Here is a 144179-nt window from a genome sequence, read left to right as displayed (position 1 = left end):
TCCCGGTCCCTGACGGAGTAAAACAAAAAATAACATAGGAATAAACCACGCACTCTTCTTGCAGTTCCTGGTAATGATGCGGGTCTGTAGGACACTCAAGGACAGAGGAAATTTAAAAAAAAAAAAAAAACTGGATAAAAAATGAAGTCCTTTCGCTTAAGGCAGCTAGGCTACAGGTGGTGCTATGCAGGTAATTTAGTCTACGTTTCACTCAAAGATGGGACGATGGCATACTTTGAAGGCTTTACGAAATCTAATTATTTTCTCTTTGTACACGTGTTATACAAGGGCAAAGAATTTTGGTTAGAGAGTAGAAAAAAAAGTGAATAAGAATAAATTTGAGTGCTACAGCACGTGCACATTCTATAGCATTGGCTTTAAGAGTTTCTGCAGCGGTCCTCTTCAATGGTTATGGTCGCAGCTTAATTTAGACAACCCACTCGAGTCTACAGGGTTCGGCCAACGCGTGCGTACTTTATTCTTCTGTTTGTTTATTTGTCATTTGGAGCACAACATCTCAAGGTAACCAACTTGCTGTCCTTGCTTCCAGAAGACCATTTTAGCCTTGTCTTCTAGCTCGGGAGCTAGCATCTTTCAATATTTCAGCTGCTTTCCAATCTTTGTTCTAGTATGGGCGAAAGATTCTACTGCTATCCCATGTTTATACTCGTTATGACTCGGTAAATAATTGTAAAATGCTTCGTGGGCCTTATGAAAAGCTGTTATTCTCTCACCTTGCTAGACGAAAAGGACTGTTTAGTCAGTACTGTTTTCATCTAATAGGCAAAAACGAACGTATATGCCAACTGGATCAGAATTACAAAATGCTGGCCCACTCGTGAATCTGACATTTACAGCCAAACGAGTCTGTGTTTCAAGCTGATGAGTTTCGCATGTTTTGACTTAAGCAAACTCACCACTAAATCCGCTCTCAGTAGAAGGCTTTTCTCCTTTCCCCAGCTCGTCAGCAGTGGACCTGTCGGGGTGACCTTCAAATCTGAAAACCCACATTACAGAATCCGGAAACCTGTCTCCGGAAGGGGGGGAAAAGTACTGCAGGGGAACTTGCGGTGAACAGGAGGGGGGGGGGTTGACTGCGACTAGCAAGTTCCAGACCTGTTAAACCGGTCGTAACGTCATGGAAGTGCTGTGTGGTGTAGTTTTTGTTGGTGTCCTAATAGGAGGGTAGGGAAAATGGAAATTCTTAGCACACTGTAGGATAATAGAGGAATTTAGGACGCAGCGTTGTCCCTAAAGGTCAATCTAAGAAAAATAAAACCGTAGAGGAAGAGATATTTAACAACTTTCTTCAAAACTCCACTGTCAAGATAGCCACATCTTGACAGTGGAGGCATAACCATGGGAAAAACGTCGACTGAGCGCGTCTCATTAGTCTTAAGACATCCATAAAGAATGTGCCAATTTTCCTTAAGGCGCAACTGAAGTCCACGCCAAACGTACGAACTCCCACCAGCACCCATTGTGTGTGGAAAGGTGTGAACCGTTTTCACTATTTGCGGCTTGACAAACAACGGAAAAGTGGGGTGGAGTCAACAGGTCTTCCCTCGGTTTCCTGCCGCGTATGCAAATGAGGGTGGCACCGATTGGCAGGATATGGGGCGTATCTGTCACATTGCAACAACCTTGCTAGGGTCGCGACCTTAACGTCAATCATCAAGTTGGAGTGATATGTTTATGGGGTAGTGTTTGGCAACTCTTCACTACGTCTGTCTCTCTTTCTCCAGAGAGACAGAGGGATTAATACTTTTCCCACTGAAGGGCAAAATCTCGAATAAAGACATTCTCCAGCGATGGTTCCCACGAAAGTTCCCAATCAGATTAGACTACTTGCCAATTAAAAACTCTGAAGACCTACCAACATCCATGAGAAACATTTAGACATAAGACAGACATTGTACTGTTCTTATTGCGAAAGTTTTTGTTTGGTATGATTTAAAAAAAAAACAAAAAAAAAAAAAAACAGCATCGCTCTCTGTCTGGCTTCCATGTTCTCTTGTTCCCCCCCCCCCTCACTCTGTTTAAGCCTGTGTCGTGACGCACGAGCTGCTTTATGCATCTCTAGCGGCGTCTTTTCCAGTCTGACCTTGAATGAAGGTCAGTGAGCCTCTGGTGTTTCTAGCTAACGATTGCGTCGTTCTTTCAGTTCTTATGTCCCCCCGGCTCTACCCCCTCCTTCAAGGTGTCCCTTTGCTTAGCTCCTGTCTTCGCGCACTTCATGTATCGGCAAGGGCCCTCTTGTCCAAGCTCTTTTTACACCAGTTTCTCCGCTGTTGTTTCACGAGTAAAAGAGGCAAAAAAAGAAAAGTGAACTTGGATCTGTTACGGAACCAGCAATGCTTGTTGCCATCAGCGTAACTATTCCTCGTTGGAAAACCCACTCCAGAAAACGATCGAGTTTGTTTTAGGGATGAGTGTAAAATCCATTAGTTAAAGGAAGGGAAGTGTGGGCTTTCCCATGATACCTCTGCTCGTGTCGCGATGCCCAATACTGGAACTCCCTGCCAGTGCAACTTCTGAGCAACCTGTGTATCTCATGTCCTTCTCAGTATGCTTGAAAAAATATTTAGAGAAGCCTCATTACGTATCCATTTAAGTTTATAAGCACATTTTGTCCGAGTTTGTAGCGATAAGTATCCAGCAAGTGCAATTTTTATTGGGATCTGAAATTCTATCCAGCTTATCAATAGCTCTTCCTGGCTTGATGCGTTTTTCCACTCTAGAAAATAACATTATTTTTAACTCTCCAGAACAAATTTATATTTTAAAATTATATAAACTATATTTAATTTTTTTTTCTGTCTACTGTCACACCCGTATACATCTTGGATCCAGGCTCAAAGACTTTTTACGAGTTTAGTTAAACCGTTAACCCCTCAACTAGCAAACAACTTTGAAGTAGATCGTGTTACTTGTTGATTTTTACCGGTCAGTATAAGATTCACTGGGGGCAGAGAGTCCTTGTAACGAACAAACAAGCTTCTGATTTTTTCATCGTGTGTGTCTCATTTATGCAGGAACTTTTTTTTTTCTTTTTCTTCAAAGAGGCGACACGACAGCTGTGGAGTTGTGTATCATTTTTGGTTGCCACTCATAAAATTGTCGTAATTTTTTTTTTCCCCCAACATGAAAGGTTTTAAAAACATAAATAACGCCTTGTATTTTTCCTCAGATCAGGCATTTCCCTCTTTAAATCATTCCATCTAGTGAGTTAGGATGGAAACTCGTTTCCGGTAACTATCTGGATGTCCCTTTTTCGTCCCTCCTTACGAATGAGGGTTCTTTACGTTGTATGCCATTACTCTAACGATTATAAATATCTCGTATCTTTCCTGCCACTTGATCCGATAACATCTTACGGGTTGAAGTCTTATGAACAAGTTTTCCCAGGAATGCGAGAGCCTCAGTAGGTCGAGGACTAATCCATCAGTGTGTCAGGTGGCCACCGGAATAATCTTAGAACGCATTGCAAGTTAATGTTGACCACCAGAGGGCGATAACTTGTCACGCTAACTCAGGAGCATTACTAAACATAATGAAACGGTGATGGTGTCTTCCAGCTTACAGAATGATTTCGAGGTTTAGGTGTCCAGTAGTCTGGAGGCCTATTTTTAAGTGCCTACAACAAAGATGTATTTGATAAGGAAACAGTTTTGTATCACGAAACTGCTATTTGCTATTTGTTTTTGTGCTAGATTTGTAGAACCAGAAAACAGGTGTGTGTGTGTGTGTGTGTGTGTGCGTGCGCGCGCACTATTATTCAAGTACGCCGTACTTGAATAATAAAGTACATATTTCCATAGCGTCTGTGGCAGTGATGGCGAACCTATGACACGCGTGTCAGCACTGACACACCTGAGGGTTTCAGGTGACACACCTTGGATGTTGAAAAATATTGGTATTCTGATGAAAAAACTAATTTCACTAATTTCAGTTTATTGAATTAATTGTATCATATGAATTCATAGATTGTATATCAATGTCCTGTTAAATAAATAGCCTAATATGATATGTATAAGTCACCATCTATGATTAAGTAGTTAAATTTATAATGCATGTATGCAAGTGGCACATCAACAACGTCAATATTTAAAAAAAAAAAAGATGTTTGACACACCTGGATAAAAAGGTTCACCATCACTGGTCTATGGCTTGCAAATTTTCATTTGTAATTGACATGCTTGTTTTATGTATTAAAATTTTGATTAAAAAAAAGAATGAGTTTTAAATTTATAGGGAATAAATAATATATACCATATTGATATAATCAGGGTTGTAGTGGACTTAAATGCATAAGTATCAGGTTTAGCAACTGAAAAAAAAAATGTGTGTGTGTGTGTGTGTGTGTGTGTGTGTGTGTGTGTGTGTGTGTGTGTGTGTGTGTGTGTGTGTGTGTGTGTGTGTGTGTGTGTGTGTGTGTGTGTGTGTGTGTGTGTGTGTGTGTGTTCCGGTTAAAGTGATAAATCCGGTTATTATTAATAATCACTTTAACCGGTTAAAGTGGATAATTTCCTAGAGGAGTCTGGTAAATGTAATAAAAACATGTTTATAGGTTTTCATTCTCAATAGAAATTATAACAGCTTAGGTTAGGTTAGATTAGGTTAGTTTATAATGAAAAAAAGTAAGGAGGGTACTTCTTTTGCACTCAGTGAAATCAGAAATCATTATAAACTAACCTAACCTAACCTAACCTAAACCAATCTAATCTAAACTAACCTGGATGTCGCATGTCGAACCAGAGTTAATGGGGATGGAAGATAAACGTTGTTGTGAGCCGAGCTTAATGATTGCGGGTAGATAAATGGGGATAACAAATAAAAGTTGTGGGCAGATGAATGGGGATTATTGATAAAGCAAAGAGGAACTGATCAGTGTTTTTCTCCATTGATGAGGAAAGAGATACAGCAACGACGTTTATCTATTATCCCCATTCATCTGCCCACAACAACTTTTATTTGTTATCCCCATTTATCCGCCTGTAATCATTAAGCTCGGCCCACAGCAACGTTTATCTTTCATCCCCATTAATCTGCTCACGACAAACTACGACTACACTCTGGTTCGACATGCGACATCCAGGTTAGTTTAGGTTAGGTTAGGTTAGTTTATAATGATTTCTGATTTCATTGAGTGCAAAAGAAGTACTTGCCTTACTTTTTTCATTCTAAACTAACCTAACCTAACCTAACCTAACCTAACCTAACCTAAGCTGTTAAAATTTCTATTGAGAATCAAAACCTACAAACATGTTTTTATTACATGTACCAGACTCCTCTAGGAATTATTCACTTTAACTGGTTAAAGTGATTAATTCTAATTATTCACTTTATCGAAGAGGAAGATAAAGAAAACATCCCTCTTCGCCCAATTGTGGAAGGAATTAACTCACCTACGTATAAACTTTCCAAATATCTAGCAAAGTACCTCAAGTGTTTCTCCAATAAATCTTCATCTTTCATCAAAAACACCACAGATTTTGTTTCTCATATAAAAGATATTCCCATCAATGAAAATGACATTCTAGCAAGTTTTGACATTATATCTTTACTTACTAACGTTCCTATTACATTACTAAAGGACAAATTATTCAAAAAAAAAGTTTGCTTTATTAAAACATTGCATTCATTCTGGTTACTTCAGATATCAGGACTCCGTTTACCAACCAAAACAAGGCCTGGCAATGGGCAATCCTTTGTCCCCAGTGCTAGCTAACATCTTCCTTGAAGATTTTGAAACGAAAGCCATATCTTCCTTCGCATTTAAACCAAAAGTTTGGAAACGATATGTTGATGATCTTTTTATTATTTGGAATCACGGGCACACATCTCTCATAGATTTTCATCATCTAAACATCCAACATCCTAATATAAAATTTACTGCTGATCTAGAAAATAATATCTCCTTACCTTTCCTGGATGTCATGCTTACACGATGCTCTGAAAGATTAAAAATCTCTATATACAGAAAACCTACGCATACCAATAGATATCTGCATAATCTTTCTCATCATTTTCCACCACAAAAACTTGGAATTATATCTACCTTAGGACACAGAGCACGTTCTCTCTTAAATGAACAAGATGAACAACAAAAAGAAATGAATCACCTCACTCTTATTTTTAAACAAAATGGATACTCTGAAAAAACGATTAAGAAATTTCTTCTGGATCCTCCTAGGCAGTGCACAACAGAAACTATTAATTTTAAAGGTAGCATCTCCACTCCATACATTAGCACAGTCACTAAAAAATTAGCTAAAGTCCTTAAAAAATACAATATCAGGACGTTCTTCACCACACTTCCAAAAATCCGTTCTCTAATCAGCCATCCAAAGCCTATTCATCACAACCTAAAATATCCAGGTGTATATAAATTATGGTGCGATTGCAATATCCCTTATTTTGGACAAACTAACAAATCTATTGAACAACGTATAGAAGAGCATAAGAGAGACATCTCTTACAAAAGATCTCATGCAACTGCGTTATCCAGTCATGTTCTTTTTTCAAATAATCCTAATGATGACCAACAAAGCCACTCTGTATGCTGGAATAGATCAGAAAATATTTTTCGCTTTGATGATGAGTTTGAGAGGAAAATTGTAGAATCAAGGGAAATCCTGCTGAATCCTGTCCACTTAAACAACAATTTGAGTTAACATCCCAGATAGCCATGCTGCAGTTATTCAATATATATATATATATATATATATAAACATAATAAACAAAGAAACAAAAAAATAAATACATTTTAATTTTTGAAAAAAATGAAAGTGCGCTGTATTTTTTATTATTACTATTTTTTTTTTTTTTATCTACAACGCAATTTTTTTAACATAGCATTTCAGGCTAGAGGTCGTCATTCCCCCACATTGTGTGGATATCAGTAAATTCCTGCTGCGCCAGTTGCTGTATTATTAACGCATGAGGGCGTGGGAGTGTCATAGCAACTCAGCCACTTTGTTAAGTACAGATTCGTCAGTTTTCACAATAGTAAAGCACGCTTTGGTTTTGCAAGTTTCTTTCACTGCCAAAATTCAGTGGATTTTCCCCTAAACACGTTCTCCCCACCCATCAGCAGTTTCCGTTTTATAGTCACGTGTTTTTTTTTTCAAGATGTTAGCATTGTCGGCTCTATCAGTTCCACTTGATTCTATCGAGTGTAGTCTTTGCCTTCCCACCGCAGTTTATCGCCGGCAAGGTGACCTTGAGAGACTGCAGGAGATGGTCACGTGACATCATATTTTCTGTCTCTCTCTCTCTCTTTCCTTCTTTCTCTGTGAACGTTGAGACTTTTCGTTTTGTTTTGGAACTCGAGAGATCCGATCTGGGAAGTGGGGGGAATAATTCTAGCGGGATATAATTCTGGCGGGGGGATCCTTGCAGGGGGTGAGCGATGAAGAATGAACGCGGGATGGTTGTCGAGAATTGAAGCGTCGGATCACGTGGGAAAGGCAGTGCGGCCGTGCGTAACTTGGCTCAGCATGTGGTGCGAAATACGACTCGCAAACGCCTAACGAAGCCCGTCGAGACACCCTTATTGTCGCACACGCGAGCTGTTTCTGCTGCTCGGTGATGCCCGTTATTACACTTTTATTCACCTGTTGGTTGGAGCAGACTTGAAGAGAACAACGTGCTTGCCATCTCGTCCTGGCTCTTCGACTCTTCTGTCCAGGCAACACCTGATCGTCGAAGCATGGGAAGGATGATGACGTCATTAAAAAAAAATGTTGATTGATTTAAGTATGATGTAGATCTAGAAAAGGCATATGACAAGGGCCCAGAGAGAAGGTATTCCAAACGCTACAGTTGTATGGTGTCAGTGGGGCATTATATCAACCAATACTTAGTCTTTATTTGAGTTGTAAGTCAGCAGTTAGAATTGAAGGAAGTACAGGAAGATGGTTTAATGTTAAATCTGGTGTGAGACAAGGATGTACATTATCCCCTCTGTTATTCATTATCTATATGGATCACATTATGAAGGAAAGTGGTATTAAACATGATATCAAAATTGGAGATGTTAATGTCAGCTCTTTGCTTTATGCGGATGATGTTATACTTCTAAATAAATCCGCTACAAGCCTGCAAGATTCTCTGACTAAATTAAATAGCTGTTGTAATAGATATGGTATGAAGGTCAGCAATAAAAAGACAAAGACAATGAAAATAGGCAGAATCATTGAAAATGTCAACTGTGTTGTGAACGGGGAACCTGTGGAACAAGAAACATTTCAGCTACTTAGGCATGATTTTCAGTGAAGATGGTAAATTAAATATGGAAATAGACAACAGAATCAACAAAGCTGGTATGGTGGGAAGTCAATTGAATAAATTCATATGGAATAAGAGAGAAATTAGCCAAAACACTAAATTAGCTGTATACAAGACAGTGTTCAAACCAGTTTTAACTTATGGATCTGAGAGCTGGGTCAGAAGTAAAACACTTGACCAAACACTGGAGACCACAGATATGATGGTTCTGAAAAAGATTAGGGGACTGAACAGATGGCATCATCAATGGCAATGTCATATTAAAAACGAGGATATTAGGAAAGAACTTGACATTGTCAGCATCCAGGAATGCATTAACAGAGCTAATCTCAGGTGGTATGGTCACTTAAACAGATGGGAAGAGGAAAGATTAGCAAAACAAGTGTTCTCTGTCAGGTTGGCAGGAAAAAGACCCAGAGGAAGACCAAGATATAGGTGGATTGATACGGTACAAAGTGTCTTAGAAGATAGAAATATAAGATATGACAATGTTGAAGTCTTGACAGGTAACAGATTGATTTGGAGGAAAATTGTAGATAAGAAGTTAATAATGATGTAAGTCTTTCATGCAGTACTATCATATTCTGTACATCCCCTTGATGGTACATATCAGGAATTCGATGATGATGATGATGTTGCTTAGACCTCCCCCATTTGTTTTCATCTTTCCCTGTTAAAGGCTTCCCGATGCCAGCATTCTCCAGCCATCTCCACCAGGTCATCCTTCCATCTTGTATGTCTCTGATCACCCATGCATTCGCCTTTCTCTTCAAATCAATCAATCAACCCTACCAAGTGCTATTCTAAACTCATTACTAATGTGCATGTCATAGATTCATGGACGCCGCTCGATGATTGTCTTTGTCCGTTCACTTTCCATCCGTACAATATATCCTGCCCATATCCACTTCAGTTTTAAAATCTCTTTGCCTTAGCCAGCATTTGTGTTTCTTTTCTTATATCACCATTCCAATCCTAAATTTTTCTTGCGGTCTGATGTTTATCTTGGCTCTCTCCATCCTACGCAGTTGCAATCTTTACAAATGTTATCAAAATGGACACGGATAGATCTTGCGAATTGCAATCACAGATCTTCTACGGGTGTATCTTCGCCTACAAAATTGGAGTTCGAGGGCATCCCTCAATCGCACACAGCAACAGATCACTGTTGCCAAGAGAGCTTCGATTCTTGGCGTGAAGCCACGTTAAAAGCGAGGGGGGGGGGGATCAAGAAAGCTGAAACGCCCCGAGCGAAACACTACTCGCTGGTTCGTAAACACTTCAACCGGATTTACAAGATCGACGGCAGGTGGGAGAGCGAGAGTATGTCTCCTTTCGGGACCATTGGTGGCGAAATTTTTCCACCTGTATACGGTAACGCTAGTCGGTCACTGACCTGGCGGTCACTTGTAAAGGTGGTGACCTTTACCTAGTGACCCATTTAATAGCCGGTCATTAAAAGGCGGTATTGTACGGCCTGTGTTTAGTTTTGCAAATGACCGTGACACGCAGCCGTGGAGTTCCGTGCTCTGCGAGGGAACCACACACTCGCAATTGACGGTTTCTTCGACACAAGGATGTTGCAGCCTTGTCCGGGATAGCACCTCGGGGGTCTCGGGGTTCGCGCGCGTGAATATTACCTGTTACATGGTTACAGATGCAGTCCCTCGAATTCCACGCACGTCGGTCGCATTACGAAATCCCCCCCCCCTCTCTTTCTCTCGTTTTCTACTATCTGTCTATCGCACATTCATCTCACTATCTGCTCTTCGTTATTATAAACGAAAGCTGGTTTAGTCTAAAATGGAAATAGAAAGATGGGGGCACTCATACGCAAGAAATATCGAATAATTAACACGAATTCGTTGCAAACAGGTGCGAAATGGGTATTAGCATCCAAGTAGATGCGTTACGTATATTAGAGAAAATAAAAATAAATAAATAAACTAAATTTAATGATGAGTTTCCGCAGCTCAGTCAGTATAGACAAATTCCTTGGGGCGGAAAGATCTGGGTTCGTTTCCCTCAGTGACGTGAGGAACCTTTATGTGGTCTCTTCCAACTAAAGGTGAGTTAGCCATTCTCATACGAAGGTAGGGTTTTTTTTTTTCACCCGGAAACTCGGGTTTTTCGTCCCCCAGAACAGGCAAACTGACCCCATGAACGCACACGGATTACAGTCATGAATACGTCCCACCCATATGCCGGTCCTGAGCCCGGATAAAATTGGGGGGGGGGGGAAGCCGTGGTGAACTACCCTTTAAAAATCTCACCAGGAATACTTTGTGGGAAATGCCCACGAAGTCATCTACGGTCGGAAACGACTGAACGGTAAAATCAATCAAATCAATTGACTGATTGACTTGTCGCCAAAATGGCAGTTTTTAACTTCTTTCTGATACCGTTCTAGGCTTAGGTCTTCAGGCCGAACCCACTGTTTCAGACGGTTTCTGAAAGCGTGGGTTCGATAGCCATCTCATCGAAGGTCTACCACTTCTTTTTCTGAGAACTTTACTCTCTGTTGATAAGTCCTCCCGTTCTTTCTGTGTGTTCACCAAAGTATTTTAGCTTTTTTCTGCCAGCATTCTTGAGAAGATTTACCGATCCTTTTTAGAGCTTATCTATTTGTTCGCCTTTCGGTGTATGTAATCCTCAGCAGTCGTCTGTATCACCACATCTCAAAAGTAGCTGTCCTTTTCCTTTCATATTTCTTTAGGTTCCAACTTTCACACGCGCAAAAAGCCTCGGAAACATCGGCAGCATTGAGAATGCTCAGTTTTGTTCGTGTATTGATAAATTTCGATAAGTCTCTGACTATTGTAGTCATTCCTAATCGTCTTCTTCTCATTGATAATGAATTCCAAGTATTTAGATCGCTGACTTCCTTAATTATTTATCCATTAAGTTGCATACATTTCTGAGGAGCTGTCTGTCTTTCCTCTGAGAACCATAATCTTTGACTTGCTAGGGCTGAGTTTAGTTCTCCTGTTCTTGCTGATCTCATTAACTCTTTCAAGGTTCTCACGTCCCGATTCTTTCCTGTCATTACAGAGAAGTAATGTATCATCAGCGTACCTCAGATTGCTGCGCAATCTGCCACCTACCTTATTCCCCTTCAGCTCGTCTAGTGCCACACACGATGCCCTCGGCAAGACAAGGAAAGCGTAGGCATCGTCGCCTAATTCTTTTGCCCACCCGAAGCCAATCAGTTAATCCCACAATTGTTCTCACCGTGGCTTATTGTCCACTGAACAAGGTAGTTAATCAACCTAATAATGTTTTCAGGGAAAAACCCCTTACTTTCATTACTTCCCAGAATTTCACATGCTGAACGCAATCAAAAGCTTTTGAGTACTTTACGAAGAACATTACTAAAGGAAGTCTGTCTTAAACTCTATACTTCTCAATGATCTGTCTAAGGTAAAGAATTTGATCTCTGGTACTTCTACTACATGTTGGTTGAATTTAATTTCTTTGTGGCTGTTCAGTTCAAGAACTTTTGTTTTAGTCATATTTATTTTAAAATCAACCATTTCAACTGTTTTATACAAGGGTTCCGATTTTGTTTGTGTATTTTTGCATTTTGATGCTATCAAAACTGTGTCATCAGCATACTCTAGATCTTCTAACTGTGGCGTAGGATTCTATTGAATTCTGAGAACTAAATTCTATTGAATTTAGTTCTCACTCTTCCAAAGCCTGTCTATTCTTACTTCACTCATTCCTAAAATATCTATTCTGTACTTTTAAATTTCCTTAATAACTTCTTGTGTCTTTCCTTGAGACATAGTTCTAACTTTTCATACTGTAATTAAGGGATTGTAAAATTTTTTCATTTGTTATATGGTCCCACTTGATATATCCAGATGTTATGCTGGGAAATTTCCTTTCTGCTGTTAGAATCTGTTTTTCATTCTTCTTTTTTATGATCTATTGTTCCCCTTCAATATAATACAGACAGGTTTAGACAGGGCGTTATACAGTTTGATTCTCGTGTGTGGGATGGCTTAAATATATTGTTTATAATGCTGCTTATTTTAACGAAATTCGATATTTTAATGTCTATGTCTTTTCATCTTCCTATGATAAATCGTATCCCAAGTATTTGAAATTCTTGTTCTAATATTTTGTTTTCTATCGCTGTTTTACATCTTCTTTAGATATTCTCATATTATATTGTTTTGAAATTTCATTTAATGATTTCACTGACCTCTGTGGATCCTTTTCTGATGTAGCTAATTACAATTTGATCATCCGCAAATAATAGCGCATAGTTCGACCAGAGATGAGAGAACCTTCGACACTTCTGCGCATGTCAGAAGAAGAAGAATCCATTCCGATAATAGGGTAATCAATGCGTTTCGTGGGATGGGTATTTATTATTACACGTCAGAAAATTAGTTTTCCTTTTATGAACATTATAATTTTTAAAGTGATAGCTATTTTGCTTGTATATATAACAGTTGGAAAATTTTACGTACAAATCACGTGATTTCGCGTGTTGGTGATGAAGTCGTACATCCCTTATTTTATTCTCCTCTTCAACATGAATTGACTCTTCTTGGCATTCTGCCATCTACGTGGGCAGATAATCTTTTTTTGTCGGTTTATTTGTACGTGTTTTTTTTTGTGGGTTTGAGTTATGTTGCTTACAGATTGTTATGATTATATATATAACCTATTATATATATACATAACCTATAAATATTAAGCTATAAATGGCATTTTTTTCAAGTTTATCCAACTTCCAATGAAAATTCGCTAGCCTTTACCCATCGGTGACGCCTGTGATTGTGGTGTGGATTTATTTTTGTGAGCCAGTAATATTCGTATTTGTGTTATAATCAATAAGCTGTTTATCATTGTAACGTCCAAGGTCCGAGTGGTTTAATGCGATCTAGTTAATTGTCCGAAGATTTATATCGATGACATGTGGTTCTGTATTCTGTAGCTAGCATCAAAGTAATGTAGCTTCATTGAGTCTTGTTCCGTTAGTTATAGGGTGGCACTGATAGTATGCGTATCATTGCAGTGCGGACAAAGTTGGCATCATCATTTTGCTCCCAACTGATCATTCTTATCATTTTATACTGCAATGATATAAATATATATTTAGTTTACAATACACACAGAATGCATCCGTTGTTATAGCTTACGTTAACATGGTTTCACATTATAACTTGTATATTTGGTTTTTATGTATTATGAGCTAAGCATTGATTTATCTGTGTATTCCAGTTAATATCTGCATCAATGTCATACCATGGAAACTCATGTTGCGAGTCTCGGTTGTGAATATTTTCGTGCAGATTCGTGTTCCAGTCGATGGCCGGAACAGCGCATTCAACTTCTATCCAATGATAGAAGTTGAATGCGCGATTGACTCCCTGCACTTCCAGCTCAGTATGGTATCACTGAGTGTTGACCTGCGATTGCCCCTGCGAACAATTTGCTGAACAGATATGCCTGCAACATCGCATCCTATCACAACCCTTCAGTTCCGTTCTTGCAGCCAATTGGAGGAATATGATGCTCCCAAACAGTGCAACTGTTTGGGAGCATCATATTCCTCCAATTTATTCTGGCTACAAACACATGATTCCTTACATGGCGCGATGCACCTTGCCCATGGGTGTCCGTTGACTTCTTTCCCAGCAGTGTATTGTGCTGTTTGTTTCCAGAGTGTTGTATTCTGTCAATCTGAGTATCTGAGTAAGTAATGATGGATGTTTTCTTAAGAGGGCGAATATTCGAGTTTTATAATCCTTCTTTACATTTTCCTAATCTGGTTGTTTTTATTTTTATTAAGAAAGCCTAGCTACGATGAAACCTACCGTGTTGCATTTTACGCTTTTCACTTTAATAAATTCATCACCAATTACTGATTCGAAATCAAGAGAAAAAACCGCATTGAGAATATATTTTCTTTAACTTGACAAACAGGTTTTAAAATAACAACAAAACCGTTTAAAACTAGCGATGCATTGGTGGAAGGACTTGTTTACAGTCTATCAAATGTCATTTCAAGTGATGGTTTTAAAAATAAACTTGCACTTTTTAAACCCGAGCCGATCTAAGAACATCAGACATGACCTTCGCGGAACATTCGCAAATAAAAAAAAAAAGTCGACGAATTCTACTCATCCCGCTGCCCTTCCACAGTCCTCCAAAAGTTGCGCAACGATTCTATCCAGCGTCTTCGCGTTCTTGATGCAATTCTTACTTGCGTAAGAAAACTACTTTGTCTGGAAGTGAAATTTGATATGAAGCAGACGTTACTGTCATGACCCTGAAACTATTCTCTGTCTTTGGCTCCTTCTGCGTGTCTTTAGAACACTAGCATGTCTTGGAGAAACAATGCAGACTGGAAAAAGCACTTGATAGAGGAGGGGAAGGTATGTTACCAGTACGAATTTATCTACCACCAGTTGCGAAGCTAATGTTATGTTTGGATGTGCAGTCGTTAAAGTACACTAATTAAAATCTTCTTTCTAATACATAATACGTGACGTTGGATAGACTTCCTGTCACCGACAACTTTAAGTCGAACGAGTCCATACCTTTTATACCTTCGATTTGTTCCAAACACAGAAGGTTGATGGATCACTTTGAAGTCCTCTGGGTATGGTGGATGCCTAATATGAAGTATAAGAATTAACCAATGGTGTTAGATTTAATATCCACTCAATTTATATAATTTTGCATCACCGAAGTGAAGCCTTTTAGCTCTTTAAATACTTGAAGCACCGACCGAGAGTTCGCTTACGGAAAATACACCTCTCCGACGCTTCGAGTTCCTTAGGACTGAGAGTTTTGACTCTCTTAGGTTTCTTCCGAATCTGGTTCCCGGTGAGGGGAGCTTAGATTTCTGAGGGGTTAGCCTTCAGAGAGCATTTTGAGTCTCCGGGAAAGTGCTTGGTCCGTGAGGGGCTTTGTCGGTGGGTGCTTTTCCCTGGAATTATTATTATTATTATTATTACCACGTGACACCTCCAGGGAGTCCAAGGACTCATCGTGGGAGGGCACACTACTCTACTTCGCTAAATACATCTCATCTTCTCCACTACTACTTAATTCTCCAACTTTGACACTACTACCATCAACGCCATCTATTGCCCATCACCACCAACAACAGCACTTTTTGTCTGTAAATTGCGTGTGTCCTGAAGGCCGATTTGTCTGTACGCGGGATGAAAAACCGAGTTTCCGGGAGAAAAAACCCTACTACCACCGTATGAGATCGGCTAATTCACCTTCAATTGAAAAAGCCCATATAACGATTCCCCTCGCCACGACGAGAATCGAACCCAGGTCTTTTCCAATCAATGGGCGCAATGTTCTGCTATTCTTCCAATTGTGCTACGGCTGCTACATATGAACGGTTCTGCTCAGTGGTAGGGTGAGCCTGTCACTGAGTGGAACTAACGCTGAGTTGGACGATCTTTCGGTCACTCGTAGACAGTGGTCCGGGGGATCGCCTAATTTTTAGAGAGACCTGTACTTAAACAATGTCTCTGACGTAAACCAATGAGTTTGAAACACCAGTGAAACCTTATCAAAATGGACCAATAGGAGGCGAATATACGGTCGTTTTGAGCGTGCGTGCTTCCTTTAGGTTTGGCTAGGGCAACTCGTAGTACGACGGCGAATGTATTCCCGCAAGCTCTCTGATCAATTTTCGCAACTTTTATAGTTTCTGTCGTCGGCTTGAAAATGATGTTGGATTTAATATCTACTTAATTTATATAATTTTGCATCGCCGAAGTGAAGCCTTTTGGCTCTTTATTTTAGTAAGACATTAACATTTCATTTGAGGTGTAATTTTCAGAAAATACAAATCTTTAAGATGAGATCCTTTGAGTTTTGGAGATTATTCCCAATGGGTATGTATGTTAAAAGGCTGTAGTGACCCCCGAAGCTATAAATGAAGAATAGTTTTGTCCGTCTACTGGTTTAATAGCATTTTTCATGTTCTTGTAATGATGCGAAACCCTAAGCTGTAGTTCGTGCAGTTTATGCATAAATTCATCGATAATATTATATGTCTGTTGACGTGTGTTCTTAAGGCCAATTTGCCTGTTTGGCTGAATAAAAAAATTGGGATTTTGTTGTAGAGAAATTTTTTCGTACGTGGGAGAGGGAATTCGCTCAGCTGCGAAAAATAATGATTAGCTTTGCACGATGATTTTCTCCCCCTGGTTCTTCGACTCCTCTGTTATCCATTTCCACGTCCTTCTGGCTAACTTTATCTCCACAGAAAAACCCAAACTAAACCAGGTCCGTTGGGATTTTTCTGTTTATTTTTTTTCTATTTTCCCGAGATCTCACTGAAACTTCGAAAGTCTATGTGAAACAGGCCCACAAATCTTAGTCGCCTGACCAATCACGTGCCGAAAAAAAAAAAAGTTTTTTCCAACAAACAAAATCGTTTTTCTGTACTACTTTTTTTTATTGCATTCCACGCTTGAATGTCGGTCTGTTGAATGAATTTTCATTTCCAGTTTTCGGTACTTTCACGATAACTCCAGCGAAATGCCCTCGGGAGACCACGAATCTTCCCCCCCCCCCTTCACAAACATGTCCCAGATCGTCACAGGACATGCGCACCTTCGGCAATTTATGTTGGTGTTTTAACCTCGGATTAAATGGTTACCTTCGCCGGATGAAATAAACATTTCTTTCGCAAATGGGCTTGGAAGGACGGCAAGCAGGAAATGTTGAGTTCCATGCATTGCGACATGTCTAAGTATTGTTAACGGTACACGAAGCACGCATGCGTACAGACGAACAGTAGTTAACCCTTGCTTCTGACCTTGGGATTCTCGTAAATATGTAATAGTGTGGGGTCGGTAGAGAGAGAGAGAGAGACTGAAGCTAGAGGGGGGGGGATGGTTTATGCATTCGAAATAGCGCATTGTTTTGACCGAGCTGCTCTACAATAAATAGCATACGGAGAACACACGCGCGTTGGCTCGGTGCCAACAAGGCCCAAGGAAACGGCTGCCTGGGGTGAGTTGCAAAGTTGTATACTATGCCACCATTCATAGCGCGCCTGGTTCGCACGGGTGGGGCGCTGCTACTCCATCTGGTGGGACGCCCTCGTCTGGATGATGACGAATCTACTTGAAAGGCGTCTGCTGGCGAAAATTCTCTCGAGCCACCAACCCTCTTCTCGGGAACACGTGCGAGGGGATTATTTTCGTGTTTTTATTTGCTCGCCCTAGCAGCAACAGTAACAAAATTCCTTCTCATATTGGTAAACCTCGAAAGTCGCTTTCGCCAAGCCTGGGAGGGGGGGGGGATGAAAAGACATTTTGTCATTGTATAGCCAACGTATCCTAACTAGTTAGAAAGTTCTACCCCTGAATGTCAGACAAGGAGACACCAGTTGTATTAATGACTATTATTTACTCCCCGAGGCGCCGCCTAGTGAGCAAAGAAAACAACAGTAGTCAACTGCTTTTTTTTGCGTCTCTCTATTACGGCTTGTTCCTTGGACAAACTAACTTATGGCAGGACAATTAATGATTCTCTTTTACCGGAGGGGGCCAACTTATCAGTCTTTCCATCTAGCGACACTCTACGGCGGGACTTGCGTGCTTCAGAAACCGTCCATATCTTGACGTCATCTACCTTCTTACCTTGAGGCTTCATTCTTTTTCAAGCTTCTGTCCGCTTTTTTGTATAGTTTTGAAAGCTCTATTTATTATTTATGCTCAACTATTATCGCACACGTTCGCTATGTAATAATTATCTGAATAAACACAAAGCTGAACATACAGGTTCAGCGAATCCAAAATATTTTGAGTTTTGAAATAAAAAAAAAAGGAAAAAAAGTAGAGTTGGTTTAATTCTCTTAGCAACAGTTACTATGAAATATAACTTTTTTCAATGAAACTATCTGTTTTTAACACTGCTACAGTGCGCATGCATATTTTTGTAGAATTAGTTAAATTCCCTTAGCAACAGTTACTATGAAATATAACGTCTTTCCTTTTTTTTTTAAATCAAAATATCCGTTTTTAACAATGATACGGTGCGCATGCGTATTTTTGTAGTCAGCTAAATTCCCTTAGCAACAGTTACTATGAAATATAATTTTTTTTTCTGATCAAAGTGTTTTTTTTTTCAATGCTACGGTGCGCATGCATATTTTTGTAGGCTTAGTTAAATTCCCTTAGCAACAGTTACTATGAAATATAACTTAAAATATATATATATATATCCATTTTTAACAATACTACGGTGCGCATGCATATTTTTGTAGTCAGCTAAATTCCCTTAGCAACATAACTATGAAATATAACTTTTTTTTTTCATCAAAATATCTGTTTTTTTTTTTTTCAATGCTACGGTGCGCATGCGTATTTTTGAGTATATTACAAGAAGGAAGCTAATATTTCTAAGTGGCATCTCAACGTTGATAACGAGTCCATTTCTTGTTCGCTTTGGTATTTCCTTATGCAAGAGTTCGCCAGTAATATGGTAGCATTACAGACGTTGCGTGCTTAAAGTGAAACTCTTGTTTTTTTCCCCTGTGCACTCGATTAGCAGGTCACGTGCTGGGTATTTACGAAGTCTTATCCTTAAAGATCGCAACCGAAATGGAAGGACTTCGTCTACAGATTAAGTGAAACACTGATAAACAGATTGCATCATGGGCCTTACAAGGACGTCCGCCTTTTGCAACCCCTCAACAGGAAAAAAGAATGTCTGGAGTTGAATAATAACTATTCTATCTACGTGGTGTGCATCGCCTAACCCCGACATTTCGACACGACACTTTTCCGAAAGAGAATGAAACAGTTCGTGGGAAAAAGGTCCGAACTTAATTCCTATTTTTATTCGAAACAGGAAAGTGCCGAAGATGGATTCGTTGCGCAAGTCTTCCCAGAATCGAGGATGCTGTCTCGCTTAGTGAAATACACCGCGTGTAGAGATTTTAGTTCTTCCTCCCCCCCCCCCCGAACTCCAACAATAAAAATCACTCACGTTATCGACCACTACTATTACTGTTATCACGTGACACATCTGACTTATCTCGGGAGAGATTCCTGCTCCACGGCACTTTAAACATTCATCTACATAATGGTATTTTTTGTCTGTAAACTGCGTGTGTACTAGGGCCGATTTGGCTGTATGCGGGATGAAAAATTTGACTGTCTGGAAGAAAAACCCTGCTACCGCCGTATGAGATCGGCTAACTTACCCTGATTTCAAAAGCACATACAAAACTCTCCCTCATTAAAAAAAAAATCATTTTTAATTCTCTTTTAAATAATTTTTCATGTCACCGAATTGAAGCCTTTGGCGCTTCATATAATTAGTAATTTATTTATTAGGACACCTTCTTGGCAATTCTCATAGAAGGGATGTAGGTTCTGTTCGCTACAAACTTGGTCTTAACTAGGTCTACCTACTCACTGATGAGACCCCAATGAGGGTGGAAACCGGTGCGGAGCGGCTCTGGCTTTGAGAGGCTCCGAGTGGGGCCACCGCTGAGATCATGGCTCTGCTTGGTGGTGGGGTGAGCCTGCCACTGGGTAGTGCCAATGCTAAGAAGTTCTTCTCGGTGATAGGGTGAGCCTGTCACCGAGTGGAACAACGCTGAGTTGGGCGATCTTTCCGGATCGTTTTATTTTTAGACCCGCTTCACCTATACATAAGGTTGAAACCGGTCTGGGTAGTGTAACCTACTTCTCTCATAATGTAGAACAGTAATACAGCTCCTACGAGCTAAGTTCACATTATGGGTAAATACCAAGAATAGGGATCAGATCTTGCTCCACCCTTGCTATGAGTTGCCTCAGCTTGCACTATCCAGGTATTTGCTTACGCTTGGAATCGCCGAACTTTATATAGTTTCTATATTCGGCATGAAACTCTTTGAGTTTCTTATTCGGCTAAGAAACAATATGGGATGTAATATCCCTTAACTTAAATAAATTTTTAATTCAATCAACACGTGACAGACGTTAAATGCAGGAACGAGATATCGTGAGCGTGAGTGATTGTTACAGGATATAACATATTTTGTCTCTTCGCCTGATTCATCCACACATAGATCTCTTATGTATGCTGCCCAGAGTTGATTTGACATCAGGCCTTGGTTTTTATTACACTAGGGCGGACAGATTTATACGCTCGTTTATTCTCGACATCTCTGGATTTCTCCAGATCATCCCATCTATCCAATAAGAATGCGTTCTTCTATCTTATGAAGTGGTATTTCTAAAGCCAGGCTACTTTACAAACTCCGGTTTAAATCGGAGATACTTTTCTGGAAGCGACACAAGTTTAAATAGTCCTATTTAAAGCATCAACAACAGTAATCACCACGGAGAGCGCCACTCATTTATTTATTCATATGGAGTTTCCTCCCTTTTCTCCCCCGTCCCTATTGGGGCGAGTTGAGCCCCCCCCCCTCATGAGGGGTTAAGTATTTATGGCTGTAGATCCGTGTGTTCACGGGGCCGGTTTGCCTGCTTGTGGGATGAAGAACCCCAGATAAACAGGGGGGAAAAACCCTGCTGTCCACGCCTAAGACTAGCCAACTTGGCTACGGCTGAGGAAGATCCTTAAGTTCCTCACGTCGGCGACGGGAATCGAACCCAGGACACTCCTTCCCCAGGCATATGGTTGCGAAGCGCAAAGCCACTAGGCTAACCGCGCGGATAGAGCGCCACTGTCGCCCTAATATGCACGTGACTACCATTGTTATCCGAATCACTTTAGTTTGTGTCTTCACGGAGGGTGTAATGTTAAATTGCCTCTGATAATGCAGCTTAAGCTAGCGAAACGTCGGCTGTAAATCCTTACTTTTAGATAGTAAATTATTTATTTGCCAGTTTTTTTTTTTTTTTTTTTCCCAGAAACGTCGACAAGAATATCAGCAACAGCTACGAAAATTTAAACATGGAAATACAACGTCTGTATAGATTTTATAAACTCCGTGTCTTCATAGGTTGATGTGACAGATTAAGCGATCTTAACGTCGTGGAGTTTGTTTGTAGAGGTGCAAAGGCAAATTTTAAGTTATGTTCTTGTTGGTGGTTTGCTATTTTGTTTGTAGCGTTCTTGCTATAAGGTAAAAGTAACCGCGCCTAATCGTCTGGGTGTTGTCTTGGCGCCTGTGATGGTTTATTCAGTACATTATTAATAGTTTTGATGCTGTGACCATCTTTGTAAAAAAAATACTGGTTAATACTTCTTTTCTTGATACCTAAAGGGTGTACAGATTAGTCTTAATGTTTAAAGTTTAATATCAAGGATATACACCCTCTGTCCAAAAAAGAAACGGAACTTTTCGAAAATAGAAGAAACTAGTTGCGCCACCTGTTGTATCTTTTTGTTGTCGAAAGCGGCAACCTTCATTAGTGTCATGTCAATTGTTTATGACATTTGTTTCATTAGAAGCCGAGTTATAGTGTCAAGAGTGACAGCGGGTTTTGACGAACGGTCGGAAAATGAGTTTCAAACAGACAGCTGCGATTGACTTTTGTGTTAAACTTGGTAAAAGATGCTTCAAAAAGAATACGGCGATGAATGCTTGTCCCGTGCTTAAATTTACGAGTGGTTTAAGCGATTTAAAAGTGGTCGTGAGACGCTTGAGGACGACGAAAAGCCGGGCCATCCAAAAACTGGACTGAGCGAAGTTAATATCCAAAAAGTGCGTGATTTCATCAAAATAAACTCGAAATCGTCCGTGAGATGATGAACTGGGGATTCCAAAATGAACTGTGCACAACATTTTGACCGAGAGTTTGGGCCTTCGTAAATTGAATTCGCGATTGGTTCCCCAGAAGTTGACCGACGACCAAAAAATGTATCGAATTGAACACTACAAGAACTTCATTAAAACCGCTCGTAAGGATTCAAACTTCCTTGAAACGATCGTTACTGGTGACGAAATGTGGTGTTTTGAGTATGAGCCCAAAAGAAAGCGCCAGAGTGCTGAGTGGAAACCACCAGAAGAGGGGCATCCGAAAAAAAAGTCGCTTGGAGAAGTCAAAAGTAAAGACAATGCTGATTTGTTTCTACAATTCCAAGGACATTATCCACAAAGAATTCGTTCAGCCTGGCCAAACGGTCAATGGTGAGTTTTATCTCAAAGTTTTGAAGCGATTGATAGTGAGAATTCGTCGCGTACGGCACGAATATCGTGACGACGCGACTGTCGTCAAAACCCACTGTCACTCTTGGCACTATAACTCGGCTTCTAATGAAACAAATGTCATAAACAGTTGACACAACACTAATGAAGGTTGCCGCTTTCGACAACAAAAAGATACAACAGGTGGCGCCACTAGTTTCTTCTATTTTTTTCTTTTTGGACAGAGGGTGTATGTAATGTTGAAGTACTGTGTCCTTTTTTTTCGGGGAGGGGGGATTTCTACTTGTTTGCAGTTTGTGTAATTCATCTGTGGATATATTAGCAATTGGAGGTATGACATTAAATGCTATAAGCGATATTAACATCGAAGTTGGCTATTTTTATTTGTGAATGCACTGGCTTTCGTATGTTCGAAGAGGTGGCGCTGCAGTCATTGAGAATGTCACATTTGTTCAGTTTCGATATGCCTGCTGAGAATCGAGTAGGAGTCTGTTAAAAGCACTCCTGCATCTTGTTTTTGTAATCTCAGAATTCAATGAGTGTAGGGTTTACCTTATCTGTTACCACATTATTGTGGTTGTTTCTCAACATTTTAATTCTCTCTGGCGAAATTGATATGCGAGTGGCTTTTAAATGAAGTCTCATTGCTAGATCAGTAGGAGATAAACTTTTGTACACATTTATATGCGCAATAAAAGGCCAATAAAATATCCTGTCATAATAGATTACTTAATCCGTACACGTTTGAAATGGCATAACCTGCGCGCAAGTATGGTTATAAAGTGTAATTATTATTTGCATTTTTTTTATTTATTTTCATTTCTTAATGACAACGATTATCTTTTTGAGGAAATGGCCATGAGTGTCTGAAAGAAGAAAATAGGGGATGAGCTGGATTGTTAGCGCTGTTGGTTACGAGAGGACAGCGATACGGTATTCTAATCGAGATTACAAATATTAAAGTGCTCTTCATCGCAGTCATTCCACAGATAGTAATCTTCCCGAAAATGTGTCCACTTGGCTCAAAATCGGTCACGTGGACAGGGCGAGGTCACATGAGACTCGCTAACGAACCTCGCTTCATCGGCACAAAAGGCGGGGAGGTGATGCTGCCGATCCGAAGCCGTACAATCCCCAACACCCCCCCCCCCCTCCTCATTCCGGTAGAACTTCCGGTGGTGGGTGCCATCACTCTTCCCTCTCAACCAAATGCCGGAATCGTCTCCGCCCAGCACACGTGCGTGAACCCTTTCCTGTGTCCCCTACCGCTGCTGAATCGCCAGCTACACACACCCAGCAGTTGCGGCATCAGCGAGTTCCCAGAATCCCTTTATTTCTTCATGCAGGTGACTCCACGTGCTACTGTTGAGTCAACGCACGGCAGCACGCAACAGGTCGCCATCGCCCCGAATGCTTTTCCGAAACAACGCAACCCCCCCCCCCCCCGACGGCGATGTTTCGAAAACGCAAGTTCGAGAAGAAAACTTCGGACACGAAACTGACCACTGCCAGGTCCTTGAAGCGATTGCCTCGATGCAAACTTTTTCTTTTTAGCTCCAGAAGCGCCCCCTACGATAACTAAGCACTAGTTGACGTTAACAAATAAAATCGATCTGTTTCTGTGCACAGATAAAGCGAGAGATTTTCTATAAGAGAATATTGCTTATAAGGCAAACGTCTGAATGCATCCAAAAGTAATTGCGCTGTTGACAACAAACACTATTGCAATGAGTGGGTGACGTCACAGCTATCTCGTGCAGGGACTGGAAGTACCCAATAAGACGGCTTTGTTTACTTTTCCCATCGTTACAGGTGGAATTTACCTTTTGCCCAAGCACCTTTTGACCTTGCTTCATACATGCGTTTTTTCTACTCCATTTTGTTTCCCCTATCTCCTTCTCTTGTGATGGCGTCTTCTCCCTGAACCACGGCCAACAGGTGTAGACGATGGCTTCGCTATATTTTTGCGCAGTAAGCTGGTTGCTCAATTTCCTAAGTTGTAAAGTTTCGTGTGTGATTGTGATTTCGTTTTTTTTTTTTTTTTTTTTTTTTGTTTATAAATTGATTTTGGTAAAATTCCGTTCTGTTGGTTTTATTATATTTGAACCAAATGTTCTCTTAAATATTATCAGTAAATATATTCGTTTGTTTTATATAATTTATTGCAGAATTCTTCATTTTTTTCCATGTCATTCATCAAATAATAAGTAGTTCTTCTGAAGAAAACTCCCCCCCCCCCCCAATTTCAGTGTTATTTAATTGCTGTTTGTTGTCTCTCTTTTGATTGGTCCATTCCTTCTCTTCCTTATAGCGCTGTTGGTTCGGCAGACGAAACCTGTTTGCGTGTTTGTTGCTTTCATACGAATCGTTTGAATATGTTGGCGATCACGCCACTCTAGTAAAATCAGAAATACTAATATAATATTAATATTCTATTAATATAATCTCTATCTTTATATTACGCGTTTTTGTCCCCTTTTGAATGAAAATATTTTCGTTTAATATTTCTTATGTCGTTTACTCACAATTACACACATTAACAATTTTTTTTTTTAAAAAAAGTATTTTGATTACAGTCGGATTTATAAAAGTATGCTAAGTGTTTGATTAAAATAATTAAAGCTAGATAAAAAAAAATTCATTATTTCAAAGATTTCAGGTCTAAGCAACATCTCGTTATTATAATTAGTATACGCTTTTGGTGTACGCTATTATAATTATTCTATAATTATAATAGAATAATTATAATGCATTTTGTTATGAATAATATCATTATAGTTAATTTATAGTTACAATTTTACATTTTAACAACATGATTATATACAAATTTGCATTTTGCAATTATTATTATTATTATTATTAACATGAAGCAGTAGGTCAGTCACAAATGAGAATTTTGATTGATTGTGGCCAGTAGATGCAATTCACAGCAAAGTGGTCTGTGACTGGAGTGTGCTACTAATTCTGTCTGTAATCAAACCAATATATATTTCTTTTTGAGTATAACAGAAATTGTGCCCAATAGCTTTTGCATACCAGAAGGCTCTATCACCATTTAAGCAAGATTGAGCAGTTTCTGCGTTTCGTTTTTTCAATCGTAGCCCCCCATACTGAAGTCTGCAGCAACTGCGACATAACCATTAATAAATGGTAATGTCGCAGTTGTCGCGGTCTTCAGTATAGGGGCTTGGATGTTGGACGAGAATTTGGAATGAAGTGGAAAATGAACGTGTTCATTCCAACAGTGATAATTTCTCTAACATAATCACAAAAGTATTTGTATTCGGAAAGTGGAAACGGTAGTCTGACCATGGAAAGGACCAGTGGAAGTCCCTGAAGTCATCTCAGTTGTCGCTGTTGTGATGCTAATGAATACGAGGTTGTGAATTGCTGAGGGAAGGGCATTCCGCTAGAGATTAAACTCATGCGAGTTTATGTAGAAGTTTTTGTAACGGCAACTGCCATTATCGAGAGATGGAAGGTGACCTCAACAGCGTGCGTGAAAGGAAAAGAGAATTGGTGAACTTTGCAACTGTGAAATACCTCAATGTTTCACCTCTTTCTGTCCCTTCATTCGCGTGAGGTTAATAAGATGTTCTAGTTAGAAGAAATCATCTTTCTTGAAGTAGGAGTAGAAAAGAAGTGAGTCGCTCAGGTTCTGAAAAAAAAAATATATATATATATATATATATATACATATATAATGTGTGTGTGTGTGTGTGTATATATATATATACATCCTCTGTCTAAAAAGAAACCGAACTTTTCGAAAATAGAAGAAACTAGTCGCGCCACCTGTTGTATCTCCTTGCTATCGAAAGCGGCAACCTTCATTAGTGTTGTTTCAACTATTTATGACATTTATTTCATTAGAAGCCAAATTATAGTGCCAAGAGTGACAGTGTGTTTTGACGAATGGTCGGAAAATGACAGTGTTCAATTCGATACAATTTTTGGTCGTCGATCAACTTGTGGGGAACAAATCGCGAATTCAATTTACAAAGGCCCAAACTCTCGGTCAAATGTTATGCACAGTTGATTTTGGAATCTCCAATTCATCTTCAATCAATCTCACGGACAATTTCGGGATTTCTTTGATGAAATCACGCACTTTTTAGATGTTAACTTCGCTCAGTCCGGTTTCTCGTCGTCCTCAAGCGTCTCACAACCACTTTGAAATCGCTTAAACCACTCGTAAACTTGAGTACGGGATAAGCATTCATCACCGTATGCTTTTTGAAGCATTTGATGCGTTTCGGTAAAACTTTTACCAAGTTTAACACAAAAGTCAATCGCAGCTCTCTGTTTGAAACTCATTTTCCGACCAGTCATCAAAACACACTGTCATTCTTGGCACTATAACCCGGCACTATAATGAAACAAATGTCATATACAGTTGACACAACACTAATGAAGGTTGTCGCTTTCGACAATAAAAAGATACAACAAGTGGCGCCTCTAGTTTCTTCTATTTTCGAAAAGTTCGGTTTCTTTTTGGACAGAGGGTGTGTGTGTATATATATATATATATACAGGGTGTTCGGGATAAATTTGACAGTTTCGTAAGGAAAAAGAAAATCTTCTTTGTATCTATTAAATTTAATGAATTGACAAAAAAACATTACAGGCAGAGTTAATTACAATACTATCAACAAGATTTACTCAAAATAACCACCATTAGCATCGATCACAGCTTCAATTCTGCTTCGGAACCTCGAACAAGCTGATGCTACAGTCTCCCTGGGAAGGGCCGCAAAAACTGTTTTAATTTTATCCATTAACTGGGCTTTTGTATTACTGGAAGTGCGATTGGTGTCTTTTTCAACTGCGCCCCATACAAAATAATCCATGGGGTTAAGGTCTGGGGAGTTTGGAGGCCAAACATTTGGACTGGTGAAGTCGTAGAAATTTTCAGACAACCATTTTTGACTTTTCCCAGAGGTGTGGCAAGGGGCCGAATCCTGCTGCCATACATACGGCCTACCATTGGCTACCCTTGTTATCCAGGGCTTGACTACAGTTAACAACTCCACGAACAAAGCCCGAATTCCAATGCCAGGGTTCTTCAACACCTGTTCCTGCAGATTTGCGAGGAATTCTGCTGTACGAACGCAATCAGATCGTCTGCTAGGGATCTTTCTTCTTGCTACATCCTCGTAGTCATCATTGCAAGTCTCTAGTTCATGCCTGATTGTTTTTACTGTATTCAGGGAGCATTGGGCAGCAGTCGTAATATCCTTATTTTGATGGCGGGCACGAATCATCATGATACAAGTTATTCTCTTCCATGATTCAGGTGGGTTCCAGCTATCCATCCTTTCTGACATCTTGTATATGAATGAAGAAGGGTCCAAACTTTTAAATGAAGAGAAGTGTGTGTTAATACATGTAACTTACGGAAAAATATAATTAATTATAAATATGTCAAATTTATCCCGAACACCCTGTATATATATATATATATATATATATATTATTAGTTACCTATTACCTATTGATGTTATGGCTCTGAACAAATTACTGTTACCGTTTAAAATAAACCTTTTAATATCTTTTCCTTTCGTTAAGGACAAACTATTCCACCAGTAGTTGATGTACTTCTGCTGATTGCTAAATGGAAGGTGATGTTCTTAATTAGTATTTATTTTTATGTACGTTTCTATTCTTTGCTAAGTTGAGAGACTTTCCCTTGGGAGAAAACACCTACTTGCTTGTTTCTAGTAGGTGTTTTCCGCTGCTGACTTTTCAAATCAGCTGATTAAACGACTTAGGGGAAAAAAGTTCCTTTATTTAGTGAGTAGAATCTAAACTTGAACGCTCCACGGATATAACACCCCACGAAGGTACGTAGGCGCATGACTTAGTAGTGCTGATGTCATTTGTATGAGATTCACTACCAGTAGATTTGCTTGAATAATAGGTTTTAACACGTAGACATTTTTTATTTATACTAGATGTATTTCCTCAACATATTTCGCTGTCTGTCTGTATGGCTAACAGCCTTATCGTGAGGTTGCTTAATTTACCGTCTGATGTGGTTTAAGAATGTGTGCTACAAGTCCTTTTACGAAACGTTTTACGCTCCCCTAAAGACAGAGTTCCATTTTATAAACATCCGGGTGTATACAACATTCCATGTTCTTGTGGGATGATGTACGTAGGTCAAACTGGGAGATGTTTCGAAATCCGTAACAAAGAACTTAGTCGACGTTAAAAACAAAAGGGAAGAAAAAACGTATATTATGTAATATATGTTCTAAGTGTATATTATTTAGTGGAGTTGACATTTCACGTAACGTAGGCAGCAATGCATTTGTATAACAGCATATCTGTAGCGGTTGATATTTGAAATATCTGTTACTTGAGCCATTTCACCGTATTATCTATCGGATTATTTCGAAATCTGAATCATTTAACGAGTGCTAGCGAGTATATCTGTTGACTTTGATCCTCTTTGATTTCTATGTGGCCTTCGAAAGTTACTTGACAAAAAAAGTTTGCAATTTTATGCTTTGATTTTGAGCTCTACGTTCGAAGCCAAGCCAAAGAAAGGACATGAAAAAAAAAAAAAAACTGTGTAATTAAAAAGAGGAAAACTCTTTTAATTCCTCATTCCCTCTTACTGAACTTATTTGAACACATCAAGCTTCGATTGATTTCCTGAAAAAAAATAAAAACTTCTTCGATATGAAAGGAAAAAATTTGCGAACCTGGACACTCCAAGCGTGGATGGAAACTTTTCCCATACTTTGCCGAGAACTTTTGGACCTTCCAGGTGCCCGAGTGACTTTCCTGCTGTCATTCTGGTCATAAATTCCAGTCACGTAGATACCCTATTACAGGTTTAGATAACCCTTCCATGACCAAAATAATGGGTAGTTGCGTAAGGGCAGAGAAATAGGAGCTTTCCCGTCGTGTCCAGTTGACTCTCGAAAAATAGACTCAAGGTCCAGAGGTTACCAAAGAAACGGTCGGCATTATCCCGAAATCCAATTACAGATCATGACCCAGGCTCGGACTTGGCACGCTGCCTGCATGATTGTCCTAAAATACGCACCCAGCAGCAGCTAGTGTCGCTTCTTTATCTAGCGTCTGTCCTTGTCCCCTTCATCAGCAGGTTAAGTGACGTAGGGCAGTTTGTACTCCTACACGGGGATTCTTGGATTACCAAATGGCTCGGGTCAGGCAGCGGGAACTGCCTTCTTTTGTTTTCTCGAGTCGTGATTTATCAGGATTTCAAAAGGAAACGTGCCACGCGAGTAACGATGACCTCGCCGACCTTCCAGCAACGTTAAAACCCCATCTATTCAATACCCACTCGAACAAACGTGTCATCTTTCATTTAAGAGGCTTCAAAGAGTTCTCTGTCTCTTACTGAGTAGTCGCAGTAAACGTGACTGTTTTAAACAATGCGCTGTAATCACAAAATTAAATTATTTAAAATATAAAATTCTTATAGTAATGCTAGGCTTCCAGCCATGAACAAAAGATGCAACAGAAATTCAGGCCATCAGGTAGTCGCATTAAATTTCAGTTAGGTTAACTGACCAGTTCATCCTATCTCCCCTCCGAAAAAAAAAGTTTTTGTATATTTGTGAAAATATGCTTTACCAAAATGCACTTATTTCCACCAGTTCATTGATATGTTGGTAAGAGCTGGCATACAGAAGTGGGTTGACAGAGAAGCTTTACTTGCAATGAACAACATGTGTTACTAACAGAAGGTTTGATAAACTCGCTCATATTTTTTATGATCAGGGGTGGCTCGTGCATAGGCACTACGGACTGCAGCACCCCCAATTTTTCTCGATACATAAATATGTTTATTAATTTATTTATATTTACTTGTAATATTTAATTTTATCATCAACAATCCTATACAATTCTCTTATTTTGTATAAAAAATAATAAAAATCCATCTTGTAGCACGTAGGAGGGCGAAGGACGCTAGCAGCACTGGGTTTACCGGTATCCGGAGAGTTTCATCGAAAAGGCAATTCATCGAACGACAATTCGTCGCAAATGCAATTCATCGAAAAAACAGTTCACCGAAAATTTTAAATTTTCGGTGAACTGGTTTTACGGTGAACCGGTGAATTTAAAATTTTCGGTGAACAATTCACCGAAAATTTTAAATTTTCGGTGAATTGTTTTTCGATGAATTGCATTTTCGACGAATTATCTTTCGATGAATTGTTCATTCGATGAATTGCCTTTTCGATGAATTGTCTTTCGATGAATTCGCTTTTCGATGAATTTTCCTGTAAACAACTGTGTTTGCCACAGTGTCATATTGCTACGCGCGCAAGCATGTGCACGTCATAGTGAGATGCAAGCTATTAGCGTAATGCGGCACTGTCCATCGCGCAGTGCCACTGTTGTTTATATGCAGTTTGCGGCGGTAGTCGAGTGTTCGTAGTGCTTATCGTGTTTACTCCGTCTCTTCAAATATTTGGACATTACAATTAAAGACCTAACATTTGTTATAGTTTTTATTTTAGAACATTATTGGGGTTATGATAATGGATTTTATTCTTAGTAATTTTGAATTCTACCAAACTGTATAATTTTATCGATAATAAACAATATTTTTTCATGTTTAATTTTTTTTTTTACCATAATTTTGATATTTTATCCAAACACGTATACACTATACTTACAGTGTGTATGTATATTTCGAAAGTTGCAGCACTCCTACGATTTCAAGCCACGAGCCGCCACTGGCTATGATAATATTACAGTTGAGTTAAACGAGGAGAATGTACACATCATAACAATTTTGCGCTTCGCTAAGCCTTTTGATAGGATACAGCATGAAAAACTGTTGTATACGTTGCAAGTATAGTATTGGATTATAATTATTAGTTTAGATAAGAAGATGTTGACGGACAGGTATCCAAACATAGTGTTTAAGGTCATGTAAGGATTAGTGATGTACCTCAGGGATCAGTCTTTGATCCATTGTTGCATAATACGTACATTATTAATGACATTGGAGGAGATTTGACTGAAGACATACAGCTGTTTGCTGCTGATGATGACGCAGAGATAGGCAGGTAATTCGACTCGCATGCAGCATTTGCAGAATGATTTGAACAGAGTGGAATTGTGGACAGGCAAAAATGGTTATCAGTTCAATCTTAGTAGATGTAAAATTAGGCACTTTACATTTACTAAGCTACCATTGAGATATTCAATGACGTGTTACATTGGTGGGATTATGCTCAAAGAAACTGATATGACCAAGAATTTTAGTAGATAGGAAATTAAAGTTTGGGGGCTATATAGTAAAGATGGAAATGCAACTCAGATGATAATTGCAATAATAAATAATAAACCTTGACATGTAAGTACTTGTATAAGGAAATCATTTTTGCCTGTTTACAAGGCATACGACTTCCCCTGGACTATTACGGAGATGCAATACGATATCATCTGGTTTCTGAGACGATGTAGATACAGTGGAGAGGATGCAGAGGAAAAGAGATAAAGATTATAGGATGTAAATTATGATGACGCATTGAGAATTTTTGGACATTAGGAGAAAGAGAGATACTTTTAAACATATGAAAGGATAATACAGGTACCAGTAGATGGAATTTTTCATTTTATGGAGGGTGGAGAGAAGACTAAAAGGCATCCATGAATGTTCAGGAGGAAGGCAGTACAGAATGGGATGTGAGCTACATTTTTCTCTCGTAGGTGATTGTAATAGACTGCTTTTGGAGATGGTGAGTGCAGGTAGTGTAAATGAATTCAAGAAAAAGTATTCGAGTGATACGATCCAACAACAGTAATAATAATAAAGTGAAACTCATGTTTATTTGAGCTCATAAAGTTTTGATTTCAGATCTGACGACTTCTTGTAGAACTTAGAAATTAGAAAAAGACAAACCACATGCATAAGTCACACAGATGTGAACTTGTAATCTATCTGACGTACTTTTCCCCCCTAAATCTGTTTACTACTATTCCTGTTGTGTGTGACATCATCACAGTATACTCCTCTAATGGCAAGGAAGAGATAGAACGAATCCTTAACAAGATTATAATGAGATTAACGAGAAGACTTAAAATCAATCTTAGTAAGGCTAAGACTGCGGTGTTTGGATGAAGTCCATTCGGAGAAAGACCTGCGCAACCAATATACCTTAAAACTGAAATCATTGAGGCCAGCAAATTCGAGTATCTAGGATCCATCATCAACACGAATAATTGTTGGCCAGAAGTCCCAGAAAAGAGAAATATTAGGAATAGGTAAGAGGATAATAAGAGGGTTTCATACATTGAAAGACAAACAAACGGATGGGTAACTTGAGACACCTTAAGAGCAATGACAGAGGAAAGTAGAAGCACTTTGGGCACATCAAAAAAGAAGGAAGACTTCAAAACAATAGCGGAAGGTAGAATATCGAAGTAAAGGGAAAGGGAAGTCCTTTGACGAGATGGATGGATAATGTATCCAATTTGACAGGTCTTCGGAGAGTTGAGTTTAAGAAAAGTTAAGCACAGAGCTCACCACCTTGCAAGAATTCATATGGCATGATGAACAGACTTGGAGTGACCTACTGTAGCCTGATGCAATTATGGTGGGGTCCATACACGACATTTATCTATATATACTGTATATCGAGAAGTAATTTGAAAAGGTGGATATACTGAATCCTGGAAAGAGTTTTCGTGATCTTGTTAAGGTAACTTTTATGTGGAGGACCGTATTCTAGTAAGTTCTCGGTCACTTTCGAAACATAAAAGTAATTCATTGACGACCAAGCTGAGAGTCTTTTTCTGCAACTCCTTCGGCTCGTGAACGTCTGTGATTCATTCTCGACTTGTTCACTGAGCCCGATAACTGATAGCACTCGACTGGCACCATCGTCTTAATGGCATATTGCAACAGAGAACACTCGTTAAATTTCCTGTTTTTATAGATGCGATCAAACAGTTCGAAACGCACGTGCCTCTAATGAGGATGACACTAAAGTCTTCCTTGTAGAATTCTCAGAAGTATTTATTCATCTACTTTTTCTTATTATGCACAACTCTACGAACCAGTGGCTTCGTCACGCGTCGGATGGTTTGAAAATAAACGAAGTTATCCATCCTGCTGACCGGTTACCATCCTGTTTGGAACTGACTGGGTCTTTTCAAATTAGGCTAAGGTAACCAGGCTTGAATTAATGGCATGGCACGCTAGAATGATACAAATACGATAGTGCAAAAGCGCCTATTATAATAAGCCGTTGCATATTAATTGGATTTAATAGTGCATATTAAAATACGTGTCTTGTGGGACGTTGATTACCCAAACCTTCTTATGAAAAGGTTGTACCCATGAGTGACACCATTTCGTTCGTAGCGAATCATTCGTTTCACTCTTGAAATCGCTTATCGGTGGCAATGCCCGAACAAAAGTCTTCAACACCATATGCCTTCCTTTTCCAAACTGTACATCAGTACTGAAGAGCAAGATCTAGAATAGACGCTTGGTAATTCAGAACCTTATTTGCATCCGTGGGTTTAACTGGAATCTGATGTCATGAAGGACATTCATTTAGCAATCCTGGAGAATTTAATCTTTTTAGACTTCATTTTAACTTGAACACACGGTACCAAATACTCATTATAATTATTTTTTTTTTTTAAATATTCCTAAAAATACATTTTTTACTTAAAAATATATTTTATAAGGATAAGATATTTCTTCTGGCCCCCCTAGTTGTTGAATTTTTCTTGTTATACATGTAAATCTTGACTATGGTACTTTCCGAGCTAATTGCAACCAGTGTAAGAGAGTTTGTTGCGTTGCTTTGGTTTGTTTAGTTGCGTTTCATTTATATAATAAAAAAGAATGAATTATTATGTAGAAAATGTCTTTCTTTCTCAATCCTCCTCTTCTGCCTTTTACGATGTCAAGGTTTTTTATTTCTTGCAACCACAACCGTCTTGAGGATAAGGTGGTTAGCCCCGTGCCTCCCGGTGTGTCCTATGTCTGTAGATGCATGTGTTCACGGGGACAACAACAACAAAAAAATCCTACCCCCCCCCTTTGAGACCACCTAACTCACTTTTTAATCGAAAGAGACCCGATAAAAGTTCCTCATATCACTGAGTTGAATCGAACCTACGTCTTTCCGAGCAAACGACTTCCTCTATAACGACTGACCTACGGAGGCTCTGATGAAAAATGTGTTATGTTATATTTATATTTTGTTTATTTAAAAAATTTAAAAGATACAGATAACAAAGGTAATCTGGCGAATACAAGAGAAGAAAATCCAAGAAGATAAAATTATGTCAGCCTTGGACTGTATTAAGATGCGTTTGCTTTGTTGTCAAACCATGCTTTGTTTACAAACACTGGTCAGAGTACGACACGTGGGTTCTCTTCTAAACATAAATACAGTAACCCTCGTATAACGTGGTATTTACAACGCGGTTCGATAAAAACTTCTTCTTCTTCTTCTGCAGCTTCTCCCACTTAAGTGGGGTCACTGTTGATAATGAGTCTCCTCCACACCTTCCTGTCTTGGGTTGTCACCACATCCAAGTTCTTCATTCTCAAGTCCTCTTCTACCATCTCCCTCCATCTCTTCTTTGGCCGCCCACGCTTCCGCCTTCCTTGCACATCCATCTGCATGACCCTTCCTTGCACATCCATCTGCATGACCCTTCTTCCCACATATTCGTCCTCCCTCCTCATCACATGGCCAAACCATCTCAACCTTGCCTCCTGTATCTTCGCTCCTAAGTTCGTAACTTTCATTGTTCCCCTCACATAGTCATTTCTCAGACGATCCTTTCTGGTCACACCGCACATCCACCTAAGCATTCTCATCTCTGCTACTTCCATCCTGGTGATGTTATTTTTCCTCAGGGCCACAGTTTCCATAGCATACGTCATAGCTGGCCTCACTACTGTCCTATAGATTTTGCCTTTCAGATTGATCGGCACCCTCTTATCGCATAACACTCCAGCCATCTCCCTCCAGTTCCTCCAACCCGCTTGTATCCTGCATTCCACTTCCTTCTCAGCTCCTCCATCTTCTTCCACTGTTGAACCTAAGTATCTAAAGTCCCTCACCTTCCTGATGACATTTCCTTCCAGCTCCAAATGTCTCCTGGCCGCCGCCCACTGTGCCACACATATACTCTGTCTTACTTCTGCTCAGTCTCATACCGCTCTCTTCCTATACTTTTCTCCATCTTTCCAGTTTAGTTCCCGCTTCTTCTCTTGTTTCGATAAAAACACGGTCTACAAATTGCAGTAACCCTTTATCTTTTCATATATTTTTTATATTTTCATATAAAAAATATTTTATATTTTTTATATTTTCATATAAAAATCAAATTTTATTTTCGTTAAATTTGCCTCTGCCCGTATCGCGCATGTAGTTATAAGTAGCGAATTCATATTAGGGGAAATGCCCTTTAGCACGCATGTTCGTCAATTGTTTACCGTATAAAGGGTTACTACAATTTTTATAGTAATGACCACTCAGAGGACTTTTGCGATACGGTTGAAAATGAAACTAGTGAATTAATTGATGGGGAAAACAGATTTAAATGAGGAAGACCTGGTACAATTAATAGATGACGTCAAACCAAATGGCTGGGAAAGTTCTGCTGAAGACTCTGATTGTGATGAATCCGTTAAAGAATTCAGTTTAAAGAAATTAGCAGAAGGATTGGAATTGGCAAGAAAGTTAGGAATTATTTTATGGATAATGATCCCTCAATGGAGTGCTACGGAAAATTCACGAGACAATTGGATATTTGTTTAGCTCCGTATTATGAACTTAATAAAAAATTGCAGCATAGTGGTAAGCAGGGTCTTATTACTGACTTGCTGATGACTAAACCAGCCGAAGTATGCACTGAGAATTATACTAATGATGTCCAAGAGATTCATAGTAATGACGACGTCTGGCCACTCGTAAATAAGGAACATCTACGAAATGTTAGTTTGAAGAGAGCGATGACGATTAAAATATACTTTATTTTATTTTGCCTAAAACATTTATGCATTATGTGCAATGAGGTTTAAGTACAATTTGTAATTTTTATACTTTTATACTATGTATTTGTTTCATACTTTATGTTTTCTTAACTTACATGAATTACCTGAATTAAATAAAAATATTTTTTGTTGGATATGTCATTGTTGTTTATATAATTAAAAAATAAATAAATAAACGATTTAGGAACATAACCCGACTTTTTCTATGTGATCTGATTCTCGTAAAAGGTGAACGCTGTGGAACCTAACATCCACGTTATACGAGGGTCACCTGTTCCATAAACAGAATATAGGTTCTTTACGTATTTCGGTGTGGTGCCAAAAATACGAGAGTATTTTAACTTTCCAGCTGATGCGAATAATCCATTTGTAAGTTGGGAAAGAATTCAGTTTAGTTTGTTGGACGACGTTATGAGTTTGCGAGGGGGCGGTCATTGCTAACTTTGCAAGTCTTGGAACACGAGTCCAAGACCAATTTAAGTGAGAGTATCTAAACACCTCGTTGGTGTATTTATTTCAGTGAAGGCTCCCAAAGAATTCCATTCACGTGCCCACATCAATTCTCCTGCTTTGTTTTTCAACCTCTTTTTTTTCCTCTTTTTTTTTTTTTTTTTTGTTGCTTCGCGTTGTTTACACGAAACTGCGCAATCCCTCCTGGGGGCACTTCAGTCTTCCAGGAAGTGTACAATCTGGGTGTCTCACGCTTGGTGTGCTCTCCGAAACACCTCTTTCGCTCAAGTGAGAAAGTAAACCTTTCGTCTCGGCCCTGAAGGCATTCGCGTCCTTGAAACGTCACCTAAATCGCTTTAATGATGGCATCGTCATTGTTGCGCGCCCTCTTGTGGCGCAATCGACACCCAGAGGAAAAAGAGTTTTTCCCGTGGAAAGCTACGACCGACACCAAACGGCACGAAATGCGCAACTTTGGTGATTAATTGTTGTAAGCGCGGGTGGTAGGTCACGAATCCCGAGCCTATCTATAAAACCGCATGCTCCACATGTCACACGACTAATGGGTGAAATAACAAATGACCCCGTTATCGGCGCAAACAGTCAACCCATGAACACCCCCCGTCATAGCCAGTTTGGGGATTAGTTTATCAAGAAGCAAATACTGATGCAAAAAGGGAAAAAATGGTCTCATAGCGGGATTAGTTCGCGGTTGACATCGCTCTGAACCTTGACCCACGTTTTCACTCTTCGTTTGTCATTAGCAATATTTCTCATTAAGTAGTGCAAATCAGATTGTAAAAATGCAATAATAAACACTCCAAGGTCATCTCAACCACCCATCCACCCCATTTCCCTTCCTATTGGCCAAATGAAGAAACTCTGACAACATCACCAAGGGATAAATATTTCCGCCTGGCTTCTCCGGAGCTATCGCGATACGCAGCCACCCCTTAGTACTACCAGGAATATTTAAAGTGCCATTGTTAGGTAATGCGCTTCACCATTCTGTGAACAGCGCCTTTTATCTTGGGAACGGATGTCATTAGAGAGAAAAATGAGTATCTCTTGAGAGCAGCTATCGACATAATTGCCATCCAAAGCCTCCAGTAATAGAAACTGTCCGTTTCACTGCAAACAGCTTCCATGGAACTCATTTGAAATGCTCACTACAGGGAGATTCCCTAATAAACGTGGGGGATCTTTCCTTTCTTGAATTATACTCGAATTTATAAGCCACGCGCGTCTTTAAAACTGCTGTTGCAGTAATAAGGATCTTACGGGAATACAAATGATTGGCGTGGGTTACCATAACACTGCACTAAATAAAAGATAAACTCTTCCTATATGGGTATCCGCTTTTGATTAAATATTTCGCTGTCCTGATATTGTAATTGTTTCGAAACTCTCATCAGAGGCAGTTGGAATTCGATATCTAGACTGGGAACGTCTCGATCAAAGGCATTAATAAATGGACTCTGGGTGTAGTCAAGTTTCACGTCATTATTGAGTCTTCAGGTTGTTTTGGCTTATTTGACTTAAGGATGGAGTGACCAGGGCTATGAGACCAGCGTATTGTGTCCCGCGGTGTTCTAGCTGGTGTGTAACTATTTTTGCGACATGAGAACCATGAGTTTCCGGCAGAAATACCTTCGTATGAGAGCACCTAACTCACCTTCACTCATAGAGTCCTTAGAAAGGTTCGCGTCTGCTGTGGCTTGCATGTTTGTGAAAGTCATTAGGTTGTAAATGTACTCATGTGATGTTATACCACCACGGGGCTTACTGGACACCTGAAATGGCTTGAAATTATTCCATACTTGGTCTCTTTTATTTATTTATTTTGTGTGGGGTTCCTCCCCCTTTCTTCAACCGTCCCTTAGGTCAGATTGAGTCCTCCTAATGAGGGATTAAGTATGTATTTTTTGAGTGTAGATCCGAGTGTGTTCACGTGCTGGTTTGCCGGTTCTGAGGGACGAAAAACCCGAGTTTCTGTGAGAAAAAACCTCTACCTACGTATGAGACCAGCTAACTCACCTTTAGTCGAAAGAGACCACATGAAGGCTCCTCACGTCACTGACGGGAATCGAACCCAGGTCTTTTCAACCAAAGATCTATAACGACTGAGCTACGGAGGCTCGTACATGGTCTCTTGAGCAAAATTTCCAGATTTTATAATCCTTAGCACTCATATATACAGGGTGTTCGGGATAAATTTGACATATTTATAATTAATTATATTTTTCCGTAAGTTACATGTATTAACACACACTTCTCTTCATTTAAAAGTTTGGACCCTTCTTCATTCATATACAAGATGTCAGAAAGGATGGATAGCTGGAACCCACCTGAATCATGGAAGAGAATAACTTGTATCATGATGATTCGTGCCCGCCATCAAAATAAGGATATTACGACTGCTGCCCAATGCTCCCTGAATACAGTAAAAACAATCAGGCATGAACTAGAGACTTGCAATGGTGACTACGAGGATGTAGCAAGAAGAAAGATCCCTAGCAGACGATCTGATTGCGTTCGTACAGCAGAATTCCTCGCAAATCTGCAGGAACAGGTGTTGAAGAACCCTGGCATTGGAATTCGGGCTTTGTTCGTGGAGTTGCTAACTGTAGTCAAGCCCTGGATAACAAGGGTAGCCAATGGTAGGCCGTATGTATGGCAGCAGGATTCGGCCCCTTGCCACACCTCTGGGAAAAGTCAAAAATGGTTGTCTGAAAATTTCTACGACTTCACCAGTCCAAATGTTTGGCCTCCAAACTCCCCAGACCTTAACCCCATGGATTATTTTGTATGGGGCACAGTTGAAAAAGACACCAATCGCACTTCCAGTAATACAAAAGCCCAGTTAATGGATAAAATTAAAACAGTTTTTGCGGCCCTTCCCAGGGAGACTGTAGCATCAGCTTGTTCGAGGTTCCGAAGCAGAATTGAAGCTGTGATCGATGCTAATGGTGGTTATTTTGAGTAAATCTTGTTGATAGTATTGTAATTAACTCTGCCTGTAATGTTTTTTTGTCAATTCCTTAAATTTAATAGATACAAAGAAGATTTTCTTTTTCCTTACGAAACTGTCAAATTTATCCCGAACACGCTGTATATATATATATATATATATACAGGGTGTTCGGGATAAATTTGACAGTTTCGTAAGGAAAAAGAAAATCTTCTTTGTATCTATTAAATTTAAGGAATTGACAAAAAAACATTACAGGCAGAGTTAATTACAATACTATCAACAAGATTTACTCAAAATAACCACCATTAGCATCGATCACAGCTTCAATTCTGCTTCGGAACCTCGAACAAGCTGATGCTACAGTCTCCCTGGGAAGGGCCGCAAAAACTGTTTTAATTTTATCCATTAACTGGGCTTTTGTATTACTGGAAGTGCGATTGGTGTCTTTTTCAACTGCGCCCCATACAAAATAATCCATGGGGTTAAGGTCTGGGGAATTTGGAGGCCAAACATTTGGACTGGTGAAGTCGTAGAAATTTTCAGACAACCATTTTTGACTTTTCCCAGAGGTGTGGCAAGGGGCCGAATCCTGCTGCCATACATACGGCCTACCATTGGCTACCCTTGTTATCCAGGGCTTGACTACAGTTAGCAACTCCACGAACAAAGCCCGAATTCCAATGCCAGGGTTCTTCAACACCTGTTCCTGCAGATTTCCGAGGAATTCTGCTGTACGAAACGCAATCAGATCGTCTGCTAGGGATCTTTCTTCTTGCTACATCCTCGTAGTCACCATTGCAAGTCTCTAGTTCATGCCTGATTGTTTTTACTGTATTCAGGGAGCATTGGGCAGCAGTCGTAATATCCTTATTTTGATGGCGGGCACGAATCATCATGATACAAGTTATTCTCTTCCATGATTCAGGTGGGTTCCAGCTATCCATCCTTTCTGACATCTTGTATATGAATGAAGAAGGGTCCAAACTTTTAAATGAAGAGAAGTGTGTGTTAATACATGTAACTTACGGAAAAATATAATTAATTATAAATATGTCAAATTTATCCCGAACACCCTGTATATATTTCATTTCATTTTATTTATTTTTCATTTTCATAAGTGATCATACATCCTAGGTAGTTAAATGAATTCACTTGTTCTAAGATCTTGTTATCTATTACTATTTTAGTTCTTGCTGGATCTTGTCCTTTAAAGGCCATAGTTTTTGATTTTTCCGTTGATATTATCATACCATAATCTTTGGATATCTCATTTAGATTTAAAATAGCTTTCTGTAAGTTATCTTCAAAATTTGTAATTATTATTTGGTCGTCTGCAAAGAGGAAAGTGCTTAAGTTAACTGTAGGAGAAAGTTTAATTCCTTGATGTAAATGTTTACTCCGTTTTATTATTATTTCATTTAAGTAGATATTAAAAAGAGTTGCTGAGAGGGGACATCCCTGTCGGACCCCTTGATTTATCTCTCTCGTATATGATGGCTCGTGATTTAATCTTATTTGTATTTGATTATTTTCATATATACTTGTGACAGCTTTTAGGATATTATTTGGTATTTGTCTTTCTTTTAATATGTTAAATAATATGTTTCTTTTAACTTTGTCAAATGCTTTTTCAAAGTCAATAAATACAATATGTGTTTCTAAATTATATTCTCTTCTTTTCTCTATTATTAATTTTAGCCAGAAGGCTGGTTCTATACATGATCGTCCTTTTCTAAATCCATTTTGTACCTCTAGAATAAAGTTTTCGGAATATTTCATTAGTTTGTTATTTAGATTCTGCTGTATATTTTGTAACATGAATTTAGTATACTGATACCTCTATAGTTTTTAGGGTCATCTCTATTACCTTTCTTAAAGATAGGAATCACAATTGCTTTTTTCCATTCTATTGGGAGGATACCAGTTGAGTAAATTTTATTTAAAAATAATAAGAGTCTTCCTTTGAATCTTGTTCCTGCGTATTTATATAGTTCTGAACCTAGCTTATCTTCTCCAGGTGATTTTCCGTTTCTTGTTTCTTTCAGGCTGATTTCTAATTCTTTTCAGTTATTTCCTTTTCATTTTCGTTAATTGTTTGCCAGTTGTCTTTTTTAAAATATTTGTCTGTCCACAGTTCTGTGTAGTAATTTAGAAATTCTTCTAATTTCAATTCAGTGTTTAATTTTATGTTTTCTTTGGTATCTCCATTTAGGTGTTTCAAAATCTTATATACATTGGGTCTTATTTTATATAAATCATGTTCTAAATTAGAAACAAATTTATTCCATGATTCTCTATGTCTTTTTCTGACTTCTCTTTTAGCTATGGCTCTTATTCTTTTATATTCTATTTCATCTTCTAATCTTTTACTGCTTAACCATTTGTGATAGGCTTCTTTTTTCTTTTTGATTATTTCTTTGATTGTATCATCCCAGATCTTCAGTTTTTTTCTTTTATTGAATTTTTTGGTCTTTCCTAAGCTTTCATTTGCTGCTGCATTTAGTATCGTTTTTATATTAAGCCATTCTATTTCTATTTCTTCATTTTGTTTTATTTTATCTAGATACTGGTTAATTCTTTGTTCATATAGCCATTGTACATTTGTGTCATTCAATAGTCTAGTTTTATAAACAAATGTTTCAATTTTTCTTTCTGTTCTTGTTACTTGTAGCCATTTAGGTGGTAATCTTAATTTTATTTTAACAAGGAAGTGGTCACTGCTTATTTCATATCTTCTGTGAACTCTAACATCTAGTGAAAATTTTGATGTCTTTTCATTTAATATGAAGTAATCTAATATTGATTTCCATCCTCTTGCTGCCCAAGTATATTTATGTATGTCTTTGTGTTTATAGAAGGAATTCATTATTTTTATGTTATTATAAACTACAAAGTCAATCAATTTTTTACCATTTCTGTTTAGAGTGTGTTCTCCATGTATTCCTATATTATTATTAATTTTCGTGTTTCCAATTCTTGCATTTAAGTCTCCTGCTAAAATTATGTAATCATTTCTATTTATTTTATTATATATGTTTTGTAGCTGATTATAAAAATCAATATTATCCTGTTCTCTTCCTTCTTCTGGGCCATATAAACCAATTATTGTTAAATAGCCTCTATCTATTTTTATTATAGCTTCTATTATTCTTTCATTCCATAATTTATAATGTTTTAACTGTTTTGAAAGGGAGTTATGAATCCAAATCATGACTCCTGCTTGTGCTCTTTGGTCTCTGTCGACTCCACTGTATATCACATTAAAATTTTCATTTCTCATAGTTCCTTTTAATTTCTTTTTTGTTTCAGTGATTACTGCTATTTTAAAATTTCTTTCATTTAATAACTGGTCTAATTCTATTTCTTTATATGCTATTCCTCTTACATTCCAGTTTGCTATGTGTATTATATTTTGTCGTTTCCATTTTCGTTTTCCCTTTTCCATTCCAGGGTCGTTTCCCATAGATTCAATCCAATTATCTTTTTCTGTCAGCTTACAAGTATGGTTATGTTCTCCATGTCAGGGGACTAGCCTGACGATGGAATAGTTCAGTGGTAGGGCTGCTACCTTAATGCTTCAATCTCGCCTTCTTCCGAATTTAAACCCATAGGAGGAATAGGGTATATTGAAGGGGGGGGGAAGAGTAGATTATAGAAGAATTATAGTAAGGTTTATAGAGAGGACATAGTTGTAAGGCCAGAAATGAAAAGACTCCATGGCCCTCGAGTGCTCTAATAGCACAAGGGTCATAAAGTAAGAAGAGTTGGCTGATAAGGCCTTATAGGAAAGATTAAAGTAAGTGGGTCTTCCTCAAAGTAGAAGGAGAGGATAGATCCAGCTAGAGGTCCATGGGAGTGCCGCTTCCCTTACAATCAAGATGATTGCCCCTTATGGCCCTGTTGGTCCACGAGTCCTTATTCAGTATGTTCGGACCACCCCACCATATATATATACACACACACACGTACGCGCATGTACACACACACACATGGTGGGCTCCCCTATCCGCCACCCAGGGGACGCGCTCTCTAGGGGTTACAGGGTCCCCTGAGATATATATATATAGAAAGTTTTTACCTTGGGTGTATACTATACGTTAAAGATACCAAGCAATTTTTTAAACTTGGTTTAATCTTTTTTCCCAAGTAAGCAAACAGCACGTAAGTCAAGTTTGCGCCTGAACTATGTTCAGGTCTGAGGCAACTCGTGGTAAAGGTGCAGTAAACTCTGATCACTTTCCCTTAGTATCTTCCCTAATGCAAAGCACATTCCCTTGCGGAGATGTGCTTTGTATTAGGGCCAACTTGAAAGGGCCACTACGCAGACCCGTTTCGGCCTTTATTGAGGTGTCGTCAGTGGGAGCCAGACCCAGAGATGCCAGGGTTGAAGTAATGCAGAGCTTATACATTTTACCTATACAAGTTGCCACAAGGTGCTTTGACTTATTAAATAAAAATCTCAGGTTGAGAGAAAGCTGTAGAAATTTTTTTTACCTTGGGTATACTATGTCAAAGATACCAAGCTATTTTTTAAACTTGGTTTTAATCCTTTTTCCCAAGTAAGCAAACAGATACCTAATTTTACCACGAGTTGCCTCAGACTCATATATATATATATATATATATATATGTATTAAAGGAAAGGGCCCATACCCAGACCGGTTTCGACCTTTATTGATGTCTCGTCAGTGGGAGCCAGATATTTCTCACTTAAATATATATATATATATTTATTTATATCAGAGATTTTAAACCGAAGGTGAGTTTGCTGGTGCCATACGCAGGTGGCGGTGTTTGTTTTCCCGAAATTCCGTTTTTTTCATCCCTCAAAACAGAAATCGGTCAGAAGAATACACGCAATTTACAGACATCATACACTGGCCTCATAACCTTAGTTGTTCGACGTTAAATCCAAATCAACCAATCTCGAGGAATGAGAACTGCGTTTGAGCAGTAGAATCGTGATCGTCCATTCATCTTTGCTTGGCAGCATCCGAAGTTCTGAATTTACTTTATCAGTGGCACGCTGCGAAGGCGTTTTCGGTTAGTAGCACACCTAAAGTAAAACTAGTCAAAAATACTAATTATTAAAGATATAGATCAAAAATAAACAAATAATGAACTTACTGATTAATAATCGATAATAAAGTAATAATATAATTAACATATCGCATCAAATTGGGATTTAATGGAACTTTACACAGTGGCAGAGGCGTAGCTAGAGGTGACACTTTGTACATTTTTGAACTTTTGCAGTTAATTCTCAAATACAGTCTCGAGAATTCAGTTCCAAACTATTGTAATACTACAGCGAATTTGCCTCACAATTGCTGTAAGTGTTGCTAGTTGTGAGAGAAGTTTTTCTAAATAAAATTGATTAAGAATTACCTACATTATTATGAAATAGACTTCGTCAATGTCATCGACGACTTTGCTAACAGAAGCAAGAAAAATAGCATTTTAGAATGTTGAAATTAAAGTTTTACTTCAAAAATATCAAGAAATATATACAAGAAATAAAATAGCAGTTAAATTAGAACACATCTCAGAATGGAAAGATATATCAAGAGGAGTACGACAAGGATGTACCCCTCTCACCTCTGCTTTTCAATATATATATAAATAAAATTATAACAATCTGGAAACAGCATAATCCATTTGGTATACAAATGACCCCGTAAATGAAGATAGATACACTACTATTTGCAGATGAACAAATAGTATTAGCTACATCAGAAGATGACTTACAAAGATCATTAAAATCATTAAATGATATCTCAAAGCAATATAATATGACAATATCTAAAGAAAAAACAAAAATAATGGCATTCAAAGGAGAAAACCCAATAAGAAGTAAAATAGTGATAGATAATAAAATACTAGAACAAGTAAACACTTTCAGATACTTGGGGTGTGATCTATCATACGAAGAAGAAAAAGACAGACACTAAAATATCAACCTTTGTCAAAGTAAATGGCATAATAAATAATATATTTAAGCCATCCCTAGTACAAAAACACACTAGAATCAGACTATATAATGTCTTGTCAAAACCAACTCTACCATACGAAAGCGAAACATGGACCATAAAAAGGAAAGATGAAAAACGAATTCAAACATTAGAAATGAAGTTCTTCAGAAAAACAGCTGGATATACCAAGTGGGACCACAAAACAAATGAAGAAATCTTACAATCCCTGAAAATAAAACCAATTAATTACCACATAAGACAGTATAAACAAAAATGGCTAGAACATTTAAATCGAATAGACAACAGCAGACTACCAAAAATATTATACAGATACAAAATAAGTGGGAAAAGAAGAATTAGAAGACCAAGAAAGAGATGGCATGAGACCAGAACAGGCCACTTGGCCTAAATTCCATGTTAGGAAGAAGAAGACTTCAAAAATAAACATAGTGTCTTAATTTATTTCCCTATACGTCGTTTGGACTTTTTGTAGTATTTTTGGTATGTATTGAGAGGGGCGGCAAACTCATGGACCACCCCGGGTGGCAAAAGCTCTAGCTACACCACTGCACATGGGTATTGTTAATCAGATTTTAAATTGCACAATTATTCCCTGGAGCATCTAAAATTTGGTTTTGGCATGGGATTATGCAGTCCATTTCAATATGGTACTCTTCATAGAAGCTAAAGGATACTAAGCAGTGTACTGCGAAACCTGAGGTGGTGGTGGTGGTAAGAAGACAAGTTGTTAAGCAACCTGTGGGAAGTGAGAAATATCTTTGGACCACAATGGCACTCTAAACCTTCTCTTTTCTGTGTGATGCGAGTAATCGGTTATCTATCCTTTCTCATCCGTCCTAGGACGGGTTGAGTCCCCCTTCCCTAATGAGGGGGGTTAGTGACGAATTGATGCAGCGGGTTGACTGTAATCCGTGTGTGCTCACGGAGCCGGTTTGCCTACTTGCGGGATGAAAAACCCCTGATAAACTGGGGAGAAAAACCCTGCTGTCCACGCCCAAGACCGGCTAACTTGGCAATGGCTGAGAAATATCCTTAAGCTCCTCGGCGAAGGGAATGGAACCCAGGACACTCCTTTCCAAGGCATATGGTTGCGAAGCGCATAACTACTAGGCTAACAGCACGGAGACGTAATTGGTTAATAAAATGAAAAAAAAAAAAAAGGGTATGTGAGAAATCTTAAATCGCTGTGGATAATTGTGAAATTGTGTCTCGGAGGAAGAACTACAGTGGTAGGATCCTTACAGGCTTTTTTTCCCTGTATGAATGACGATAGCGTGCACGATTTGAACAGAAAGATGTTTGGTGATGTTTGATCATAATGATCATGCGTGGATGAAGAGATGCCAGGAATTGTATTAGTAAGTTGATTCCAAAATTTTTATATTTTTATCCACTTTCGAAAAATGAAGATTGTAATCAGTTTTGAAAATAGTAATGAATACGATGGCTAATTGAACCACATGTGTGAGAAAAAGTGTCAAATATATTTACTGGCGGCAGCAGTTTATATTTTGAATGGTTGTTAGCCGCCGCCTCGGTTGTTAGCCGTGGTGGTTAAAAAGAAAACAAAAAATAACGGCGGTTAAGGTTACATGATAGATGTACACTACGCTGTCAAAAGGATTGGTCAATCTGAGAAATATAGATGAAGATTACTATTTCCATCATCATCATGATAACAACACATCGTATGGAATGAAAATTGAAATTGATCACGTAAGGTGTCAATTTCATAAGGTCCCATTACTCTAATTAATGTTCAGACCATTAACTATAAGAATAACTACAGCAGTTTCCTTAAATTGAGTATAGTGTTCCCTCAGGATCCTAACTAATTCTGAATCGTCTTTCGGCTGTATGAACAACCCGCAAAAAATAACTCTTGAAGCAACACATTAGCGGATTCCTTTCTCTTTCTTCTGTCTGATACTCTCCTAAACTTGGCACAGTCGTGTTAGTACGTCTTGAGACCTCTCATCTGTGGGATTGATATATATATATATTAAGCACTGCATTGATCCGCAAAGGCAGGGCCGTACTTACACTTTTCCCAGGCGCTAGAGCGCTCCGAGAAAGGGCCCCATTGTTTGTGCCTTTAAATTGGCCCTAATTTTTCAGGGGGCCCCAGCTAGAGCCTCGTGCGCCTGTGCATATACGTCCCTGCTCACAGGAGATCTTATAGATGAAATGCAAACTATGGTAAATGCAAATTATTTCTTTTCAAATACAGGTGTTTTCAGTGGCATTCCTAAATTTTAAACTTTGAATTGGTTGGTTGTTTTATGTTAGTATAATTAAGTATTATTTTTCAGGTCTCCATTAGAGTAGAAATTGGTCTGTAAAAATATTCTCCTTCTTGGCAGCGTCCTCCTCACGGTGGCAGCAGTTTTTTGAATAGGACAACTTTTGCAGCGTGTCCCCTGAACCTCAATTCCTTATCCACCAACACTCTCGGATCCCTTATCTCCTCCACCTCTTGAAGAAAAACTTATCATTAATAATACATCTCATTCCATCTCCTTCGGCCAAGTGCTTAACTTTACACTCAGCGACATTAAATTGTCATCCCCATTCAGACCAAAGTGCGCAATTTATTAAAATCTTATAGCCACATCACATTAGAATTCTATGCCATTACTTTCCACTATTTCGCGTCATCAATTAATAACTGAATATCTTCTCTTTACATTGAACTACATCATCATTATTGTAAATGACATCACAGCACCCTTCTCCAAATACAGAATCCTGTGGCACATTACTTGTAACCTTTCTTTTTGACATTATCGCTGCTCCATACACATCTGGCTGGCTTCTATCAATTCTTATATCCAGACTTATATCATTATACCCTTATTCTTAATTACAGCAAAGCAATTAAGTATATGGAGAGGAGTCTTTTTCATGCCTATAAATTGCGTACATTTTTTACTCTATTTGCATGTTACATGGGATGGAAAATCCCTTTCACCCCACACCCAATGAGACCGACTGACTCTCCTTCATTTGAAAGCCCTTAAAGATTCTTTGCTTCCTAAACTTGATTCAAATTCATATCTGCTATTAACAGCCGACTCACAATCATAATAAACTATGTTCATATAATTTCTTACAGAAATAGTAGCAATACAGTTAGACCCGTCTTAAACCAATATTACTGTGATTAGAAACGAAATTATTTTCCCTCCATAATCAACCAGCGATACTTCAAACAAACAACAAATCTGCGTTAAAATTAGGGTTAATAGCTTAATATAAACCTACCGTTGAAGGTTTGGCGATATTTGTGCATTCTGCTTGGTTTCATTAGCAGTTAATTTCTTTCTGTTGCTCATAGTAACGTATGATGACGTCACTCTCGAGAGTCTTCGGTAATAATAGGTGTCGCTTATTTACTGCAGTGTTTCTGGCGTACCATAAGATTTTCATTAACGTTTAATTACTGCTCGGTCATTCTAAATATTACCGTGTCAGGTATGACTGTTTTTATTTTTACTTCTGACACATCAAAGGACGATGGAATCTTTGAAAGAATAGCTAGGACTTTAATGATGACCAGATTTAAAGTACCACTTGATAATGATCTTCAGAAATGCTAAGGACAGTCTGGGTGGTACAGTTTGGAAAGCATCTACCACCTTTACGATTTTTCATGACCCAAAGAATCCAAATTATATTTAGAGGGGAGTGAAGGTCATTACTAATTCCTTTTTAGTTCTGCCATGTGAAAGCTCATCGGCAAGGCATTTACAGGTAATCAAAAGAAACACGGTCATTATGAGGTAGGTTGTGTGTGTGTGTGTGTGTGTGTTTGGGATTATGAAATTTCATAACTAAGTTCCACCATCGCTCATGTCGAAGCGCTATTACGTCACAGATTGCAAGCAGCTCCCAGGAATGACTAATTAATATTCAGCTAGGACTTCCCCTGTGAGGAAGGATAATACTTATACCGAATAATCCTACCATCCGCTTCGGCGTATAATTAGAGGCGAATGTCATGTTTTTATGAGACATAATTACGTATTTTAATAGCATGGTTTGCATCTAATTTTGTTCCTCACAGAACCTCAGTGTGTTGTAAATTTGTGATCCATCTCTTCTCCTGCTATGCAAGCACCTGGAATTTAGCATCGCTTTCTTTAATGGTTCTGTGATTTAATAAGCCCCATTTCTTCAAGAAAAAAAAAAAAAAAAACTGGATATAAATTGAAGTCGGAAATTTCCAACAATGTTTCAAGAAAGAATGCGTCCATCAACTGAAAAAAAATAAATAAATAATACACAGTAAATATATGTTTTTATTGTGGGAAGGGGGGGGTTGCAGTCTCGTATTAATTTCTCAGTGTGTTTAGAAAGATTCAAAACAATGGCGTTTTTCTGGTTGACTAAAAACTAGGGATAGGCCTCTTTTTTGTTTTCTTTTTCTGATATCGTTTTATTCTTGGTTTATTCTGTCACTGTTTGTCGGCGTCGTTTGTGGCCATCTAATCTTTTTGTTAATCTTCTTTTAATTAATTTGTCTGTAAATAATTCTAATTTAGTATTTTATTTATCTCCTAGTTTGACATCATTAGATTCCCGATTCTACTTAGCATGTTACATATTTTAGGATTTGCTTTTTTTTTCTCTCCATAAATGTCTTTAGATGGAGGTGGATTTCTTTGCCCAGTGTGAAACCAAGGTCCCGTTTATTGTAAGTCTGAATTGAGTTGAAAAAAATTTCATTCTTAGAACAATATTTCTTGATTATATAAAAAAATAATAAAATTATTTTTAAAAAAATAAAATAAAAACCTTCATTGTTTTCGGTTAGTAGTAATGTTTGATGAGTTTTACTTCTGTTTACTTATTTATTTATTTATTTTTTTTTTCATTGATTGTCCCTTTCATGACCTGGTCGACATTCAAACATTCCGGCCTTTCCCAACCGAGTTTTACTCATATTTCTATAAAGATCCGGAGATGCTTTCGCACCTCCCGAGCGGGGATCAAATTATCCACGGGTACAGTTATCAGCACCACGAGCATAGAGACACTAGAATGGCATTTTGTCCAACCAGGATGGTGTTTTCAGTACTTTCTTTCCATTACTCGTATAAATATATCGTTTTTTTTATGTACATATTTTTGTTATATCGTTAAGATAAACTTTATTCTGTCCATCAATAGTATGCAATTACTGAACGTATTTGCCCTTCTTGACTCTTCATATGTTTAGTGTTCTGTTGGTCAACTTTTATATTCATATCTCCCATTAAAGCCATCAAAGGCTTGAAATGTGGAAAGGCAGCAGGAGTAGATGATATTCGACCAGAAATGCTAAAGTAGGGAGGTATAAAAGTCTTACAGTGGTTGCACTGCATAGTTCAGAAGGCCTGGACAGAGGGACGATTTCCAGATGATTGGAGTAGAGCTCTCATAGTACCCATATATAAAAAGGGAAATAAAACTGAATGTGAGAATTACAGAGGTATTTCCCTACTGAGTGTTCCTGGTAAGATTTATGCAAGTATACTTTAAAAACGGTTGAGAATTGTGGAAGGAAAGCTTGGTGAAGAACAAGCGGATTCAGGTCAAATAGAGGCTTTCAGGATCAGATCTTCACTTTAAGAATATAGTCGAGAAAGCATGGGAATATAACAAAGATCTGTATTTACGTTTTGTAGATCTGGAAAAGGCATATGACAAGGTGCCAAGAGAGAAGCTATTCAATACGCTGCAGTTATATTGTGTCAATGGAGAATTATATCAAGCAGTACATAGTCTTTATTTGAGTTGTAAGTCAGCAGTTAGAATTGAAGGAAGTACAGGAAGATGGTTTAATGTTAAATCTGGTGTGAGACAAGGATGTCCATTATCCCCTCTGTTATTCATTATCTATATGGATCACATTATGAAGTAAAGTGGTATTAAACCTGATATCAAAATTGGAGATGTTAATGTCAGCTCTTTGCTTTATGCGGACGATGTTATACTTCTAAATAAATCCGCTACAACTCTGCAAGATTCCATGACTAAATTGAATAACTGTTGAATAACGATAATAGATAGTATGAAGGTCAGCAATAAAAAGATAAAGACAATGAAAATAGGCAGAAGCATTGAAAATGTCAACTGCATTTTGAATAGAGAACCTGTGGAACAAGTAAAATATTTGTTACGTTCAGTAAAACATTTTAGGCACGATTTTTAGTGAAGATGGTAAATTAAATATGGAAATAGACAACAGAATCAACAAAGCTGGTATGGTAGAAAGTCAGTTCAATGAATTCATATGGAATAAGAGAGAAATTAGTCAGAACACTAAATTAGCTTTATACAACACAGTGTTCAAACCAGTTTTAACTTATGGATCTGAGAGCTGGGTCAGAAGTAAAACACTTAACCAAAGACTAGAGACCGCAGATATGAGAGTCCTGAGAAAGATTATAGGCGTGAACAGATGGCATCAATGGCAATATCATATTAAAAACGAGGATATTAGGAAAGAACTTGACATTTTCAGCATCCAGGAATGCGCTAGCAGAGCTGATCTCAGGTGGTATGGTCACTTAAACAGAATGGACGAGGAAAGATTAGGAAAACAAGTGTTCTCTGCCAGGTTGGCAGGAAAAAGACCCAGAGGAAGACCAAGATATAGGTGGATTGATACTGTACAAAGTGCCTTAGACGATAGAAATATAAGATCTGACAATGTTGGAGTCTTGACAAGTAACAGACTGATTTGGAGGAAAATTATAGGTAGGAAGTTAGTAATGATGTAATTTTTCATGTAGTACTATCATATCCTGTACACCCCTTGAGGGGTACATGGCAGGAATTTGATGATGATGATCTCCTAGTAATATTCTGATATTTCCAGGATCTACATCTGTTACTATTTTTTAGCAACAGTCGTAGAACTTACTTTACTTGTGCCTTCATTAGTCGGGACATGTATATCGATTATGGTTAAGTTGAAAAAATAGTTCTGTCGGGATGTTCAGCTAATCGGGGAGGAGGGGGGGGCGAATATGACATTTTACCCAATCTGTTTTGAGTATGTTCCCTGCATAATATACAGTAGTATCATTCTCCTTTCTGTTTTCTGTCCAGTATCAGTTTATTTTAAGAAAATTGACGTAAATATGTTTGGATCGTATTTTCAATGTCAAACAACATTCAGTAAATAAGGAAAGAAAAATGAATATTTTAATCCATCAAGGAAAAAGAACACACGTTTTTCCGGGTGTGTTAGTTGCTGATTTCGGGAAGAAATTCCCCAAGTTGCCAAAAGTATTACACATTTTGCTGTAAAGATCTATGTGATTGTTTCTTTTGTCCATACAGCAACATTACTATGACAAGGTTGTCGGAAATTCGTGTTTGGAAATGTAGGATGGCATGACTTTAGTTTCGTTTTCAGGAAAAAATTGCATGGGGAAACAGTAACGAAACATAAGGTAAATCAATCAAGAATGTTCGTTTAAGTAGAAGTACTCATCTGCGTACTCATCGTCCAAACTAGTTGAACTCGTTTACTCATCAACTAGTTCAACTAGTTTGGACATATTATTGGTGAACGTGCGTGTGCGATAATACAGAGAATTTGATTACTTCTCTCTCTCTCTCTCTCTCTCTCTCTCTCTCTCTATTCTCCAAGTTCTCTGTCTGTTCATGCCTTAAGAGAACATACGAGAATTCTAAATTTCGAAAATTTATATATTAACAAATGGGTGGTTTGTTTATTATTGAAATCAAGAGCCCTTTCAATAGACTTTTCAAATTTTAAACACGATGGTTTAACAGATTAAAAATTAAAAGTTAAATAAAAACTGGCATTAAAGACGGATGACCAGTTGACGTATGTCAAAACTGTCTTTAAGACTGCGAAAAGTGAATAAAGAGAGAAAAAAGTTATTTCTGGGAGGCAGTAGTCCAATTGTTAATAAACTTCTGCTGCTTGGAGTGTAATGGCGAAGCATGCAATACAAATAAAGTCGATTCAGGTAATCATTATTCAGGAAATGAGCGCGGGTCATTAATAATTGATGTATTTAAAAAATAGAGGGGTATTTGTAAAGACTTCAGGCGATTGAAAAGCATGTTAGAACTTCTAAAGTTAAAAAGATACATAGAAATATAATCTTGACGCCTTTTATTCGGAGAGAGATTACGCACAGCTCTTTTAGTTCATAGCTAACATTTTTATGTCAATGGGTAGCTGGCCTTCATTATTAACCTCACTGATAGTTGAGCCCAGAGCTAGACATGATTTGAGAGGCATCGGTGGAAGCACTAAAGACAACTGCTGCCATCTCGTGGTTGTAAACCATAGCAGGTGACACAGTTAATTTCTTTTTTAGTTGCGGAGTAAAAAAAAAATATATGAACGATATATAAACGATAGATATATCGTTACATTTCGATACTTTCATTCATCTGTTTATCTTGTTGTTGTTTACCGTACGTGTTTCTGTTACCTATGTTAGTATGGTTTAACGACTCGTTTGTGGATTCAGGGTCTTCATTGAGATTGAAGTTACTGATTAACCACCCAAGAATCAAAGATATATTCAGTTACTTAATTTGCGTCACTTAGGCAGAAAAGGAAAAAATAATAATAAAAAAATATACAGTATATATAATAATCCGGTTTTCTCTTACCCCACTTGCCAAGAAACTTCACTTCATCTTCCCAAACTTACCACTTTACGTGTGTGTTACTTTTTTCTTTATTTCTTTGACATTCTCTTTCCCTTCATCTTGCTTTTATCTCATCCCGCCAAGACATCACTATGCAAGAGATGTCTGGCATCCTTCTCCAAACTGGGACATCTAATTACAGTGGCCATTAGCAACCAGCTCGTTAATCTCCTTTGGCTGCTCGACCCTGTCCCGCAGTTATTAATTATCCGCGATACTGATTGGATGACGGATACACGTCTTGATGAATGAGAGAGCCCCTACACACACTGCCCACTAGACAAAGATAGATGGAGCAGTGACCCCTGTCAGTGTCGACTCGCCAACATTCTACGACGTGTGGGCTTCAAAAATGAAGTCAATTAACACGTCACGTGGTTACTTGTAGTTTCACCACAGCCATCCTTTTTCTTTTTTCTGTTTTTCTTTTTTTAATTTTGTTCATTTATTTATCAACTTCTTCCTTCCAAGATTGTGAACACCTCACACTGGTGGCTGCAAGTATAAACAACGTCAAACATTTGTTTTGCTATATAATAATAGCATTGTCACCGTCTTGTCAAGAAGTAGTGATATCTAAGCCCAGCTTACCTGTTGCCACAAACTGCACAAGTTAGGCAAGTTTAACATTTGTGACATATACTCATCATGCCACTTTAACCGAAAAAAAAAAAAAAAATCCATTTCGTGATTAGATCCGATGCACATATCGAAAGTTCATTCAACTTGATTGTGACCATAGCAATAAAGCTACTTCGATTTCCTGCAGCCGTTTTTATGTTTAAAGTTAATTTTTTAAAAAAATCACAATTAAAACATGTGTATATGTATCTGTAATAGTGAACTAGAATCTAGAACTATACGAATTACAAATAGAAATTTTTATCCCGAATAAGAAGAAAAATTTAGACACCCTTCAGTAGTATGTGTGAGCTGGATATATATATATATATATTATTTTATTTTTTGTCAGAGCACTTGCATGCAAGAATCGAAAAATATTGAATGATTATGCACCTGCACAACATTTTACAGTGTCCGTTTGGTTCTGTTAAGGCGTTGATTTGATTCTATACCAAAACAGAATTTTAGTTTTTAAAAAACTGTATGGCATATTGTTGAAAGTGACGAGCCGAAGCTCAGCGACTACTGTTCGTCTCAACTCTCCAAACAACACCTTGCACAATTCCTTCCGCCACAATGGCAGCACTTGTGCATTCATCAGACTGACATCTCATGTCAGAGAATGCAAAATCTTGAATCTTCCTCCCCCGGTTGATTTGCTTTGGCTCACAATTGCCCTAACAGCCGTGTTGCATTTATTCTACCGTTTCTCAAATTCACATTACCACTCTGGCCTCTTCCTTGGGGACTGCAATGTTCATAACTCAAATTAGATTTCCATCTCCACTTCCACTGTTCAGCAGGTAAGAACTGAATTTGCCATTAGCAATGACCATTAGCAACCCCCCGCCATCTTACTAACACCCTTGACCTCTTTCCATACAAGCTCTCTTCCAAACCCTCCGTGGATGTCAGTTCTCCTCTTGGTAACTCAGACACAGTGTGATCCGAGTTTCCGGCACTTTTAACAACCCATTCTCACTATCATGGCTTTCTATCCTGACAATTGCTTCATCTCTCCCAACCCAAATACCTACTCAGATTGAATGAAAAATAATATATATATATATATAACTGAATAAAGGTCTTCGCCTTTCGTTACACCTAAAATTTCGACCACTATCCAAGCTCTGGTTTTCGAACAACAGGTTCAAGGCAATTCACACAAAAAGCATTATACTCAGCCTATTGCGGCTCGCAACAACTGCAAATAAATAAATAAATAAAATCAACAAATCTAAATCCGATTTTGAAAGGACCAAATGCCAAAGTTTCTCTTCTGTTTTTATACCAGCCGAGCCTTCTACTTCCCTTTCCAAGGCCATTGGGTGCAACTTCTCACCCCCACTTCCAATGCTCTGACATCTAGATGGTATTATTGTAACATCGTCTAAAGAGAAGGCTAATTTTCTAGCATCATTCTTCTCTTCCAGATCCTACTTGATGACCATGGCAAAGTATCCCTCCTACACACACACACACACACATTACAAGAACTACTGTCACTCCCTGCCACCTCAGCCAGAAAGAAATCAGAAGAATCCTGAATAATTTGGACACGAACAAGGCATCTGGACCTGATGGCATACCACCTATTCTGCTAAAAATTTGTTTGCTGCAATTAACACTACTGTATCGCCTCTTCAATCTTTCCTACTCTCAACTGGCATCTACCCTACAGCATGGACACAAGCCTGTATTCATTAAATTGTAAAGAAAGATGATAAAAGTTAGCCAACAAATCAACTTTCTGTTGTTCTCACTTCTATTCTTCCTGAAACTATGGAGAAGGTCATCAACAGCCAACTTCTACCCTAACTGGAGGCACATCAGTTAATTAGTGATCAACAATATGCATACCACCACACCACCACCACCACCCTCGATCCACAGATGATCTAAAATTTATCACCTGCCTCTGGACTCAAGCCATGGAAGGGTTTGGAGAAACTCGTGGTCGCTCTGACGTTTCTAAAACATTTGATCGAGTCTGACAACGAGCTACCAACCCAGAGCCTTCAACATTTTGCAGTCGGATCGCCAGTTTCCTCTCTGGTCGATCACGGCATGTCATTGGTAGATGTTTTCCTCTTCTTAGATTTCCCTATCAATGCGTATTCAGGAGGCTCATTCACCTCTCTCACCCACTCGGACTTTAAATGCAATCTATAGCTGGGCTGATTGCAGTATCCTCACCTCTTCCCTCGAGGTTTATAATGATTCTGTATAATGGACACGATCCTCAACAACAAATAGCTGAAACTCTGATCTTTTCACTCATCTTTAATGGGGTGATGATAATATTGCGAATTTCAACGATACCAAAACACAGTCCTATATAATTTCCTGCAAGAAGGAGCTCACGTCACTTTTCCTTGTTTTTAGTAATAATCTGAGGTCAAAATACAAATTTCTCCTTTTGAATCGACCTGCACCTCCAGCCTTTCCTAGCATAAACACATATCACCCATTGTCTATGCAGCCCCGCCAAAAAGCTCGTGTACGTTTCCGCACAAGGCACGATTTTTCACTTTGTACTCACATTGTATCAATCCCACATTCTGACAAACATAGGATTTATTAATTACTAAAATAAAGAGCCAAAAGGCTTCAATTCGACTTTGAAATAATGCTGGATTTAATATCCACTTTGCTTATAGGATTTATTATTATTCACACAATACCTCTAACACCTTTTCTTAAACTAATTCACCCACGAAGCACTAACAATCACCTCAAGCTGTCACTATTCTCGTAGTAAAAAAATCTAAAACTTCCAATGATGTTCTCATGTTCGTTATCCTTCCTACCATATAAGGAAAAATTTCCCCTACATCCATTCTATAAAACTCTTCTAGCAGCTTATATGTCTCTGTCATATTATCCCCTTTTCCATCTATTGACCAATTTTTATAACTCAAATCTTCAATCTATTCTTATATGAAGCATTCCACAGACCTGAAACCATCGTGGTTACCCGCTTCTGAATCTTCTCATCTACTTCTATATCCAAAAGAAACCCAGGCTATTAAATCTAAGAGCAAAAATAGTCAATAGTTAAGCAAAGAACAAAATAGAAACCTTTAGATTGAAATCTTTTCAATCTAAAGTGCATAACTTTGTGTTTTGTCACACTGAAAAGGAAAAAAAAAAAACATCAAGCACTGATTTACCTACACATCCTAATGATAAACCTCCTTTAATTAAAAAATAACACTATTATAATAATTTTAAGTAATACAATTTGTTTTATATCATGTAAAATTAATTATTATTATTATTAATTAATAATTATATAATATTATATATATAATTATTATATATAATAAAAATATATAATAATTCCATCTGAAATGCTTAAATGTTTATGCATTATAATATATATAGAAAAAAAAAAAAAAAAACTCTGAGTAAGTAAACTTCAAAATCAAGCGAGTTTTCGCCTGTTTATTTATTATTTGTTTTTATCATAGGATTATAAGGTTTCAAAGCAGATAATATTCCTTCTAAGAATTTGCTTTTAAATACGTCATTAACGAAATCTTCATTTTTGCAATATCATTGCTGCCTCGATGGTGGCGCCCTCTCTTCGAGAATGGCATTTTTACGTGTAAAATATCAGCGAGAGTTTTGTGTAAGCCACAATACCAAATTTTCTCAGTGGAAGGAAGGGAGGGAGGAGGGGGGGATCGAGAGAATTAGTACAGAAATATAAACTCTAAAGAAAATGAAATTGAAAACACGAAAATAAACAAAGCACTTGTACAGAATTTAGTAGTATATTCTTACGAGACAACTTCCTTCTACCTGTTCTCGGATTTGGGACCTTCACCGAGACAGCAGCGACTTGCATACTTGGATTCTGTTAGGAATGGAACAAAGAACTTGAATGCTTCCAAAGATCTGCTATCGGCATACGATGAAATGAGCCCGTGGCCTTCTCTTTAGGGGAGTACAAAGGGCGAAACAACGGCCATGGAACCCACATCTTGCCTATAAAGATAGAGACGCGATAAGTGCGTCTTTTGTACCAGGTGAACCAGTCCATTGAGGGAACCAACCGGGAAAGTTGAGGATAGAATTAGCGAGACGGGCGTGTCCACGTTCACCTGTTTGATAACACTGGAACGCAACTCATTTCGGCGTGCTTTTCCTCCATTAGAACGAACGTTTTGTTTAGACCTGGATCTAGAGATAATGAGCCTTGTTGGCGAACAAGAATACAAAAGCCGGCTACAAGCATCTGTAAATAAACACACTTCCTTACTTGATTGGAAGCTGCGTAAAAGCTATTTGTAGACATGACGTCATCAAACGCGTGCTGACGGAGGAATGAGCTGTTATAGGTTGGAGACCAAAGCACATAACCCCTCACACACCCTTGAACAACGAATAAGTAAAATGACATCTGTAGAGTGGAGCCAGAAAAACATAAACATAAGACCTTCAGCACTAAAGTAAACATCGCATGTCTCCATAGGTGGCCAGAGGTGTGGATGTTTCACCTGCTTCGCTACTAATGATTTTTTTTTTTTTTTTTTTCTGTATGTTGCTCCCAACCATGAAAGGTTATTTTCAAACGTATGGTGCCTTTTGTATCTGGGGTGGGCTAAGGATTTTTTCCCTATTTTTATCAATTATTTATATATACAGGGTGTTCGGGATAAATTTGACATATTTATAATTAATTATATTTTTCCGTAAGTTACATGTATTAACACACACTTCTCTTCATTTAAAAGTTTGGACCCTTCTTCATTCATATACAAGATGTCAGAAAGGATGGATAGCTGGAACCCACCTGAATCATGGAAGAGAATAACTTGTATCATGATGATTCGTGCCCGCCATCAAAATAAGGATATTACGACTGCTGCCTAATGCTCCCTGAATACAGTAAAAACAATCAGGCATGAACTAGAGACTTGCAATGGTGACTACGAGGATGTAGCAAGAAGAAAGATCCCTAGCAGACGATCTGATTGCGTTCGTACAGCAGAATTCCTCGCAAATCTGCAGGAACAGGTGTTGAAGAACCCTGGCATTGGAATTCGGGCTTTGTTCGTGGAGTTGCTAACTGTAGTCAAGCCCTGGATAACAAGGGTAGCCAATGGTAGGCCGTATGTATGGCAGCAGGATTCGGCCCCTTGCCACACCTCTGGGAAAAGTCAAAAATGGTTGTCTGAAAATTTCTACGACTTCACCAGTCCAAATGTTTGGCCTCCAAACTCCCCAGACCTTAACCCCATGGATTATTTTGTATGGTGCGCAGTTGAAAAAGATACCAATCGCACTTCCAGTAATACAAAAGCCCAGTTAATGGATAAAATTAAAACAGTTTTTGCGGCCCTTCCCAGGGAGACTGTAGCATCAGCTTGTTCGAGGTTCCGAAGCAGAATTGAAGCTGTGATCGATGCTAATGGTGGTTATTTTGAGTAAATCTTGTTGATAGTATTGTAATTAACTCTGCCTGTAATGTTTTTTTGTCAATTCATTAAATTTAATAGATACAAAGAAGATTTTCTTTTTCCTTACGAAACTGTCAAATTTATCCCGAACACCCTGTATATATATAATAAACATCAAGTACTTTGTTTTATACAGCTGTCTGAAATAAAAGTGTTGTCTGTATCCCTTGAAATGGATAAAATTGAGTATCGTGCGGTTATAAAATTCTTTGTAAAAGAAGGTTTAACGCCAAAAGAAATTCATTCGAAGTTCATAAAAGTTTATGGGCACTCTTCTCCTTCGTTTCGACAATTAAGAAACGGGCTGCCGAGTTTAAACGTGGCCTTCTTGAAGGTGATCCATGTGAAGGACGTCCAAAAAGTGTAACAACACCAGAAATCATTGATCAAGTGGACGATATGATATTAGATGACCGGCGAGTCAAAGTAAGTGAAATTGCTGAGACTGTAGGCATTTCAAAAGTGTTAATCTCAAAATTTAAAAGAACGTGCAGGATATATTTTTCATGAAGAATTGCAAATAAAAAATCTTTGCGCAAGATGGGTGCCGGCTTGCTCACAGCTGATCAAAAACGCACTTGCATGAAAATCTCTAAACAGTGCTTGGAGCGTTTTAACAAGAATAAAAATAATTTTGTGCGTCGATTTATTACTATGGATGAGACTTGGATTCACCATTACACACCAGAATCCAAACAGTACATATATAATAGAAAGTTTAGAGACGGGGGAATAATATATTTAAACTCGTTCGCTACATCTGCGTGTAAATTCTCACCCTGGTGGTGATAAAAACAATCATAGTAGCATTCTACAAAGTCTGTTTAACTGATAGACGAAAATCCAATGAGTGTGCTATTTTCTAACCTTGAAAGCAGATTGGTACAATCTGAAATGTTGAATCAGCTATATTCCGGGACACGTGCAGCGAATTACAACGAAATCTCTTTTGTTTTTCTCCAAGTAGCACCGAGAGTTGCGGAAGCGTTTACTTTGTGTAATTTCCTGTTGAGTGCTGGAGGAAGTTCTGACTAAATGTTGCTATGGCGTGCATGGAAATTTTGTTTGTGTGCGTTGCATTTAGAAAAGCGTTTTCTTTTAGGATGTACAAAAGACATCTCGTTCTACATGATTTTTTTTTGTTTGGTTTTAATAAATCATTTTTGCCAAAGCGTTTTACAAAAACCACATTAAAAAAAAATACAAAACAGCAAATTTTCGTAACTGTTACACTCTCCGGATAGATTGCTACAACTTGACAGAGGGTGAACAAGAAATCCTAAGACCTCCGCAAACGTTTTACCATGGACTTCCTTCTTAGAACTTGCTCATCCATTGCTTACGCGTAACAGAGGAACTGGGGACACCTGAGCTTAAAACCATTGTGAAAATATAGAAGAAAATGGCCTAATAGACAGTAAAAGGACATTGAGGATATCAGCTTAGGAGGTCATTCCATCAATAATAATTATCAGACATTTTACCTTCATCTGTTCACTGTCACGATCAAACAACTTGGTTTTATATCAACCTAATTAACTTATAATACAGTTGTTAAGCCTTTTGTAATCTGGTTCCTTGCATGGCTGTTAGGACTACGACAGAAGGGACCTGTGGTGATTTTGGCCCAATAGAATTGTTGCTACCATTTGTACTACGGAGGCTCTCTTAATACTGTAAGGGCAATAGTAAATTATACTGATTATAATTAAGATCTTCACTTGTGCACTTAACGCACAAGTTGCTTAGATATATCTTAGTACCAAACACACAGCTTATGCTAGTTATATGGTAACAAGGTTAATAGTTCAAAGCTAAAATTAACGCCTGCAGCAAAGGAGCAACTTAGTTTTTCACATGGGATATATTTATGCCATGGTCATCCAAAGAGAGAGAGAGGGGAGAAATGGATGCGAGTATCTGAAATATCTATCGTGTGTTTCCTCGACATTCTTTCATGCAAAACACAGAAATGGTACAGACAACACTTCCTCTATAGAAAGAAGGCAGTAATCGGCCATCTTCACGTGCTTAGATAAAGGGTGTTCCCTTTTAACTTTCCTCGCTTCAACTAGCATATCATGTTTGGCTTTCTCTTGTGGTTTACATTCTACTCAACGTATAAACTTTAATGATATCGGATAACCGGTTCATCCGACGCTCGTGACTCCAGGCATAAAAAAAAAAAAAAAAAAAAAAAAAAACGCAACGAAAATCACCCCCAATATTTTATCCGCTGTATTCATAATGTTCCAAAGGTGCCAATTCTACACATCACTCTCCCTCCCGCCATTCCAATTATGACCACTTTGGCGACCTTAATTATAGAGCAGACAACCAGTCAAATTACTTAAAACTCTGTAGCAGGAAGCTCTCTTTCAATAATCTTTAGAGTCACTAGATGGCGCTCAAGAGGCATATCTTCGTCATATATATATATATGTATATATCTTTGGTTACAATCACTTGCGGAGAAAAATTTTGTCACCGCAGTTAGGGGTTATAAAAAGGGGAAATTGGGCGGGGTGTATAGAGAAAAAGGGTGGGATAATAATTCCGATGTTTCTTAATTGCTATGGAAGTCAAATTATGTTAATAAAGTGTCATGAATTATGCGATAAATACTGTTCTAGGGCTAGTGGGATGACTCAGGAGTTTACAACCAGTCTAACGGGTGCTGTTTAAGTTAAAAGGGGAAATCAACCCTCCCCCCACTCTCCTCCGTTGCTCCAATTATGGAAGACATAAATAACCCCCTTTCACTCACTTCTCGGCCCCTTATTAAAAATATAAATGGCCTTACACTCTTCTAATCAATTTTATTAGCTCCACTTTTATCAACTGTGCACTGCGCCATCTGGCGGAGATAGTACAATGCGTATATTTTATAATATATTTCATAATATTATTTTATACCCTACTAGTACCGTTACTTAAATTATTGTGAATAAAAACAAATGATCATAAACTTATATTTCAAAATAATTAGTACGAAAATTAGCATGTGATTTTGGAGAACTGCCCTATCTGCTTGTCAGCATTATTCACAGAAAATCACCACAGAGAGCGCCACTCTTCTCTCTCCATACACGTGACTGTCCTTGCTTCAGAGCTCATTTTAATTTTTCACTCTTCGCTGATTGTTATATTCATTATGCCTTTGATAATGTTAGCTTAAGGTAACGGAACGTCAGGTTGTGAATATTTAGTTTATTTCGTAAATTATTTATTTCATTCCTGTTTCCATGTAGTTTTATTCCAGAAACGTTAACATGAATTTATGTAAAACATTTAAATACAAGAAAAATTACATTTTAACCGGAAAGTAAGTTAACCGGTCTCATACGGGGCGGAAGCTTTTTTCCCTCCAACTTAAGAAACTAACGAGTCGGCCATCGAGGCCCCAAATTTCTTAATATCTTAATTTCTTAAATGATGTCGATGTATACTTGTAAATGTTTTACTATGGAAACGTATTGTTGAATTAACATTCCCTCATTAACTCATCCGGCATAGTTAGAGGTAGATTTGGCGCGGTGTGTGTGTGTGGGGGGGGGGGGGGGGGATAATGATGATCGAAAAATAAGAGCTAGAATATCTGGGAATTTTAATTCCTTCCAAAATGACGTTTGAATGCTTAATAAATTGAGAAAATATGAACAGCGAAAATAATATGTTTTTTATTGTTTAAAATTAGGCTTCGTTTCGGCGATGTAAACATTATTTAAATTAAGGGGATATTAAATCCCACATAGTTTTAAAACCGAATAAGAAACTCAAAAATCAGAGCCGAATATAGTAACTATAAAAGTATCGGCGATTACCAGCGTAAGCTAAAGCACATAGTCCAAGTACGTAGTACAATATCCCCTTAATTTAAATAATGTTTACATCGCCGAAATGAAGCCTATTGGCTCTTTATTTTAAATAATTTATGGGTGCACCTTTTTGAAAACTCGTATAGCAGAGTATATAAGTTCTTTTCGCTATACCCTTAGTATTATTTTGGTCTAGCTACTCACTGATGGGATCTCAATAAAGATCGAAACCGGTCTGAGTAGTAACCTCCCACCATAATGTATAACATCATACATCTCCTAGAAGATGGGTTTTACATTATGGAAAATACTAAGAATAGCGATCAGAACTTTCTCCACCCTTGCTACGAGTTGCGCTAGTTTGTACTACGTACTTGGAATACGTGCTTTTGCTTACGTTAGTAACGCCGATACTTTTATAGTTACTATATTCGGCATGAAACTCTTTGATTCCGATCTTTGAGTTTCTTATTCGGTTTTAAAACTATGTGGGATTTAATATCCCCTTAATTTAAATAATTTTTTATTTACTTTTGGAGGATTTATAAATTGTGAATAGATGGCGCAGCGAAAATAATATTTTTTATTGTACGTTTGTATGCTTTATAAATTGTGAATAGATGGCGCAACGAAAATAATATTTTTTTATTGTAATCGATAGTGTAGATTTCTTTAGTAGAATTTTTTTAATGTTTAATGAGTGATTTTAGGATTGTTTGAGGAAAAATCTGTGTAGTTTTTTTTTTTTTTTTTTTGCGTGTTTGAGAAATGTGAATTTAAAAAAATATAAATAAATAAAAAATTGGCTGCAGTAACAGGAACCAAACAATTAGTTGACGAAACAAAACAGATACAATAGGTCCATTTGTATTACAATGTCTTTTTTTAACATTTATTATTATTATTCAACTTTCTTTTAACCTGAACAAGTTTTGAGACAAGCTTAAAAAATTGATATTAAACTGGCCGCATTGTTAGGACTGAAGACAATTAAGACATCCAATTCAAACTCTTATAAGAATGTTTTTTACTTGCTTCAGGCAGTTGATTTTGCTGATCGAGGGGTGGTTCAATTGAGACTTTTTTTTTTCATTTAATGTCAGTGTACTTAAAACTTGATTAGGAGTTTGCCCATATCTAGTTATGAGATTACTAAACTACTCTCCATTATTTTAAAAGCTCTTAAATGTCCATTATTTCTTATTCCGATATATTTTATTTCGATTTCTTGTAGTTTTCTATCCTTCAGTTTACTTTTTACCTCCCATAAAGTGAAAAAAAAAAAAAAAAAAACACTGAAGTTTATATTTATACATCATCACACTTATAAGGACGACACAATTATAAAACTGTGTTTATATAAATTTCTATTATAATTGAGAAATTATATAATCATAAAAATAACTCGAGTTTTTCATCCCCCATGCAGGTAAATCGGCCAAAGAACACGCGCAATTTACAGAAACAAAACAGTCATCCCCATTGAAAAGTCAATAACACTTCTTGATGAAAATTCACTTGAGTTTTGAAAAGTTAAAAGGGCTCATTCTTATTCTATGCTTCGAAGTGAAAAGTGCTTATACACAGGTACTTTTTTTTTTTTAAGATGGCAGAAAGGCATGGAGAACTAAGGAAAATTTATACTTGATTGGAAGTGGTTGTGCTTAGTTTTAATAATTAGACAAAAATACCATTTTTTATATATATCAGAGCCTAATATAATATTTATGAATAAAAATTGTCCCTGTAGTCTTCTGGCAAGGCAACATTTCTATTTCTGTCGTAGTGCTAGACCCGAAGAAAGACTGTTATAGATTCATTTCTAATCACCCACCATCGAAAAAGAGACCTCAGAACTCATACCACTTTAGCAAATAATACAAGTTAGGATTTAGGAGCATAAGATGGCGCCCTCTAACTGCATACTTTCTTTCCTGGAAGTCTTCAAAATCAATTGGTAACCATTAATTATAGTTAAGAGTAACACTTCTAAATGGATCCTATTAATAGCATAGATAGGGGAGGTGAGAAAAGCGTTCAAAATATTGATCGCCACAAAAAATAAAAATTAAACAATATTATATATATATATAGCTGCTGTTCTACAAATCATTATGTGAAAACATCTGATAATACGTCATATTATTGCTTGTAAAACGTGCTTCAATACTCATAACACAGTAATTATGTTCCTCCCAAGGGGAGAAGATTGGTATTATCACTACGTATCAGACCATTTACCTAGGAAATATCGAAACTACGCATCAGCAGTTTTAATAGTATTTATGTCAATGTTTAGTGTTACATAATTACTGCCGAATAGTTACACAGTGTAACTGCACAATATTCATCGTATACATTTTTCATAATAAAAATTTGTATTTGTAACACACTCCAAAAATGTATGCGGACGTCTGCAACACGTGTATTTTCTGGCCAATGTGCTTGTCGTTGGGGGGGGGGGGGATAAAATGCGGCGATAAAAATAACCGACTAACTCACCTTCATTTGAAAAGTCCACTTCTCAGTCGGGATTTGAACCCCAGTCTTTTTTCCCAAAAGGTATCATTGTTCTAAAGTCATCCATTTTTAATTGATTTAAAAAGTTCTGTCTCGGACATTGTAGTGTCTATCTACAACTCATTTAGAAATACATACGGAGTTCTTGCTTTTTGACTCGATCAATTCGTGACAGAAATGTAACTCTATGGACATTTTCTAGGTCCTTGATCTCAATTTAATCACCGCTGTCAGTATCAGTAAAGAATGGTTTACATTTAACAGAAAAAAAAATACTTCACTAGGAACAATTTGTTAGCAAATCTTAACTGATAATGCCAAAACAGATGGTGTTGTAAACGGGCGCGCCTTTATTTCTGCGAACAAGGCCAAATATTCAACTAGAAGGGATGCAGATGGATATCTATTAAAGAAATAAGAAAGGGGCTATGTCAACTATGAAAGCATCAAGGTCATTTGCGAAGAAAATAAACGACTGCTCGAATGTTTCACTAATTCAATCAGTGTAAATTTATCTCAATAAATGATCTTTGAAACAAATATGGCAGAAGGAAGTTATTATCGCAATCAACTGACAAGTTTAATTTAGTTCATTGGTTCGGTTTTTGTTTATATACACACATACCAATGTCTTTGTTAGGGTTTGTAAGAAATTCTGACCTTCGCATGAAAATAGTTGAAAACAGAAGGAATTTTCGTAGTACTAAGTAATGCGTAGTTTTGAGTTGTGAATTTCATATTACGCTATTGGGCCACCTGGTGGACAATTTGTAATTAATGTCTAAATTTTCGTTTATATGAGAATTAATGTTTGGGAAAATAAATTAAGTACATTTTTAGCACCTTTCTTACCATGATTTTAATGAAAAGATTAAATTTCATTCAGATCATTTTCTACGTATGTGAATGCTGCCATTGGAGCTAATAACTAAGTTATTTTGATCTTTTTATGTTGCTATGACTCGAAAATAATTGTTAATTATGTTTATTTTTATTTAAAATCAATGGTTTGCCACCAGCAGCCAATAAAGACGTTACATATATTCTTAATATCATCGCTACTCCTATCTATATGTTCACTGGACATCTACAGATGCCGTATGGTCACTCCGATGATCGGTGATGCGCCACATCAGACCTCGGCATGTAGTCCTGTTTGCTTTTCTGGCGGCCTCAACTCTCTGAAGATCAGTCACTCCACACACACACACACACACACACACACACACACACACACACACACACACGCTATCCATCCATCTCATTGATGGTCTACCCCTTCCTCTTTTTCCAGGAACTTTACCTTCTATTACTGTTCTGAGAAGTCTCCCTTCCATCCTATCAATGTGTCCAAAATATTTTAACTTTCTTCTGTCAATATCCTTAAGGAGCCCTGAAGTTCTACTGATCTTTTCTAACACCCATTCATTTGTACGCCTTTCCGTATATATTTTTGTACGCCTTTCCGTATATTTCCTCAACGGCCTTCTGTAGCACCACATCTCAAAAGCAGATATCCGTTTCTTATCTGACTTCTTTAGGTTCCAAGTTTTACATCCATAAGTCGCTGTTGGAAAAACAGCTGCATCCAAAATCCTCAACTTTTTTCCTATGGAAATAGATCCACCTCTCCAGATTTTAGACAAGTCTCTGACTGTTGTTTTAGCCATTCCTAACCTTCTTCTGAACAGCAATTCTTCGCATTAATAATGGATCCCAGGTACTCAAGCTTGCTGATTTCCTCAATTCTTTCCCCATTAAGGTACACTTATTTCTCAAGAGCTTCCCTGTTTGTATTTCCTTTGATAACCATAATCTTTGTCTTGTTAGGATTGAGTTGAAGTCCTCTGTTATTAATGACCTTGTTAACTTTGTCAAGAATTAGTCCTACAAAGGAGTACTGTATCATCGTTACTTGGCAGAAATTAATTTCAAAATAAATTATAAGTTTTCATTTGAACTTCTTAAAAGGCAGAAATTAATTTCAAAATAAATTATAAGTTTTCATTTGAACTTCTTAAAAGCGTTTGATCTCTATAGCAGGGCTTCCAGATTATATATCTGTTCTCTCTCTCTAACAGATTATTTATTTATTTTTTTTTTAAATTTTATAATTGCAAATTTCGCACATTTGTAAATAGATTATCCGACTAGATTTGGATGCTACAGCGTAGATTTTTTTGAAATCCCACCATTTCTTGTTCTACTGTCCAGATGGTTTAAAGTTCGCAATCGATAAATTTTAATAAGAATAGCTGTAAAAATAAACAAAGGAACGTTAAAAATTCATTTAAACACAATACTGCATTCTGTACAATACAACAGAGCGACAATCTTTTCCCGTTATAGTAATGTTAGCTGTACAGTACGTTCAGAACATTAACTGGCCGACTTGAAATATGAAAAAAGAGTTCTGCAAAGCCATTAAGCAGGATTCCCATTCAGATGTAATGACCAGCTGCAACACTCACTAGGGATTGGAGCACAAGGAAAGAAAGTTAGTCTTAACACGACTTGAAAGCCATATAGAGGAACACACACAAAGTATAAGGAACTAATGGTAGGCTATAATGGCCAAAGGCAACTGCGGAAGAGCAGATGTGACCTCTGCACTATGGCAGAACCACCTTTGACGGTACTGGACACACAGGGCACGGAAGCGGGAGATCTGGCGTACAACAGGTGTGGTGTTTCGCCAAGGCTTGTCTCTCCGGCCACGGTTTAGCTGCTAGAATGGACGCTGCCGGAAAACCCTTGGGTGAGGGGGGGCGGGACGACAGCGTTGCATGAAATACAGGAAGAAAGAAATCCAAGCAGTTTGGGGTAGTTGTAGAAAGTGGTCATTCTAACTCTAATATTGCAAAACACCGAAAAAGAAAGAAAAATCGAACAGAAACTAAAGTATTATCTTCGGAATTTTATTGATGACTCACGATAAATGATTCTTGTTCTTTTATCAAAATTCAGGACCGGCAAATCCACCATATCTCCTCTTTCCAGTTCTAATAACACTCCATCGGTTAATAGTAATAATAATAAGGCTTTGTATTATATAACATAATTATTGTATCCGCTAGTGTGTTTGGAAGGGGGTATGTTGCATGTTGACACAGAAAATTCTCGGATTATCAGGAATATTTCGCTGGAGTGGGGGACAGGAAGAAGTTATGGAAGCCTAATTTCCTAGGTATTCATTATTATAAATATTTCTGTGTATTAAAAATAGTTTCATTTTTAATTTCAGGCACGTTCGTGTAAAAACTTGAAACATATCTGGATTCAATTCTCGTCACGTCAGGAGAAATCCTGATTGATTTATTTTTGCATAAAACAGACAAATCGGCCAAACGGCTTCCAGCAATGAATTCTGAGACTCCACGAAAGGATTACGTAGTAAAATAATAATAATTGATTTTAATTATTCCCTGAACAGCAAACAGTCAGAAGTAAAGAAGGTTAGTCTTAGTTGCAGAATTCCATTAGCATTTTCACTATATTATTTCAGGAAATTACAACGTACTAGGATATACATTAAAATAAATTTTAATATATTTCTATATTTCGGCAACGTCACGCTGCCATTTTCAAGAACTTAGGTACAAGATACGTGCACGCAGGCACAGCAAAAACAATAAATGAGTAAGAAGAATGAAGCTATTATTTCTCCCAAAGTCCTGATGGTGCCCTCTAGCGGGCGATGTTGGTATTCTTGGGCGATTGGGCTGAAGGTCTTCTGATGTAGGTTTCCCAAATTTGAGGGAGTCTCATGCAGCCAAATTTGTTGAGGTTTGGTTCGTTTCTTAGGGCTGAAGCTGATTCTATGAAAAGCCTTTCATATCTGTATTTACTACGGTGTATTATCCTGGCTTTTTTCCACCGTATTCTATGGCAGGTATCCAGAGCATGGTCAGCAAGACCAGAGTGGCTGTATTGGTGAAACCGGATGTAGTCCTTGTGTTCTGAAATTCTGATATTTGCTGTCCTGCCTGTTTGGCCGAAGTAGGACAGCTTACAGCTGCAAGGGACCTGGTACACACCAGGTAGGTCTAGGGGGGGGGAGGTTGGTCTTTTGTTGAGCGGATAAGGGATGCCAATTTTTTATATGGTTTGTAACGGGAAGTTAAGTTATGTTTTTTTAGGATTTTTGTGATTTTTTCTGAGGTGCCTCGGATGTAAGGTATGGTATGGTGTAAGGTCTCGTGAAAGCCTTTCCACGAGAATTCCATTAGGTTTGAGGCCTTCATTTACACTGCACCTCATATTAACAGGATAAGGTGGTTCGTTATTCATAATCCGCATCAATCGAATACTCTGTTAACAGATAGTTCGTCTATCCTTGAAGAAAATCTAAATCCGTACAAGACCGATTAGTCCAACCTGCAAATGTCGTAATGAGAAAAAAAACAAAAAGATCTTCCGAAGTTCGATAAAAGGCTTATTGTGGGTGCATGTCTAGCTAGGGCCACGATTTTGAAAACAGCAGAGCTCACTGGTTTCTCAGAAGATGTTTAATCAGTAGAAAAATAACCCAGATTGCTTGTCGAAAAGGCGTCACTGTGGTTCTTAAGACAATCAGTCAGGAACGAAATCGCCATCGTCTGAGAAGGCCTGTACAGACAAAGAACTTCATGTGTGTAGCAATTCACAGAAGCTGACTCATATCTCACCGAGGGAATTGAAGAGGATCGGTACTGGCAGTCGTATGCTTTTATTCTGCGTATAGGAACTAATTATAAACTAATTATAATTAGTTGACGAAGCTGGACGATTTTTTATGCTATGAACTACTGCAGATTATAGATGAACTATTAACGATTACAGATCTAGTAATGGTTAGTTACTAGATCTGTAATCGTTAGTTCTCTAGTTAGGTCCTCTAGTTGCTAACTAGAGGAACTTTTGCTAGGCTTTTTTTCAACTACTCTCCCTGTGTTAATTAGTCTTAGGTACGGGTAGGTACCTAAGACTAATCAGTGGTAGACAGAATAAAGCCAGATTGCTTCCTTGAAGCTATGATCATCAAGCAAAAATTGTCATACTTCGGACGTGTTTGTTGTTTTAAGGATACTTGCGACATAAGACTGAATGATATAATCACGTAATCACAAGAAAGATATTTATTTAACCAAATATTTCGGTCTGGAAATAGCAGACCATCGTCGGTGGTATTACAAGAACAGTTTAAAAAATATATATATACAAGCTAGAATACTAACAATAGATCGTTGAAATTAGAACATGCCGCGTGATGTTATATCACTAAGTATGAAACGAAATATTTTGAAGTAGAAACATGATTGAATTTGCTATAAAAAAAAAAAAAAAAAAAAAAAAAAAAAAAAAAAAAAAAAAAAAAATTAATGAGTAATCTTGATTAGGCTTTCCCAGATTTTTGATATAGATATGCAGTCATTACGATTCAGGTTGGGATGATGGAGCAAGGCCTCCACGCTTTCCTTGAACAAACGTTCGAACCTATAACGGGATCTATGTAAGAGGCGAGTTTTGGACCAAAGGATGCTGTGGTCAGTTTCAATCCCGTGTTGAGCCAAACCAGACTTTTCAGGTTTATTGTGAAGAATGGATGATTGATGTTCTTGGATTCTTTTTTCAAGAGAACGTCCAGTCTGTCCAAAGTAAGAGAGATCACAGTTGCAAGGAATTTGATAAACTCCAGGAAGAGATAAAGTTGAGCGTTTGTCTTTAGGAGAAGGAAAATGAGAAGACAATTTGTTAATAGGAGAATACGTAGCTGTTAAATCATATTTCTTCAAAATTCTTGCGATAGGTTCTGAAATACCGGAGATATAAGGAATAGGTACTCGACGTATTGAATCTTTGTTGTTTTGTGGAGGATTATAAGATGTAAGAAGACGTTGAATACTTTTTTCAGAAAAGCCATTGAGTTTCATGTGTTGCTGGATAGTAGAAAGTTCTTTCTGTAGATAATCAAAAGTAGAACAATTAGTTTTGGCTCTTTTGATGAGACATTTTATAATTCCTGTTTTTTGACATGGATGATGGGCTGATTCTTTCAGAATATAACGACCTGTGAATGTTGGTTTCCTGTATACTGTAGTTGTAAGAATATTTGAAGATGATCGGATGAGGAGAACGTCTAAAAAAGATAACTGGTTGTTTTCTTCTAATTCCATAGTAAACTTTATGCGATGATGTAAGGAATTAATACTGTTTAAAAAGGAAGATAAAGTGTTTTTACTGTGAGGCCAAATAGCAAATATGTCATCTATATATCTTACCCAAAAAGATGGTAGAGGGAAACTAGATGTGAAGAGGACTTTTTCTAAATGTTCTAAATAAAAGTTGGCTAAAGCTGGAGAAAGAGGACTTCCCATGGCTGTTCCTTCTACTTGGCTATAAAATTTGTTTTGACATATGAAATAACCAGAATGTATAACGAAATCGAATAGTTTTATAATATCTTGAGGAAAGATGTCAGCAAGTAGTTTTAAAGTTTCCTTAAGAGGTACATTGGTGTATAAAGATTCTATATCAAAACTAACCATAAGATCTGTAGGTTGTAAGGAGACATCTTTTAATTTTTCTAAGAAATCTGAGGAGTTTTTTAAAAAAGAACTCGAGTTGCCAATGTAAGATTTCAGTAATTTAGCTAGATATTTGGCTATACGGTAAGTAGGAGAATCAATGCAATCTACTATTGGACGAAGAGGATAGTCAATCTTATGGATTTTTGGAAGGCCATAAAATCTAGGAGGTCTTACATCATCGCATAAAGTTTACTATGGAATTAGAAGAAAACAACCAGTTATCTTTTTTAGACGTTCTCCTCATCCGATCATCTTCAAATATTCTTACAACTACAGTATACAGGAAACCAACATTCACAGGTCGTTATATTCTGAAAGAATCAGCCCATCATCCATGTCAAAAAACAGGAATTATAAAATGTCTCATCAAAAGAGCCAAAACTAATTGTTCTACTTTTGATTATCTACAGAAAGAACTTTCTACTATCCAGCAACACATGAAACTCAATGGCTTTTCTGAAAAAAGTATTCAACGTCTTCTTACATCTTATAATCCTCCACAAAACAACAAAGATTCAATACGTCGAGTACCTATTCCTTATATCTCCGGTATTTCAGAACCTATCGCAAGAATTTTGAAGAAATATGATTTAACAGCTACGTATTCTCCTATTAACAAATTGTCTTCTCATTTTCCTTCTCCTAAAGACAAACGCTCAACTTTATCTCTTCCTGGAGTTTATCAAATTCCTTGCAACTGTGATCTCTCTTACTTTGGACAGACTGGACGTTCTCTTGAAAAAAGAATCCAAGAACATCAATCATCCATTCTTCACAATAAACCTGAAAAGTCTGGTTTGGCTCAACACGGGATTGAAACTGACCACAGCATCCTTTGGTCCAAAACTCGCCTCTTACATAGATCCCGTTATAGGTTCGAACGTTTGTTCAAGGAAAGCGTGGAGGCCTTGCTCCATCATCCCAACCTGAATCGTAATGACTGCATATCTATATCAAAAATCTGGGAAAGCCTAATCAAGATTACTCATTAATTTTTTTTTTTTTTTTTTTTTTTTTTTTTTTTTTTTTTTTTTTTATAGCAAATTCAATCATGTTTCTACTTCAAAATATTTCGTTTCATACTTAGTGATATAACATCACGCGGCATGTTCTAATTTCAACGATCTATTGTTAGTATTCTAGCTTGTATATATATATTTTTTTAAACTGTTCTTGTAATACCACCGACGATGGTCTGCTATTTCCAGACCGAAATATTTGGTTAAATAAATATCTTTCTTGTGATTACGTGATTATATCATTTACTTCGGACGTATTACGCGAGCAAATGACAGTCTGGAGAAGATGATGATGCTTGCTAAAGTTGATGGAAGCAGGAGAAGAGGAACGAAGAATTAGATGGGTGGATGGAGTTAAAGAAGCAACCAGAGTGCGCTTGGAGGTTCTGAAAGACATGGTCAGGGACAGATCGGAATGGACAGTATGTTCGTCGAGTCGCCAGGAGTCGGAAACGACTCGATGGATCATAACACACACACACACACAGCACACAGGTAGGTAAAAGCATAGCAATGACCTTAAAACACACACACAAAGAGTACTTACAAATGAATAATTTCTAGTTAGGATTAGGATCATTATTTGTTATCTAACACAGGCGTGGCCAACTTCATTCTATACGAGGGTCAATATATGATGAGTGGTAGGGTCACGGACAGCACACTTTTAGACAGAACTGAAATAAAAATGAACTTTGCATTTTTTCAAGGCAATAGTTATATGTATTGAATTACTATATTTGTTAAATCATTTTACTACTGGGAGAACAATATAAAATACTTGATTGATTTAATTATAAGTTGTTCAATTAAATTTAATTACATATTTCTGGTTTTTTTACATGTAACACAACTTAATGAGAACACTGTGGGCGCTCATGTGCGGCAACAAGTTCATCAAAGTCGATTTTCAATGATGATGACGATATTCCTAACAAATCCTGAAGATGGCCATCAATCAGTCGGCTTCTTTGTGACGTTTTTAATCCTGCAGCGGGCCGCACAAAATCACGTTACGGGCCGCATGCGGCCCTGCTGTTGGCTACCTATGATCTAACATGTTATAAGAATGGATCTGACCTCGGAGATGGCTAGAAGTAGAGACTGGGTAACTACCAATTTAGGGGCTTATTAACGACGTGTTAACTAAAACGTTACGCGAGTTGATTGGCTGAGACGAACTTAATTTAAGAAATGCTTGCGATGTCTCTGCTGTTGAATGTTTCACACTGAAGTTCCCAGGCTGTGCATACCTTTGATTTCGGCATACTTCGCGAAAGAATGGAAATATGCAATGAGCTGATTAAAATCGGCTCACTGAGTTTAATCATTATTATCCACATGATTGATACGCAGTCAAAACAAGATTTAAACAACCATTTAAATGGTGATACAGAACAATTCAGATTCTACCCAAGAATCTAAGAATAGTCCGTCAGGTAGTGTCGTAGATATGGACTGTTCCAAGTAATGCTGTTTTTTTGTAGGTCATATAGGGTCATTTCATTGATGTTTAATTGCTGTAAATAGTTGGATAGCTTCTTTGAAGTTGCACCAAGTGCACCGATAACTATTGGGATGACTTTGGCGTGTTTAAGCCACAGCCTGCCAACTTCGATTGCGTGATCTCGATATTTAGTAATTTTTTCCAGTTCTTTGTTGTTAATGTTGTTATCACTGGGTACTGCGATATATTAATAATCCAAACCTGTCGATGTTCGATAATTGTTATGTCAGTTCTATTGTGTTCCAAATGCCGATCAGTTTGTACTCCAAAGTCCCAGAGAATTTTTGCTGTTTCGTTTTCCAATACAGTCTCTATTTTCTGCTGCCACCAGTTATCAAAAGTAGGAAAGCCATATTTTTTGCATACGTGCCAATGAATTATTTTGGCCACTTGATCATGGCGGTATTTATAATCAGTTTGAGCTATCTTACTGCACACACTGATTTGATATTCTACAGTCTCATCTTTCTGATCGCATAATCTGCATTTGCTGTTATTATTGATGTTCGAAATTTTTGTTTTGATTGCATTAGTTTGTAATGCCTGTTCTCGAGCTGCTAGAAGAAATCCTTCTGTTTCTTTTTTTAATATATCCATATTGTAGCCATTGCCACGTCTTGTTAACGCCAATTTGGTCCTCAGATTATTATTATTATTATTAATGGGTTGGATTATTTGGAATCACTGCCGAAGCAAGCTTTGCATTCACAACACAGACGAAAACATGATTTCACAGATCAAAGGGTTAATTCTATTGTGGCACATTAAAGCAAAAGTATGATAATTATTGGGGCAAGAGATGTAGAAACACTAGGAAAATGAAAAATACAGCGTGGTATGTGAACCTCAGTACAGAACCTCATTTCCTTTATGAGGAAATTAAGAGAAGATCATCAGACCAATCTACGAATTCCTGGCAATGATGCTGGCCTGTGCAAAGGGTTCCCTCATTCGCCGACGCAATGGGACACAATTAGGCATAATTCCAACTTCCTACGATAAATGAACGAACCCGTGGACACCTAAAATACGAATGCTTAACAGCGGGGTTACCCAGAGTATGAGGGTTCGTTCTTGTCTTACCATAATTGGCAATCTTTTTCTGATGACGTCATCTCAATCCTCTACGTCATCACCTCGTTGCAGGGGGGGGGGAGAAGGATCAAAACCCGCGGTTATCTACTGCTAGGACTTCCGCCATGTAGACACGTGTACATGCCATCGGCTGATAGCGCGTGCAGGAGCACATCCGCTTTGTGTAAGAGTGTTGCGCCATAGCACGCGCTCTTTTTCCCCTCCTCCCTTCCTGGACATCTCATACCGGAAGGGAAGTATCCTTTTTTTAGTTGTTGCTCGTTCTGCTATCCCCAGAGGGCATGACGGTAGTCGCTTTGGCATCGAGGCAGATGGTGGAACAAGTGACCGACGAGTAACCCCTGCTGCCCCCAAGGGGACAACAGCTGCCCTGAACCCTGACATCAATGATGATGATGGTGCAAGAAATAGACTGCTCACGAATATATTCGGATGGGGAAGAGATAGATAGATAGAGAGAAGTGGCTGCTCTGCCATGGAAATTGTATCCAGTTTTTGATCTACGTCATCGTTTTTTTTTGGTTTTTTTTGGTAAACTTAAATAAGAACCAGTGTGCTGACGTAAGACATGCAAGTGACATCACTGTGGCGTGCGGTGACACGCTAAGACTGTGATTGACGATGACCAAAAGTTCCACACACTTTTAGGTTGCCTTCTTACCGTTGCCCTAATGTTTCAGAAAGGGATTTATAACTCCTTACTTAGCGCACGAAGTTATGCTTTTAAATCCTTTATATTCCAGCGGATTCATCTAATCCTTGTGTGTGTGGGGGGGGGTATCCTATCAAGGATACGCTACTAACTGCAGTATCGTATATTTGTCCATTGCAGAAATATGCTCCTGGAATCACCGCCATCTTCGTTACACCCACACTTGAATGAAAATAAAATAAAACAAAAAAACAGACAATCTTTGAACTCCTATAACGATCTATTGACATTTCAAATGAATGCTAAGCTGCTACTGTTTTGCATGCGGTCTATTCAGATTTTTTTTTCTTTTCCATTATAGAGCAGTGCTTCCCAAACTTATGGATGTAAAGGCCCCCTTCGGAAAAATAAAATATTTCACGGACCTTCCCATCGAAAAAAAATCGTAATACAGACATATATTATTATAATATTTATTGTATTTATATTCAAGATTTTGCGTTTGTAAGCTTTTTTGTGCTTACAAAAAAATTCATATGTTTCATTTCAAATACCTTTGAAATGAAACATGTGAATAAGCATCGTCGTCCGATAGCATCCTCTAGCAAGAGGGTTGCAGCAGATGAGCAGCTCTTCTCCATTTCTCTCTGTCTGTCGCCTCCGTCATTCTTAAACCAGTCCATTCCACGATCTCATTGAACCACTCTCTAGTTGGTCTTCCACGTCTTCTCTTCCCCTCAACTTTCCCTTGTAATATAATTCTTATCAGGTGTCCCGAAGAACCTCTCAGAAGATGTCCTGCAAATCTGGTCTTTTTTGCATAATATTCTTGAGAAGTGTTCTTTCCATCCCAACTCTTCTTAAAACTTCTTGATTTGATATTCTCTCTGTATAGTTAATCTTTTCCATCTTTCTTTAACACCACATTTGGGGGGGGGTGGGGGGGGGGGGGGGTGGGGGGGGGGGGGGGTGGGGGGGGGGGGGGGTGGGGGGGGGGGGGGGTGGGGGGGGGGGGGGGTGGGGGGGGGGGGGGGTGGGGGGGGGGGGGGGTGGGGGGGGGGGGGGGTGGGGGGGGGGGGGGGTGGGGGGGGGGGGGGGTGGGGGGGGGGGGGGGTGGGGGGGGGGGGGGGTGGGGGGGGGGGGGGGTGGGGGGGGGGGGGGGTGGGGGGGGGGGGGGGTGGGGGGGGGGGGGGGTGGGGGGGGGGGGGGGTGGGGGGGGGGGGGGGTGGGGGGGGGGGGGGGTGGGGGGGGGGGGGGGTGGGGGGGGGGGGGGGTGGGGGGGGGGGGGGGTGGGGGGGGGGGGGGGTGGGGGGGGGGGGGGGTGGGGGGGGGGGGGGGTGGGGGGGGGGGGGGGTGGGGGGGGGGGGGGGTGGGGGGGGGGGGGGGTGGGGGGGGGGGGGGGTGGGGGGGGGGGGGGGTGGGGGGGGGGGTCCCGTGAACACACGTTGCTACAGCAAAAAAATACATACTTAACCCTCATTAGGAGGGTTCAACCAGTCCTAAGGGGGAGTTCGAGGATCGGGGGGGGGAACCCCACAAGAATAAAATAAGAGAAAAGTGTAAGGCTTATGTAACCTTTAACCATGATGCAATACTAAGGAACTATCGGCATGCAGTTTTTTTTTTTTTTGGAAGGGATTAAAAAAAATAATAATAATAGCCTCATACCATTAAAATGTGAAGCTAGAAAAAATACTGTATTTCAAAAAACATTATCACAAAGTGCGAAATGTTAAACATCTATGAAGTCTAGATTTATTGGTCTGGTGCTTTAGCAGTTTATCCTGATCAAGGCACGACTATTGCCAGAATAAGCAAAATCCAACACTATTTCCATAAACGTGATAGAACTTACTCTTTTGAATAGAATATATAGACTCTATATGTCACAGAATTGTCACAGGCCGCCATCGCAGAAATGTATAAGCTAAGACTTCTCTTTTCAACTGGAACTGAAGATGAGGTGCGACAATTGTTGATTCGTTTTACGGAGGAAACGGACACTGCACAAAGGAATACACATGCGACTTATGTGCACTCCTTGGAACAAAACTCCAGCCTCTCTCTGATAGTTACTAGGAGGTAGTAGATGAATTTCGGCACTCACTGCAGTAAACGTTATTTGCGTAGTGTTTTAGCCAAGAACCAAGTACTGGTATACTTGTGTTCCCCCCCCCCCCAGACATTTTCAAAATTAAGTTTACCATCATGAAGAAACTCATTTATTTTTCAGATAACAGCTTCGAAAGTTTCTCCTGAAAATCTTTCGGTAGATAGTATACTATCTAAGTAAACCCCTACGTTTTTATCTTATAATCTGTATTCTGTTTATTTATTTATTTTTATTTCGAGGTTATCTTTGGCGGAATTCTAATAACTTTGGGGCCAATGTATTACGGCTGTTAATTGCGTGTGTTCTTTTGGCCGTTCTTATCTGTTTTGTCGGAAAAAACATCTGAGTTTGAAGGGGTGGAGAGGAACGTTTTCATAACCGAATGAGATTGGCAACTGACTTTCATTTGAGAAACATTTATCAAGATCCGCGTCCTAAACGAGATTAAAAGGTCATATTCAAAATCAAGCAAGTTTCAGAGCATAATCTGTAGTCATTCAAGTCCATTTTTAACGTCAAATCCATTCATGATGATCAGGGACATCATAAAAAAGACCTTAAAAATTGACGCCAGTACTTTTTAATATCCAGAACTCACGAACACTGGATATCGTTATCGCATTTTTTTTTTTTTTATCGTGAAGTAATAGAAAACACCTTAAGGCCATCTACGAGGAGGAGATCCCATCCTATGACGCCGAAGAATTAGATAGAGGCATTACTCCTGTAATCATGACTTGGTCGAACATAATCATCGTTTAGGTCATTCACCAACTTCCCAACCGAAGAAATGGGAGAAAAAGTCCACAATTCAGTCGTTTGATAGATGATTGACTACCACAATTCATGGGAACATCTCTGCGCAGTCGGAAGGTTCAACAGGATGTCGTATCATCGGGATAAACCGTACCCCATCTCACAGGTCTGTTGGTGATGCTGTGAGGAATTGAATATTCGAGTTCCATTCATATGATTTTCTTCCTTCAGCCTACCACCTCTTCCCAAATCTAAACAAACGCCTGGTAGATTTTTTGCGTAGCTTCCACCAGCAAAAGGTTGTAAACTTACAACACAGTGTCAAGTAGTTGAGGTAAGGGCTTTTTTATATTTTATTATGTTTTTCTATTTTTCTTTATTTTTGACATGGTCCAAACATGGAACTTTTCCAAGTTACTTCAGGTTTCCAATAGATAGGGGATCACGGACGATAAAAATTCACCTCCCACCTAAAAACAATCACAAACATCCATAGCGGGAGTTAAACCCTCAGCCTGTTGGTTGGAAAGCGGATACGCTAACCAGTCGGCATCACCATAACACGTGATCATTAATTATAATGTAGTCCGTTGTAGGCTCCGAACTTTTTCACGCATCTTTGTAAATATATTGTACAAATGCTTTATTTTTTCCCCAGTTGTCTTGTTCTGTAAGGAAAGTGCACTTCGCAGATGACCACGTTGATTGAAACTTTGTATGACTAACTTGTCATGAGTGGGCGTCTGAATCATTCCATAAATCTCTTCCTTGGAGACAACTAACAAGAATGTGGATGGAACTCGTGTGTGATAGGAAATTGCAATATGAAAAGCCGGCTTGGAGAAATGATGTTTTAAACAGTGCGGTTTGCATAGCACGTTTTTAACCATCTAGTAACCGCGCTATACAAGATATTGCTGTGTTCTCTTTTTAAGGTACTTTGTAACACAATACTGAACCTCATCTACTCATTTGCAAGTTTATTTTCTTACGTTTTTCACATTAACCGACATTTGTCCCTTGTCCACCAACTCACAGGTTCGTTTAGGGTAATTAATTGTCACTGTATTGTATATGTTAACAATAATTACTCAAAAAATCATTTAATCAAATAATCAAACATAATACCCGCTATTTAACCACCATAGAAAGTTATTTACAAGCAACTTACTAAACTGCCTAAAAAGAAAGATCTACAACGAGTGTATACTCCCAACAATGACCTATGGTAGTGAAACCTGGAGTCTAAACACAAACAACACAACCGGGTTATTCCGTTTTGGGAATAGCTCAGTTAGATAAAAAGGATAAATACTTGGATAAGGAAGCAAACAAAGGTAATGGATATTGCCTTAGTAATAAAAGGCAACAAATGGCATTGGGCGGGACAAGTGATGAGAATACCTCATAACAAATGGACAAAATGAACAACAGAATGGACACCAAGACTTGGTTATAGGAAATCAGGTTGATCAGTGGTAAGATGGGACAATAAGAGGTTGTGGACATTCATGGTGGAAAGATGCACAAGACCGGCTAAAATGGAAGAAGCATGGAGAGGCATTCGTCCTACAGTGGACTAAAGAAATGCTGTTGATGATGATGATGTAAAATTCTTAATCTCTTCTATAATATGCTGATTGATTTTGATCTCTTCGTGGCATTTGCTGTTTAGTTTAAACACTTTCGTTTTAGTCATTTATTTTAAGATCAACCATTTCAGCTGTTTTATACAAGTGTTCCGATTTTGTTTGTGTATCTTTGCATTTTGATGCTATCAAAACTGTGTCATCAGCATACTTTAGATCAGTGCTTCCCAAACTTCTGGATGCCAGGGCCCCCTTCGCAAAAATTAAAATATTTCACGGCTCCCCTCGAAAAAAAATCCTAATAGAGAGATATATTATTATAATATTTATTGTATATTTATATTCAATACAAAACATACACAGCGAATATTGCAAAAATCAAATGCATATATTACATTTTTTGCCTCTTACCGTTTGGTTCTGAAGACGGTGCGGGCTGTTCTGGTAAAATATGAAATACTGTCCTTTTTTTTTTTTTTTTTGAGTCTGTTTCTGCTTCTTCTGATTGTTCGCGGGAATTTTTTTATATTTTTTATCAGCCACTTATCTATCTCAAGGTTAATTTTTTTAAACGTAAAATAGATCAAATAATATCACTACTTACCGATACTGGCACACCACAGACTGATAATGAAATTAGTGAATATTACCTGAATAAGGGAATCCCCGGACCAAGAACATTTTTCTCTTTTGTGACTTTTCTCCCTTTAAGGTAATTTAAGCCTAACGCGAAACAGACAGCAAAGGCAGGTTATTAAAACGTGCATATGATTGGTGCGGTATTAACAAAAGATCGCGCAACCGAAAGATAAAAGCATAGCTGACAATTGAGTTGAAATGCTAACTCTCTTCAACCGAATTCCATATGTGAAACTGCCATAACATTCATTATATATATATATTACTTAGTTTTAACACTTTTACGAATTTTAACACGTTCGGTTGAATTTTAGTGCTGCCTTGGGAAACCAAGCTCACATACATTTAATTAATAACAACAGTTTTTAGTTAGATACTGTGTTTGCCCATGCAACATATGGTTTTGTTTCAGTCTATACACCATAGTTTATGTATGAGGGGACATGCGATTCATTAATTAGTGCGTTTTTATCCCAGTTGTCTCTAATTGCACTATTTGTTGAGAAATATATTACACAGACTCCTCATACCTTATTCACTGGCATAATAAAAGTACTTGTTTTTATTGCCTCTGCAGTATAGTGGCTGTTAGGGAGGGCGTGTTGTTTACCACTGCAAGCAGTTACTATCTCCCCACAAGAACTTGTTTAAGCTTTTTTTTTCATGTGTGAAGTATATGCGAAACTTTTATTGGTAACAGAAAACTAGCTCGGATGACAGTGATAATATAAAACGAGTTTTGATATGTATATAAAAATCAATATCAACAGTCCCTGATTACGAGCGCGTGATGAAAGGGACAGGAAGATTTGGAGCTTCCCTGGAGAGCATTCGAAGTAAATACAATTAACCACTGCTTTGAAATGAAACGTATGAATAAGCAATATTTACTAATACTCATTAAGCGCCGAAATACGCAGGAAGCAAAGTTTGTGAACCAACACCAATGTGTGAATTTTTCGATTAAAATATAAAAAATAACAAAAAAGAAATAATAAATAATAAAAGTTAAATACGTTTCTTTTAAAATAAAAAACTCTACTTAGTCTTAAAACATTTTAAATTTGTTTTCATTATTTCACGCCCCCCCTCAACAAAACCTACGGCCCCCAAGGGGGCCGCGGCTCACAGTTTGGGAAGCGCTGTGTTAAACAGTAAACCAGACATAACACAACCCTTCCTTACACCAGATCTTATCTCAAACCACTCGGATGTTGTTTGCTGTACATTAACACAACTTGTACTTCCCTTATACATTTCTTTGATTATTCTCACATATGTGTCGAGAATTGCGTAACTTTTAATACTTAACAATAACGTTTCTCTCTCAGTGCTGTCAAATTCTATCCTGCTTTTTTTTTCCTGGATGCTCCTTAAAGTCAAAATGTGATGCACAGTATTTCCACCTGTTCAAAAATCAGCTAAATATCTTCTCTACTTCATTTTTAATCCTATTTATCAATATTCTACAGAACATTTTTGCAGGTACTGATAGGAGACGATCTCCTTTCTTAGTGATAATTCTCATTGCTTCTCATCACTGCTTAGATATCTTTTCCGTCTCTGGCACATTTTTAAAGATCAGTTACAGTTTATCAACAGTTTCTTTACTTGTCTTAAGCATTTCTATTGTTGTATAATCATTATCACGAAGACTTTCCACTTTTCATTTTCTAAGTTACATTCGTTATTTCATTTTTAGATATAGGTTCTGATGTTATAATTAAATTTATGCTCACGGCAAGTTCTTCCATTATTGAACTTCTAATTGTGTTAGTTACATTGTTTTCTACATTTAAAATCTCATCAAAGCGTTCTTTCCATCTTCTAACAATCTTATCCTCTTCAATTAACAGCAAACCATCTTTATCTATGATGGCATTTAGTCGCTTCTTTAATTCAGAGCATAATTTCCTTTGTCATTTCATATCGTCTTCCAATGTACCCTAATATTGCAGCCTTTTTACTTCTTCTGTCAAAGTATTCCACATAATTCCTTTTAGCCTTTCTTGCAGATCTTTTAACTCACTTGTCTTTCTCTCTATAATTGCTGAAATGAATTTCTTTAGCTCTCTGGGATTTAGCACTTAAAAACATCGTTTTAACTTTGTGCCTTTCTTCTAAGAGTCTTCAGGTCTTGTCTGATAACCAAACGTCGTTATTTTTCTCCTTCTTAGCACCCAAACCTCTTGCGACCTCATTATATACAATTTAAAATTTTTCCCGCATTTCAATCGTATCTTCTGGGCTTTCTACTTTCTCATTTTCCAAAATATGAAATCGATGTTTTATTATAATAGAAAAGGTTTTCTTAATTTCATTCATTTTTAATTTAGATATGTCATATTTTACCCCCCCCCCCCCAGTGAGTTTTCTCCTATCACAAAATTATTCATTTCACACAATGCCACCAACAAGTCACAGTTCTCATTTCTTGAATTACATGTTTCGTTACCTACTGCTCTCTCAATCTTCTTTATTTCTTTTGCCATACAAATTACAAATCACCTTTCTTGATGAGTCTTTGATTACAGTAGGTGTTTGCGAAATAATAAATATTAGGCTTAGCTAAATTAAAACAAACAAATAAAAAAGGGAAAGCGCCTCTACAGGTAAAAATTAACATTAGCGAAATCCTCTACTGAGACGCCATTAACGTCATAAGTGTAATCGTCTGCTTTTCTTGCGTTGATACTAAACCACATCATTTATGTTTGCCTTTTTAAAACCAGAAAAGCTTTTCGTTTTTTTTTTTTTTTTTTTTTTTTTTACACTCAAGAATTCTGTTTCTTCTACAGGTAAGCAAGCCATTTATCATTTTTTCACGATACATTTATGAGATCTCTGATGACGTCACTAGTAATTGGTTTCAATGAAAGCCTTCGAGAAATGTCGGTGTTGGGAGATAATGAAGATCCTTTTAGTTCTTGTTCAACGCAACAGGTTTTTGCAATTTCAGCTGCTTAATTGACACTAGACGATTAAGTCAGTATCCTATTCTTGACTATGATTGTTTTTTTAAGAGCTAATTATCTTTCCATCTCCAATCGTTAGATGGCCTTGATTGTTTTTCTTTACTGTCACTAATTTGTCTTCAGCTTTCTTTTTTGCCGTTCGCTAATAAAACAGCGATTTTTTTTTAATCTCTTCGTTAATTCTTTCTTTGTTTTTTCTCTGGCCTCAGCCCTTCTGAATACTGAGAATTTTGACTTGCGCCTGTCTGCATATCAACAAAATGTACGTTAATGTGTTTTAAATGCATCTGCGCATAATATTAATTTATCTTAGTTGGAAAAGCAAGAACTGTTTTTGAACTACTGTGTAATCTGTACAGATCTCTATAATAATAAACATCTTCAGTTTCCCATGACGCATAACCCTTCTAAAAAAAAAAAAAAAAAAGAGGGAAAGAAAAGGGGCTAGTTTTTTGTTTTTGTTTTGCGGTTCTCAAGAGTCTGCAAGTACTGAAAGGTGAAGTAGATTTGTTTTGACTTGATGTAATCACATGGAATGCGCATGCTCGCTCCTGTAACTAGACTAAGAAAGAAGGTGTTTATTTGTAGCAGCGCGTTTCTTTCGACTGCCCATCATGCAAGATTGCTGCTAATTGAAGTGCCGTTGGTGGCTGAAATGTTGTGTAGTAATTTAATACTTGTGAGAAGGGTTGAAGACTCGCTTGGTAGCGTCCCCTGCTGTCATCTCGTCTTGATTTGGACGGGAAAAAGCAATAGTTGTTCGGTGTAGAGTTTAGAGTGCGTAGGTTGTTTTGGCGAAGTTGTAATAAGCAGTGCCAAAGTGGATAGACGATGTCAATGACACATTACACGTGCTTTAAACCGTTAAAACAAGTGCCGAAGTCAAGTGTAGCACGTAGTTTTGGCTTCTTTAATTTCGTTATTTTTATTGTTCTTTTTTATCAGCTGCATTTTCAACTTTATATGAGGACAAGTCTAGCGCCCTCTGACGGAGGACGCAGGAGTCATCCTCATACAAGGCCAGCGTTTTAATGCCATTTTAGGCAGCAGGTGAAAATATCAGTAAAGCCAGGTGAATATATTTAGAACAGACTTCTCGAAAAAAAAGCTGCCTTCCTTAGATATGTGGGTGGCAACACAAGCCAGTCCCTCAGTTTTGAGGTCAGGGTTACCGGGGGGTGTCAAATGCCCTTTGTTTTAGCGGGGCTAAAAACAGAATCTCTACTCACTCACGGTGCTTCTGATGGTTTGAGGACGTGGTGGAAATGGGGGGGGGGGAACAGTAGTTGCTCGAGTCGTTGACGGTAGCGGAAACGTAAGAGAAACGCCAGATGCCATTTGTAAGATCCACTTAAGGAAGGTCTAAGGGAACAAACCCAGAGAATTCACACCCCAAGAATGCCTCGAATAGAAAGAGACTGAAATACTTCACACGAGTCAATGAGTGCGTCCTAATTACCACCCCACTCAAGGTTTCGGGACCGAATAGTAGCAGATAAGTGGCACCACATACCCGTGAAACGCCGACCTCGGTGCGTTTTGAGGTCAAGTCATCGGAACAGTAAGGGAACGAAGAACAAAGACTTCTCACACCCCGATATAGACAAGAAACAAACTACAACTTACAAACTCCCAGAAAGTTCAGTAACAGCAATAATAACTGAACACTATATAAAGGGCGGTCCCCTTTATATTGGGGGGTACTTTCGCTGCATATTTCTATTACGGATCTTAGTAGTACTTCAGCATCTTCTCCAATACACTCAACTCATGGTTTAGTAACTTTTGTCATATGACGTTCCCCCAATATTTCTCCCCCTCGTTTATTTCCTGTCAGTGGTGCACGTGCATAGAAAACTGACGTCCGTAAAGTAGTTTCCCCACAGATCACCCTGCAACTATGCATTTCAGAAAGATCGCGAGTTGCAGTCATCCATTAGTGACGTCACAGCTGGAAGCGCCAATCAAACAGCATTCCGTTTTGGTGATGTGATTTTTTTTTTTTTTTTTTAGGTATCTACGTCATGTTACTGACTTCGGCTTGTCTTATGTAGGAACAAAGTGCTAATATGACAATGCTGTTGGTGATCTGTAGGAAAATTAGAAACAGTCCCTCAACATGACGTGTGTGCATCCTACTTGGACAGGAAATTGCTTCAAAAAGTTTAATGGGGGGGGGGGGGTATGTGGAAGAGCTGCATCATCATCATCACTGGGAAAGGAAAGCTTATACAGCGCAGGGAGGCATATTCCCAGTATAAAGAACTTTTTGTACATTAGCTGTCCTTATGGCGAGACCCAGAGGGGAGGTTAAGTTCAAAAATAGAGCACAAAAACAATTTTTTAAGACAAGATTATTTCGGTCTGCTCCTTCTCTAATAGCTCTCCCTCCTGGCAACGTAATTTTGACGCAAAGGTAAGCATGGGAATTGCAGTTGAGCAGAGACCAGAGACCCACTCGAATTCACTCCTCCCCCCGGAGTGCCCCGTATTTGCATCGATCCAACACATTCCGCTTCCTGCTTTTGCTCCATCCGCCCCCTTCTCTTCCATCAATCCAGACTGGCCACGCGCCCATTCCCTGACACCTGTCACCTCCAAAATCTTACTAACGCCCTCTACACAAGCGCGCGCACACAAACAGCACTCCGCCCAAAGGAAGGAATGCAGCAACCTCCCGGCCAGTTTAATTAGTCCTTTTTGACTTTCGCTCGGTGCCTAATGCTAATTAACAACGCACGTGCCACCGAGACACCCTTTCAACCTTGGTTACAGGGACCGGATGCGAGATAGCAATGGGACATTATTTCGCTCTTTATGCGCACTAACGACCCCCCTCCCGAAAGCGGGGACACCTCTTCTCGCCCACGTCTAGCCGAGAATAATTATCCCCGTGTGCAGCCCGTCTATTACGGCGGTAGTGTTCAAACTGTTGATGGTCGTGAATCCGACCCATGTACGTTACCGGCATTCTCTGTTTTACCATCGGCGCATGCGCATAACTGCTTTCTTTCTTTTATGAAATAAAGGTGGAAATCTGCGCTTAATTACTTCTGCGCTGCGTTAAACCCAATCACGTGCACGTGATCATTGGCACTTGCTGTTGCTCTGCCAAATGCACTTGACAGCGAACAAGTGCTTTAGATGCTGATTGCACATCAACCACCATGTAAAATGATGGATCGAAACGTCCAGCCTGAATCAAAATTAAATTCCAGGATTCTGCGGCGGATCTAGTCGTTATTTTGGAGAGGGATTTCAGAAATACTTCCAGGATTTAAATATTTGTTATGAATAAATAATCCAGGATTCGCCACTGCTTGGATTAGCGTTTTCGTATCGACCCACCATGCTCGAGGGCTTTCACAGAAGGGCGCTGCTCGCTTGACCAAAAATATTTATTGCATATTTCTGCGAACTGCGGAAAATGAGACAGCGATCTCAACGCTGTCTGTGTCATTAAAGAAGGAAACACGAGACCTAATAACGTAAGAAGACTGTAAGTGAGCCTTCGCTTACGCTGTTAAAAGTAAAAACTTTTCTCATAACCAGAAACGAGTTGAGGATTGAAGCCTGCATCACAGACGAACCCGTGAAATCTGTCTCTATCAGTGTGTGTGAACGACAGAAGGTGAAATGCATTTTGCTCTTTTTGATTTGACCCCTTAATCCAGGTGCCGTCACACCTCACTGCATCCCGCATCTGAACGTCAGAACGTTCACTCGTATCTTATACAAGCGGTGCGTAGATGCGACAGGCCTATCCCCTTGGGGTGCTTGACATTCCTCCGGGAGGTGGGAAGTATAACAAGCGCGGACAGAAGAGGTGACACAAACTCGTCCCGACTCGTAGGTTAGCAAATTTTCCATAAAGTGCGCCATTTTGTCAAATGCTTCTGAAATACTTTTCACAAAACTGCAATTTGCTTTCGAGATGGAAGCTAATTAAAAGATTTTGTCGAGTATTTGAATGAATTCGCTTTCATCTCGACACGTTGAACTCACTGGTCGCAGGCGCCACCTGGAAACCATTGTTTGTAGTTTGCTTGTGACGTACATTGCTCAGAATAGACATTCCACTTACTCCTAATGCACGATAAAAATAAAATAAAATTTTAGAACTTGATGAAATTAAAGTGTGTTACTATCCTCCATTCTTTTTTTTTTTTTTTTTAGAGAACCATTATAAGGGATTTTCAGCTGAAGATGAATTAGCTATTATCCTATCGGAATGCCAGGGTTTTCCCCACCAGAAAAGTTTTGTGTCCGTAAAATAGACAGAACAGTCGGAAAACACATACGCAGTTGACTTTCAGATAAAACGTGTTTTATTATTATTATTTTATTTTTTTAATTTAAATATTGAAATTTAGTTCAAAATCTTGTATAACCAATAGTTGAAGTACCGTATTTTTCGGACGATTACAAATTCTTACTTAATTTTTATTTATTGTTACGATCATTTGTATTAGCAATATTCAGTTCACCTTCACTCTCGGTACTATCACTGGTCTCGTTAATGTCACCGTTCGTATTATTTTCGTCTGAACTATTGTTGTCACTCCCTTCAAACACTGCTTCATCTTCGGTACCATCCATCGCATTACTTATCCCCCATTTCTTAAATGACTTTATAATCGTCTCTCTTTCACAGCTTCCCATGAATTTTTCACCCAGGTACATACTTCTCAAATTGTTGGCCGTTTCATACGTCCTGTTGCTGTAACATCGTGATTTGGCTTTGCCATCCATTTGTTCCACTCTTCTCGCATAAAAGTTTTGAATGGTTTATTAATAGATCCATCCAAGGGTTGTAATTGACTTGTAAGGCCGCCAGGAACGACAGCTAATTCTGGGTTCATTTCTTTTAGAAGCTTCTTGGTTGATTCTGTTTTATGCGCTCTGAATTGATCCCACACTAACATCTCATTTTAAACAACGCACCTGGACGTTTTGCCCATATCTTTTGTATCCATAATTTCATTCCTGTTTCGTCCATCCAGTATCTTGAACGTGGATAATAATGCCACGAGGAATTTCATCTCTCGGTGACGTTTTTCTCTTGAAGATTAACATGGGGGTGGGGGGGGGTTTGTTCCGTCCGCGCAACAAGCTAAAACTACAGTGTAGTGAGTTTTTTCGCGACCTGTTGTTCTGATCACTATTGATTTGGTGCCTTTTGAATCTACTGTCCGATTTGAAGGAACATCAAACGTTAGAGGCACTTCATCCATGTTCGCAATTTGATAAAGCTCAAAGTTAAATTTCCTTCTCGCTGATATAACAAATCTATGGAATTCTATAATTTTAGCTTCATAGTCAGCCGGCATTTTTTGGGCTAGAGTGGTTTTTGTACGCATGCATAACCCGTGCATTTTCATAAATCAGCACCAAGACGGTATTCTGGTAAAATCTAAAATTCCATTAGCAGTTGCCCATCGTTTCGCTTCAAAAATTATCATTTTCGTAGAAACAGATATTCCCATGTTTCGATGATTTGTTACCCAATTTTTCATTTGTACTTCTAATTCTGGCCATTTTTCTAGATGCGAACGGAATGTTTTCTTGTGTTTACATAGCAGTTTTAATTGTTCCTCTTGTTTTCTCCACTCGCGAACCATTTTTTCTGTTGGTGGTGGACCAAAATGTTTCCCTGCTGCTCTGTTTCCATATTGTTTTGCATAATTTATCACATTAAATTTATAACTCACGTTATATGAAAGTCTTTTTTTTTTGTTTTACACTCATTTTTTCTAATTTTAAGATAAACATTTTAACGACTTAAAAAATAATTCAAATGAAACGTACAAAAGCACATATGTTTACACACTAATGACTATTGACGCTCTAAATCGGTGATTCACCCACATGCAGCGAGATAACTTAAGTTTCAGTGGCGTACTTACTAATTTTATTAACTAACATATTGCGCCAGTAATTGAACTTCGCTAACAGCTTCGGTACAGTGTAAAGATTTGTATTTTAATGTTGCTTTCGGACCATAAGACGCACCCCAATTTTAAGTCGATTTTTCTATGTAAAAAGGTGTGTCTCATGGTCCGAAAAATACGGTAATTGTTCTCAATTTAAACAGGTATGCTTCAGGATGAGAACACTGGAATATCTATTTCCTATTCAATGGCAAAGCATCTCAAATCACACTAAAATAAATAAACAAATAAAAACGAACGAAATGCTGAGACAACAGGAGATTGGCTGCAATTGGCTATTCTATTGATATTACACCTCCGAATAAAAAAAAAATTAGAATAATCAAAGAAAATGTGTTGGATAATTTGCAATTCTAATTTATTGCAAAGGAAATAATTATTACCAAATATGAATTAGCATCATCTAAATCTATGCACTTTGTAGATTACATACCATATGGTCTGCAGACTAGAAACAAGTTCATTTTTGTCTCTTGGGGCAACTTCTTGAAGACGTTTCTTCATAATTCTCCACAAATTCTTAATGGGGTTTACATCTGGTAAGTTTTCCGGCCAAGGAATTACACTGATTCGCCTTTCTTTGAGCCATCTAGTGGTGGTCTTGGAAGTGTGAAAGCAGCTGAATCTTGCTGAAAAAGGAAATCACCATCATATAAATCTTCCAATACCGGTAACATAAAGTGCTCAAGAATTTCTTGGTACACTTTGGAATTGACTCTTTCGTACACAATGCACAACCTACCTGGACCCTCTGCGGTCATACAAGCCCATACCATGATAGAGGTTGCAAATCTCATGCATTCTTTATCAAATACTTCTTGCTTAAAACACCAAACACGTGTCCCTTGATAACCAAGGGAAACACAAAACATACTTTCATTGCTAAAAAGTACCTTTTCCCAGTCCTCTTGATCCCCACAGCAGTCTTTACTTACACCATCGAACTCTAGCTGCCTTTTGCTTGGAGCTCATAAGCGGCCCAATTCGTGAAGTCGTCTCAACATCGTAGATTTAGACACATTCACACCTAGTTCTTTCCATCTCCTGTGAAAATATTTTACACTTCGGAAGCTGTTTTTCTTCACGATATTCTTCAATCTCCTCTCATCTCTTGATGTAGTTTTTATCTTTCGATCGCTAGTGCAGCAATTATTTTTGAAAACTTCAGTTATTAGAAAAGTGTCTCAATGCTCTACTCACGTTTGCTTGAGAACACTTCAATTCCTTAGCTATAAACTGTTGAGTTTGGCCTTCTTTGTGTAGAGACACCATACGAAACTTCTTAGCTTTCGATATATCCCTCGTTCGATCCATGTTTAGGAAATGATTAACAGAAATCCACGCACAAACAATTCTCCACACACGAGTCAGTCCTGCAGCTACTATCGTGCTGTGTATGTATACACAGCAAAGGTTTTAAGACTATTTTTAATAGCAAAATTGATATTTATAAATAAGATTTCTCTTTAATTAATTCATTAGATGCCGATCAATTAAGCAGTGAGGTTGAGATAGCATTTTTGACAGCCTTTCAAAAGTGATAGTCGCAGCGCAATTTACCAGCAATTGACGCCCACAGATTCGAGATCCTTCGACACTTCTGTCAACAGGAGGAGAATCCATTCCGATAATAGGGTAATCAGTCCGTATTGTGGGATGAGTTGTTTATTATTACACGTCGGAAAATTAACTTCTCTTTTATGATCATTGTAGTTAACTATGTTGCTTGTATAACAGTTGGAAAATTTTACCGATAAAGCACGTGATTTCGCGTGTTGGCGACCAATTTCTACGTCCTTCATTTCTTTCTCCCCTTCAGCATGAATCGACTATTCTTGGCAAGTCGCCAAGCAGAGATCTACAAACTGTGGGCGAACTATACTAAAAGCGATGTTTCCGATAAGCAGAAGTGCGATGAATAATGCACTTAAAAAGATTAATTCCGTGCAAAAAAAAAAAAAGTGAGTTAAGTAATAAGAAAGCAGAAGACTGGTAGCAGTTTCGAAGAGGCTACTTGGCTGACATTATTATTTTATTTATAGAGAATATGAAATGCCCTCTGAAGGGTATCACAATTAAAGCAATGTTAAATCACATTAAAATTATTAGCAGTTTTACTGACATTATTATACAATCGCAGCCTCCTATTTCTCAATAACTGGCTCACGTGAAATTTTTATTTATTTTTTTTCTTTTTATAACGCGGTCTGTAACAAGTAGGATATTACTTGTATTCAGTTATTACAGACCACGTTAAAAATGTTTCTTTCTTGGAAACATGTCAAAACGTAATTGTTCATCTGCAGTGTTGTGAACTGAATCTCCCCTCACCCTCAATTTAGTTCAGAATGGGATGAATAATCTTAGTTGCTTAGGTCATAATTTCGGACCACAACAACTTGAACCTCGTAGATTTTGGCAACGCTTTTGGTGCATCAAACAATCAGAAGAAAGACATTTTAGGTTGAATTCTATTGACTAGAATAGATAGATTTTCGGCTGGTTTCCTAGTGAGTCTAACGTTGTCGCAAGCAAGTAGCATTTTTTTTTTTTAATATTACAATAATACAATTACTAGGATTTAGAACCACAAGATGGTTGTAGTTTGCTTTACTTTCTCCCCGATGACTTGAAAGTCATCACTACTAATTTCTTCTGCTACCGAGTGAAGGCTAACCGTGGATTTTTTGAACCATGAACCTCAGAAAAAGCTCGTAGCATTCACACTGTTTCGGACAATAATATCTAGCTGTTAGATTTAGGACCACAAGATGGCTGTAATTTACTCCCTCTCCGATGCCTTGAAAGCCATTGCGAGCCTTCAGCTAATGGTGGAGACCAACCAATTTATCAGAAATTAGTTACGAGACTTAAAAGTGTTCTGCTTACTGACTTTGGAAAAGAATAATGTTAGAAAATACGAGCATGAGTCTCATAGACACTCATGCTCAGTATACATGAGTCTCTCTGAGCCTCCCACTCAATTAATTCATTTGAATTAATTTTAATATTACAATAATCGAAGATTTCGACTTCAGATTTTTTTTATAAATTTGTTCACAAACGATCCTCTGTTACGCTCACGCGTAGACCTACACTTTTTACCGTGTAGGCATCTGGAACCGAATCTTACGGAATATATTCCTGGAGGTATCCGTGTGTGTGTTCACGGCAGTCGCGCACCCAGGGAGGGGGCCAAGGGGCCCTGACCTCCTCCAAAAAGAAAAAGTTAAAATACACTAAAAATTTTTCCAAAATACTTTTCCTAATTAAAGTGATAAGGTGAGAGTACCCTATAGCAGTGTTTCTCAACCTGTGGTCCGCGACGATGGGACAGGTGGTCCACAGGCAGACTTTAAATTAACCAAATAAATCTATATATTATAATTATCCAAACAAAACAAATTAAAATTGAATAAGTAAAAATTATTGAAATAAAATGGATACTTAAAAAATAAAATAAAAATAGAGGCAGAATGCTCATTCCGTGAACATTCTGCCACTATTTTAATTTGTAGCAGCAGAATGACGAATAATAAAAGAGGGATTAAGTGAACAACAATATGGTTTTATTGCTTCCACTTTCCCTTGCTGTTCTGTCAGATTTGAAGTGAACATGTGTTGTCCATATTTCAACCAATTGCTTGTTGTTTATTGATTTTTATTGTTGAAGGGTTTCCTCCTTCAACCAAGGCTCAATATATCTTCAGAAGTGCTAAGTAATACTTGGACAAAGTGTGTTGTGAGTTAACCCCGGTATTTATATATTTTTAGGAAATCGCGCGACTGAAAGATAAAAGCAAGCTGCCAGTTGAGTTGAAATGCTAACTCTCTTCAACCGAATTCCATATGTGAAACTGCCATAACAACATTCACTACATATATATATTTCTAAGTTTTAACATGTGTACAAATTTTAACACCTTCGGTTGAACTTTATTGCTGATTTGGGGCAGGGGAACTCACACACATCTAATTAATAACAATAGTTTCTAGTTAGATACTGTGTTTGCCGGTGCAATATATGGTTTTCCTCGAGTCTAAATGGCATGGTTTCTGTATGAAAGGACCCGTGATTCATTAATTAGTGTGTTTTTATCCCAGTTGTCTCTAATTGCACTATTTGTTGAGAAATATATTACACTTAAAATGCAATTCTGTGATCGTGGTTTGGCTCTATTCTGGATCTTGCCTTCACTGAGAAGTGAATTTCCCAAATTATCTGAAGAAGCATCGAAAATCATCATGCAGTTTTTTACAACCGATCTTTGCGAGAAAGGATTTTCATCGCTCCTTCAGATAAAAACAAAATACAGAATTAGTCTTGGTGTGTGTGTGTGTGCCGATCTTCGACTGAAGTTGACCAATATTGAGCCAGATATCCAGCAACTCTGCAAGGGCCGAGAAGCTCATCCATCTCATTAAAAGTAAATAATTATATCGTATTATTTATTTGTTTAATAAAAATTAAAACTTTGTTCGATGATCATACACTTTTAATCGTTTACTTCCAATTTAATTATGTTTCCGTATTAAAAACATGCTTTTAGATTTATTATGTTATAAATGGCACAGATTTTCCCAAATATTGGTAATCCCCACATACGTTTTTAAAAAAATTACATAACTTAGTGGTCCATAGAATTGTTTTAGGCATTTTACTTGTTCTTGGGCTTAGAAAGGGTGAGAAACGCTGTCCTATAGCTGTCCGAGCCTGGCCAGAGAGGATCACGGGTATCGTGTATTGGCGAATCATGCAGATACTCCATCATAGGTCGTGTGCGATACGCTCGTTTTCTGTGCTACTTTGCATTGAGCTTGTTGAAAAGCATGTCTTGAACTTGAAACTTCTTTCTGTCTCTGATAACCTTACCGTACGTAAATTCTTCAATAACATTGAAGTTAAGTTAAAGTTAAAATTTTAAAGTTAAATTTGTAAAAGATTTTATTTTGTTTTTTGGATTTTGTGCTTCAAATTATGGCTGAAAAATGTACGCAGAGTATTTTATTGAACTATTTCAAAAAAAAAAAAAAAGAAAAAGAAAAAAAAAGGATGATTCCAATGTTAGTAGCAATGTTGGAGCTATTAATATTGTCAATACCGATTTGGATTCGGTTTCCCCAGTCGTGGGTCTGACAAACCATCGAATTATCCAGAAGAAAGTACTTCCTTAGTTATTAATAATTCTCACGACTTGAAAGAACAAACATTTAATTCTGACGATAATTTAGATATTGTGAAAAAGTTGTGGAAACCAGAACCAAATTTTAATTTTCCTGCAACCTGTGCTGCAATTCACAACCGAAGTTTTCAATACACATGGTTTGAAAAATTTACATGGCTTGTGCGTACTGTAAATATTGTGTGTTTTTTGCACCAGCTAATGTTGGAAAATCTAAACCTGAAGTACCTGGGCAGTTAGTTACGCACGGTTATAATAATTGGAAGAAAGCCATCGAAAAATTTAATAACCATCAAAAAACAAAATATCATATCACAGCTGTTATGACTTATGAAAGGCTAAACAATATTCGAGATGGAAAATGTATTCCAATCAATCGACAAATTGATGTAGATAGTGCATCGCAAGCTGCAGTTAATCGGAAGCGATTAGAGCCGATTATAAAAACAGTAATTTTATGTTGTCGGCGAAATATACCCTTGGGAGGACATCGTGATTATGGAGAATTTTCATTTGAACAGGAGCCAATCGCCAATGAAGGCAATTTTCGAGCTTTGTTAAGAACGAGAATCGATGGGGGCGACAAAAACTTGGCTGAACATTTAAACATTCTGCCAAAAACGCTACCTACATTAGCTGGAACATACAAAATCAAATTATAAATGCATGTAATCAAATCATTTTGAACCGTTTGGTCGAAAAAATTAATTCGGCGAAATGTTTTTCAATTCTTGCCGATGAAACTTGTGACATTTCTACCACCGAACATCTTTCCTTGTGTGACAAGTATATAGAAGAAAAAAATGACAACAAAGTTTGTGAACAATTTTTACGATTTGTTCCTGTAACGCACTATAGGAAAAAACTTATCCGACAAAATATTAGGAAGCTTAAATAATTATGGGATCGATTTGTCATATTTACGTGGGCAAGGTTACGACGGTGCCGCATCAATGAGCGGAAAGTTTAATGGTGTCCAATCTCACATATCAGCTATATATCCACGTGCATCACATAGTTTGAATTTGGCAATTGGAAATGCTGTATCTGTGACTGAAATAAGAAATTGCATTGGCATGATTGAAAAGGTACACAATCTCTTCAATACCCCTGAGACAAGACGTCCTTGTTGACGACATTGATAAATATACACCGGATACTAAGAGACAGAAACTACGCCAAGTTTGCCCGACTAGGTGGGTGGAACGCCATGGAGCCATCATGACCATGGCGGAATTATATGACGCAGTGATTCATAGTCTTGAACATTGGCGCACCCAGGGAGGGGCCCTGTCCCCCCCTATGGCAAAAAAAATAATATTTTCCTAATTAAAATTATTATTATTTTTTTAAATTATGTTGTGTTTTCTATTTCTATGCTACTTATGAATTAGCGATCCCATAAGGTGGGAATACCCTATAGCACTCGGGAATCTTGGCCGCTGTGAATGCAAAGTGAATGAAGTAGTGCTCGGCCGCTACTTCGTTCGTCCGAGCAGGGCCAGAGGAGATCACGGGTATCATGTATTGGCGATCACTGCAGATGCTCAGTCATTACTCGTATGGAATGCGTAGTGTGTATTCTCAAATCGTCTACTCAACTCGTCCTCCCCTCCCCCAAGATTAAATCTTGAGTGCTCGGCCCCATCCAAGATTAAATTCTGAGTGAGCCACTCGTTCACGGGGCCGGTTTGCCTGCTTGCGGGATGAAAACCCCCAGATAAACTGGCAGAAAAAACCCTGCTGTCTACGCCCAAGACCGGCTTACTTGGTTATGGCTGAGGAAGATCCTTAAGCTCCTTAAGTCGTGGACGGGAATCGAACCTAGGACACTCCTTCCCCAGGCATATGGTTGCGAAGCGCACAGCCACTAGGCTAACCGCTAACAAACGATATCACATTAAAATGTTACAATGGTGTTATCACCTGAAGAAATATAAATTAAAATAGGCGTAACTGTGAAATTGTTGCTTGATATTCGAATTTTTTTTAAGTTTTTAATCTGGCTGTTCTTGAAGAACTTTTTTCTTTATCCCTCAAATTGCATCCAGCATACGTCAAGTTTCTATAAACTTATCAAGAGCAGCCACACCAACATATATTAACTACATTTTTTTTAATCCTTGATACCCTTTATCGATCAAATACAGTTATGTTACGATTTACGAATTCACTGATACCAATTTACATAATGGAAACAAACATTCACTTTTATATATTTACCAGTCAGCGATAGTTTCTATGGGAGAAAAGGATATTTTTGAAATCAGCACACAGTTAAAAATAACAGTGTCAAAGTAAAAAAAAAAATTTCTCTCCTCTCAAGGTAAAAAACCCATAGAGGAGCAAAGCGAAGGAAATTGAACTAAAAACCTGATCATTCAGCCTAACACAAAAAGGATCGACTATTAACTGCCTGGCGCAGTTTTCAATAGCTCACATTTTTCTATCAAATCCGAGAAATGTTTGCATTTTAATTCAAAAGTAGACGATCATCGTCTGAACCGTGTTAATAATCTTCATTCCGATTTCCTGTCTTTGCTGATATGGTCAATTTGAGAGGTTTACGCCCCTTTAACAAAGATGAATAACAAGTCTTACCCCTAATTGTTCCAAACAGTGTACGTTTCATTGGATTTGATTGAACTGATTACTTGATTTCTTATTTTGCTGGTAGAAAAGGCTTTTCCATCTGTACCTAGGGCGACTAAACCCATCTGGTAAAAAGGATAATTTTTTTTTTTTTTTTTTTTACTTAAAATGGGATTCGGAAACAGTTTTTATAAAAGGGCACGTTTCAATTCTTTCGACTTCTTCACTGAAAAGTTTGCGTCACTTGTTATTACTATTATTAGTACGTGACCCGCCCCCTCCCAATGGAGTGTAAGGACTCATCGCTAGGTGGGCACTTTACGCTACTTACGAAGCAGATGAACCAAATTTTGCCTGATGGATACTCATCAGTTATTAGTTACGCAGTCAAAAGCTAAACGCTTACCATCCTGTCACACACCGTGTTTAGCTGGCATTCGACAAGACAAATGCGACCCTGTTAAGCGCAAAAAGGCCAAACAACAAGTGAGGAAGAAACTACAGCGGGAAGTGGACCACCGATGACAGACGCTAAGCATACTTCATGCACCTTAGTCTAGGAAGAGGAAGAACAGCTAAATGGGGGATCGCCGATCTTATTGGAGGGAGGGGGGAGTAGAAGTAAAAGCAATCCCTGACCCAGGTCAAATCGGGAACGATGTTCTCCGCACAAACACTGCAAGCATGGGAAATACCGTTTCTGGCGGTTCCATTTTCTAATGTGCCGTATATTGACCTCTACGGCCTGCTTACGATTGAGATGGGAAAGGGAAGAGGCCGATGCTGTGTTTAACTTGATCCTCGTAAGCGTTTAACAGATAAGAGCGATTATCTCTGCACTTGCCGGGCGCAGTCACAATGAGGGTACGCATGTCGGATGCACCATGCCGGTGAGAGCGGGGTGTGGGGGGGGGGGAAGAACCTTCCGATGTTCCTGTTTTCTTTTAGTAATCCGTCTTGCGCTCATTATAGAATCCCCCGCACAGGTAACTCTCGTAGACAGACCGTCTACGGCTGGTCTGTGCGTGCCAAATCAAGATTTCACGTTTGGATAAGCGCGCGTACAAGTGTTAGCTAGTCGCTCTTTGCCGTTCGTGGTGAACGATCGGCGGTTCGCGTGAGTGCTCTACACCCTCGGGGAAAACGTAAACTCATCTTTTGTTTGATAAAATGAGAGATGCAAAACCGGGAGTATCACCGAGAATCCGAAAACAGATGGATGTGAAAAACAGAACTTCGCTCTTCTGTCGACAGGTGGCGCCAATCAGTGCACTTTTCTTTCGAACGAATTCTCCGATCCGATCACGCTTTGAACGCCCGATTTGGCAGCGAATAAGGAAACGTTAATCGAGTCCATTGCACCGAAGGCATCATTCGCGAGTGTTTTGGGTCAAATGTGTTTCAGACAAACAAGACACCTCAGCGGGTAACGATCTGATTGCTATTTGACGGCAACCTTCGCCCCCACGGCCGTCCTTGTTAAAAAAGTAGCGTAACGCGAAAGGAAACTCCTAACTTGGAAATGTCGACGCACTGCTGACCCTAATTCGGAAGAACGCAACACCTAAAGGTCGTAAAACTTTGACGAGATCACAGCTGTCACACGTATTCAAATGCCGATCGCTTTAATGGTAGTAATGAGCGCCCCTTAATTGCCGAACCCTGTTCGCTGGTCTACGTTTCTTGGAAGGTGGCTGGACGACGCCCAGCCTGTAGGCAAAAATGAACACCGCGCATTGTCCTTCAATACAGAGGCCAATAACTTGCACGCACGCACATCCACACTTGTATGGCCTTGTGCCACTTTGGTACTTCCCCGTATGTCTGTGTGTTTTGCAATGGGAACACTCAACAAGGAAGCAATGCGATTCCCTTCATCATTCTGTTTATCGGTTAGCACCCATTCACCGCCTGTGCTATTTTCTCAGAATTAACATCTTTTCACTGCGATAACGACAATACAGTATAACGGCCTTTTCTGACTTCTGTATCCTTTTAAAAATCGAAAATTCTATCCAGCTGTAACTTTCTGTTAGCAATAGCCCTTTCTGTTCTTCTCTCTCCACAATTTTATACGAAATCACTTATTATTTTTTTTAAATTCATAAATAAAGTTTGAAATTAATTATTTTTCAATATTATTTACACACTAACAAGCGCCTCCTAGCGGAAAGTAATAATGAAAGAAACGTACGTCACACTGTGACGTACTTTTCTCGTGGATGGCATCAACAATATAATGGAGGTCATTACACTGTAGCTTTGATAACGTTAAAACTTTAATAAAGATATGTAAAAACTAATTTTTTTTTCAGCGCTTTATAAATCTCATTTCCATTTCCTTTGCACGTGTAATGACCTCCATTCAAGGTAATGTCAATAAAATCACAATTTTTTAACCTCAGCCACAACGCAGGTGTGCTAATTAATAAATCATTTTATGTGCATATTTAGGCACATTTTTTTTTTTTAATTTTTACCTTGAAACGAATTCGCGAATGATGCGTTTTATTTTTATTATTGGAAACATCCGGAAACCGTGATGTGTGTGTGCGCGCGCGTGTATATGTGAGACTCGTTACGCTAATCATGTGCACTGAGTCACTTACACTTCATTATCTTCAACTGGTTCAAACCGGGAACTGCTCATTTCATTCTGACACATGGAAACCAGTCTGAACAGGGTTATGTGAACTTTGGCGTATTAGAGAAATCGATGGGATCATCGAGTGAGTAATAATAACAGGAAATTAAAACAAATAACAAAGCAGTTATATTGATTTGTTGTGGTTGAATAAATGTTATTTTTATGCACGCAACCCCCCCCCCCCCGTGTACAAACCGGTCGAAAGTATAAAAAAAAAATACTAATTGAAAAGAGGGTTGAAACTCCCTTGGGGGGAGGGGTCTTTTTAAGACAAAGTCCCATTATTTCATCAATCTAACGTTTTATTTTAAGTGGCTTTATCACTTTTGCATACTTCCCAGGGGTTTCCAACTTAACTGTGACTCTTACAGTCAACCTGAATGGCTACCATGGCAACCAGTGGCGTGAACCTACTACACGATTGTGTCACAGCCTTTGGCTTATTGTTGTTCTCTAAATATAGAAGTCACGCGTTTCACGGTAGATGAGACAACACTTGCGAAATAGTTCGCCTGTTTCTGTGGAAGGCGACTATTGCCACACGTCACTTTCGGCGAAGTCTGAACGGGGGGGGGGGGGAGCGCCCTAGGGGAAATGAGACATCTCCATACATCCTGTGCAATTCTCCTCTCAACCTCTTTTCGCGCAATACGCACCGATATGGGTCAAGGAAACTGTAAAAGAGCTCGGATATCGTATGGCGTACGTATCAGTAAGTAGCGAATAACAAAACAAAGTAGAAAGCAAATAAAAATCCGAAACGATGTTGAAAAACTTTCGATCAATTTTATGGCTTATTCGAGAAGTTGTAATGCATGCGCATAAACAGCACATCTTCTAGGTTAGTGTAACTCCCCCTATTGGCATCATCTGGAACTTTCTTTTCACAGCAGACTTCCTGAAAATTTCCGTCCGTAAACAATCTTTTATAAACAGTCTTTGCAGAGGAGAATTTGAACAAGCGCGCTCATAATATCCCAATATATATTCAGGTCAACGGTGGGGAGGAGCAAATAATAACAATGAAATCACTTTCACGAGAACTAATGCGACAGTTATTGGAAACTTACGACATGTGCTTCGTGCATGTTGTTCTTGCACCAGTCCCTTGTTCACGCGTCCCGGTAAAAATAGCCCTCTTTGGTTGACTCAGCTGCAAAATACTTTCTTTCTTGTGTCAAGGAAAATATCTCGTGGCAACAAGAGTCGGTTTAATTACTTCAAACAGGTCCATGGAAACATTTCCTACCGGGACTGAAACGGCTTTTGTATAATCTAGCTAAGGGACTCGAACATTATCCAATAAGTAATTACGTTCTTTTGAAAGACTTGGAATAAAATTTAAAATATATATAAAAATTTTAATAAATAAATATATTAAGCTTTTTTTCCCCCGCATTCATATCGAAGCCAGTGAATCAACTCGTGCGACATTTCTGTCACCTAATCTCATGAATACTTCAGTTGACGAACACTTTTACGAACAATAGTTGGCCACTGATTAAACGACAACGACCTACGTTAGACGTCGGCGTTTGTATTACTCCGAGAGGTCAAACACGTGTGCGATATCTGATTCTATGGCTGATCGCTCGTCCGCGAGTGTACGTTTTCACTATCGTGGCTGTTTTCCCGTACATAACTGGATGCGAGAGATTACGACGATTTTTAGGCCTCCACTTTGCGATGTAAAGATGCGTATTTACGTAGCTGGATCGCATATGCAGATTTATTCGTTACATAGATGGGGGATGGCTGCTAGGACATTTAAAAATAAAATAAAAAATAAATAAAAGGAATCCACTGAAATGATTCCTAACGAACTACAATTCAATCATTTTTTTAAAAATATATTTATCTCATACAAGAGGTCGACAAAATCTAAAAAATAGTATCTTGAGTCGAAGCTTGAACATTATTAGTTTTTCAAATGATTAATTTTTTATATATATTTTAAGTTAGTTTTAAATAAGCTTGACTGACTGATTTTCCCTTTTCAGTCGTTTCCGAATTTTGTAGGCGTTTTCCGTAACTTTGTCGGCATTGCCCACCTAGTATTCCTGGTGAGATTTTGACAGGGTAGTTCACCATTGCTTTCCTCAACTCTCCAATTTTATCCGGGCTCAGGACCAGCATATGGCTGGGACGTATTCATGACTGCAATCCGTGTTCGTTCACAGGGACGGTTTGTCTGTTATAGGGGACGAAAAAGCCGAGTTTCCGGTTTAAAAAAAAAAAAAGACACCTATCTCCCAAGGAGACCAGCTAACTCATCTTTTGTCGAAAGATGAGCAGAGAAAGATCCTCACATCACTGACGGAAATCGAACCCAGGTCCTTCCGACCAAAGGGCTTCGTCTATACCGACTGAGCCAATAACAGAACTTCGTAAAGCCACGGAAACAATAGAATTACCGAGCCGTGTGACTACTTAAAGTGAAAATTTACTTCGCGAAGTTGCTTTTTTTCAACGCAGTATTTTAAAAGGGCATTTAGCAGCACGCGCTGCACATTAAAATTCATTGCAATTATTAGTGTTTCCTCTGTCGTATCGAATGCATACCAACAGGCTCGTGCAGCTAATTGTCTGATTATTGTTCTTTCCTGTGTCTAACACTGCCCTAACAACTGGTTATCCCTGGAGAGAAAAAAAAAAAAAATTAATAAACAATAATAATAAAAACAGAATTCATTGAAACTAGGAACGTTTATTACAAACACTGACAAACTACGAAGGTCACACGCACGACAAAAATAAACGACTTTGTTGACATACTTGAAACTCGACTGGTAGCTTTTATATGCATGCTTCTCGCGAAGGGGGGTGCAGATATAGCATGCAAAACCGCGCTACAAAACAAGGTCAGATCCTATCTGACAAGCAAAAGAGGTAGGGAGGCTGGGGGGGGGGGGAGAAGCAACATACATGGTTTCTGTTTGAAACAGCGGGCCGTAGGCTTTTTGATATGCGGGCACTCTTTTAGTTTGATCGGCGTGCGGAAAGGTCGCCGAAGAAACAAAGTGAAGAAATTAAGGTCGCGAAGGGCAGGCTGCCTTGGAATGAAAAGGTTGAGTGATCGTAAATTGTCGGTTGACGTCGCAGAGAGGTAAGCGGGGAACGGCGAATGAGGGGGAGGGAGGGAGGAGATGTGGGTGGCATTGATTATGTAGCACAAACGAGGTGTTGTGGGTCGTACCGACAGCATTTCTGGTTGACAACATAAGGTCATTTCTATTAGTTTTGGAATGCGTTTTCTGCCGATGAATTGTGCGTTTCCACTTTCTTTTTGGGAACTTGATCACGTGACACCAAGTGCCTTCGCCAATGTTTGAATTTCGAAAGATGTAGCGGAAGTCCAAAGAGTGTAAAAAAAAGATGAAGAAATTTTGACTGGGTGGAAAATCTCGCACACAATCAGGGATGTGCTTGTGTTGGTGCATTTCGTAAAAGTTAGATAACGGTAAGCGAGCGGAACTATGAACTGGAATTGCCTCTAATCTTTGATTCAATGGGGGTTGGAGAGTTTTTACTACTTCCTGCAATAACCATTAATTAGTTACGTAATAGGAAGCAACCGAGATTACGTAGATTCAACGCTATGTCTGCCAATCGCTCGCGCTTTCACACACACAGACAGAAGAGTGGCAAAAAATGGGTCCCGATTATCATATGAGTTTAAGTTTTTGCTCTCTTAAAACAATATTATGCCGTACTTGTGGCCGCAAGCCTTTAAGGCTTACTTACGAGCAAGCCACATTAGGTATCGTAACCATAATTTTAGGATAAGCTGGTTAATCTTAGGCACATATATATACATATATATATATATATATATATTAGAGAATAAATTTTAAATGACTTTAAACCGAGATAAAATATTAAATTTTAATGATAATGATACAACTAGTTTCAGCCTTTTACAGCCTTCTTCAGGTATCCACTAAAGGTAGAACACAGTAATAAAAATTGAAGTTACAAAAAACGGAGAATTACAGGCAAAAAATGCAATTCATAATTGACACAAAAATGTATTTTTCAAGTCGTTCTATCTAACGCGCTGTTCTTTGTTGCATGCGTGCTTGCAGGTTCTCGTGAGCGCCAGTATTGAACAACTGCAGTATGGCTATCAGGGATGTTATAACGCAAATTGCTGTTTAAATGCTAGGATTAAGAAGGATTTCCCTATAATTCCACGATTTTCCTTTCAAACTCATCACTACAGCGAAAAATGTTTTCGGATTTATCCCAGCAAACTGAGTGACTCTGTAGATCGTCATGAGGGTTATTAGAGAAAAGAACATGACTGGATAGCGCAGATGCATGTGATCTTTCATAGGAGATGTCTGTCTTATGCTTCTCAATACGCGGTTCAACAGATTTGTTAGTCTGTCCAAAATAAGGAATATTACAGTCGCACCATAACTTGTAAACACCTGGATATTTCAGGTTATGATGAATAGGCTTCGGATGGCTTATAAGAGAACGGACTTTAGGGAGTGTAGTGAAAAACGTCCTGATGTTGTATTTTTTAAGGACTTTAGCCAATTTATTGGAGACTGAATTAATCTAAGGTATTGAGATGCTACCTTTAAAATCAAGTTTCCGTGGTACTCTGCCTAGGAGGATCCAGAAGAAATTTCTTAATTGTTTTTTCAGAATATCCATTTTGTTTAAAGATAAGAGAAAGTTTTTCAATTTCTTTTTGGAGTTCATCGTGTTCATTTAAAAGAGATCGTGCTCTGTGTCCTAAGGTAGAAATAGTTCCGAGCTTTTGTGGTGGAAAGTGACGAGATTGACAGTGCAGATATCTGTAAGTATGAGTTGGTTTTCGGTATATATAGAGATTTTAAATCTATCAGAGCATCGTGTAAGAATTACATCCAGGAAAGGAAGGCAGTTATTTCGTTCTAGTTCGGCAGTGAATTTTATATTAGGATGCTGGTTGTTAAGATGTTGAAGAAAATCCATGAGAGATGTGTGTCCGTGACTTCATATAATGAAAATGTCGTCAACATAACCTCTCCAAAATTTCGGCTTAAGTGAGAAGGACGATATGACTTTTGTTTCAGAATCTTCCAGGAAAATGTTTGCTAGAACCGGGGATAAAGGGTTGCCCATTGCTTGCTAGGCCTTGGTTTTGTTTGTAAATGCAGTCCCTATATCTGAAGGAGCCAGATTGAATACAATGCTTTAGTAAAGCAAATATCTTTTTAGACAATTTGTCTTTAAGTAATGTTAATACCTCCTCAGTAGGGACGTTAGTAAATAATGAGATAATGTCAAAACTTGCTATGATATCATTTTCGCTGATGGAAATATTTTTGATATGAGAAACGAAGTTTGTGGTGTTTTTGATGAACGATGAAGATTTATTGGAGAAACACTTGAGGTAATCATATTAGCATATATATATATATATATATTTATTTATTTTATTTTATTTTTTTTAAATACTTATGGTGACTTGTTTTGGTAAAATACTTATAAGCTCTGTATTACTTAACCTTGGTATTTCTAAGCCTGGCTCCCACTGATCAGAACTCAATAAAGGTCGAAACCGTTCTGGGTAGTGGCCTCTTGCCTTTAATGCATAGCATCATACATCTCCTCAAGGAGATGTGCTTTGCATTAAGGGTAAATATTAAGAATAGTGATCAGAGTTTATCCCACCCTTTACCACGAGTTGCCTAGACTTGTACTACTTTACGGGTCACCTAGACTTGCAATACATGCAGGCGCAAACTTGACTTATTTGTCTGTTTGCTTACTTGGGAAATGGAGTAAAAACCAGGTTTAAAATAGCTTGGCATCTTTAACATTTAACATATATATATATATGTGTGTGTAACTTGATAAAGTTTCGCAAGATTAAGGATTCGAACCCATATATTTCTAGCCAAGGGGCTTCGACGAAACCATCTCAGCTATGGAGGCTCTCTCTCTCGTTTGAAAGAATAACATGTGAACTTGCATTATCTTTGTTACGAGTTGTCTCGATATTATTACCCCACGGTGCACTGCTGTTTATTTTTTCATTATCTTGAGAGTCGCATTGATATTCGTTGGATGTAGTCAGGGTTTTCTCCATCCCATGGGGACGCGCTCTGTAGCTAGTGGGAGGCCAGAGAGAAGGTATTTAAAATAAAGAAAAAAAACACTGAAAGTTAACAGTCATAAAAAAGAAGGGGTTGAGTAAGCTAAGATCTATTAGACAGAGAGATAATTAAGTGTAAAAGTTAAAAAAAGTTACACACATGCAAATGATCTTTTGATTTTTTGTTTATATCACAGCTGTTATGAAGGTTTCCTTTCATTTTTTCCCCCTTTCTGATATTTTCGACCAATGAATGATTGTTAAGTTAGAAAACTAGCTTACTCTATCGCAATACATTTTGTAATTTTTCTAAATGTAAAAAAAGTAATACTATTATTCAAAAAATTTAAAAGATTCGCAGGCAGAAATATTTTGAATCCTTTTGAACGTCATTCTCCCCCGCCCCCCACACACACACCAAGGAAGTAAGCAGCGTTGCTTCATTAGTTTATGTCCATCGATGATCTAAAGACTTGTGATTGACGAACACGGCATACAAACTGTTCTCATCTTTTCTATTAGTGTGAAAGAAATAGAGCACGAGTTCTACGGTTAATTTTTTTTTTTTTTTCTCGTCGGCAACTAGAACGAATAATTTCTATCCAACGTCATTGAATTTACTACAAGTGTACGCAGGCCCTCTAAATACTCGTATTCTGAATTTATGTTCGAAAATTAGAATACTTTTAATAGGAGAAAAAAACATTTTTTCATATGTTATCTGAAATATGAATTATATATATTTAAAATATTTTTGAAAAAATAAAAACAAAATATTCCAGATAATTCGTGATGGATTGATTCGAGACAGAGCTCTATTTTTGGGTTAACTTACCGCTATTTATTTCATTTATTTAAAAGAAAAAAAGTGATCTGTTATTTTCCTTATTTGGCCATTGGTCGAGATCGTAAGACATTATGAAATGTGTCTAGATTCTTAAGTAAGCTTGGTGGTATCAAAGTTTCGCGATATCATTAAAGTGTTCTAGAAACCTCAAGAGAACTTTATCTGATCGAAACGCATAAGCTTTCAAAACTTATCTGAAGTGAAAGTGGACTTTAAGAAATTTGAGTAGATAAAGGATTTCCTGGTAGATGCAACTTCACAGATATGAACATCCGGGAACTAACTGCTCATCAGAATAGCACGCCACATGATAATAATAAAATATATAGAAAATTTTTTTTCACGATGTCACAGTTCATTATCGCATCGAGTATTTGCATGTATATCTTAAAACATTATTATTTCATTCTCTTTTCACTACAGGGATTCAATACGACGTAATGAGTATATTCATATTTTGATAAATTCACATAAAGAGCTTTTATTGGCCGAGTATAACGTTATGATATCTGCTGTCCAACCAACAGGCTGCGTCTGCATTGAAAGCTGTTTAAAATGGCAATCAACAATGGAGATATAAAACTCGTTTTTCTGCTAAAAAAATTCGGAAAAATTACAACAATGAGTATAAACTACGTGTTTATAAAATAAACATTAATCACTTTAATGACTTGCGAAATATTAAATCTTGAAATCTAATAATTATATTCAAATTCAGGGGAAAGTTATACAGGCTTATTACGTCATTTGTTTTGTTTGTTTGTTCGTTATCAGTTGGTTTAAAAATGGAAGGAAATGGACACAAGTTGACGGCATTTCCTTATCTCATAATAGACACTGCGTTTTGTGCGCGGTAGTACGTGAAATCAGTGAAAACCCAAAATATCATTTAGTACTGTATAAGGAAATGTTGCAACGCTTTAATAGTCGGAAAAGATTTCATGATTGGAAAAATTCAAATAAGTTTCGAAGTAGGGGAACTTCAGTTGACATTTGAAATGGATGAATCCGTTGATGCCTTGAAAGGTATCCGGGAAATATCTAGTATGAATAAGAAAGGTGGTCATAATTGGAATCGTATGGAAAATTCCCACCAAAAATAGTCACATTGCTGAAATGGACTCAGAGAGGACTTGGCAGGGATACAAAGTCCTTAATCTTAGTCTTTGAAAATTGTTGCCATTAAAACGCCACCGATCGAGTCGAGGAGAATGGATTAGCATCTTTAACACCAAAAGATGGATTCACGTTCAGCCACGTTTGAAAAACTGAGCCAGCAGTTCAGAGTTGATGGGCTGTGGGATCGCCAGCAATTACAGACTCACCCTTCCCATGACCTCGGTCGTTGACTGCCGGCCTTCGCTGCTTGCCGTAGTGGTTGGAGCGGTGTTCTTATTAAATTACCTCAGCAGACAACAATAAGCGCGGGGCAAGGACTGGGTGCTCTAGATTCCTGTTGAAGACAAGGGATAGTAAGAGGGAGGAGTGGGAGAGGTCATGTTTTGTTCGTCGTCACGACACCAAAGGGGGTACCAGGCTCCTACTGTTTCTAGTGGACTCCCCTTCCTTGGCGGAGTTACCGGGAGACGTCGTTTCTACAAAGAGTAAAAGGACTGCGTGCTCTGTAATTAGACAGTATTACAATATACACGTGCCATACCCATACGTTTTGTGTGGGGGTTGGGGTTCCTCATATCCAGTGCTGGGTCTCGAGATCTTAACGTGGAACAAATTACAAGGTTAATAACAACGTACACAACGGAGCCGGCTCCGCTTTAGCAACACCGCGTTAAGACTAAGTATTCTATTTGAGGGAGTTCTTGCACTGAAGGGAAGGTAGATTGCGGAGTTTAGAAGAAATTAAGTAACCAGTAACGGTAGTTGAAATATTGTTTCCCTGATTGCCGTAGACAACCACCAGTTTCCTGTATTCTCCTCCAAAAAAAAAAAAAAAAAAAAAAAAAAAAAATCTAGTTCCCTCCAGTTTAAAAAAATAATAAATAAAAACTAACCCTATCGTGAATGACACCAGAACAGAATAATACAAAATCTGTGAGAATTATTATACATGTCGGACATTATATTATGATTTCATGTGTAGTATAATACACCAGTAATATTAATAGGTCAGAACTATAAATATGATTTTATTATAGTTAATGAATTCAGTAAATGAACACGAAAATCACTTATTCAAAATTTTCGTTTGCCTAATTTCAGTTATTATTATTATTATCCAAGATACATTACTACATAAGCGACAAAGTACATCGCAGTGAAAAACAAAACTGTATTTCTGTTCGAAACTAGAGGTCTGCTCATCAAGATTTCAAAGTAGTCGAACAACTTTTACGTTAGGTATCTTGGCTACTTTCTCTTATGAAAGGGGTAAATATTAGCCTGCAATTTATAAGTTCTTTCTTCTTTAAATAGTTTTATTAACTAATTTTAGTTATGGTTACAATGTTTACTTAGCATAATATTAAACCAATCTTCTGTAAATATATCTATTTATTTAAATATATTTATTTATTTATTATTGATTTAAATTTATTTATATTTAAATTTAAAAGAACAAGAAAGATTTCACGTACTCTTTCGTCGGGCAATTTCTCCGACGACATAACTTTGCAGCACGAGCAATATGTTGTGCGGGTTAGCCACGACTGGGAAAAATAAAATAAAAATTAACAAATAAATAAAACTCGATACGCAGTGTGATCATGTTGTGAAATGTAACAAATTAATAAATTTAATAAAATATATTAATAAAATAAAAACGAAAATATGATAAACGAATTTTAATAAATCATCATTAAAATATAATTTGGTTTCGTATTTGACTTCTTTATTATGCGTGAAATTACAGTTGCGTGACGAATATAAAGTAAACGTAGGGAGGAAGGTTAGCGTGGAAAGTGAAAGAAGAAATTAGAATATGAAAGAATACTGGCGGAACAAGCCAAGCAAAATCATTCCTTTCCTCCAGCTATGTAGCCATTAAAAGAAACGGAAGAATGACCATAGTCGGTAGTAAAGTAAATACGCAGATATTATTAACTTGTGTTTGTGGTGTTGCAGGCTCCTGATTTTTTTTTTTTTTTTTTTTTTTTTTCATCCGAAGATAGGGGTTAGCCAGTCTCAAACGGGTTTGGGTGGACTTTTTTTTTCTCTCCTAAAATTCAGGTTTTTCATCTCGCTAAACAGACACAGTCAGAAGATCAAATGTAGTTAACATACGTTATACACTCGCCTCAGCGCCTTAGTTCATAATTCCAAACAACGCACAACAATAGGAGACGAAGAGTGACAGTCAGAAGACCACATGTGCTGGGGAGTCACATTTATTTAATTTAAATATTGAAAACAAGAAAGGATTGAGCTGTTTGCGGATGACAAAAAGTTGGAGATAACATTTACTAAATTCTTACTTGGTGAGAATTTAGATAGCCTGAAGTTAGATGGTTTGCAGAATTTGTCAGAGACGGAGGAGGTGGGGATATGATAGGAACATATAAGATGGCGAGGAGATAGGAGGGGAAAGAACCAGAGGCTGTTCGGTCAACAGAGAAGTGAGGGTGAGCTTAAGACCAGCAGTTGAGTGATTCAAACTGTCATCTCCCTGAAAGTTGTTGCTATTAGACACAGCAGTGTAAACCACTCATTACGATGTGTATAGGCATATTATATGTGAAGTGAGCCTGGTCTTCATAGAGATTCCAGAATAATCTTGGTTAATAATAATTTTTAATAATAATAATACTTTTTATTATCTCTCAAAATATATTTCCAAGTGTAAATGAATATCGTCGGTAACATATTCTTTTGCAAAGGTCACCACTAAAGTGCTGTATATTTATACAATTATATCATTTATATAATAATAATTTAAATAATTATATATAATCATAAACTAAAATAATCATTTAAATAATGGCACTTTTTCATGCATTCTATTTATATTATATAGATGTGTACATTCGCATACATTACTTATATTATTATATGGGTATCTCCATAGAGTCAGAAGACTCATCGTGGGAGACCCAAACTATCAAAACAATATCCATCATCTCTCTTCTTGAATTCATTTACAGATGAAGGGCTCACAACTAAGTCAGGCAAATGAATTCCACCCATTCACCACCCTCCAGGCAAAAAACCTTGTTCTCACACCCTTGTTCACCACACTCTTCTTTAATTTCCAGTGATGGCCTCTTGTTCTTCCATCACTATCACACAGCTGAAACATTTCCCCTGCATCAATCCTATAAAAATCTTTCAGTAATTTAAATGTTTCTATCATATCCCCCTCTTCTCCGCCTACCAACCAACCTCTGCAATCCACAAGCTCTTAATCTATCAATGTAGGGAGCATTTTTTACACCACTCACCAACTTAGTCACTCTCCTCTGAGCCCTCTCCACAACATCCTCATCTCCAAGGAATCCGAGTGACCAGACTTGAGCACACTAATTCAAATGTGGAAGTATCAACGTCTTATAAAGAGGAATAATAACCTCTTTATCTCTGGATGTTAGTGTGTTCCTAAATAACCAAGTAATCCTATGTGCAATCTTGGACACCTTAGCAATGTGTCCCCTGAACTTCATCTCCCTATCTACCAACACCCCTAAGTCCCTATCAATCTCTTGGAGTACTGTTCCATCAATGTAGTACACAGCTGGTAATCTTTTAATCCCAAAATGCATAACTTTACACTTTTCCACATTGAACTGACATCCATTACCTTTTGTCCATTTTGCCAGCTTATTTAAATCATCCTGCAAACTCTCAACATCAGCTTGATTTCTTATTGCGCTTCCCAACTTTGCATCATCAGCAAACAACTGAACATCTCCCTTCAAGCCATTTCCTATATCATTTATATACAAATTAAACAACAGAGCCCTGAGACACACCACATTGTACATATACTCGTATGTACAATGGAATTTTAAATTAAATTTTGATATTAAGTTTTTTACAAATCTTATTTCATACGCATTTACAAAACTGTAGTCGCAATAAATGAACGCATATATATATATATAGTGATCCAGCATGACGTGTAATCAGCTAGCATCCTGATTTGTATGAAGCATATCTGAGGATGACATTAGTGAGTTGTTGTTCATTGGTTTGTCATTGTGTTGAAAATAGATCTGATATACGTGGTATGCCTTTTGAAGTAACGAGTCAAAATTCGTATAAAAATAAAGAGCAACTAAGAAGATGAAACATTTATTTATTTTCAATCTGAAATCCCCTTAACTCAGTACAACGTTTCCATTTCGTACAAATTTTCAAAACACGTTTAAAGAGCTCAGTAGTCACAAATCTGGATGACCTTAACTGAGTCAGACTAACGTCCTTTGAATTTCGTTTTCAATTTTAGAGGGGGGGGGGAACACTCGTGCTCAATCCAGTGAATACCGGGGTTCAAGCACTGTTGCGGATTTGGAAACAAGAAACTGCTTCGCGTGTAACGTACAATGCTCATTGTCATACACTAACTGCTTCTTCGGTTCTGCTCTCTTCTCTCTCTCTCGAATCATGCTTAATTCACACGTTGCATGACCCAGAAATAATACCTACTTAACCGTTTGGCGCTTGGGAATAAATTCTTTATGAGCAACTCCATGAATGTCAAAAAAAAAAATAAATAAAATAAATAAAAAAAAATAATAATAATAATTAGCATTGACTCAAAACTCTGTAGTCGAACCTTTTGCTGTCTCAGCGATTGTCCTTCCATGCTTTGCTGTTTTGTTTCCTGCTTTCATTGGAAGCACCCTGATTCATTACCAGTAATTCTGTCTGAAATAATACGATCTTGGTCAACTACTTCGAAACGGTTCCATTTTTGACACGAGGCGCTAATCCCGTCTCACTCAAACAGCGTTTACATGAGAACCAGTGAAGCTTTTACAACGGGCATGTGCACGTTGGAAATAGCACATTCTAGCAATTACAATGATATTAGTGTTGTGTCCAATTCTATTTACAGTACGTCATTTAAAAAAAAAAAAAAAAAAAAAACCTGTTTCGTCATTTAAAAAAAAAAAGATACTGTATATACTACACCACACACTACTGCAATAGGGTGGAAACACAGATAACTCATCCCCACAATTATATTAATGTTGTTGAAAACATCATCAACAACACTAATAATAATAGATTAATCTTAAAAGTTGTCAAATTAAGAATATATTTACGAGACTGTAAGATCGTCTAACTGGTTTATATGTTTCTATCATCTTTCTTCTCTTTTTATTTCTCAAACTTTGTAGGCGTAACTTCTTTATTCTGTCTCCAAATACAGAGTTTCACAAGTGGATATGACTTTGTTTAGCCAGTGCTAGTCCTTTTCAGCTGTTTCCTCATCGTCATGGTGATCATATTTGAGCATCGTTGTTCGCAGTGCGATAACTTGTTTGTTCCTACAAGTTATTGTCCTCTCCAATAGTGCAGTTAGCTGATGTGATGCGTTACCTGACATAGTAGAGTAGCCTCTAAACTTTCACTTATTGGCCAGCCACCCCGCCCGAAGACAGAATCAAAATTAAGCTGACACTCGTTGACATCTTCCCATAGACTCAGTCTGTTCAAGTCAGTCTACAAGATCCTGTATCCATTCCTTCATTACACATTATTCTTTCTCTTACATTCAGCTCCTCCATACATCACTCTTTGCGACTGTAGGTAAGCCACTCCCCAGTCCATGTCAGAAGTCTATTTTGCAAATTCATCCCTTTGAGTTTGTATAATAAACTCATGTGGAATTTGTCAGATATATTGCGAAATCTAAAAGAATCATTGTGATATCCGTTCTCCTTATCTAACTCCGCTGTCACTCTGTTGTTAAACGTGAGTAGATTGGTACAGTACGACCGACCTTTGACATAACTATGCTGCCTTCTGTAAAAGAACAGTGTTATCCACTCGCCTCTGGATGCGATTTCGTTTCTAACCCCGTTAATAACTACTCCAGAGATAACGATCTATAATTGGTTTCATCGGTTCAAGCTCCCGCCCTTGTATAGTGAAATTCTGTTGCCTTTCTTACATTCATTAGGAATCATGCCTCTGCTGAGATTCAAGCTGAACAACCAGGTTAGGGACTTAGCTGATTCTGCAGCACATTCCTCTAACACTAGTGCTGATTCAACCAAACCTACGTTTGCATTTCGGGTGCTTGCAATATTTTAAATTTCTCGCTGTTTTCGTCATCCATGTCGGCCTTTGGAGAACGAATGGGTCTGTCCAGAATATATAACTTACCAAATTAATAGCTTAATAACTTTACATTCACGCCTAATTTTTATATCGCTCATCACATTCAAATTTCTAATTTGATTAATCAGTGGACCCTAATGTGCTTTTAGCAATCATATCATTTTGTATTAAGATTCGTAGGACTATTTCATGATGTACAATAACATGTTTGCCTAATTACACACACGAGCTTAAAAAAAAAAAAAAAAAAAAAAAATACTCTTATCAACTCACCGTTAATGTGTTATCGCCCGGACTGCCATGGTGTGGAATGGAGATATTTTATCGGCTCTGGCATGTCATCAAACCTGATCACACAAACTGCCCTGGGCGCATCAAGCGATCTCACCGCTATTCATCCCCCCCCCATCTCTCCTCCCCAGAACAAACATGTAATTAATCTGGCAAAGGGAACCGCTTAACATTGGTGATGAGATTTTGAAGTACTATGACCAAGTAACATCGGGAAAGAACATTATAACAAAAGTTAGTAAAAAAGAATAAATCAATTAAAATTATTAATATCTTCGTTACTTCTACTACTACACGTGATTATATTTAACCATTTTATCATAAAAATAATACCCCCCCCCAAAAAAAAGCGAAATACATCGAAATGGCTTCCTGTAGAACTCGTTCACGATTTTTACTGACACTTTATGTGACAAATGTTTACCGTAGAAGCTATTTAACTTTTCACAGAGTCAAGTGTTTCATTGAGAACGATTTTTGGAAGAGATAACAGCAGCACTGAGAAATCCTAAAGATATTTAAAGAACCTTGAGGATAAGAAGACTTCAATTTCCGTGCATGCAAGAATGCTGATTTTCACCCGTGGTCCGTAGCATTTACCTCTCCAAGAGTAAACATATTTTTGCTTCCTGTACACTCCACTTTAGGTGACCAACGTTTCAGATGGAAAATAATAATTCCAATTAGTTTCACACATTTAAAAAAAATGCTCTCTTGATATGTAAACGAATCAAAAACAAATCCAAACTGCATACGCTATCAACTTCACATTGTATTCGATGGCTTGACAACAAGTACTTGCATTTTATCGTTTGTAAAAAAAAAAAAAATTACAAGATACGATAAACATCCTGTTGATTAGAAAGTATCAAAGTGTGAATAAACCTACAAAAACACGACCCTTTTGGATCTGATATTTTATCGTCATATTACAATGGATCGGTCTTTCGATGCCATCTTCGTTCTTCATATCAAGGCTACTGCAGTTAGGCCTTATAGTACATACGCATTAAAACGTAACGGACACATATTGCCTTGACGACCTTTATATTTACTTAAAAATGAGCATTTATTGATCATATCTTTCGAACCACAACTAGGACTGTGCGCGCAGACTCTATTAATGCCATGGAAGTATAAAGCTACACTTTCAAGCTCGGAAACTAAAAAAAATCGATGTTTTAGTTCAATACTATTTTTTTTTTTGGTGTGTGTGTGTGGGGGGGGGGGTTCTGATATCGTATACTGCAGTTACTAGTACTAACGAGACTTTTATATGGTTTCTATTATATATTATATAAAAAGGTTTTATTTTAAATTAATCATAATTGTTTCTATTTAACATAAATATCCTTTAATGGCTATTAAAATCAAAGGCTGTCCCTTTATTTTATTATTAATAAAAACCCGATCTTCAAAGCTGATCTTGCATGTGTCGTCCAGTGGTATCTGAAGGTCAAGGGTAGCTGATAAAAATCCCTTTCGAGAGTCCTATCACCATTTACTATCTAAGTGTCGGTAAGAAATTCTGCACGTGTATATTCTTCTCACCCTGAACTTCGACACGAAAGCGATAGAACTTTATCTTATTTGTCAGAACAGTCGGTCCACTCATAACGAAAGCCAATTTGATTGGATTTACTGCTTGTCGTCTATAAGCATTTTTTATATAAAGTCGGTTACAGAACACTAAACACGCCTAAAAAAATATTTAAAAAATCAATTTTGGTACATGAGAAACTTGATCGAATTCTTCGTATAAGTCAAGTTACCTCTGGTTGACGTCAGCAAATTCTATTTTGCTTTGTAATTAAGTCTCTGTTGTATTAATGTAATATTTTAATCCATGAGTATCACTGCCCAAATAATTATTACGAATTGTAGTCTTCCCCATTGGCATTAACGTTTCTTAACTCGAGAACAAGGTTTTTCAAGAGAGGACATATCTGACTTGAATCTTATCGTTTCTTAAATGCGATTTCTTAGCACTATCTTCAGTGGAGTGCTTGTTGAAATGACACAAAATGACCACGTCGTATGTGCAAGTCCCTTTAATAAATAGGCCGTTGTTCCAATCAAAAATGATTCAGACTTTACTGCGTCACTGGGCAATGTGACTGACCCAGTAACATGTCTATACAAGTTACTGCTCGCATTGACATGATCGTTTCATTGTTTGTGATTAGGCTTCTCAGGGCTAGTTGATTCATGTAAACGTGGGATTACCGAACATTTCTTTTCTTTCTGTCTAAGAATTGAGAACAGCGTAATACTATATATATATATATATATATAACTAACATCATAAGATTTTGTAAGCGTCTCCAATGAATTTCCAGGATGACCTTTTTTGCTCACTCAAGTTCACTTGGCCAGTGATTTTTAGCTACATTCAGCACTTTTCCTCAAAATGACATGGAATTCTGCGTTGTTGTATTTCGTGGTATGGCGGTTATAGTTTTCATTGAAATCATTTCCCCGTATGTTTCGAGTATCGATTGCTGGAAAGAAAAAAAAAAGGTTTCTTCCTGTTACGCGATCCTCAGTCAGTGTATCAATGCTGCCAAAGCGGCATCATCGAGTGCTTGCTCAATAATTAAATTCAGTGGTTTAAGTTCTAGAATTTTCTACGAGGAAATTTCGATTTCTTTTATCATTATGTTTATTTTATCAATTTTGCTCTTTTTTTTTTTTTTTTTTTTTTTTTTGACGCTAGTGTATTTTGTTTAAGTTAAATAGAGCTACTGTAGCCGAAGTATCAACACACGCAGTTAACCAACATAACACACTGGCCTTATAGCCTTAACTGTTGCTGTAGTAATCCCCAGCAACACGACTTCAGTTACATTTTTGTAAAAAGTCATATTATTTTAATTATTATAAATGATTTCATATATTAGCACTATAATAATTATATTATTGCAAAATAAACGCCTTGCTCATTTGACCTCCCTCCACCCCCGAGAGAAATACTCTATTTGCCTACCACAAGTTCCGAATCCAAATAAAAACAAATTCATTACAAACGCTTAAGCTTTAATCTACAAAAATTATGACCATATTAAATATTGATCACATTCGTGAGAGGTTGCATAACCTATAACAGGGGGTGTTCAACCCGTCGATCGCGAAGCGATTTTTGGTCGATCTCTTGTGTATTCCTCCTTACTTACAAATTTAATTAAAACTGAAAACATGATATTTTATTTATCATTATTTTGTATTATTTTTAATTCGTTTTAAGTGTATTGCTATTGTTTATTTATTTTTCGTTAAAATTGTCAAATCAGTAATTTTCTTATAAGTCCGGGTAAATGAATTAATTTGGATCAGTGGAAGTCAAACAGCGAGCTGAGTGAATATGATTATAAGCAAAGTTTAAAAACTCGATTGTAACTTTAATATTAAATATTTCAAAGCACATTACATCGATTTTTTACTTAGGTTGAGCCATGTGAATATTGTAAAAAAATAAACTTTCTTTGTCTCGGTATAGTTTGTATTAGATGTTTTTGTAAATAACTCTTTTGAAGCTAACTGTATATACTGCTTTAATAAGAATATCTTTAGAGTGTTAAAAACAAAGGCAATGTTTTTGTCGCCGAAGCTGTACATGGTGGCATTAGAAAGATTGTTATTGAAACTTGTATGTATGAGAAAGGCTTGCAGGCTCTAAGTGTAAACATCTCCGAAGTCAGTCAGAAAGAGTTCAAACAACTTTCTGATGGCTAGCAACTTACAATCAAAAGAAAGCAGAGGAGAACAAAAGGCGTGCCGAACTTGAAACTTAAGATGAAAGACTCATACCGATTCTTTGGGGGTTGCTAAACTTCATGCGCGGTCTCAGAGGAGACCTAATAAAAAGGGACTGAAGCAAGCAGAAAGGGGTTCCGGTTCCCGAATTGCTGTCAGAGAGGAGGCCGCCCGGTCCAGAGTCGCCGTCAGAGACACTGCCCGGATTCACCTAGCTTGAGAGGAGTTTCCCCGCTTCTAGAACGGAAGCGGGAAACCCCTCACCAGTGTGTTGCGTTTTCATTACAATTTGATTAATCAAACGACTTCACTGATATTGCTCAGTTAATGGTGTTTATTCGCATGGTATTTCAAGATTATTCAAGTAAAGAAGAACTTTTTAAAATTATACCATTATTGGGAAGGACTAGGGGAGAAGACATTTTTTCGGCATTTAATAAATTTGTGAAACAACACAAACTTCCACTTTTTAAACTTGTGTCTACTTTACTACTGATGGTGCTCCTGCAATGATAGGTAATAAATCAGGCTTCATTTCTTTAAGTAAAAACGATGACAAATATCCAGATTTTTTAACGTACCATTGTATTATTCACCAGCAAATACTGTGTAGTAAAAGATTAAACACAAAAGAAGTTTTGGATATTACACTTAAAATTGTAAATTCTATTCGAGGAAAATCCCTGCAACGGCAGTTATTTAAATTACAGGCAGATGATGATGATAGGGAACTTCTGTTATACAATAATGTTCGCTGGCTCAGCAGAAGTCAATTTTTAGAAATATTTCTTGTATTAATTAATGATATAAAAATTTTTCTTGATGAAAAAGGAGATATTTATCCACAACTGACTGATAAAAGATGGTTGTTACACTTATCATTTTTAGAAGATTTCTGCACGAAATTAAGCAATTTAAATTTAGAGTTACAAGGTTGAGATAAAAATTTAATTGCCATGTTAAGTTCAATAAAAACTTTCCAACAGTACTTACTTTTATTAAAGAAAAATATAAATGACTGCGAATTTAGACATCTCCCATATTTATTAAGATTTTTTGAACAAAATCAAGAAATGCTTCGCTATGATTTAAAAGAATTTATTCGTGAAATAGAATTAGTTGAGGAAGAAATAAATTCAAGATTTAAAGATTTTAATAAAACTGAAATGATTGTATCTTTTATCAATAATCCATTTCAAGAAAACTTGAACATCGCAGAAATTTCAAATAAAATTAGTGAGCTGTTTGATATAAACCAAGCCGAAGTAGAACTTGAGATAATAAACATTCAGAATAGTTTACATTTAAAATCAATAAACAATGAAACTTTTTTAAATAACGAAACCTGTGGTGCGATCATAATTAAAAGAAACACGCGTATTAACCGTAGTGAAAATTATTTAATTGTAAATATTTCATCCTAAGTATCTTAGGACATCATCAGTACAGTAGTTTAAAACAATAATAGGAATAACATACAGTTAGGGCGCATGATTACAATAGAATCTCATTAAACGTGCGTAACGTGTTACAGAAGTTAAAAAAATTGTTGAAGTTTGTTATTGCATCAGGTTACTTCACCTGGAAAGGTCAAATTTACAAGCAAGAAGAAGGAACAGCAATGGGATCTCCTTTATCACCAAACCTAGCAAACTTGTTTCTAGAACACCTTCAGGAAAAAATATTCACTTTTGAACCCAAACCAAATATTTGGTTAAGATATGTCGACGACGTATTTGCAGTCTGGGATCATCCCGAACATGAATTACGACTGTTTCTAGAAAACATTAACCTTCTTCATCATCGCAGCAACTTTACGTTAGAAAAAGAATCTCCACAGGGTATCTCCTTTTTGGATTTACACATCCAAAGAAAAGAAGACGGTTCCATCGCCACGTCTGTCTTTCGCAAGCCTACTCTCAGGTGGCTACATTCACAATTCTTCCGCTCATCATCCATCTCAGAAATCTGACATTATTAAGTCACTAGTTTCCAGAGCACACAAATTCTGCTCCTCTGAAGAATCTTTAAACCAGGAATTAGAAGTAATCAAAACTACAGCCATCCTAAATGGATATAATCCGAAAACAACTCAAAAAATCATCAGTCACTTCTCCACACATCAAACCAGACAGGAAGAAGTCCATAGGATTCCCATACCTTACGTCAAAGGCATCTCAGAACGTCTTTCTAAAATTATGAAGAAATACAATTTTTCCACTACTTACAAACCTATCAACCAAATTTACAACTTGTTACCTTCTCCTAAGGACAAACTCTCACCCTTGATGTTACCTGGTGTTTATGAGATTCCATGCTCATGCAAATTGTCTTACTTTGGACAGACAGGTAGGTCTGTTCAGAAACGCATCTCGGAACATCAAGACCACATTCGTCTTTTTAAACCGCAGAAATCTGGCCTCTCTCAACACGGAATTGAAAATCCAAACCATTGGATCCATTGGGGGGGAAGTCTAAACTTTTACATAGATCTTTATATAAACATGAACGTTTATACAAAGAAAGTTCTGAAGCTCTACTACACAGACCAAACTTAAACCGCAACGACGTTCTTACTATTCCTAAAGTATGGGAAATTGTCATACAAAATTGTGTTAAATATTTTTTTTTTAACTTCTGTAACACGTTTAATGAGATTCTATTGTAATCATGCGCCCTAACTGTATGTTATTCCTATTATTGTTTTAAACTACTGTACTGATGATGTCCTAAGATACTTAGGATGAAATATTTACAATTAAATAATTTTCGCTGTGGTTAATACGTGTGTTTCTTTTAATTATGATTAATAATAATAATAAACAATGAAGTCATTTGGAAGTATGCACATGAAAAATTCTGTCGTGTTTCGGATCGACATACTTGTCAGAATCCGCTTTTTCAACTATGACCGTCATAAAAAATCAATTAAGTAACCTAATTACAAATGATCATTTGGATGATTGTCTGCGATTGGCTACTTCTTCATATCAACTTGACTATGAAAATATTGCGAGGTCCAAACAATGCCAAATTTCACATTAACGGTTTTTTTTTTTTTTTTAATCAACCAGCATTTCCTGTAACTTGTGAGTTTGTAATCAATCTGTTGTTTTTTCTAACTTTGGTTTTCCAAAATAGAGAAATAAATATTTTATTCCAATATATTTGTGTTTTTTTTGTTGTATTAAAATAATTAAAAGTGATAAATAAATTTTTAAATAGACAAATAAAGTTTTTAGTTGCGTATTTTTTTTAGTTATTATTTGTGCGTAATGGGATATCAGGTTGGGGGAACGTGACTATATAAGAGAGTAGATCGCCGAATAACTTATTATAGAAAAGTAGCTCGCGTAGTACAAAAGGTTGAACACCACTGACCTATAACATGAGTGTCGAGTGTGTATGGCATTGTTTAATGGAAGATAGTTCCCTATTGATATGATTCTTGAACTCTCTCTTACTCCTTGATGGAAGAACAGCTTGTGACTGTTTTGAATGGCCAAAGTAGCTAAAGATATAAGGCTGATGTATTGTGTCACAAGCGCGTGTTTTTCTAAGTCAGTTTGCCTATTTTGCGTAATTTTGAAGTTGATGTTGTAAGTTTGAAGTTGAAGTATGAATGTTGAGAAGCAGATGCTCGTGTTTTTAGGTTTCGAGGAAAGTGAAGTAATGATGGTAGCAGAACATGGAAATGTATATAGAACAGGCATAAGACGGAAACAGAGCATCTACGAGAAAGTGATGGGAGTGAATGTGTGAAGGGGAAGGATCACCGGAAGTAGAAGGGTCTCTTTCGAACAGCATCAAGTAAGTTTAGGGATTTTTGGTATATCATCCCAAATGTGAGAAAGTATTAAAACGTCAAGCGAATTTGAATGTATCTTGAATGATACCAAGATTTTGTCCAAGAAGAGAAAGGCCTTGCCTGCAGATAGGGGTATTATTAAAAGGTAAAGGGAAACGAAGTGAGATTTTGTTTGGTAGAAGTTAGACGTGACTTTGATTTTGTGCACTGCAACATTCATCTAATGAACAGCAGTATGTCATTGACAAAACTACAGATAGCATTTGTGGCCATTTGTGTAGAGGATGAAGAGCATGGATATACTGCAGATTTCGGGAGTGCTGAAATCTGAAGAGACAGCTGTCCATCATGACATGTAGTGAACAGCCAAAGAGGAGATTACACTCCCATTACAAAGAATGGGTAGACCATAAGTTCGCCTTTGTGCCAGACCCGATTAAATGCCCTGAAATTGTCAGTAGTTAGTTATCATACAAGTTTCTCCCAACATTGCTTTTGTCCATCGATGGGTAACAATGGCTAGAAAATCCGCTGTGGATCGAGAGTAGTGGAATTTATATTGCTGATCACAAATTAATTAATTTTATTTTATTTAGCCTATGGGTAAAATAAAAGATATTAATGTAAAAACTGTATTCAGATTGACACTTCAGTTAGCAAATTGATGGTAGCTATTTTGGAATAAATGCAATTTCTTGAGGCCTCCAGGAAAGAGATGTGTGTGGGGGGGGGGCAGTCATCAGTAATATGATTCATCGGCACGCACGTAAAAGGATGACTGTGAAATTCCCTATCGATGTAGTAAGTGGTCACAGCGACCTTTTCCCATCCTAAATCTGTTTAGTTGGCTCCAAAGATGTCCAGGTAGATTGAATCCTGGAGGTTTCGTAGTTGGATCTGTGATCAGGTACTTGTTTGCAGTTCATTATAGAGTCTTCTCCATCAGTCTAGGTGACAATCAAGTGGGTAACAATGGCTAGAAAATCCGCTGTGGATCGAGAGTAGTGGAATTTATATTGCTGATCACAAATTAATTTATTTTATTTTATTTAGCCTATGGGTAAAATAAAAGATATTAATGTGAAAACTGTATTCAGATTGACACTTCAGTTAGCAAATTGATGGCAGCTATTTTGGAATAAATGCAATTTCTTGAGGCCTCCAGGAAAGAGATGTGTGTGGCATCTCCACGAGCCAGATGGGCGCTCTGGAGGTAAGGGTGCGAGCTGAAGATGGAGAGATATCTTGATGTATGATGGGGATATCTTGATGGGAAAGTTCATCACCCCTGGCTAGGAAGTAACAACTTCTGACTAATACCACACCTCGGGATCCAAATGCCAAGATTGGTATCCTGGACACTATAAGAAATGAGCACGCACCGTCAAATAATAATAATAATAAAGAAGCTGTGAAAAGGGTGCAAAGAAGAGTTACAAAAATTATATCCGGATTATGGGATTTAGATTGTGAGGACAGATTGCGAGTATGTGGATTGCAGACTCTGGTTAACAGGAGAAAGAGGGGTGATATGATAAAGGTCTATAAACTTTTGAATGGGTGTTATAGCATTTTAAATGATGAATTTTTTCATTATATGGAAGGCAGGGAGAGAACACGGGGGCATCAGTGGGAGTTAAGGTTGTTCTCAGTCAAGAAAGGGGTAAGAGCTAGGTTTTTTTCTCAGAGAGCAATGAGTGAGTGAGTGGAATAATTTGCCCTTAGGGGTAGTGAGTGCATCTAATGTAAATGAATTTAAGGGAAGGTATGATAGCTGGGTTGGGTAATTTACAGCCTCCCTCGATGAGTCCTTGACTCCCTGGAGGTCTCAGATAATAATAATAATAATAATAATAATAATAATAATAATAATAATAATAATAAATTTATTATAACTTGATAATGTCCATTATTTTCAACAACGCACAAGTGAGGACAATGGGATGATAGTCTCATATCATCGGCTGCTGATATCAGTGACTCCGAATATACTAAAACACGGATTTCATTTTATCAGTCTGAAAAAAAAAACAACGTCATATACTTAAACAGATTTTTTTTATTCTAACAATCACGAAGAACAATATTGTTTTTGTTTCTAGATTGATTTATTTCAGAAGATCGCTCCTCTCCCAAGGGAGTCCTCGTCATAACCACTTGATATGGTAATTCCATCTGCACATAATCAAAAGTGAATCGATTTTGTTCTCAACTGTGGATATCCATCCGAATAATCATCTGCAAACAGGATGAAAATTTTCATCTAAATATGGTCACGCCGTGATTAGGAATCGAATACCACACACGGATTTTAACAAACTTTAGCTTTTGAACCACAAAGCCTTTGAACTCTTTGGACACATTGCTAAACTGAGCACCTTCGCCGATAAGACTTTAAAAGCTTTTGTGTACACGACATTAAGTAGAACTCTCAACTATCTGGGTTAATGGAGGAAAGAGAAACAGGATAACAAAAAAAGATAATATAAACCTTACACGTATATCTACTCTCCTCAAATTTAGAACCATCTGATGAGGAGATTGGCTTCCTTTTGACCATAGCACTCAAGTGTACAAAAAGTAATAGACCGTCTATATTATAGTTCTTCCTAATTTATTCAGATATAATTTTAAAATGTAATAAAAATAAAATATTTCCATATTATATTAAACAAGGTAGTCATGGGCATTTTATTGTTTTGATGAGATTTTAACCATCTAAATTATAATAATTTTTTTTTTGTTCTTTGTAAGCATCTGCTTACAGTAGCGAATTCTAAATTATAGGCTCAAATTACCGTTGCAGTTATGACCATATCTAATTTGAAGCGTACACTTTTTGTTTCATGTTTGAGTTTAGGTTTTTTTTTAGTTCATTTCAATAAAAAAAAAAGTAGTTTTATTTTATTCGAAGGATTCATGCTTACGTTTTCTGCAGAGCAAGGAAACCATCTATTTTTTTCTTTACAACGATCTGAGCGTCGCACATTTTAGAAATGTTGCCCTGGAAACAGTGATCGATTCCATGGATACCTCAGAGCACTGGGAAATTAATGTGAGTGTTACAAATACATTAATAGACTGTAGCTATTGTTTGTTTGCGTTATTAATTGTTGTTGTAAGATCAAAAAGAACATTTCTCGTGCAATGAAATATATATATAAACAATCAAGTATTGATTGTTTATATATATATTCAGATTTTTGCTTTTAGAACTTTCATCTTTAAATGCAAAATATATTTCTATTACAGAACATTCGAACTAGAAAGAAAAGCTAATAAGCATATTTTATTTTTTTTTAGATTTAATGTTACAGATTCGATGAATCGAGTTTATTACTTACTTTTTTTGAGAGAGAGAGTCTCCGCAGTAGAGTCGGTTTAGATGCTAAACTCTTTGAAGGGAAAGACCTAGGTTCGAATTCCATAAGAGACACAAAACATCTTTCTAAGGAATTTTCCTGTTGAAGGTGGTTTATCCAGTATTATTACGGATTTGGAAAGTTTTTGTATTTTTTTCCTCCGGAAACTCAGGTTTTTCATCCTTTTTTTATTCAGTTTCCTAAAAGTTGTTACTAGTATAAAAGGGTGCCTATGATCATGGTAAGATACTTCCGGTTCAATGGTTCGATAAGCATCTCTATGGAGTTCTATGACTCTTTGTGGGATTCCTACAATAAGTTCTAGAATATCTATCATACGTCTCCTTGAACACTTTCACTGACCTGGCACTCATTCTACTCATTCACCACTCTCCAAACAAACAAACAAAAAAAAATAGTTCTTATGTCTTTGCTGACTACTCTCTTACACATCTTTCAGGGGCTGAGCCCCTTTTCTCTTCCTCTTATTATGTACTGAAAAATGAATATTCTTTTCTGCATCTATCCTATGACATCCCTTTAATAACTTGCCAGCTGGTTCAATCCTGTTCCCATTTCTTTCACTTTGAACTAAATTTTGTAACCCAAAAACCTTCTATATATTTTATCGAGAGCATTCCATAGCCTCATGATTAAATAAATATAAATAAATAGATCAATTGATTAAGTCACCTAAAGGATTATTTCAATGGAATGAATGACCAGATCAAATTTCAACGTTTTGGTTCTACTGTCCTTAATATGAAACCACGACCAGAAAGAAGGCTTTTCTTCTGTAGTCCATTGCTACTTCGATAGGCAATGAATGACACGACTTGGCTACCGTCAGCCCTGTTAGCTGAGAAAAACATACAGTAAGACAAAGCTGGAAAAAAAAAATAAATAAAAGATTTGTTGTCTAAATATCGTTCCTTATTAAATTTAGAAGATACATTTAAATCAAAAATTAACTTCGAGGGTTTTTTCTGTGTTGAGTTTATTTTTATTTTTTGTTTAGTTTATTTGTTGTGATGAATGTCATGAATCACAATATTTCTACTACCATTATGCTAGATTGAAAGAAGAAATACCGTTCTAGGTTAAATTTCAGCAGTTAACTCGAGAAACTTTCTCTAGATCTTCTTTCAGCCGGTTCCCGATTTAGTTGACCTTTTTCAGAAGTAAATACAAATTTTCTCACGGACATTCAGTTTTTAAATCCCTATCAACCGTAGAACTCATGCCATTTTAGACAATCATGCGATCATTAAGGTTTAGGATAACAAAATGGCGGAAGTTGCCTGCCATCTCTCCCCGATGTTTTGAAAACCATCAAATAATCGTGATTGGCGACGACTTAAGATGGAATCAGCTGTCCACTAATTTCCGAAAAGTAGTTAGGACTAATAGAACTCCATCAACCCCTTTTGGGGATAACATGGCGTAATATAATTTCATAATCATTTGTTCCAACGTTAAAAATTGCTTCCTTCACGACAGCCCTCCGATTTCAACACATTATTAGGAAGCTTTTTCAGTGATGAAAACAAAAGGCTACGTCTCATTTTTTATCCGAGAAATTGAATATTTTCAGTTTATTTCCATGCCTACCAAAAGTTTCATTGAACCTTTTATTAAAAAATAAATAACCCATGCATTTATTATGGCTTCAGACAACACTTGAGAACGAAAACAAAGAGACCTGTAATGGATTGTACATCGGTTGTGGAACCCATTGTAGTATCCTTTACTACAATATCATTCTTCTTAAGTATTCTGCAATTGAGCAGGTTCTTCTTTTAGTAGCAAAAACTTCCTTCCACTCTCTTCTGTTCTGAGCCTTCTCTTTCAAGGTTGTGTACCTGTCTCCATTCAGCATGCCATCTAGCATTGTTTTCCTCACTCTTCCTGTGGATCTTTTTCCGTCTATTTTTCCTTGAATGGCATCTTTGATGATTCCGTCCCCTCTCAGAATATGTCCGATCCAATTTCTCTTTCTTCTTTTTATCCATTTTAACAGATTCCTTTCTTCCTCTACTCTTTTTAAGACCTCTTCATTATTTATTTTATCTGTCCATTTTATTTTTTCCATCCTTCTCCAAATCCACATCTCGAAGCTTTCTCCACACATAACATTTTATTAGTTCTTTTCTTTAAATTTCTGTCCATTTTACTTCTGAATAAATTCCATTTTCTGTTGAAGGCATCTTTTCTCATCACTATTCTTGCTTTTATGTCACTTTTACTCTTCCGTCACTGCTAATCACACTTCCTAGATATTTAAATGCCCTTACTTGATTCAGTTTTTCTCCATTTATTCTTATATCCATAGTTATCGCTTTCTTTGTTATTTTCATTATTTTTGTTTTGCTTATGTTAATTTTCATTTCATAGTTGATACAGGATTCCAGTAATCTGTTCAGTAGATGTTGTAATCCTTCGTCAGTGTTTGATAATAATGCCTAGTCATCTGCGTATCTTATTGCAAATATCTATCTACCTCCAATCTTTATTCCTCCTTCTGCATTCTCCAGTGCTTCTTTTAACATCACTTCAGAATACATATTAAACAAAATTGGTGACAAAGAGCAGCCTTGTCTTAATCCTCGTCCAATGATACCTGGCTCTGTTGTACCATATAAATGTCTCTTACGTTTGTCCCATATATATTGAAATAATTAGTCTTCTATCTTTCCAATCTATACCAATCTTTTCCATTACTTCCATTTTACATATTACAATATCATTATCCCCCTCTATATGTATTAAAAAGGACAGTGCATCCTTGGACGTAACATATGTGATATGTACTCAAGAGGTCAGTAGGGAAGACATTCTTGTTAAATCTAGTTTGAGAATCCGCAAACTTGTATATAAAACTGATGTTCATAAAGGTTCTGAGTATTAACTGCATTTTATGAATTCTATCTGCAGTTGGGTCCATAGAGCAAATTATGGGCGTGTATTGAATATACACGTGCAGAAATATTTCAAATTATTGGCGACTTCCTGTACGCAAACGACAAAAGATGACCCCCGCAAAACAGCTGATGACAGCCATGCAGCGTCATGCAGTGAACGATGTGCGAAATGGAGGGAAGAGGCAACTATTCCGGGTGCCACAATGCTTTCCCAGGTATTATTAATGCACTCGCTAAGGTGGGAGGAGTTTGACAAATGACTCGTTTGGACTTGGCGCAGATTCGCGACAGTATCTGTTGGCACTTTACCGACTCCACAAACGTGTTCTCGGTCAATACTCTTCACTTTCCTGCGGAATATGTGGGCACCTCTCAAACGGTAGCGTTTTAATCTGCAACATTTTTCACCTCGCCATACAGATGGCTCACGCGATACGCGTTCTGTCCTTGAACCATTGTTCGTGCTAAGGTGTTGCAATGCTTTCTTCCTTCCGTCCCTCTTTGGAACTACGCAAGGGGAGAGAGAGAGAGAGACAGACAGACAGGTGCACGTTTAAAGATGGTATGTCCTCTGACGTCACGAAATACACATTAACAACGTCGGCGCGTGGGATTTCCGTCACGATACCGATCTCGTGCAGCAACATACTCTTCGTCATCGGCAAAAGATTCGTCACCTGCCTTGCACTTTCGTTTACAAGTCGTTTCGCCTTGTTACGACCCTCGTCATTGAGCTGCATGATCCGTTAATATTTCGTTTTTGCATTATGGAAGAGATAAAGGTGGAAACAATGACAACGGATTGATTGTTTATGGTTTTGATCAAGTGATTCCGAATGGAGGTCACCCGGTTGGAAGAAGAGAAGAGGGTGGAACTAACTTGTTCTCGTTCATTTAGCCGAACCTGCCAACTCTCTTCACACCTGATCAGCGCCTCTCTTCCGTGCAAGAGGATAAACTGACGGAAAGCCGATGTAGGTCAGCGTCACAAGAACACTTTTAAGAGCGCTGAATTATCTTGGTTATGAGGTCACGAACTTGAAACGGAAGAAGCAACTGTCCGCATTTCTGTAAGGATGGACAACACAATAACAACAACACTAATCTACTGGAACCGATGATAACCAAACAAAATCAAATGATTAAACTGTATTGGCTTAGTTTGTTCTTTGGGTAATGTTTGCAATCTTAGTGGCTTGTGAATTCAGAGTTTTATACTCTCATTCCCTCTTGGTCGTTTCAAATACCCCGAGGCTGTAAAAAGTTCTCTCACAAAGTTCTCTTCTTAGCACAAAGAAGAGAACTTTGTGCTAAACAGACATTGCGATAATACTTTTGTTATAAAAAGTATTATCGCAATGTCTGTTTAGCAGAAGTTGAACGTATACGTCATCCTGAGCACTTGTACTAACTAGGTCGTGACAATTATCGACAGTTATACCACGTGCACATATCATGTTTATCAATATGTACCCAATTCCTCCCCCAAAATTAACGCTCGACAGGAGGGAGGAATGCATAATGAATTTAGAACACTCTGAAGGCATCACTTAAGTAAGCCAAAGTCAAGTCGTACTTTTAGGTTTGAAAACTCCCTTGTTATTGTCCTATTTCGACTTACCAATAAGACAAACCTTTGTTCTACATAGGTATTAAATCCTTTTTTTTTTTAATATAGAAAAGAAAAAAACAAAACCAGTTTTGTTGTTATGTATTTGATGGCCTCTACACTGATGCAATCAAGCATTCTTCTTTTCCTGGGAGGCATCACGGCAAATCCACTTTATTGAGTCGTTTAGACCACCCCACCCATTTTCGTGTTTTTCGTAGCAGTTTAATTAACATATTTGTCTCGCTAGACGGCGTTACAGTCAGTATGTAGTTCAGGAAAACCTGTCGTTGTTCCACCCTGACAGACTAAATAGGACACGATTATCAATGTCAAGGTCTTTGGGTCGATTGTGGAGAGGTAATGATAGCTGTTCCTAATACAGTGAGTTATTGTGAGGGCGGATTCTGTGACTCTGACCTCGAGCACATAGAAGGACATTGAAAAGCAGAGGATTAATGTACGGCAAATCAAGCACGGTTACTGTTCAGGAGGAAACTACACCTACACTAGCTGATCTCGTTGTGTTGTTAAGACTTACAAGTATTCCCTGATTTGCAGCTGTTTCTAAATGTCGCTCACTGTGTGATAACAGCAGATGCCACAGATCTCTTTCACTTCCGATAAAAAGACGTTAAAAAATGAAACCGAATCGCTCATTTACGACAAACTTATGCCTCTCAAAAGTAAGAACAGACTTACAAAGATTGAAATTCCTCGCTACAAAAGAAGTAAATTCACACAACTTCTCCGATGTAATGACTGAAGTTATTACTGCTGAGATGATTGCTTTTATTTTCCTCTCCACTCAAAATCTGACCCTTATCACCCTTGGTTTTACAACAAATATAAAAAAGCAGTACACTAAAGATGCAGTGGTTCAAGTTAAAGACTCCAGTAAAAACTCATCAAAAAATCTGAAGTGGACGTTGCAAGAGTGAAATACGCTTAGCTCACTTCCTGCTGCAATGGCAGTTGTACCTTCTCATCCTTTGCTAAGACTGCTGGACAAAATTTATGCCCTCCTATGTTTCCACCTCTCTCTCTCTCTCTCATCAGTGGTAAAATGGTAACATCACATAGGCTATATGTGGTTTTTCACATGTAGCCTATACTGACATAAACACAAAGTCCATAGTCAGTTTAGCCTCTAGAAAGCTCAGTAGTCTTTTCGTCCTAAACAGTACTTCTCTTCTGCTCAGCCCCTGACACTTTAAACAAAAATCCAAAATCAATGCAATCTCTAGAATATTGTTTTCACATTTTCAGGGGAGATGATGCTCCAAACACCTTCCTCCGAATGCTATAACTTGGTAGTTTTCTGTCTGTTTGTTACTAAATCTGATATCAATACTGCATTTAGGGAAAAATATAGACCCTTTTCCATTATAACAGGAGTTAGGGGCCCTATTTATTACTGATGACTCATCAGGCTCTGAAAATATCAACCACGCATGCTATTTACTTACTGGAAATACAAATGGACACCCTTAAAACCAAATATAGTACTTATATTCTTCAGTTTATTACTACCGCAATAAATTTATATCGAAAAAGTTAGTGAAGTCCGCGTATAAGATGCTAAAAATAGGGGTTTTCTAGCGAAATTCGTAAAGAAGTATAAAAATATGCATATCAAATACTAAACAGACGGACGTCTAAAAGAAAACAAAGTAATCAGTAGGAATTCTTGAGTACTACTTGTTTATTAATCTGTAATATTTCTCAGGAGAAAAGAAGACGTATCTGTGCCACCCTGAAATGAATACTAATGACGTTTCCAGTAGCTATCAGCTCGTCCATTAATCACTTTCGGTTGCTGAGTTTATGCGTCCTGGTTATTATGCCTGTTTCCAGGTCATTCGTTCCAACACTCGCTACCGGCTAGAGGTCATTGCTTCTGCACGTGAGAACTCAATGCTAGTGACCTCTGGAATTATGTTAACATACTAACCTGAATTGGGTTTGCTTCCACCACCCTCTGCGAGCCTGCCGATAAACGGATGGATCTGTGTTGGAAGAACCTACTTACGTCTCAAACTAGAGCTCTTCACTTTGACAACTAAGACATGAGTGAATATCTCTTTTTGGGTGTTTTGCAAACTACTTGAAGTACTCATTGTTCGCTTTGTCTGTGTGCATGTCACAGAGCCGTTATTACCAGAAATTGTTTATTTAAATTAGTATTTGGGATATTTACTAAACTTTGTTTAAACATTTTAAATGTGTGGTTTAAACCGGACAATGTAAACTCAATGTCATGACAAAAAATGCACATTTTTTTTTTTTTTTTGTACTTCCTGGGTGATTCCCATCTTGTTAGAAAAAGCTTACCGTAAATGATACGTTGAATCAATTTTCAAAAGAGGAGTTTCGCCCCCGGAAAATGGGAGATAAAAAATGTGAATACGTTTTTAAAAATACTAACATTATGGAATCTGTAATTAAGATCAAAAGGGATCTAAACCTCCCCGAAATGCTGAAATATTGCTGCATGCGCGGGATTTTTTCGTCGAGACAGAAACAAATATTTACTATTCCTGTGTCCCCCTCGCACGTGCTGGTTTTAGAGAGTGGGGGAAGAGAATATTCCATTAATAGACGACGAAAAACGTGTCGAGAATAACAGGAGTTAGGGGCCCTATTTATTGCTTTATTTTTTGCTGATGACTCATCAGTATCTGAAAAGAAATCAAGCGAGGACCTTCAAAATCCCTCTCATTGGGTATTCTCCATAATTTTCTTTAGCATATTATGTTGAAGCCAAACGTAGATACATTTAAAACTTGTATTTGCAAAGCATTAACAAATGAGTGTTTGCATTTAGCTTGCCAACTCTGTTACGTTATCGTATGTAAAAAAGAGTAACCAAAAGAACTAAATCTCTTTCTCGTTTTCAAAAACTGAAGAAAAAAATAAATTAAATTATAAAAAAAATCTTTGCACTTCGTAAAACTCGTCATTTTAACTACGCTGAAGTTCATATTTCTCCCTTAAACCCATTGAAGATCATTTAAAAAAAAAAAAACATTTTTTTTGTATTTATTTAATTTTAACCAAGTTAATTCATTTCCAGTTATTTTATTAAATGTGGCAATTCATAAGCAACCGTTGTGTGTCGCTTCACTTTACTGAAATAAACATTTTATGCATAATTGATCACTAGCACCACGAGCGACTCAATCTGCAAGTTTCTCACGTACTGAAACTAATTTAGCATGTAGAAGTTTGCAATGAATATTAACTTTTGTAAATTAGAGAATGACACTGAATTTTAAGTTCAGCTTATGATTTAAAATCTGTAATGCGACACACCACAAACTGTCTATGACGAAATTACCTGAACAGTCGTTTCTTCTACATGTAATATTTTATTTAATTTTCAAGAATAATTTTAATTACATATGAACAAAAATTAACTAATATAGAATTTACAGTTATTGTTCAAAATGTTAGCGTCGGGATAGTAATATCAGTCTTTCGTTAAGATAATGAGAAGCAGTTGGGTATGGTATTATGGAGTGGCTGATTCTCGGTTATGTTTATAAAGATACAAAAGCATCCATTGACGACTGGTACATTTACAGGACTCACTTCCGTCGTGTTACTGTCCGCTTTCTTAAGATACAAAAACAAAGCAACACTGTTACTTTCTGTAGTCTTACAGACTGGTAATTATGTATTTCTCACTCAAAACACACAATCCGTACGTCATTTTCTATCGGCGCAAGAGGACTGCAACACGATGTTGCTAGGCTGTTTGGGGCAAGTTCTCTTCAAGGACACGTGTGCTGGTAATAGCTTAGCCGAATGAAAAAATAAATCAACTTAAGCCACACACACAACAAACGCAGGAGAGGCCGGTGAAGGGAGACCGAGGAAGGAAGGGGGGGGGGGGGAGTTTTAGAATAACATTTCTTCCCCGTCTGCGTCTCCTTTCATCGGGAGAACCATCAACTAGTTCCTGTGTCTAGAACAGTTCGGGGTTATTATTTTCCGCGTACTAGAAACGCATCATATACTATAACTACAAGGGGAAGGAGGGAGGCGGGGGGAATTGAATGCATCGCTAGCCACTACCGAAGAAATGAATAAGTAAAGAACCGTTGCAGGTGGAGTCCTTTCTGAGAGGAACACAGTCAACAGGTGCATCGCTGCTGGAATCGAGTTCGCCAGTATGCAATGGGCTATTTAAAACTGTTCTACACTGCGTGAATTAAGAAAACGAAAGGGATAAAAAAAAAAAAAAAAGAGAGCGAGAGAGAAAGATAACTGCATGCAATAGTAGTTGTTAAAGAAAGAGAGAAGGAAGGAGAGAGAGAGAGAGAGAGAGAGAGAGAGAGAGAGAGAGAGAGAGAGAGAGAGAGAGAGAGAATAAAAACCATGGGAGTTTACTGTGCAACTTATTTGAACCTGGTACAACATATATCAGTTTTCAAAAGTATAATAATACGTTTTTTTTTTCTTTTTTCTTTCTTAGCGTTCATAAATTATTTCGACATCTTTCGTTTTGACGCGGACATTCTCGGTTTTGAGATCTTGCCAAGCCAGTTTGTAGTTTATAATTTTTAAACTACTATTAGTACTTGCAGATTGCACGTATCTAAAAATAGTTTCGGAGGAGTAAGAAAAAGAAAGAAAGGAAAAATAAATAAACAAATAAAAACAATAGGGCATTTTCTAAGAACAAACTACAAGTTTTGTGAGCTTTTAGAGCCAAGTAGTTGCGTCTTTTAGTCTTCGAAAAAGACATCGATGTTAAGTGAAAGTAATTAAAAACAACAACAACTGAAGTGACATATTGTTTTTTTATCTCATGATTTAAATGCTAAATCATTTCCTGAATGGTGAATTTCAGTCGTTTATTTTAATCAAGATTGACCAGCTTTTGCTAAAGGGAACAGAATTATAGTTTGGCGGTTCTTTTTATTCTTTATTCATTTAAATGTATTTTGTGACACAATTGTCATAAATTTTGTAACAAAAAGATTTAATCTTTAAAAGAAATATTTTCTTTAGCACAACTCTTCAGTTATAACATTTTATGATTTTTTTAAATTTCATCTTATCTTCCCTTTCGTGATAGGTTCATGGGCCTGTCACAGCAACTAACTTGGCTTCTGAGAAACCTGATGACTGCTCACAATAGGGCAATTAATCCCGTGTTATGTCTGTAAATGGCGTATGTTCTTCTGACCGATTTGCCTGTTTTGCGGGATAAAAACATTTCGCCTCCGTACGAGACAGTCTAAGTCACCTTCAGATGAAAAGTCGAATGGCATCACCGATACTTACTCAGCTACGAACGCTCTATTTTGTTTTCGACCTTTCTTTTATTCACTTATTTTATATAACAGAATTTTTTGCACGAAGTTTGATCGCAGTCTTGCTGGATTTTGCAATAACTTAATTGGGTGGGCGGGTTGGGACTAAGGGTATGATATATATATATATATATATATATATATATATATATTTTTTACCTTGGGTATAATAAATCTAATATATATATATATATATAGAGAGAGAGAGAGAGAGATTGTATTACACATATTAAATTATGACTATTGTAACACCTGTTGCGTTATTATAAACTAAACCTCAAACATCGGACGCCAAAATATAAACGAAACGGCACGTGCATGATGCGTGTGCGTGTGTGTGTGTGTACACCGGCTGAGGAAAGCTTAACAATGGTTACTATAGCAACAAAAGCTTGCAAACGGGAGGGTGTTCTTCTCTTTCCTGGTAAATGCACTAGCAAGTCGTTTCTGAGAAAAAAAAAAAGAAAAAAGCCACGTGTGCAAAATTCAGTTGGGATCGTTACAGAGCAGTTGCATATTCTTCTCGTTAGGGTAAAAATATCAGCTGCCAACACCGCACAACCGAGAGACAATGGGCAAATGCATGCAACTTCCGGTCTGGTATCATTTGGCATTTTGTTTATTAGAGAATCCTCCCTATTACTGCCGTTACTAATATTTCCTGTCAACTCCCGTCGATATTATTATATAGCCAGAACGATGCTGCAATAGAAAAGATAGGAAGGAATATCTTGTTTGAAATGAAAATAGGAAATGGCTGGAACCACAGCACAATTAACATTAATGAAGAGGGTGTTAGAACTTCCTGTGTAGGAAATAAATATATTCAGCAGTTAACACCATAAAGGAAAATCGTGGAACAATAAATGCGAAAATAACCAACATATAAAATATATTTCATTTTGTCTTTAATGCATAATAAACTATCTAATAAACGGTTACTTTTTAAAATGAAATTCTATCAGATGGTTTTATGTATATATTAGAGTAGTTATTTCTGTTATTACAATATGTTTTAGTTTCAATTTTTTTTTTAAAAGTATTTCGTTTTCATTCAGTGGTTCATAAAATATATAATAAACATGGCACAATAAAATGTCCCTAACGAGGTTAATTATTTTTAAAGACGTTCCGCACATTAATTGCAAAACTGCAGTATTTATTAAACTAGTTCATTCATTGCAGACGAACACTTTGAAATTAATCTGATTACCAGAGGCGTTGCGCATGCGCAATTTCAGTTACTTTTTTGCATTGTAAAAAACTCGTATGTAAAACAATCAGTTTCGTTTTTTTTTTTTTTCACTAGTTAAGATCGTTTTCTCTATATATGATGCAATTAAATCACAAATACAACTTATTTAAAGTTTTACATTTCGGCTTTCCAAGTAAGCAAGGTGGTAGGGAAACTTTTATAAAATCAATAAAATAATAAATAAATAAGCAAATAAATATAATCCATGCCACGTCGTAATTTACAAAAGCTTTTATCTACTCGTTTTATTGTTGTATTACATTTATGCAATCACAGCAGAGGGAACAGCACGTTCAAAATTCGTGCAGTTCCTTGATAATTCACAGTAGAGAAATACTGTACGTTAAATGCAGAACATTAGATTTTGAAATAACCATTTTTATATGAATAAGTCAAAAACACTGACCAAGTCGTTTTAATATTTAGAACGCTACTGCCTCTGGATGATTGCTATTACGAATGTAGAGAGAATGCCTAATTGTACAATTTTCTATCTTCATGATCTCCCGGTCATATTTTGCCTGCCACATTGCAGAGAAAGGGGGTGGGTACAGCAATTACTGCCAAATTAGACTCCTCGATGGAATTTACTAGCCGAACAGTTGTACCCTAAAAGGCCTCATAATACTTATTCATATAAAAAGGAGATTAACCTCCTCCAAGTACATCCGTACTTGGTAACTCTTAACAAACGCTCACAGAATGAAATCCACCCCTTCGTTAACCTTGACCAAGCAAACAACACTCCCACTCTATTGCCTGTGTGCCGCTAGTTCCCGAGCTCCATCGAGTCTCTCGACTACCCCTACATATCCGGTAAAATTGTGATCTGTTTCCGTAACTATTTTACCGCCAAATGTGGTACGATAAAGGACGGCTGCTACTTCCAGGAAATACGTCCTCTCTGGGCCTCCACTACACCCACTAAACAGTGCGTGTGGTAGGACAAGTGCCACTGAGAGAAAAAGACAGACCTGCGAGGGATTCACCACGCGACTTCTCATCATTTTTTTTTTTTTAAATTTCAGCAGGAAATATTTGGTGTCATCCCCCTCTCCCCCCGAAAAAAAAAAAAAAAAAGGATTCTCGGTAATACTAGTGATAAATCATATATATCACTTTTCAAATGATTTTAGAATCATTTTCTGATTCTTAAGCTAAATCAAATAAAGAATATTGCAGGATAATTTCTCTCCATGGTAACGAACTCATTACCTAACAACAATGATAAAATTTCGTTCTTATTATTTCAGAATGCCGGATGTGCAATGCACCAAATGACCACTCGGGTAAACTGTGGGTGTACAGTCTGTTTTGTTTCGGTCATCGAACCAGTTTGTTCTTCTCCGACATACTTCCCCAAATGTCAACAGCCGCTTCACTACATGTTAGTCGTGAATCCACCGACACTTCCCGCGACACTGACCCATATCAGCAGTCAGAATATGAACCTCGTTTCGTAAATTAACGCTCGTTAGTCATGTTGTTTTCTCCATCAATTCGAGCAGAGATAGTTTTAAATCTGCATGGTATAATAGCGCCATAAACCACCGGATAGCCTTTCATACATCTGAATGCAATTCCAGCCAAGTTACCGACTTTCTTTTGTGGATTCTATTTGATGATACATAGCCATTCAAGATTATTATTTTAAATCTTATGAAGCGAATTTGAATGAAACCAAATTGATTTTCAATTCATTTCCATTGACCTTGAAGTGACAAAAGTTATTTCGTTTATAGTTGGAAGAAATCGTAATAATTCTGTGTTATGTTGGATGCAAACCTCTGCTAACACAACACAACAATCAGTGGAACATTTTTTAAAAAAATATTTCGGAAATATACTTCAAAATCATAAATAAAGAAATTGCGACAGTTCTTTTTTTTTCCCCCCCTTAATATTGCACAATCCCATTTGCCAAGGTTTTCTTGTTTTCTTTACATCACATTGTAAGAGTATGCGAATCCTTGTCTGTTCACTGCCTGTTGCTCAACTCTCCAACAATTTGTTGCCAAGTTCGGAATGCATATTTTGTGTTCTGCATTTCGATACAAACCACCTGCAGCGAATTACGGAGGATATAAGACACTTCCTCATTACCATACGAAGTAAACATCATTCTTTTTTTTTTTATTATTTATTATTATTATGTTCTGAGAAAGTTGTTTTCATGCGAAATTAGAGATTGGTCTTGTAAGAAAGAAAGAAAGAAAGTGGAAATCTAATTCTACCTCTAAAGAATGCATACAAACAATAATGCTGACTTCGTATACCGTGAATAGAAGCATTCACCTTGTAAAGACAGAACTAGATATAGGACTGAATAGATACCGCGGGATTTGAAAATTGTAATTTGCATAAACCGAGCACTGTAAGAAAATATATAAAATATATATATGTAACCGTTATAAACAACTATAGTAATTGTATGATATGTCATAAAAATACGGTGTTTTTCTCCAAAATTCATTGTAGCAGCTTTCATAAATAAATCGCTACTACAAATAAAGGAAGTTCCTACACATTATTACCTTTCAGCATACGACAGACGACTTTAGTTTTTCTTTGTTGAAAACTAAAAAGGTCAAGCTGACGCAAAGGTCAATCTTCATCGATGCTGTTTTAAATGCTTATCTCGCCAACAATCGAATCCGATAGCGCAAACAACATAACTAACCAAAACAGATCACTTCTGTAGCATCACCAGTTTCCAAAAACCGTTGTATTAGTATCCAGTGGATACTGTAAATAAATGGAATGGGCCCCTACTGTTGCTATGGGAGCATGACATCAGATACGTCTTATTATTTGATGACAGAACAAGCAATCGAAATAGTGAAGAACTTCCAATGCATGTGGCTGAGCCCGCTTTGCTATGCCCTAGGATAGGGCATAGTAAAGCGGGCTCAGCCACACTTTTTTCTGGTGCGCATTTGGATTTATAAAGCGTTAGGAGTTGGGCAAAAGAGAAGTAATGTTTAGAACGAAAAAGAATACTTCGTGAATGAAGAGGCGATGGATGTTGTAATGTGTTTATACCGGGATAGACTAGATGTGAATTAGCCCATGAAGAGAGAATTGAATTTGTGACGCACAGTTTTTCTTCCTGGAAATAAGGGACAGCGAACCATCTACCATGACCTGGAAATAAGGCAGAATTGTGGTTTGGTACCATTAAAATTTACTAAACTGTCTTCACTCACGACTAGAAGATCGGCGTTTGAGGCATTAGCCATAGAAGATCTCGAAGCTTGCATCAGCGAAGCACATAGTTTGTAAATGGCGAAAAGGAATGGGGTGTATCGTCATCAGCAAAGTCATGAATAGGATTGAACATTAGTGAGAGATCACTGATGTACAGAAGAGTGTAGCTAATGCACAGAGCCAATGGGGAGTATTCCGGCATTAATGAATAAAGTTAGGGGACAGCGAGCCATCTAACATGACACGAAATAAACGACCAGAAAGGAAGCTGACAGTCCACAGGGAGACCATAAGATTGCAACTTGGTAAGAAGTCCCCCGATGCCGGACTCAATCAAATGCCACAAAAATATCAAGTTTTAGTGACCAAGTGAGCTTTTCCAGATCTTTCCATGGCCTGTGTCCACACTTGAATAACGTTAGCGAGGAGTGGCCTGCTGTAGAGCGACAATTGCAGATTCGCATTGATGATCACTAATTAAACGATGGGTCTGTAGGTAGTGAAGAAGCTAGCTGTTAATAACCTTCACACCTTTAAGAATGTTGAGCTGAGAACAATGCGGTGATAGTTTGTCGGCTCACTTTCATCTCCCTTTTTAGGGAAGGCCAGATGAAAGCTTATTTCCATAGTGTTGAAAAGATGACAATAGACCTGCGATACAGGATACGTGTGGATGTGGATAAACAGCGCATAAATGATATCTCTCTAGTTGGTCCGTGAAGTTAGAGAAGGGGGAGACAGTCGAATTGTGGATTGAAATCTCCAAGGAAGATTATCTCCAGGTTTGGGCGATTGCACCGTATATGATCAACTTTCAGTGATATATAATCAAAAAGGACAGTATAGCCATCAGAATTTAGCGTGCGGTAAAAGCAGCAAATGAAGGCAATCAAATGACACAAGGAAATCTTCAGCCGAAACATTTCATATAAAGGATATCCCAGATCTGATAATGTTTTGCATGGAATATCAGACCTGACAAAAGCGCATGTTCCATCCTTTATAGGAAAGACATTATGTATAATGTACCGTGGAAAGTCTAGGTGAATTGTAGTTGTTGAGATTGTCATGCAAGATTCAGTAATGAATAAGGAACTGAGTTTGGATATCTCTAAGTGGTGATGTACATCGTTGGTGTGCGTATTAATCCCTGGAATTTTGGTAACGCCTATGTGGAAGTGAATGTTTTTCTTCTTTTTACATGGAGTTTTTTTTTGGGGGGGGGGATTTTAGCCTATGTTTTTATTTTATTTTATTTATTTATTTTTACAATTTTTTTGTAGATAATTCTAACCTCAATAATACTATAATTTTCTATTGCCATTCATTTCAGTATATTGGAAAAATTCATAGAATAGGGACATGCAGCAGATATTCATACGTGGACTCGACATTGTCTCCTGCAAGTTGCTATACTCGGATTCCCTACAGGCCTAACCTGGCAGATTAATAATCACAGCAGGATTATTCGCCAACTGAACGGGAAGCCTCTCGAAGTATTACCAACACGTGTAATCCCGCGTACTTTCAGAAGGTTTGTCTGTGGAAATCGCTTTATTGCCATATCTTCGAAGTCCTGCAAGTCCACCACCCACACTATGTGTAAGAAGAAATGGAAGAGACAGAAATCCTACTCTAGAGACGAAACACGGTAAGAGCCACTTCAAGCTTCCGATAAGCAGGGCAGCTGTGCTTCAATGAATCTAGAAATGCCAACTAGACCTGTAGGTCTAGTTGGCATTTCTTCCAAATAGGAAAGGTCCGCTTTTAAGGCGGCACACCTCTATATGAGCTAAGCACTGACATCGAAAGATGGGTGTTATCAATACCAACGTTATTACATTTATCATTATTATCATGTATATTTGTATAAAAATGGATGGACTCAACATGTTGAGCAGAATTAAAAAACACGCAGTAACATTGTTTTATTGTGTGTGTCTTGCAAATATTTGGTATAAGAATATATGTGTATAATATATATTATTTAGCTACCTTCGTGAGAACTCCACATAACACACATTTACACCTCTTCTTCAATTCACTCACTATTTGCTTCTGTAACTTCATAATCACTCACCAAGGAATCTGGTCCTCACGCCTCTTTCTCTCTGCTTTCCATCCTGTCATAAGGTAGGGAAAAAAAAATCTCTCCTGAATCTACCCCATAAAATTCATTAACTAACGTGTAACATAGTGAATATGCGATTGCTTTAATG

At 37.6% G+C, this 144179-nt stretch overlaps 1 long non-coding RNA gene across 2 annotated transcripts; it reads left to right on the top strand.

The window, feature by feature from the left end:
* Window positions 1–49303: 49303 nt before the first annotated feature.
* LOC150102176 (uncharacterized) lies at window positions 49304–143889 on the top strand. Of its 2 annotated transcripts, none has more exons than XR_016548947.1 (2): window positions 49304–49595; window positions 143294–143889. It is a non-coding gene; the product is annotated as an uncharacterized LOC150102176 (long non-coding RNA). The 2 variants fall into 2 exon arrangements; XR_016548948.1 differs by lacking the exon at window positions 49304–49595 and adding an exon at window positions 105243–105353.
* Window positions 143890–144179: the final 290 nt, after the last annotated feature.

The sequence above is a fragment of the Typopeltis vanoorti genome, chromosome 10 (assembly GCF_054136105.1).
Source record: "Typopeltis vanoorti isolate ZY-2024b chromosome 10, IOZ_Tvanoo_1.0, whole genome shotgun sequence".
NCBI lineage: Eukaryota > Metazoa > Arthropoda > Arachnida > Uropygi > Thelyphonidae > Typopeltis > Typopeltis vanoorti.
This window is presented reverse-complemented; position numbering and strand designations above follow the sequence as displayed.